At 44.4% G+C, this 138,516-nt stretch overlaps 4 protein-coding genes, 1 long non-coding RNA gene and 1 pseudogene across 11 annotated transcripts; 4 read left to right on the top strand and 2 right to left on the bottom strand.

Annotated features, from left to right (window-relative positions):
• Window positions 1–8,812: 8,812 nt before the first annotated feature.
• On the top strand, window positions 8,813–23,536 carry DELE1 (DAP3 binding cell death enhancer 1). Of its 2 annotated transcripts, none has more exons than XM_057732444.1 (13): window positions 8,813–9,238; window positions 10,315–10,429; window positions 10,524–10,659; window positions 12,695–12,842; window positions 13,809–13,970; window positions 14,215–14,303; window positions 14,406–14,502; window positions 17,404–17,546; window positions 18,387–18,545; window positions 18,639–18,731; window positions 21,188–21,347; window positions 21,871–22,098; window positions 22,934–23,536. In XM_057732444.1, exons 1-12 carry the CDS (start codon window positions 9,208–9,210, stop codon window positions 22,095–22,097), a joined length of 1,560 nt encoding a protein of 519 aa, XP_057588427.1. In that variant the 5' UTR covers window positions 8,813–9,207; the 3' UTR covers window position 22,098; window positions 22,934–23,536. The 2 variants fall into 2 exon arrangements, with proteins under 2 accessions (XP_057588427.1, XP_057588437.1); XM_057732454.1 differs by having other exon boundaries at window positions 9,104–9,238; window positions 18,639–18,698.
• Window positions 23,537–28,130: 4,594 nt separating this feature from the next.
• Window positions 28,131–41,131, bottom strand: PCDH12 (protocadherin 12). The gene is made up of 4 exons (XM_057732431.1): window positions 37,934–41,131; window positions 34,495–34,592; window positions 32,381–32,532; window positions 28,131–28,985 (listed from the first exon to the last, which is right to left on the bottom strand). Exons 1-4 carry the CDS (start codon window positions 40,814–40,816, stop codon window positions 28,519–28,521), a joined length of 3,600 nt encoding a protein of 1,199 aa, XP_057588414.1. The 5' UTR covers window positions 40,817–41,131; the 3' UTR covers window positions 28,131–28,518.
• A 10,439-nt stretch (window positions 41,132–51,570) lies between these two features.
• Window positions 51,571–76,530, top strand: RNF14 (ring finger protein 14). Of its 5 annotated transcripts, none has more exons than XM_057732473.1 (9): window positions 51,571–51,797; window positions 54,129–54,304; window positions 55,539–55,708; window positions 56,766–56,917; window positions 59,660–60,187; window positions 60,834–61,062; window positions 65,346–65,518; window positions 67,309–67,439; window positions 75,106–76,530. In XM_057732473.1, exons 3-9 carry the CDS (start codon window positions 55,555–55,557, stop codon window positions 75,161–75,163), a joined length of 1,425 nt encoding a protein of 474 aa, XP_057588456.1. In that variant the 5' UTR covers window positions 51,571–51,797; window positions 54,129–54,304; window positions 55,539–55,554; the 3' UTR covers window positions 75,164–76,530. The 5 variants fall into 5 exon arrangements, with proteins under 5 accessions (XP_057588456.1, XP_057588482.1, XP_057588472.1 ...); XM_057732499.1 differs by having other exon boundaries at window positions 51,581–51,797; window positions 54,129–54,145; XM_057732468.1 differs by lacking the exon at window positions 51,571–51,797 and adding an exon at window positions 51,806–52,127.
• A 2,642-nt stretch (window positions 76,531–79,172) lies between these two features.
• On the top strand, window positions 79,173–84,051 carry LOC130860284 (transcription initiation factor TFIID subunit 13-like; annotated as a pseudogene).
• Window positions 84,052–87,353: 3,302 nt separating this feature from the next.
• On the top strand, window positions 87,354–95,843 carry LOC130851733 (uncharacterized). Its single transcript, XR_009053263.1, has 3 exons — window positions 87,354–91,594; window positions 93,669–94,123; window positions 95,234–95,843. It is a non-coding gene; the product is annotated as an uncharacterized LOC130851733 (long non-coding RNA).
• Window positions 91,694–103,290, bottom strand: GNPDA1 (glucosamine-6-phosphate deaminase 1). Of its 2 annotated transcripts, none has more exons than XM_057732412.1 (7): window positions 103,121–103,290; window positions 102,133–102,265; window positions 99,031–99,132; window positions 97,600–97,782; window positions 95,839–96,023; window positions 93,857–94,031; window positions 91,694–93,169 (listed from the first exon to the last, which is right to left on the bottom strand). In XM_057732412.1, the coding sequence occupies exons 2-7, from the start codon at window positions 102,254–102,256 to the stop codon at window positions 93,069–93,071; spliced, it is 870 nt and encodes a 289-aa protein (XP_057588395.1). In that variant the 5' UTR covers window positions 102,257–102,265; window positions 103,121–103,290; the 3' UTR covers window positions 91,694–93,068. The 2 variants fall into 2 exon arrangements, with proteins under 2 accessions (XP_057588395.1, XP_057588387.1); XM_057732404.1 differs by having other exon boundaries at window positions 102,133–102,262; window positions 103,121–103,289.
• Between the last annotated feature and the right edge of the window lie 35,226 nt (window positions 103,291–138,516).

Here is a 138,516-nt window from a genome sequence, read left to right as displayed (position 1 = left end):
GGATCAAAGACCGCACTTAGCTCGTAGGCTGGGCCACGCAGGGGTTAAGAGGGCAGGCGTTGGGATCCTGAGGTCTGGGTTCAGATCTCAGACCTGCCACAGCCAACAGAGTGACCTTGATCAAGTTAACCTCCCTGAGCCAGGGTTTCATCATCTGTAAAATGGGACTAATAGCACCAGCCTCCTGGGGGACTGTGCAAAGTAAATGAGAAAACACACATAAAGTACTCAGCTCAGTACAAATATACATGAAATTGAATAAATGTTAGCTATTATCCTCAGGATAAAGCTCAGATTCTCATCATAGCCTACAAGCTCTGTATAACACATGCTTCCAGTTCTGTGGCCTTGGAGAAACCACTGACCCCCTGCATCACTAGGCTCCAGTCATTAACCCTGTCTTCCACCCAGCAGCCTAGCTCCCTTCCACCTCAGGACCTTTGCACATGCTGTTTCCTCTGCTTGGAAGGCTATTTTCCACCGTCTACTTCAACCCAGGCTGTCTGTTCTTGGGGCCTCAGTTTACTGGTCATATCATCCAGGAAACTTCCTGATTCTCCCCTCCCCCAAATGTAGTCTCTGCTCTATACTCTCATAGCATCCTTGGCTTCTTACTAGCAATGCTCCCAGTTGTAATGTATCATCAGTTTTGTTATATGTTTAATGTCCATCACTCCCTGGACAGTTCACTCATTGAGGCCAGGAGCCCATCCTATTGCATTCATTGTGGTATGCCCAGACCCCAGGACAGTGACTGACCTAGGCCATCTCTATTTGTGGTGAAAGGGTGGGACTCTGAGGCCAGACAGACTCTTGAATCTTTTATATTGTTTCACCAGTTCCTTCCAACAATAAATGTATTTATTAAGCTGGGCACGAAGGACATAGATCCATACAATTCTATCACTGACTTACTGGAGCTCATAGTCCAATGGCAGAGACAGACATGTAAATAGAGGACAACACAGATGGGGTGGAGACAGCAGACAAGGGTCTGTGTGGGGGATGGAAATGACTGTTACTACAAAGACAGGGCCCTCGGTTCCAGATGGTCTAGGTGGACTAAGCTTCGTGGTTTACCTGCATTATCTTACTAAAACTCACAACTATTAGATAGGCCTATTATCATCCCTGTTGTATAGATGAAGCATAGAGGTTAAACAACTTGCCTAGGATCACAAAGATAGCCATGGTAGAAGTGGCATTCAAAGAGGAAGGGGCACATTCTGCTTCAGAGCCAGAGCTCTTAACGACTTGGCCACTGTGCCTCAGAGCAAAGGGCTCTCAGTGAGGTTACCCTCCCTGCCCACGACCCCAGTTCTGGGTCTGCACTGAGAGTGGGGCACTGCCCCTCATCATATTCCTGCCAGTAGAAATGCTGCCACCCAGCAGCAGAGAGGGAGGTGGAAGTGCAGGGTGAGGGGGTAGTGAAAGCCATACACCCTTCTCCGCACAAGAGCTTAACAAGGAATGCTCACAGGGCAGCAAAGGGGACCGGCAACAGCTCAGCTAAAAACAGGAGTGCCTCTGGCTTCTGTGCTGCCAAACCCCAGCACTGGAGGGAGGCCCCAGCCTAAGCCGGCTCAGCACCCTGAGGGTGTTGCTCTCACCTTTCACACCCACCTCCAAGCTCCACTGATGCTGCTACATCTCCTCTCACCACCCCCAGGGGGCTTTTTTTTTTTTAAAGGTTGGATTCACATCCATCATTTGCTTTCTTAAAGGCAGCCCTGCCTGCTCTCCCGGATTCCAAAAGTCAGCCAACAAAGCTTTTGGAGGCTTACAGGGGAACCGTTCTTCAGAGTCTTCTCTGCTGGGGCCTGGCTGAGGTTAGGTTGGGGTTCCCTTCAAGGATTTGATAAGACCATCCCTCTTTTTCAGGTCTCCCCCTACCCTGTCCCCGTCCCACCCCAGCTCTCAGAAAGCTTCATCTTCCAGCAGTGGCTGGAGAATTCTGACAGGTGGATCTGAGGTCACAGCAGGACATCTAATGGAAGAGAGTAGCAGGTGATGTTAGAACTTCGGAAAGAGAACAAGGGTAAGGCTGATAATTGCTGTCATTTATCGAGTCCCTTCTGTGTGCGGGGTGCTGTGCTAAGCACTTCATGTGTGGTTGCCCAGTGAATCCTCACATGAATCCTATCAGGAAGGGACCAGTATTATCCCCATCTCAGAGATGAGGAATTGAGGCTCAAAAAATTCAAATAACTTTCCCAAGTTCACCCAACTAGAAAGTTGGGGGGCGAAGGGGCGGGACTTCCCTGGCGGTCCAGTGGCTACGACTCCTGCTCCCACTGCAGGGGGCATGAGTTCAATCCCTGGTTGGGGAACTAAGATCCTGCAAAGCACAGCCAAAAACAAACACACACACACACACACACACACACACACACACACACAAAGAAAGTGGTGGGGGATTAAAACCCAGGCCATTAGGACTGGAATTCAAGCTCTTAAGCATCCTACTCCTGTTTAGGAGTCAGCAGCCCAGAAAGAAGGTCAAGAAAAGAGCAACAGACAGAGAACTGAAATGTGGGCAATGCTGTGCTCAGCGTGAGGAGGAAGAAGCAATGGCAGAAACAGTGATCAGGAGGTAAACAAGCACGGCAGATGCAGTACAAGGGAAGCTAGACAGGAGACAGCTTCAAAGGCCTGACACAAAAGATGGCGGTTTTTACAGGACCTGGTGAGTAGCTGGGTGTGGGCACGTCTGACACCTGTGGGGTGCAGATCACGAGAAACCCAGAAAGAAAGCTAGCGAGAGGGGACTCACTTCATCGGCTCTGAGTCTACAGTACTGGGCTTTCCTAGGTTCCAGCTGCATCCTGCCTTTGGGGTCCATTAGCTGTCCCCCACTCCTCCGTATCCTGATAAGACTTTTCTAAAAAGCTATCCTCAATGAATTTCTCACATTTGCAGTAAGAGTCAAAAGTAATGTGGGCAGAGAAAGGAGTTGAGCCAACCCCGAGTTCAAGGTTTATTCCTGAATGGTTTGGGGAAATGATACAATTGATGGCTGCAAGGCAGGGGGATGACGAGGCGGTTTGGTATGTGAGAATTAAGGAGTGGACGGTCAACTGAGTCAAGTGCTCTGGGTCAAGGAGACTGATTGAGCAAAGGCCCACTGGTGCTTAATGAGGTGGTCTTTGATGACCCTGGTGACAGCTGTGTCAGAAGAACAGCAATGGAAGCTGGGACTCTGCTGAAAAGTGAGGGAATCGTGAAGGAATGGGAGGCAGTGTGTGTGTGCTACTTAATTAAGAAACCCAGCAGTAGAGAGAACGAAACAGAATGGTAGCTGTAAAGGGCAGAAGGATGAAATAAAGGATTTTCCCACCAAGATAGGAAAGGCGTGTGTATATTTCATAGGAAGAAAAAAACTAATAGATGTATGCTTGTCGTGAGGGTCAGGATAATTATAGAGACAAGGTTCTAGAAGGGACAGGAAGGCAATGGGACTAGGAGCAGACAGAGTTTGGCCTTAGAACAAAGGAAAGAGACAGACCTCTTCAAATGCGTCTGTGTTCTTGTCATTTCCTCCAACTCACGTTCATGCCTTACATTTATTTGTACAGTGTACAGCTAAACATCCACAGCTGTGCTCACAGCTGCTTTCAAGTTAGATTCTTCTTCACGTCACTGTGTTGACAACATGCCAAACAATTTTGTATTATCTCACGAGAAGGGTACAATTATCACTCCCATCTTACAGATGAGGAAACCAAGGTAAGAGATATTGTAATTCACTTGACCAAGGTCACCCATCTGGTAAGTGGGAGAGCTGGGTTGGATACCAGGCAGTCCCATCCAGTGCTCTTCTCTGCTGCTTCTTGAAATTTTGAAGAGTTGAAAATTGTTGCCTCTAGGGAGTAGGACTAGAGGGTAGAGAGCTGTGTGTGGCAGGGATCTGCTGGGTTTTGTTACAAGCTGTTTAGTACTTTCACTTTTTACTTAGAGTAGGCTCTCCTTTAACAGACCATTTCTTTTTTTTTGTATTTGCAGATGTACTTAGATTTTATTTTTTTAGCTCTTTATTGGAATATAATTGCCTTACACTGCTGTGCCAATTTTTGCTGTACAACAGTAAATCAGCTGCAGCCATACATGTATCCCCATATCCCCTCCCTCCCGCGACTCCTTTCCATTCCCAAATTCCAGCCCTTTAAGTCATCACCCATCATCGAGTTGATCTCCCTGTGTTATTCAGCAGCTTCCCACTAGCTATCTATTTTACCTTTGGTAGTGTATATATGTCAATGCTACTGTCTCACTTTGTCCCAGCTTCCCTTTCACCCCCCCCCCCCCACCACGTGTCCTCAAGTCCGTTCTCTACATCTGCATCTTAATTCTTGCCCTGTCATTGGGTTCATCAGTACCATTTTTTTTTAAGGTTCCATATATATGAGTTAGCATATGGTATTTGTTTTTCTCTTTGTGGCTTACTTCACTCTGTATGAGACTCTAGGTCCATCCACCTCACTACAAACAATTTCATTCCTTCTTATGGCTAAGTAATATTCCATTGCATATATGTGCCACATCTTCTTTATCCATTCATCAGTTGATGGGCATTTAGGTTGCTTCCATGTCCTGGCTATTGTAAATAGTGCTGCAATGAACATTATGGTATGTTTCTTTTTGGATTATGGTGTTCTCTGGGTATATGCCCAGTAGTGAGATTGCTGGGTCATATGGCAGTTCCATTTTTATTTTTTTAAGGAACCTCCATACTGTTTTCCATATGGCTGTACCAACTTACATTCCCACCAACAGTGCAGGAGGGTTCCCTTTTCTCCACACCCTCTCCAACATTTATTGTTTTTAGATTTTTTGATGATGGCCATTCTGACCGGTGTGAGGTGATACCTCATTGTAGTTTTGACACTCTAATGATTAGTGATGTTGAGCATCTTTTCATGTGTTTGTTAGCCATCTGTATGTCTTCTTGGGAGAAATGTAACAGACCATTTCTTAAGTGAGGGGTAGAACCCACTGAGCCTGGGATGGTCCCTGCTTTTCACAGACAGGCTCTTCCTTAACACAGCTCACACTTAGGTATAAACTGTTTGACCACCTGGCCAACCTCATGTCCAGATGCTACCAGGAATAGTGGGTTTTCTATGACATGTTTTTGTTTTTTTTTTTCCCTAATGCAAAACAAAACAAAAACAAAAACTTGCACAAAGGAGTCTGCATTTTTTAATAATAGAAATTTTCACTAACAAAAAGCAAAAGGAACTGATATCAGTGCAGTAATGACTCAGCCTTCTCAGTAATGAAAGTGAGGTCACTGGCTAGAAGGTACAGGGTAAAAATGAGGGCTTGACCCTCTCCAAACCATCCCCTCCACAACAGCCAATAGCCTTTTAGGATTCCCTCGGGCCTAAACATGCCCCTCCTTCCTTTTTGATGTTCTTGCCTTCAGGAAAGAGTCCAGAGGTGGGGTGAGGGTTGGGGGTGGGCGCTATATAAGACTTTATGAATCAACAGGAACCTACTGTATAGCACAGGGAACTCTGCTCAACATTATGTAACAACCAAAATGGGAAAAGAATTGGAAAAATAGATACATGTATAGGTATGACTGAATCACTTTGTTGTACACCTGAAACTATCACAACATTGTTATTCAACTATAAAATATAAAATAAAAGTTAAAAACAAAAAGACTTTAATGATCTGGCCCCATTTACCTCTCCAGACTGAAGGGCTATTGCTATCCCATACCACCCCCTCCACCATTCCCTGACCTTGCTACAGTCGCACTGATCTTAAATTGTGCTCTCTTTGCCTCCCTGGGACTTTGCATCAGTGGTTTCCCCTGCCTGAATTGTGTTTTCCCTTCCCTTCTTCATCTGGCTAGTTCCCAGGCCTCATCATTCCGGTTCATCAGTTTAGAAGTCACTGTCTCCAGGAAGTACTCCTGACTCCCGTATCTAGGTTATGAGCCTCCCATGGGTGTTCCCATAGCACCCTGTACTTTCCCCACAAAAAACCCCACATTCCTCTGTAGCTGTGCCTGAGTGTCTTCCCTTCCCACCCTGATGCTGGGAGGACCCTGTGAATTGCTTCAACCGACAGAGTGTGGGAAGAGTGACCCTGTGTGGGTTCCAGGCTTAAACCTGTAGGAGTCTGGCCGTTTCCACTTTTGTACTTTTAGAAGCTCTGAGCCACTATTTAAGAAGTTCAGCTACCCAGCTGGAGAGGCCCTGGGACTACATGGAGAAAGAAAGAGGCCTAGTTGAGCCTCTGTATGACTCCAGCCCCAGCTGCCATCTGACTGCCACTTCATGACAGACCCCAAGTGAGACCAGCAGAATTGCCCAGCTAAGCCCAGTCACTTCACAGAACTGCAAAAGATAATAAAATGACTGTTTTAAGCCACTAAATTTTGGAGAGTTTGCCATGCTGCAATACATAACTAAAGGACCATTCTGGATTTTAATTGTCTACTGAGTTTGCTCTGCTAGACTATTTTCTCCATTGAAGGAAGGGACCACGTCCATTTTTAAAAAATTGTTATATACTCAGGACATTCTCCACAGAATAAGCTCTCATATATTTGATGAACGCAAATTAAGAATGTCTACAAAGCGAAGCCAACAACAAATGTCTAGACCATTCACTGTGTTGAGTATACAGTGGCATCAACAAAAGGTGATTAACTGGACATCTGGGCAGTAAGTTCCCGAGGTAAGTTAAACAGCTTATCTTTGTAGAAGGATTGGGTCAGATTGACTTTGGGCCGCAAGCCAACAGCACAGAGCAACCTTGGGAGCAGAAGAGAATGGCTAATGGTTCAGACCTGGAAGTTCAGAAGCTAAAGGCAAGGGAACAAAGTTGGTATTCCTGATGGCACTCCTCTGGGAAGCACTGAACAGGTGATCTGGTGTGTCAGTGAAGACTCCAGCTGCCCTCACCAAGTACCCTTCATTCACATGGTCTGTTAGTGTTCATAGGCTTCTAGGGACAAGAAACATTGAAACACCATTCTACATATAGGAACAAACATCTTCAAAAATTTTCAACTCACTTTAAACACGGAGGGCCTTCAATGTATGTGGAATGAATACATTTCCACTCAAATCAATAAATCCCATTATTGAGGTCTGATGGTCTTGTCTGTAATAATCATTAGCACAAAGTGTCCAGTCAAGTCAATGGTATTGTTTGAACGTCTTCTGTGGGCTGACAGTTTGTGTCAAGCCTTATGTGGGACGCAAAATGGGAAAATGCCATCCCTGCCCTGAGGGAGAGAATTGGGGAGACTACACTTACACAAATGAGATAATTAAATAACAGGACAACATATAATTACTGCTAAATTGTGTGGTAAGAAATTAAGTGCTACAGGAATTGGGAAAAGTGGAGAGCAGCGAGGGCTCAAACAGTTGGGGAGTTGTCACTGAAGAGCTGGATGTGGCCAAGCCTTGACAAATAAAACCAACTGCAGACAGGCTGAAAGGAAGAAGGATGCTGAAGTGCTAGGAGGAAGAAGAGAGCTGAACCAGCATGCTTGTTATTTTATTTTGACGCAACAGCACAAGGAATGTGAAAGGTGGCTGCCCCAAATCCCAAAGTAAGGGTATTTCTGAAGTTTCCCAATATTCACACTTCTGGGCCTTTATTTATTGTTTCTTCTGCTTGTAATACTTTTCTCCCTTCTCCACCTGGTGAACTCTTACTCATATTTAAAGATCCAGGTCAAATGCAACTACTTTTCTGAATCCTTCCATGGTATCCCATAACCCAGTGCTCATGCTTCTATTGGGACATATCTATGCCTTTTGCCTACTCACCTCCTCTACCACTGCAATTAATAGCAACTTACATTTATTAGGCTCTTACTGTGTGCCAGGAACTATGCTGAACATTTTAAATGTGTTATTTACGCCTCACAACGACTGCATGAGGTATTCTTTTTCCTGTATTATAGATCAAGAAGCTGAGGGTAAAAGCAGTTAAGTAAACTGCCCAAGAATACATAACAGGAAGTAAGAAAGCTGGGATTCAAACCATTTGTGGGACTCCAGAGGCCACTGTGAAAACAATAGACCATGTCTTCCTGGAAGCTACAAATGCTCTTTACTCACTGGTCTTCTCAGGTTCTAGGACGGTGGCTGACATATGGCTCAAAAGTTGCTAAACAAATTAATACAGCTGTCATACACATGCCTGGGTCTAAAAGTAGGTGCCCCCAGTACTCTTTTACTCCAGATAGAGACTTCCATCAACTCAGAAGTCATGTACCTGGGAGAAAGGAGGAGGGAGGAAGTGTAAGCAACTTACACCTGAATTCGAGCTCCTTTATTTCATGGATTGATGGGTGGGGAAAGAGGACCGATTCTCTGCCCAACAAAAGAATACACAGATAACACTGGCGGGGTCTGAAGATGAGAGCTCTGATTAACAGGCGTCGGGGCGGGGAAGGGGCCAGTCTCCTCTTAGGTATTTTGAAAGCAGCAATTCAAATTGCCCTTGTCAAATCAGGAAGGACCAGTCGAGATCACTCCATCTGACCCTATCACGGGGCGGACGGAGGCCCAGGAAAGACTCGGCCCGAGGCTACACGGTGAGACAAAGCGGAGCCAGAGCTGGATCCTCCCCGAATCAGAACCCCACCCGCAGTTTTTCATCGCCTACCCAGTCGGGCCGGGTCTGCAACTCCAGGCAGATGGCCTTCGGCGGAAAGCTCGGACTACTAGTTTTCTCCGTCGGACCCTAAGGCTCCTCTCCTCCATCCTCTGAGCCTGGCGTCTCCCACCTCGTCTAGCCTCGGGGCCTGGGGAAGATTGTTCTTCCTCGAGTCTCCACGGTGTCTGCAAGGTCGTCTCGAACCACCCATGCCGCTCTCACCCAGCTTCTCAAAGGTCCTGCTTCTGAGGCGTTCAGCTTCGCCACCTGGGCCCTACCCTTCCCCCCGCCAATTCTTGTGCGGGCAGCAAATGACACCTCTTGCACTAGGGGCCGGGCCCACATTCCCGTGCCCTTGCCGCAGTTCACCCCCCGGCTAGCCCTAAACACGCCTACACCCCCACTTCCTCTCTCTGAGGGCTGTCCTTCCGGCTGGGCTCCCTTCTAATTGGCTGGCGGTGAGCTTCCTCGGGGCCTCCGCCACTCCGAGGGTGCCACCGCGGCCACTCTAGCCGCCGTCCCGTGGTTTGGCCTCGCTCTTTCGGCTGCAAGCCCTGTGGTGTTGGCGACGACATGTGGCGGCTCCCGGGACTCCTGGGCCGAGGTAAGGGCCGTCGGAGCCGCGAGTCTTGTGGCAGCTGAGACTTGGAACTGAGGAGGGGACGGGCCGGAGGACTGAGCCAGAGCAACAGTGGGCGGTGTTAGAGCGGAGGAGAGGCAGGGTCGTCAGGGGCGGGACTACGCGGTGAGGTCTGGGGCCTTTGGAATTTGGCGTGTGGGCGTGGCTAGTAGGAAGGGGGTGGAGCTTAGAGCCTGGGAGATGGCTGGAGCCATTGGAAGGGGGAGGAGTCAAGTAGCAGGAGTTGGTGGGCAGAGTCCAGGAAAGATAAGTAGAGGCCAATGGAGTAGGCGGAGCCAATGAAAAGAGGCGAGATTTAGAGACAGAGAGCTCCAAACATTGAGTGAGTTTGTGTATGAATGTCTGGTCATTTTAGAACAGTGGGTGTCAGCCCTAGGAGGGCGTCAGAAACACATGGGGAGCCTTTTCAAAATATTGATACTCAACCCTGAATGATCCTGGTTTATTTGGTTCTGGGATGGCACGCTGGAATCTGTACTAGGCAAAAGATCCCCATGTGTATCCTTGTTTAAGAACCTCTGCAGAAGCAGGTGCCAGTGTTTCCTGGGTTGCTGGGGCGTGGCTCTGTCAAGGGTCAGAGGAAAGATTATATCAATCCCCTTTCCTCAATCCCGTTCATGTCAAAGTGACTGATCCTTGGGACGTCACTGGTGGTGCAGCGGTTAAGAATCTGCCTGCCAATTCAGGGCACATGGGTTCCATCCCTGGTCCTGGAAGATCCCACATGCCGCAGAGCAACTAAGCCCATGTGCCCCAACTACTGAACCTGTGCTCTAGAGCCCGTGAGCCACAACTGCTGAGCCCATGGGCCACAACTACTGAAGGCCATGCACCTAGAGCCTGTGCTCCACAACAAGAGAAGCCATAGCACAGAGAAGCTCATGCATTGCAACAAAAGAGTAGCCCTGGCTCACTACAGTTAGGGAAAGCCAGCAAGTAGCAACGAAGACCCAATGCAGCCAAAAATAAATAAATAAATAAAATAAATCTTTAAATAAATAACAAAACAAAGCAAAGTGACTGATCCTTGCTCTGCACAGCTCTTCCCCATCTGCTGGGACCTGGCGTCCATGGGGTGACCCCCAAGTCCACCAGCCCAGGTGGGTCTCAGGCTACCTCCTCCAACCTGCTGGTCCCTGTGCCCAGTTTTGACAGGTGAGATACTGCCATTCCATCACCCTTGTGCTCCCCTGGCCTCCTTCTGTCCCCACTTAGGACAGAACTTGATAGCCTCTGTTGTATCTTCTAGGTCTGGCCCCCACGGCCCAGGCCCAGGCCCAGGCCCACGCCCAAGCAGGGGCCCAAAGTCCCATGGATGGAAGGATGCCTTCCAGTGGATGTCTGCCCGTGACTCCCGGAACACATTGTGGGATGCCATATCATGGGTAAGGCTTCCCCAGTCCTGTCCTTGACCTTCAGTGTGGATGAGAATGATCCTATGTGGAACTACAGCCTAGAAACAAGGGCTAGGGCATCATAGTGCCCACACTCAAAATTTGAGTAACCTGTGGCAGTGGAGCATATTTGGGGAGATATTGCTGTTCCCTTTCCCCCTGCTCCCCATGTATATAGTCCTCCTTTCATTCAGTAAACATTTATTTAACACCTTCTCCGAGCCAGGCATTTTTTGCTAGGCACTAGGGACATGGCAGAGAACAAGGTAGATATGATTCTTGCCTTCATGAAGCTACAATTAAATAATACTAAATAGCAAACTTTTAATTTGTTAATGTATTCTATATATATTATCTTATTTAATCCTCACAAAATCTTGTAGAGGAACTATAATCGCCATTTTATAGATGAGGAAACTCGGGCTCTGAAACTTTAGGTAACACTGTTCAGGTCACATAGCTATTAAGTAGGGGAACCAGATTTTACTCTGGAGCTCATGCTCTTAGCCGCTATGCTCTACAGCATGGTTGTTGTACCTAGTATGGCTTGTAAAAGCACTTAGTACATATCCTGGCCCATAATAGTTGCTCCATAAATATTTGTTAGTCTTTAAAGGCAGAAGCTCAGTAACACGAGCTAACATGAGATCTAACAGGGCAGATCTTTGCCTCTCAGGTTCTGCTTATAAGATATTCTAAATGAAACTGGCACTCACATCACTCTCATCTCCATTACTTCTCATCCCTCTCACTTTCATGCTGTGTACTTTGGGCAAGTGGCTTGACCTCTCTGAGCCTCAGTTGTCTCATCTGTAACTTGGTATCATCAGCAGAGCTGAGATTGGAATGTCTCCATGCCAGGGGCACTTCTCTTTAGGAAGCTGTGGCCTAGGGGCATAACACCCTGGAGAGGAAAGTGTTTTCCCATTTTGTCAAAGATACGAACCCTACGGCAATCCTATAGTGAGTCCTTCTAGAAACTGGGTCTGCATCTCAGGGATCCTGATGCCATTCTTCAGCTCTGTCACTACTGCCCATGTGAAAGAACCTGAGCACAAGCTTATCTCCAGAGATATGGATACATGTCCCTGTTATTGACATTGCTGGGACCTTCTCTTCCTTGTGGTCTCAGCGCACACATCACTTCTACAGAGAGGCTTTCCCCGACTCCCTGTCTTGTCAGGCCTCCCTCTTATGCTCTATGTAAACCCCTAATTTGTTTCCTTAGTGGTATTTAGCATAATTTGTAGTTATTATATTATTCCTCTGTGTACTTGGATTTTGTCTTTCTCCCTCAATGAAGATATGAACTCCATGAGGGCAGAGACTGGGTCTGTCTTGTTTGCCAGTGTATACAGTGCCTGTTGCAATAAATAAGTATTTGGGTGTCCCTTCTCATGCACAACACAGGAAGGGACAGGGAAAACCAAGCAGTCACTGGGCTAGGAGCTAGCTTAGGTCTTCTGCAGACCTGTTGGAGAAGAGACAGCCACAGCAAGCCTGTACCTGTGAATGTGTGTGTGGTGGGGTGGCTTGGGGGTGGGGAAGAGTTGTGCCAGGCTAGAGAAAGACTGAGCCCCATGGGGAACTCTGATCTATCTGCATTTGGCTGTATGTGTGGCCAAGCCCAAACTTACCACATTATCTTTTTGCCTGCTTAGACTTTGTTTATTTGTCACTCCCTTATGCATTTATTCAGCATGTATGTAGTAGTGCTGTATCTTAGGGCTCTACTAGGTGCCGGAAATACATAAGGGAGCAAAACAGACGTGGTTCCTGCCCTCATGGTGCCTACAGACTAACAGGAGAGACAGACCTTGATGAATAATTGTAGAGATAACTGAGCACCAGTGTGACCAGGGCTCCAGTGGGGAAGGTCAGGTGCTTACCAGAGTGTGTAGTGGATCAGCGGCCTCATCCAGGAGTCAGGAAAGGCTTTGTAAGGAAGTGATGTTGGAGCTGCAGGCTGAGACTGAAGAAGTTGACTGGTGGAGAGCTGTGTCCCCTGATGTGCTATCTTCCTCAGGGCACTCTGGCCGTGCTGGCCCTGCAGCTGGCAAGGCAGATCCACTTCCAGGCGTCCCTGCCGGCAGGACCTCAGCGAGCGGAGCACTGCTCTTGGCGCGGTCCCCTGAACTGTTTCCTGTCATCTTCCTTGAGGCACGCACGTTCCTGTGAGCTCTCAGTCCCGGGGAAAGAAGGGCTGGGCTGGGAGTTTCTCTGGGCCAGGAAGCATCTCTGGACACACCTCAGGAAAAGAGCCATCAGCAGCTCCTTGCCTTTCCTATCTGCAGTCAGAGGAAGGGGAATGGGAGGAAAGGCTGTCCACCCAGGGTGTAGCTCACACCTACCCTCCAGGGTCCTCCCATGCCCTCCCCTCACCTTCCATGGAGGGAGCCCTGCAGGGGTCCAGGCTATTTTAGATCCTAGGAGTGGCTTCCTGCCCACCCCTCAGCCAGTTAGGTCATTCTCTGGTCAGTCATTCATTAATAAGTGAATCTTTATTGAATGGCTATTATGCACCATGGTACAGAGACAATGCAGCATAGTGATTAAGGCTCTGGAGTCACGTTGTCAGGGTTCAAGCCCAGAGCTGCTGATACTAGTTTTGTGTCCCTGGACGAGTCACTTTTAACTTCCTTGTGCCTCAGTTTCTTCATCTATAAAATGGGGAATAATAAAACCCACCCCACAGGTTTCTTGGAAGCACTAAATGAATTAATACATGTCAAGGACTTAGAACAGTGCCTGGCACGTAGTATGTGTTCAGTGAGTATCAGTTTCAGCTCTTGCCCTTATTATTATGAGCATAGTCATTATCAGCATTACCGTCAAAGTGCGAAGTGCTGGTGCTAGAACAGTGAATAAAGTAGATGCCTCCCTGCAACTGGAAGAATTCAAGCTGAGGAGCGCTTTATGTTTGGGGGTGTGGGGATCAGGGGGTCAGCATAAATGTGGGCTCTTCTCCCCTCCGCGGAGGGAAGCCAGCCAGGAAGTGGGGGAGGAAGCACATGAAGGACATGTCTAAGGAGTTTCCAGATTCTTCCTTTGGTCCTCCAGACCTCAGGGAGGGCTCAGGCAGCCCCAGCAGGCTGAACTGATCCCCTTCTGACATCACCTCTCTCACTGGCTCTTCCCAGCACTGCGGAGACACATTCTGCCCATCCCTGCTAGCCCGGCTCCCAGGCACACTGGCCTCAGCGAACTCAGGCTGGGCCAGGAAGAACCCTCCACTCAACCCCAGAGCCTCTCTTCACCCACCTCCTTGAGAGCAGCTAGTCTTCAGTGTCCCTCTGAGGAAGGTATGGCCCTACCTCCTAAAATCAGCAGAAGATGGTGGTGGGGTGGGGTGGGCTGGGGGTGGGGAGTTGGGTAGATGGACATTTCTTGGTGTATATGCCGGATAAGGGAATTGTCATTCTTGTGAGCCCCCATGCTTTCTGGGGCAATTTGGAATGATTTTGGTTCCTGGCAGTGGTGCTGGGTAGAGGCCTGAGTGGCCTGGAGAGTGGGAGAAAAGAAGAAATAATACCTTTTCCCTTACAGATCCCAGTGACATCGGCTTCTTGCACGCCAGCGGTAGCTTCAAGTCGAAGGCAAAGCCAGCACAACCTCAGCCCACTGGCGAAAAGCAGGTATTGTCCAGATTTGGCCACCTGGATCCCTATAACATTCCCCTGGACAGGTGGCAATCCCAGTGAACTGTCCCGTGATGAGTCTTTATATTTCTTCCCCAGGAACAAGATAAATCAAAAAGTCTTTCCCTCGAGGAGGCCGTGACTTCCATTCAGCAGCTCTTCCAGCTCAGTGTTTCCATCGCTTTCAACTTCCTGGGTAACTGGGTGGACCCTGCCTCAAGGCGGGCGGATGGGAAGATGGAAAGCATATGGGGTAGGTCAAATAGAGTCAGGGCAGGGAGTGGTTTACACAAGAGAGAGTTTATTTTCTCCCAGGTATGTAGACCAAAGCTGGCATGGTGGCACAGTGGTGTCAGACACCTATTCTCAATTGGTTCTGCTGTTTTTGTTTTTGTTTTAACGTTTAATTAATTAATTTATTTATTGGCTGTGTTGGGTCTTCCTTGCTGCGCGTGAGTCTTCTCTAGTTGCGACGAGCGGGGGCTGCTTTTCATTGTGGTACGCGGGCTTCTCATTGTGGTGGCTTCTCTTGTTGTGGCGCACAGGCTCTAGGTGTGCAGGCTTCAGTAGTTGTGGCACGTGAGCTCAATAGTTGTGACTTGTGGTCTCTAGAGCACAGGCTCAGTAATTGTGGTGCATGGGCTTAGTTGCTCTGTGGCATGTGGGATCTTCCCGGACCAGGCTCAAACCCATGTCCCCTGTATTGGCAGGCAGATTCTTAACCACTGCAGCACCAGGGAAGTCCGGTTCTGCTGTTCTTAAAACAAGCTCCCATCTCAAGGTTCAGTTTGCCTCATATCTAAATTCTAGCCACCTGGAAGGGGAAAGGTGGGAAAGCTAAAGAACCACTCCTTCCCAGCCTAGAAGTTTCACTAATCATTGTCCGGAATGAAGGCTCAAGGTCATACCTAGTCACAGAGGAGCCTGGGAAATGTAAATGTAGTCTTTAGCTGAATGACCACGTGCTTACCTGAAAATTCCGTTACTGTGTAAGACGGAGAAAATAAATCTTGGAAGACACCTTGAATTTTCTGCCACACTTAGGCAGGAACAGTCTCCTGAAGTTTGGAGCAGGCCTTCACGTGCACCTTACCCACCTCTGTAGACTCCAGATGCCTCTCCACCATTTGTCTTATTCTCCACAGTGACTTGGCTTGTTTCAGGCCTTCTCATGCAGAGATCCAGACTCCCAGCAGCACCTCTTGGAGTCTAGTGGACTTGTGGGTGAGAGGCTGGGATTGGGATTCATTCAGTACAAATGTATTAAGCATTCACCTTTTGCTGAGCCTTGTTTTAGCTGTTTTACAGTGATTCACAAGACAAAGTCCTTACTCTTATGGAGCTGCCATGTAAGTTGAGAGAGAGAGAAAAACAATAAATTGGCAAACAAATAAAAAAGAAAATTTCAGATGGTAATAAATATTATGGAGAAGATTAAACAGGGGGATGTGTTAGTGACTTGGGCAAGGAGCAGCTTTGATTTGGATGGAACGATCTTGACCTGACTGATAAAAACAAGCCAGTCTTGTTTCCATCTGGAGAAAGCTTTCCAAGAAGAGGGAACAGCAAGTGCAAAGGTCCTGAGGCAGGACTGAGTTTTGTTTGTTAAAGGAACGAAAAAAAGGGTGAGCGTGGCTGTAGTTTAGCGATCACCAGGAGAGTAGAAAGAGATGAAGTCAGAGGAGCAGGCAGGGGCCAGATCAGATCAGGCCTTCTGAGCCCCGTTCTTCTAAATGAGACAGGAAGCCATTGGAGGGTTTTATGCTGGAGCAGGAAGTGGGGCAGTCACATGATATGATTTACTTTTCAAAGATCTCTCTGCCTGCTGTGTAGACAGACGTGGATTGTAGGGATGCCAGAGGGGAAACAGGAGACTAGATTGGAGCTGTTACTGATGCCTAAGCAAAATGTAATGGTGACTTGGTCTAGGTTAGAGGCAGAGGAGCCAGTGTGGGAAATGGGGACAGGGTGGGATCCTTTGCCCTCTTGAGTCTTCTCCTCAAGGACAGAGGGCTCCGTGAACCTTTGACAGTGAATTTCAGGCAGCCGGAAGGTGACTCATTCACTGCTGGCTGAATGGAACCCGGCTTCCATCTCATTAGCTTTTTGTGATTTTTGATGGGCAGACAGTCTTCTGAGAATTTTCTTGCCCATTCCTTCCTTCACATACATATTCATTTATTCAGCAAGTGCTAAGCACTGTGGCAGAACACAAAGGGAGCATAAGCCATAATCATATTTTGCATTTGTATAGAGCTTTCGCCCTATGCAAAGTTATTTCTTCTACATTCTTTTTCTGCTTCTGCCTCTGGGATTTTACAGTCTAATTGAGGAGACAGGGCTTGTACTCTTGAAACAGTTTAGTTCCTAGAAAAAGGCTTGTATATGAAGTAAGTGCAAAAAGAGTTTTTAAAGCCTGAGTGTGGTCTGAAGGTTCTAGAGCAGAAACAGGTTGGGAAGGCCTGATGACGGAGGCAGAAAAAGATATCCCAGGCAGGAGAAACAGCTTGAGCAAAGGCTTAGAGTTGAGAGTAGGCTGTGCCCAGCCCTTCCTGATTTCCTTTTTGTTTGGATGATAGAAAAACATGAGCTTTGGAGCTGGGCTCTCTTATATTATCTCTTACAGTTTCCTCATAAAGCAGGATTAACAGTGTCAGCTGTATCGGTTATGTTATGTTGGTTACATGCAGCCTAAACCCACTTTGGCTAACCTAAGCACAAAAGGAATCTATTGGGATCTATTGACCTGCCAAGCCTCAGAAAGGACAGGAATCGGTGAGGCTCCAGGGATCCAGGTGGCAGTAACTGAGAAGCAGTGTCTTCGGAGTGGTTGGGAAGAGTGCAGGCACATTCATTGACAGCACTGAGGGGAGGGCTGTTCCCAAAGGAAAATTAGGATGCTGTTACCAAGAGGAGGATGGTGTACAGGAGGGCAGAACCCACTGATGTCTATGGCAAACCAGTGGAATATTCAGAGGATGGAAATGCATGCACAGTGTCTAGCACAAAAAAGAAAGGACGGAGTCTGTGGGTATCTGACTAAAGATGTGGGAAGTTCACAGAGGAAGCTGTATTTACGCCCTGTGCTTTCTTACAGGGACAGAGAACATGAGGGATGGGGACTACATGGCAGCCTTTTCTTACTTCCAGAAAGCAGCAGACCGCGGCTACAGCAAAGCACAGTACAACGTGGGTTTGTGTCACGAGCATGGCAGAGGCACCCCCAGGGACCTCAGCAAGGTACCGCCCCTTCTTCCTGCCCCCAGACCCGTCACCTGTGCTGCTCTGCCCAGAGTGACCTCTAAAAGTGAGCAGTGGGCAGGGCTTGGGAAAGTCCAGCTTCTCTCTTCCAGCGCAGAGGGAAAAATAAGAAAGAAGTCTCCAGCTTCTAGGAGTTTAGACTCAAAACACAGGAAGGCCAGAAACCTTGTCTTTCTTCTTTGCAGCTGTATCCTCATGACCTGGAACGTTACTTTGACGAATGGATTAATTAATTCTAAAAAGTAGGATAAGTATGTGAAGATGCTATATGTAAGAATGTTATTTCTTAAATTTGTGTATGATGGCCAAAAAAGGGGAAGCAACTTCAAGTTCCTTCAATAGAGAATTGGTTAATAACATCTGTGTGGGCCTTAAACAATGATGTGCTGGATTTATATTTATTTGTAGGGGAAGGTATTCATGGTGTATTGTTAAGTAAAAAAAAAATAGGCTACAAAATAGTGAGTGTAGTTCTCTCTCTGTCTTTTCCTTTCTCCGTGCACACACACACAGACAAACAGACACACACACACATGTGTGTGAGAGTGTATGTATATTAATGTATATGTGTATATATGTTAATACATATAGTATGTATGGGGGAAGAAATTTGTAAGGCTGTACACTAAAATGTTAACAGAGAATGATCTTCAGGAGGCAGGATTTCTTGGAATTTTGTTTCTATTTTTGGCTTATCTGTATTTTCTGGCTAATCTGTGATGATTATGAATTATTTAATTAATTTTTTAAAACTTCACTCCAAAAAAAAGGCAGCTTACAGAGTTACCAGTTGATTGGATGTTTTTCCCTTTGCCTCAGGCAGCCTCTTATTACCAGCTGGCTGCCAGCCAGGGCCACAGCCTGGCTCAGTACCGCTATGCCAGGTGCCTACTGCAAGACCCAGCCTCCTCGTGGGACCCTGAGCGGCAGAGGGCAGTGTCCATGCTGAAGCAGGCTGCAGACTCAGGCTTGAGAGAGGTGAGTGCCACTGGTGGGGTCTCTCCTGGGCATTTGGGGCATGTGGGGCCTGGCAGTGACCAAGATACCTTTTTTCTTCCTCCTTGACCACAGGCCCAAGCTTTCCTCGGGGTGCTTTTCACCAAGGAGCCGTACCTGGACGAGCAGAGAGCCGTGAGATATCTTTGGCTTGCAGCCAGCAATGGGGTATGAGGTCTCATATCCAGGCATGATATCAACCGTCTCCCAACCGTGCCTGGGAGACGGTTGATAGGAGCATTGGGCCGGCTTCAAGCCTTAACTCTTGCTGACTTACCGTGTGCCCTTTGGGCAGGTCCAGTGGTGTGCTGGCACTGGCTCACACCCGCCTGCGAGAATTGTTGTTAGCTTGAAATCAGCTATGGGGGGAGCATTAGTGCCAAAGAATTGCCAAGTGCTACAAAGCAAGGCTCTTTCCCCTGGAGGGCTGGTGGTTAAACATTTACTAGCCTACTACTGGGCTGGCCACTTCTTGTTTTCTTCGTCTCTAAGATTGGGATAATAATGCCTGCCTGACCTGCCTACTGCTTCACAGGGTTGTTGTGCGGATCAAAATCTAACTGAGATAATAAGTGTGAAAGCACTTTGTAAAGCGTACATACGAGAGGTGCATCATCACAAGTGGCTTAGTCCAGGGAAGTCAGAAGACTTCCTTGGTGAGGTGAAGACACTGAGTGGTGTGGGGGGCAGAGGACGTCTGGTTGTCTGCGAACTATGGGTTGGCATCCAGGCAGCATGGAGTTTGTTCCACAGAGCATGAGTTCCATGGAACATTTATAAATAATGCGAGGCAAAAATGGTCAAATGGATTCAGGAAATACTTTGTTAAACAGGTATCTTTAATGCAGGAAATCTCAGAGCTTTATGTCACTATGAATCACTGAAAAGACATCTGTGGGTTTGCTGTATCCTCAAGTGTCTTCTTTTGTTTTTTAAAAAATAATTTTATTTATTTATTTTGGCTGTATTGGGTCTTTGTTGCTGTGTGCAGACTTTGTCCACTTGCAGCGAGTGTGGACTACTCTTGGTTGCGGTGCACAAGCATCTCATTGCGGTGGCTTCTCTTGTTGCAGAGCACGGGCTCTAGGTGCGTGGGCTCAGTAGTTGTGGCTTGAGGGCTCCAGAGCGCAGACTCAGTAGTTGTGGTGCACGGGCTTCATTGCTCCAAGGCCTGTGGGATCTTCCCAGACCAGGGATGGAACTCATGTCCCCTGCATTGGCAGGTGGATTCTTAACCACTGCGCCACCAGGGAAGTCAAGTGTCTTTGACCAGTGTATTTTTTGAGTTGTATCTTGAAGGAGCAGGAGCCCTGGATTAAAGCCAGCAGAGGCCATGTACTATAATTTCCCTGCATAAGGACTGCTGCTTCTCTTTGCTTTCTGGCCAACATAGTGATAGCATCATTGAACTCTTGAGCATCAGAATACTTCTTTTTTACTCTGTGTTGCCCAAAATATCTGCATTAGCTGTCAAAAGGGAACCAATATCCCCAAACAGTACCTGCTTCTGTGCCTGCCTTTCTGTGAAAGAGCCCCAGAGCCTTCCTTGGGCTTAGTGGGCTGTGTGACCAGGTGTGGGACAAGCCTGGGGGCACCCTGGCCTGCATTAGTCACCCAGTGTGCCAGGAGGAGAAGTTCACAAAGGGATGTTGTGTAACACATACATAACAGTCTGGGTGTTTTGACCTGTGTCCTAAGCTGACCTGTGGCCCTGAGTCCATATTTATTACATAGACTCTGACCTACATGTTACAGAAACTCTTTAGAGGGTAGAAGAGAAATGGAACCATGGTTGGGAGATTAAATATAATGAAAATATTCATTACAGAGAGGGAGAAATTAATGAGGTGGGCAACTAAAGGTGTAAAAATAATCTAAGCACTTTCCACATATTGATACATTTAATCCTCATGAAAGGGTGATAAGGTAGGTGCTTTTATTATACCCACTTTACAGAGAGGAAACTGAGGCACAGAGACATAGACTATGATGCCTGAGGTTACATAGCTGGTAAGTGGTGGAGCCAAGATTGGAACCCAGGCATCTGGCTGTACACATTGGGCTCCTGATACCTACCTGATATTGCCTCTCCCAGGAGCCTAGTTCTCAGTGAGAGGGGAGAGAGGATCCAGTGCTAGGGGCAAAGGGATTAGCCTTTCAACCTTGCAAGGGAGGAGAAACATGTTCTGTGTAATGTGTGCTTTGTAGCCCTCTGGGTAGAGATCAGGAAGGCATATAGGGCCTTCGGAAGCCCAGCCACCACCATTGCTTCTGGCTCTTTCAGGATAACGTAGGAGCCTGACTCTCTGGGCTCCCATAGCAAGGCTGAGTGCTTCCTGCAGACTCTGCTTCTGCACACTTTCAGCACCATCCTCAGCAAAACAAGCTTCCACACTGCTCTGGCCAGAAGCTCCCTGGGTGAAGGGATCCCTGTCTTTTCTCTTCTGGGCCTGTGGCTCTTCATAGTTGGGACCCCTTGGTCCAGGGAGGGTCGGGGCTGGGCCTGACCCTGCAGGGGTGAAGCACCAGCCTGCTGACTGCTGCACCTTCCTCCTCCCCCAGCATTTCAGTTCTTTAGTCCTGCATGTGTGTGCATCCGTGTGTCTGTCCATTTTCTCCTTTAGGACCCACAGAGCAGGTACCACTTGGGAATTTGCTATGAGAAGGGCCTTGGTGTGCAGAGGAATCTGGGAGAGGCTGTGAGATGTTACCAGCAGTCAGCAGCTCTGGGGAACGCGCCCGCCCAGGAGAGGCTGCAGACCCTCTTTTCCGTGGAGGCAGCAGGTACAGATGAGAGTCAAAGCCAGCAGGCCCCTCCCCGGAGCTCAGTACCCTGTGACAGAGAAGGGGGTGGCAGTAGCCTTTGGTCTCTTTGTTATTTCCTGCTCCACTGGTGGGAACAAGCACAGCTTTTTGAGTCAAACAAATCAAACCTGTTTTAACCCCTGCTCTGTTCCTGAACTTGGACTGCATATCTTTGCACCTGTGTTTCTTCACCTCTGAAAACTCATTAGGCTGTAAGGATTAAAAGAGATGATAGCAAAAGGCTTAGCACAGCCTGGCGCACAGGAGGTGTTGAATACATGGTGGCTGCTTTGATGACTTGTCAGGAGAGGCACTATCCCGAGGCTGCCTCTGTGCCCTGACTTACCGTCCAGGGCTGTAGGAGCCCTGCTCACTCCTGACTCACTCAGGCTGACCTGCGTTAACAGTGCCAGGGGAACCAAGTCCTTTAACAAGCCCTTGCTCCAACGTAGGAGTCCAAGAACACAGCGTGAGTAAGAGTTGCTCTCGCCTCTCCTCGCAGCCCCGGGGCCCAGTGACCTGGCAGTGAGAAGACTGAAGTCCTTTTCCAGCCCCTCCCTCTGCAGCCTGAACACCCTGCTGGCGGGAGCCTCGTGCCTGCCACACGCCTCGAGCACAGGGAATCTTGGCCTCCTCTGTCACAGAGCCAGCCCCGGAGCCCCCAGCAGGGCTGTCCCCCTTCACCCCTACCCCTTGGAAAGGCGTCTCGTCAGACTGGGTTTTGGCTAAGGTGAGATAAATGCAGTCACTGGTACTTCTCACTGGTGCTGGGGGGAGGGGCCGGCAGGGAGGAGGTGAGAATTCCATGGGAGCTCAGGTTCTCGAGCACTTTCAAGTGCATGGCTAATAAATGACTTTGACCATTTCCCCTAGTTGGTAGCCTCACAAATGAGCGGTGGATACATTCATTTTTTGGCTACGCCACGTGGCTTGCAGGGATCTTAGTTTCCCAACCAGAGATTGAACATGTGCCCGTGGCAGTGAAAATGCGGAGTCCTAACCACTGGACTGCCGGGGAATTCCCCATTCACAGTCATTTCTGTTTTGTACATAAAAAAGTTTTGTTCAGTGACCTTTAAAAAACTTTACTAAAGGGTCCAGAGACCCTGGTCCTCGCCTTAGCCTTTGTCTTTGAGCAAATCCCTTCCCCTTGCCAGTCTTCAGTTTCCTCAGGCTTAGACTACATCATTTTTTGCCAGCATCTGATGTGTGTGCCTCCGGTGCTTTGTAAGAGGATTTTAGATCGTATTCATACTAATAGTTTTTTTATTTTAATATTTGTATATTAATATATATTTTAAAAATGTGATTAGCATGTTATTGTGTCACAGATATTAAAAATAGTGAGTCAAGTAGAGAAAAACCTTGTGACACTGCATAAAGGGGAGCACAGATCCAGTGGCAAAAGTCATGGGATAGTTCCATGCTGCCTAAAGTCAGGAAACAATGACTCACATCCACTTTTGTTCATCCCCATGGATTCATGACTGTCTCCATTTCACCTTGATTTGGAAGGAAGGAGTGTTAGTGTCTAAATGCCTGATGTAACTGCTTGACTTTTTCAGACCTTCACATTTCACTCAGCCCTAAAGATGGAGCCTGCGAGTTCTCAGAGAGATACCACAACTTGAATCCCAAAGAAGAGGCCAGTTATTCACCTGCCTTCCCAAAGAATATTAAGTACCTGCCCAGCACAGTAAAGAAGAGGAAAGTGTGTAAAGACCCAGATTCTGGCCACGTCCGCTTGAAGCAGTGGCCTAACTTGCTGTGTTGTTTCCTCAATTATAGACCAAGGGCAGTAGTGTCTGCCCTCCTGCCCTCCTACCCTCCAAGGCTAATGTGGGGCATTTCACTGCAGAAAGGGCCTTGGTGCTCAGTTAGGTCTGAGGAGGCAGAGTGATGCCCATGGTTATGTGGCTTTATGAGTCACTAGGCCAGGACAAGGACCCCAGCCTCCTGACTCCTGGCCCAGGGCTCTTTTGCACAGTTTTCACTGTAATTTTATATAAAAGCGTTATTATCGTCCTGCCGATATGAGGGAGTAGATGGCGATTGAGCCCTGGGAGTCTTGGAGCAGGAGAGTGCAGATTTCAAGATCCTCGTTTGTGAAACGTTTGTGCCAGAAATGGATGGGAGTTTAATAAAACAGATACTGGATTATCTCATCACTCTTGCCCTTGAGTATGTTGGGGAAAGCCAGGGAGACAGGCAGGGGAAGCCGAAAGCCGAGGCTCCATCCTCATCTCTAAACTGTCCATTAACCAATTTAAAGGGTCTTAAAAGCTTCTCTGAGAGAGACATAGAAAAAAATGATTTCTGAGTCAACGCTAATGACTCCAATTACTGAATTTGTGTATAGCTGTTCTGAAGCTTCTGGATGTTAGCCCAAGTTCAATAGCAGAGATGTAGTTGAGGCTGGGGGTTGGGAGAGACTGAGGGCCAAACCCCCTAGGAACTGTCCAAATGAGAAAGACCACCCAGCATGGCCAGCTGAAAGGGGGGAGGATTTGAGGAGGGGAGTTGTCCACGTTTCCCTCTCTGCTGCCTGCATCCCCCACCCCGGCAAAACCTCCAGTGGTCTTGCCACATTTTTCTCAGAAACGTCTCACTGCTGGAGCCCTACGCTTCCTCCAGCCCCAGCACCTGCCCTGCCCTCTGCTCCCTTTCCAGGGCTGCCCTGCACACTGGCCTCACCCCCACTGCTCCCCTCATGTGGCTTCCTCCCACAGATGGCTCCTTGGAAGCTTTGTCTTTGGATTCCAGTATCCTCAGCATTTAGCACAAGTCACCGTCGTGCAGGTAAGGGCTCAATACACACACTGGTTAAAGCTCAGGTTTTTAAGATGTGCAGTGTGCTAATCTCTCTGGGAAAAATAAAAGGTTTCTGTGGTCAAATAAGTTTGGGAAGCACTGCACTAGACATCCCCTTTTTATAGATTCACAATGAACATCAGCATATTTAAGGTTCCAAGAAGTCCTGCAGTAAAGAACTCAGTTAACCCAATGCTTTCCTCACAGAGTTGGGCACAGAGCCCGGCTCCCCGCAGATCACTGATGAACCTTCCCGGGGCACCCTCCGTGTAAAGTGTCACTTCCTGCCTGCCCGTGGAGCCCCACTCGCCAGCCTGGGTTCTCTGATTATTGGCTCCTCTGGCCATGCCTGGGGCAGAGGGGCAGTTCAGACAGTCCAGGGGCCCTGGGCCTCCTGTGTTGATGTCCAGATGGGCTCTCCCTGCCCCACAGTTGTTACAGGTTAAGTGCTGATCCAATTTAGGGTGCACATGTGAAGGGAGGATATTTTTAAGCTCTCCTTGTGGAGAAGGAAGGATGGAAGAGTCGTGAGAGAAATGTTGTCAAGGGACTAAAAATCCTCGCTCTTCAGTCCCTGCGGTCCCCGTACAGCCCCAGGGGATGGGCTTCCTTGCAGACCCTGGAACCGCTGTGCTTTTGCCATTAAAATTCCGTTATTAATGACTCATTGTCAGTGCCCTGAAAGGGAATGTGAGGGGAGGCTAGGGACGTGGCCCCTGCCAGCAGGGCCAGCCTGAGTCCAGATGACCCAAGGTTGGAGCCCTGATGCCCTCAGCAACGAGCCCTTTGCCCAAGGCTCTGCTGCCTCAGTATCCTCACCTGGAGATGCTGTTTTTAGGGAACGCTGACACTGGTTCATTGTCTGTTCAGTGCTAATACAGTGCAGGGCACTTAGTAAATGTTCGGCAGATATTCATTCAGTAAATGAGTGATCCTATGCATTGTCCTCTCTCCACCTTGACGCCCAGCACCAAGCCCACCCAGCACACAGGAGGTGCTTTAAAATATCTGTTGAATGAATGATTCTGTATACCGCTTCCCTGACTGCCATTCCTAGTGCTACTTCTGACCCATAGCAATTGCTCAAGTAAATACAAAATGTTTGTGGGATGAGTGTTTCTGATCATCCTCCCCTCGCCCCAGCCCATTATATTGTGCCCAGTACTCAGTAGGGACTGGAAAACACTGACCTATTTTCTAGGTACACACTCTGTGCCAGGCTGAGCCTCCCTCCCCCTTCCTATCTTCTCGCGTTGGAGATTTGGTTCTCTCCAGAGTCCCAAGGGTGGTGGTTGCCATCTCACTCTCGTTTCAGTCAGGGGAGAGAGAGGTAGGGTCAGTAAGCTGCCAAGCTGAAGTTGGGTGACAGACAAGGAGGCTGCCTGTCAATCTCGGAACTGCCCCCAGGCTCCAAGTGAGCACTGTGCTGCACTCCTGGTGCAGGAGAACGGCTGACTATTGGTAAAAAATGTCCCTCTGCGCCTTCCAAATTAAGACGACATTTAACTGAGTGCTCGCTGGCTCGCCAGCTCCTTCGGTCTCCCGGGGGACAGAGTGGAAACTGTTTTGAGCATGTCCAAAGTCTCAGCTCTGACATCTCAGCTGATGTCAAGAAGTTTCTGTAACCTTTCTGTTCAGCACACTCAGTTCTGTCACGGTACACACTGTCTCACTCTCAGCCGGTTGCTGGGGAAAGGGGTGGCATCAGCCTACTTGGAGGGGTTGCAAGGTTCGGGTGAGAGCACTAACCCTTCCGTACATACACCCCCGTCCTGATCAAAGGTCGGTTGACTCAGAACAGGAACAGCTCTACCCATGAGTTCTCCAGGTTCTGTGGGGAATAGAGGATCACAGTGGTCCTTAATCTTATTTAGGTCACAGACCCCTTTGAGAATCAGATGAAAGCACTGACTCCTTCCCATAGAAAAACGCGCAACCTCCCAATTTTGCATGCAGTTTAGCAGGTTCTTAGTTCCTAAAGCCCAATCAAGAACACCAGGTGAAGAACCCTTGCTATATTAGAAAGAACATCATCCTGAATCTCAGATGCAAATGCTAGCCCTGTCACAAGCCTGCCATGTGGCTCTGAGCCAGTCCGCCCTTTCTGTCTTGCCATTTCCTTGGCTATAAAATGTTCAGACTCCTTGTGACTAAAATTGCCCATGTCTGTGGAGGTTTAGATCGTGACTGAGAACAGCGCTGCTTACCTTTTTATAAGTCACATGTTCCTTTGAAAATCTGATAACTCCGTATCTTCTCCCTAGAAAAATGCCTGTACACGAAGGTTCGCCTAGTATTCAGGGAGTCCAAGGACTACAGATTTGGGACTTTTGAACTAGAGTGAGGCAGTGATCCACGTGTGAGCCCTGGTTCCAGTTTCCTTAGGTCATCTCTCCCCATCTCTTCTCTCCACCTCCCAACATCAGCTCTGCACTGAAAATCCACTAGCAATTGGGGGTCAGCACTGTCTACTCCAGTGCTGTGGTTTTCAGACTCTGCTTTCACATAATGGAACCTTTTTTTCTCTTTTCTAACGAAGTCTTACCTGGAGCTCCAAAATGGAGAAAAGGGAATCCTGTAGCATTTATTTACCCATTTATTCATTTAATCTTCCATTCAACAAGTATGCCTCAAGTGTTGCCTTGTGCCAGGTACCTGGCTGGTCAGGTTGGAGACCCTACCTGCTTGGTGTCCCCTGGCCTCTTTCATTGACTTGGGGAACCCAATAGCTTGCAAGTCGCAGATCTTGTAAAGGGATTACTCTGCCCTGGAGTGAGATGATCAGAGATCTGAGACCCTGCTCCTGAAACATTGCTGAAGCTCCTGAAGCACTTTGAGAGCCTGTTTCCTCATCTGAAAATGGGATAATGGAATAATGATGCCTCGCTACATTCCAAGTGTGGATGGTTTTCATTATCCCTAATTGGGAGTATGATTGGCCCATTTCTGTGGACAGTGAATATGTGTATTGAGCTCTAAAAAAGGACAAAAGGAGAGGCTCAGAAAGGAATTTTGCCTTTAGTATCCAGGAAAGCCCCATGTTATTGAGAAGCTGAATAGACTGCTTGGAAATTTCCAGGAAAATTATGAGGCTGAGCCTTGGGAAAATATTTGCTATTTTTTTCACTCCCTCTCCCTTGGAAGGTTTGCTGCTGTCAGAGTCGATTTCATAGACCCAGTTCACACACTGTCCTCTAGGGCCTGAATTCACTGCCATGACAGAGGAAGATTTACCCACAATCACTGGGTCTGGAGAGATGACTTCTATACCTGAAGGGCTGCTTGCTGGGAAAGGACAGGAGTCTGCAGAGGCCCAGCCTACATCAGGTCAGTTCCAAGTCCCTCTAACTCTGTGTTTGGAAGAGCAGAGATGTGCAGGCCTGAGTGGCTTTGGAAATGTTCTTTTCAACAGTGTTTTCTTGAGGGGATCTCAGGCAAGTCTACTGCTGGCAAAAGCTCACCTGTGGGGGCTTTTCCTTTCCTTTCCTTGGCTAGCAGTCTAGTGTCAAGGTCGAGGACATGGGTTTTGGTGTTGGACTAGCCTAGTTCCAATTCCTGGCTCTGTTTCCTCTCTCTGCTTGATCTTGGGCAAGACCCGCAGCCTCTCCAAGTCTCGTGGCCTTGTCTGTGAAATGGGGATAATAACACCTCCCCTTCTAGGGTTGTGGGGAAATGAAATTATATCCTATTGTAAAGACTGGTGCCTGGCTCTTGTTAATGCTCTATAAATAGTCATGCTTTTCTTGGCCTTAATTTTCCAGCTGAGAAGCAGATTATTTGATAATGTAGCAGTAGAGGAGCGGGGGTCAAGAGTCCCCATGTCCATCATTGCCTGCCTAACGCTGTGCACCCTCCCGTCTAGGCCCTGCATGACCCTCTCACCAGGGACTGGATGACAAAGAACCCTCACTCTTATTCTTCCGTCCTCCCTCTTGACAGGGGCAAACAGGATAACGAGCCACTGCTTTTCCTTTATTAGTAGGTCAGAGACCTTTGCCTGGTGCCCCAGGACCCAGCCCCCCACACCCTCCAGTGTGCAACCAGGCCATCGATTCCTGCCTGTGACTCTGCTTGGCATCTGTTCTGCAGGAGGGTGAACCCTGTGTGCTCTTACATGTGTTTTGCCAGCAAACACTTATCTCAGCGGCAAACAGTCTCCCTCCTCCAAAAAATCCACAGGCAGAGCCAGCCCCTAACAAGGGGTTGCTTTGGTCAGCCAGCTATTTGTCCTGGGGCTCCTGCCTCCTCTGTGGGGCAGCATCGGTCACCGTAAAGTTCTCAAGCCACCTCTGGTCAGTAGGTTCAAAGATGAGAGAAACCAGCTCCTGTCCCAGAGTCCTCAGGGCCTGGGCTTCCTAACATCTCCCGGGGCCCCTGGTTCCTGGATCCACAGGCCCCTGCTGCTGCCGCTGCTGGTCCTGCCCTCGGCCCCCTTCTTTCCAGCTGGGTCCCCCAGGCCTTCGGAGCCCGAGGCCCCGCTGGTGGCCAGGTCTAGACTAAGGGTCCTCCCGCAGACGGAGAGCCGCCGCAGCACCTCGGAGGCGGCCTCCACCGGCACGGCGGAGCGCTGCTCCAGCAGCATCTCCAGCAGCGAGCTCATCTCCGATAGGAAGGTGCTGGCCAGCCGCGTGCCCGTCGGACTCAGCTCGGGCCCCGGCGCCTTGCCGAACGTCTGGAAGGTCCTGGGCTCCTCCGAGGTCGCAGCGTCCGCGGAGAACACGTTGTCACGGTAGTTGGTGGCGAGGGGCAAAGAGAGTCTTGCCATCCAGGCCGGGTCGGGGATGCTCAGCCGGTCCAGGGCCAGGCCTGCAGGGGGCGGAGGGGACGCGGTGAGGGCGGAGCCCAGGGCGGGCGCGGGTGGGGCCGTGGGCAGGGCGGGGCGCCGGACAAAGGAGGGAAAGGAAATGGGGGGGGGGGGGGGGGGGGACGGACGGGGCGACCGGAGAGGGGCGGGAAGGAAGAGGCCCTGACAGGGAAGCGCGCCGGGCAGGAAGGCAGCGACTGACGTCCGTGCGTGAGCTGAATGAGGACGCGGCAGGGGAAGGAGGAAGGCCTAGAATTAAAAAATGGCCGGTTTCTAAAGCATCTCCCAGCCCGCGGGGTGTTTCAAGTTTAGGTGTCCTTCATCCACCCCTGTACAGCCAGGGTTTTCACTCCCTCAGGACAACACTAGCGGAGGATGAAGCGGCGGGAGGATCCCCGTTTTTAGCCAGTGCTGGAATTCCTGGCTTGGTGCTGCCTTCCGTTCCTATTCATAATAATAGTGACCCCTTATTAAGTACTTCTGTGCTAAGCAGTTTACATGATTATCTCATTTAACCTCCACACAAACCTTTGAAGTCAAGAGTATTTTGTGGATGAGGAAACTGAAGTTCCAAGAAGTTAAGTTACACATCTACTAGGCAACCAAGCCCAGATGTGACCCCCAGGTCTGATGACTTGGAAGCCCCCTGTGACTGCACCACCCCACCCACTCTCTGAAGAGCTGGCCCTTCCTCCCCCTGGATGCTAGGTGCCCACCTGTGGTTCTGGTTTCCCAGGCCTGCTAAGGTCTGTACTGTCGCCTCCTGGCCCCATGCTCTCAACTCCTCAACCTTCACCTCTCAAGCTGCAGGAAACCCTGTGAAGGGGCTGGCTGCCTAAGAGCTAGCCCAGGAAAGGGATAGGGCAGTGGAAGAATGTCTCCCAGACCCCAAATCTCACCATCACACTTCTCCTTTTCCTATCTCTTCAACAGAAAATCCTGTCTCAGAAAACTAGTCCCAGGCCCAATGATAGAGGCCAAGCCAGAGGGAAGAAAGTATAGGCCTTGTGGTTAAGAATCTGTGCCTTTAAAAAAAAAAAAAAAAAAAAAAGCACAACATCTACTTTAACGTGTGTTTAATATTTGCTTAAGGTGAGCTGCTTTAAAATCTGTGTGTAGAATGAAAGACTGCAAGGAGATGCATCATACTGTTAACTGAAATAACCTCTGGGCAGAAATGATTTATTCTCTTTTTGTTTCTCTACATTTGTCTACATTAACCAAATATTACTTTTGTGATTTTGAAAAGTTATTCCAAAATACAGCTAAATGCTGTTTCTATTGATACATGAGTCTCAGTCTTGCCTTGTCATTGTAGGGCTGTGCAGGCTGTGAGACAGGGTCAGGCCCCTTCCCTATTGGTCCAGCCCACGCCTGGGGCTTAGTGAATGTTTATTGAATGATTGAATGAACATAAATATTAACCCTGGACATTTGGGAAATGTAAACCTTAGTTCCCTGAGATTCTGGGGTAATAAGGTTGGAACTCTTTTGGAGTTACAGAATCAGGCTTTTCCTTGTAAAAGGGTCAGAGAGCTTCGGAAGGAATGAAGCTCGGAATGAGAAAATCAGTGGAGTGTAGGAGAATGGCTGAAATGTGGATGATGTATTCACTCTGCAGCAGGTAGGTACTGGGCAGACCCGGGTTTGATTTCCTAGCTTTGCAGCTTATGAGCAGTGTGATCTTGGAAAACTTGCTCAACCTCTCTGAGCCTCCTTTTTCTCTCATAAAGTGGTGAGATAGTAGCACTCGTCTTGTCAGGTGGCTGTGAGCATTCCATGAGCTCTCACAACCAGTAGAATATGGTCACCATCACATCCTGAGGTGGGGCTTTTATCTGATGCAGCCAAGACCCCAGTGTCCGGCACACTCACCAGTAGCGCCATCACAGTCCAGCCCTGTGAGCAGCACAGGCTCTTCTACCCCTGCTGTGCTCTTTGTCCACTCACTTGTTACCACCCCCCTGCGTCCTTTGCCCTCTGTGCTATGGGAAGCAGGACCACATGGCAACTGAGCCCACAGGTTCCAGCACAAAGCTGTTGCATAGAAATATGATGCAAGCCACTGAGGTCCTTTGAAATTTTCTAGTAGTAACATTTAAAAAGTAAAAAGAAAAGAAAAGGTGAAATTCATTTGTAAAAGTTTTTTTACATTTAATATCTTCATTTTATCATGTAATCAATATTTTAAAAATTATTAATGAGATGTTCTACATTCTTTTTTCATACTAAGTCTTCAAAATCTGAAGTGTGTTTTATACTTACATCTTAATTGGTACTAGCCATTTTCCTATGTGGCTAGTGGCTACTCTATTGGACCTCACAGCTCTACATTCTAGACAATTGTTGTCCTATAAAACTCTCTATGTTTGTGCTGTCCAAAGCAATATCCATTAGCCACATGCAGCTACTGAGCCCTGGAAATGTGGCTGATATGACTGAGGAACTGAATTTTTCATTTTACTTAATTTTAATTAGATTTCATTTTACTTAATTTTAATTTAGAGCCACACTGCCTGGGTTAATAACCATTGGCTGCACAACCTTGGGAAAATTATTAAACACCCTGGCCCCTCAGTTTTTTTTCCTTTAGGAAATGGGGATAATGAATAGTCCCTATCTCAGAAGATTTTCTCGTGAGGCAATTAGAACAGGGACTAGCACATAGAAAGCACTCAATAAATGTTAGCTGTATTTTTTTTAACCAAGGAAAGGGAAGTCCCTGCCATGCCTTCAGCACACAGAATATGTCCAGATGAGAAACAGAGTATTAACTACAGAAACAAAAAATCACAGTGGAGGTTGGACTTACTGTGTGTTACCTGAAGGCTGATTGATGTGTGTGTGCATGGGGGGAGGGCAGAGGGAGGGAGTTGGCAGATTCTTGAATTCTCAGGGTAAAAGCATATTTAAAAACATCAAAGAAATGCAGATGAATGGTTTAGGAGGTAAAGAGAGGTCCCCTGATGGTAGGCGGGCCCAGGTTGGCTTCCCTTCAGTCATTGAAGGTGACTCTGGGCAGGCTGTATTACCTCTCTAAGCCTCAGTTTTCTGATCTCTAAATTGGAGCTCATAACATCTACCTGAAAAGACTGTTTGGAAGCTTAACTGAGATTATGTGTACAGGATGCTTCCTTGGTACCTGGCACACACGAAGAACCCAGTGATTGTTCACTATTCTTATTATGATTTTTAAAATGCATAATCAAAGTAGAATCTGGTCTTTAAACAAATGAAGACCTGAAGCTCCAGGAGAAGTAAAAAACGTTGCTGATAGTCTTCTCCAGAAACAGAATAGCTGTTTCCTTGCAGTAGATTGGAGCAGAACTGAAGCCTGGGCACATGATGGTACCATGGGGGCAGAAGCAGGGTCGGGGGGACCCTGGGGAGTCCCTACCTGTGTGGGGGTCCAGCAGGTTTGACAGCTCTTCTTCTAGCAGCTGCTTCACAGAGAGATTCTCTTCAGGGTCCAAGGGCCCTTCCTCCTGATCCGGTTCTGCCTGGCCACCAGCCCTGGCACCAGGGCCATCTGTATCTGGGATTGCGCTCCTGCAAAGGAAGCCAACCCAGTCCATGAGTGAGGAAATTCACACAGAGCCATTCATTCCTGTTCATGAGTATTCTTCTATTCACACCAGCATTCATTCATCCACCGAAGAAACTGGGTCCACAGCCCGGCCTTCAGAGTCAGACCAACCTGGGTTACTTGAGCCCAGCCCTCCTGCCTACTCTGAGTCTGTTTCCTCACCTGTAAAATGGGAACAATAAATAACACCCATCTCATGGGGCCTTGTGGGGGTAATGAGGTGTTGCGTGTAAAGAGCTTAGCACAGTGTTATAAGCACTCAGCAAACAAAAGTGAGTGTGAATGCATTGATATTACTCACCATTGTCCCTCCATTCCTTCTCATTACCTGGCACAGTGTAGGAGTTTAGTAAACTTTGGGTGATCCAATGCAGTCGTCCTTCCATCCCTCCAACTGTCTATCTGAGTGTGAGCTCCAGTGAGGGCAGGAATTTTGTCTGTCTCATTCCCTGCTCTCTCACCGGTGCTCAGAATAGGACCTGGCACATAGTAGGTGCTTAGTAAATACTTTGTGGACTGAATGTTCCTTCCTCCCTATTTGAGGCTAAATCCCAGACCAGAAGAGCAGGTCAATAGAGGATGCAGCTGAGGTGAGGCATCCAAAAGCTACTTAGAATCTACTATGGTGTCTCTTGCTGTCTCACTGGCCCCTCCCTCCCAAAGATGCTCCCTGTCACCTGGGTGAGGCCAGTTCCTGGGACTACCTCAGCACGGTGGGGACAGGCCTGGCCCCTCATCCCAGCATCTGGGAAGGCTGCCTGAGAGCCTTTAAGGCCTGGGAGTCCTTGCTGCTTTTTTTCTGTGGCCGTTTCTGCTCCTATGAAGGGATCAGCAGGGAGGTGGCAAGTTTGCAAGTAATGACAACAACTAATGTTTATTGAGTAATTACTCTGAGTCAGACATATGCTTTGCAAGATATATTTACCTTCTCATCAAACCTTTCACTTCTATGAGGGGTTCTTTTGTTATCATCCTCATTTTACAAATGAGAAAACCAAGACTTGTAAAGCTTATGCAGCTTGCCCAAGGTCCCCACAGATTAAGTAAGAATTCAAATCCAGTCTGATGTGACTCTGGAGTGTGTGTGCTCACCCCTACTCTACACTATTTCTAGCTATCTTTGCAAACCACACCCCCCCCCCAAAAAAAACCCCAAAAAACAAAAAAAACAACTATAAGTTGTCACAGCAAGAGCACTAAAGTGGAAATCAGTGTCCTGGGGGCTGGTCCCAGCTTTGCCACTCACTGGCTATTTGACCTTGAGCAAAGTCACTTTAAGGGGAAAGGACTCAGCATTGTCTGTGTACCGCCTATGTGCCAGGCACTGGGCCATGGGCTTAGAACACATGTGATTACTGAATCTTTACCCCATCACTGCAAGTGTGGTGCCCTCTGTTTCATAGATGAGAAACTGTGGCCCTGAGGCTTGATCTGACTTGCTCAAGTTTACATAGCTGGGTTGGATCAAACTACTTAGAGGCTCAGTTTCTCCATCTATAGTGAGAGGGAGTTAAATTAGATGTCCCCTTGAGGTCTCTTTAATTCTAGGACAGCCCAGAGGAACATAGGCATACACCCACATCCTCAGCCAGGAACCTTCATATTATGTTTAAGGGTCAGGAGAAAGAAGGCTGAACATTACAGATTTAAAGTTCATAGCCCGGCACCTCAGCAATCAGGGGACAGATAGTCAGAGCCTCGGGGATGAAGTCATTTCCTTAGTGACTCTGGGTGCTGTAAAGACTATTAATACAGTTGCTCCAGGACCAAGCTGTCTGGGTGGGGGGATGGATGCTGTTCACTGCAGTCTGCCAGGGGAGCAGCATCTGGGATGTGCTCACCCTTCCTCAGGGCACAGAGGCTGCAGGGGTGAGGGCGGGCCGGTGTGGGGCTTGGGAAGCCAGTGGGGGCGACGTGCCGCTTACCTGCCACCGCAGGGCTTGGCCAAGTACTTATTTCCCCGGTGGTTTGGTTTGGGCTGGAATTGGCCCTGATGCAGCAAGGACAGCAGCTGGGAGATTTGCTACAAGACAGGAAAAATCTGTTGACTCCACACAATTCCGACCCAGCACACTTCCTCACCGGATGTTTCTCTCAATGCCGGCGCTTTCTTTTTATAGTCTTTCCTCCAGCTTCAGATGTTTGTGGATCGGATGGGGGGTGGGGCATGGTGCTGGTGACAGAGGCAGGGACGTGTGCAGACAGGTTCCCTGTTAGGCTATGTGTCAACTACAGATTCCCGGGACCTGGGTGTCTGAGAGAGAGAATGAGGACCCTCTGGGCCCGTCCCCCCACTTTCATTCCCTCAAGAGACCTGTTCCCTGTGGAAGCTGTGGGATGGGGGCGGAAAGGGGATTTCCTGACTGTAAATGTATTATTACTTCGATAAGGATTATTGTAAAGTGTTATTTCCCCTGCTTCAGCAGTGCTCACTCAGCCAGTGTTGGTGGACCAACAGAGGAAGACCACGTTGCAGAGAAGGCAGAAGGGTGTCTAGGAATCATTCATTTATTCATCCTTTCACTCACTCGGCAAGTATTTAACAAGGGCTTGTCTGTGCCTGCCCGAGGGCTTGCTGTGGGAGTAAGAATGAGAACAAGGCCCCGTCTCTGCCCTCAGGGAGCTCCCAGTCTGCCAGGGAGGACAGTCAGCAGGGACAGGGCACAGCAGCTATTATGGGGGGTTGCATTAGGGTTAGGAAAGGATGGAGGTCAAGTGGAGCAGAGGAAGGCCCTTTACCCAACTTGGAGCAAGGAGGGAGTTGGGGGGGGGCATGGATATGGGGGGAAGTAATTCACTTATTTCAGCAAATGTTTTCTGAGTTCATACTACATGCCAGGCGCCTCTGCTGAGACCCAGAGTTTCATAGGGGTTTGGCAAGTGACGAGAGGGTGAGGGTTATGATGGGGAATGAAGGGAGTTTCAGTCAGAAGGGGCTCAAGCTGAAAGGCCAGAGGAGACAGTGGAGTTTCAGGAAGGCTGGTGAACGGGGCAGGGGTGGGCCCCGCAGGCCCTTGTGAGGGAAAAGGCAACAGACCAAGTCAAGGTCGTTCCTAGCTTGCTGTGTGATGTCAGGCAGGTTTTTAGACATACTGAGACCTCAGTTTGCTCATCTCTAAGGTGGATCTAACAATACTACCCGGCCTTCTTCAAGGGTTTTCAGGATTAACTAGGTGGTTTAAAAGTTTAAAATGCTCTGCAGAGTCAAGGGGTTTGGGTTGTTACTCCCAGAAAGGCTGCCTCTGCCTCCTAGGCCCAGCCCCTCCTCTTCTCTAAGGAGGTCCCTCTACCCTCTGGGCAGCTCAAGACAGAAAGTGCCAACCTCAGAGGAGAGTTGGAAGGTGAGGTGGCCAGGACTGGGGTTTCACTGTGACGGGGCGGGGGGTGGGGGGCAGTCAGGGTCCCATTGCCTGCCTTAGGGCAGTACCCACCTCCTGGCCCAGGCCCAGGAGCCCTCCTAAGGCACCTGCCACCCTTTTTACGAAGTGACAGCTGATACTTCAGGGACACTCCCTGAGTGCCAATCCCTAAGTTGTATGCTGTCATTCAGGCTGTCATTTCACAGAGTCTAGACCCGGGAGTCAAACTTGGGTTCAAATCCTAAATCTGCCCCTGCTCCACTTCCCGCCTGTGTGGCCTTGAGGAATTACTTAAACATTCTGAGCCTCCGTTTCCTCAGCAGTAAACAATGGAATAATAATGAGAACCAGGTCATGTGTTGGTTGTGGCTATGAGGATTAAATGAGTGAAAGCCTATATATCACTTAGTAATAGATCTTATGATGAGCACTTAATAACTGCCCAGTGGTATATAGTCTCATGTCATTCTTCAGTAACCCAAGGAAAGAGATACCATTACACCCACTTTGCAGATGTGGCACCTGAGGCTCACAGGGGCTACACAGCAATTAGAGGCAGGGCTGGAATTTGAACCCGGATCTGACTCCACTGTGGCACTGTGCTACAGGAAAGACACAAGCATTAGGCAAGCTGCTTCTTACCCTCAAGTTGATCCCAACTGGATACCCTTCTCTCTTTTACGCCAGTGGGGTCGCCCATAGGGCTTGCTCTTTGCTGTCTCTGTTAGCCAACCACCAGCACAGTATTTGGCACAAAGAGCTCATTCAATAAACATTTGATGAATGAATGGGTGGATGAATGAATGAATGGCTCTGGGCAACTTCTGTGGCTGCACAGAGCCCAGGGCAGGACTCCTGAGAGAGCAGCTGGGCCCTCTCCAGGTGGCTTCCTGGGGAAGGGGTGGGGGAAGGAAGCTGTGTCCTTGCTCCACAGGAAACATGAGCTGATGGCCTGGCTCATGACAGAAGTGTGCCTTGGGTGGGCAGCCTGGCACAGGGAAAATGATCTGTGCTTCAGAGGAGTTGACACAAGTGTGAGATCAGGCACCATCCCGGAAAAAGCTTTCTCATTTGTGTCCAGTAAATCCTAGGTCACTGGACAGAGCCATTCATCATCCCATTTAATCCTCAGCCCCTGGGAGGTAGACACAGGTAAGTGAGGCATCACAATCCCCATTTTATAGATGAAGACAATGAGGCTCAGTTATTAATGTTGCCCAGCTCCTAAAGTGGCTGTGCTGAAATTGGAACCTAGATCTGCCCAACACTCAAGTCCCAAGGTTGTTTCCACTGTCCTATTCCACAGGCCTAGCCAGCAGGCTCTGGGGTCTCAGGCAAGTCAAATGTAGCTCCTGAGTCCAGGGGCAATGATGCCCATACTGGCTTGCTTCACAGGGAAGTTGCCCAGATGAGATGAGGGCAGGTGAAATGAAGAAGAGCTTTGCAGAAATCATCATAATCATTTTCTAAGTGTTGACCACATGCCAGACACTTTAAGTACGTTCATTTTATCTTCAAGCAAACTTGGGAGATGGGTGCTATTAATTTGAGCAACTTCAACAGAGAAGCTGAGTAACTTCCCTGTGGTTCACAGCTTGGAAGAGCTGGAGCCAGAATGTGAACCTGGGCAGCCTTGCCCCAAAGCTTGTACTCTAATCACTACCTTTGCTATGTGTCTGCTTGCACCAGGCACTCTAAGTAAGTGGTCATATAGCAAGTGACTGATCAAATCCTTAGGACAATTCTGCGAGGCAGATGCTCTTACTATCATCCCTATTTTATAGATAAGGAAACTAAGGCTCAGAGACAGAAAGTCATTTGTCCAGGATCACACAGCTAAATTCTGCTGACCCCAGAGCTGTGCCCTGAACCACTGCATCCAATGCATCCTAAAGTGCCTGGTGAGCCTAAGGAATGAATGTGAGAAATGTAAGAGTAACGGGGTCTGATGCTGTTCGTGGAGGGAGGGTGGTGACAAGAGAGGGAGCTGCCCACACCCAGGTACCTGAACAGGAGGCGAATCCACAGTGAGCTCCTCCACAGGGTTCCGTTCTGCAAAGGCAGCCACCGACAGGCGGACCAGGCTCCGCAGGATCTGACGGGGGCCGGACTCTTTCTCAGGGGCTACTTTGCCGTTGAGATTCCGCTGCCGCCTCAGGGTTGCAGAAGAGGCCGGTGGGCTCAGGGAGGCCTCCTCATTGCTGTCCTGGTCTCCAGAGACCCTCCCTGTAGGGCTGCCTGCAACCTTCAGGGGCCTTGAGCGGAGCTGGCCTATTGCAGGCTGGGGCTCAGGAAGGTTCAGGTTCTCCCGGGAGGCATTCCTCTGCCTGGGATGGTTGAAAATGAGGTTGACAGTGTCCTGTAGCATCTCTCGGCTCTCAGCCAATGTTCCCTGGTTGCCTTGGTTACGCAGAGTCCTGTACAGAGTGGGTGTAAGATGAAAGGGGGCCTGCAGGCAGGGGTCCCAGCCTGCTTCCATCATCGCTTCCTTGCCCACGTGCTTGGGGGGCTGCCCAACTTCTCCAGGCTCATCCACCTGGCCCCTGAGCACAGGCACAAGGTGGATGTCTGCCTTCTGAATGTGTTTCTGGGGCCTCTTGGGCTGGTGACGGTAGGTGGACTCGGCCTCCCGACAGTTGTAAGCCCTGTTGTCCTTCTTCTCTGTCCGGCAAATGGACATGATCAGAGCCATGATCAGCCCGAAGATGGCCAGCAGTACGACCAGGCAAATCACCGTGAGCACTGACGTGCTCAGGGCCCCAGGCTCACGGGCCGAGTCCCTCAAGTGGTCCACACTGGTGACAAAGAAGACCCTCAGCAGGGCTTGAGTCTGCAAGGAGGGGCTGCCTCGGTCTTCCACCACGATCTCCAGCTCCCACTCACTCCCAATGAGGCCGCTGGCATTGGTGATGTTGATGAACAGCTGCCCCAGGTGGGGGCTGAGGACAAAGAGACCAGCTTCATTCCCACTCCGAACGCTGTAAAGGAGCTCTCCATTTGCCCCTGAGTCTGCATCTCTTGCTACGATGGTCACCAAAAGGAATGGCCGGGAGCTGGGGGTGGCCTGTGGTGGCATCTCAGTGCCTGCTGGACCCATGCCACTGGGAGTCTCAATAGGCACCAGCAGGTGACCTGTGGAGGCATTGACAAGCACTGAGAGGCTGGCTTTCCCATCGCTGAGTATGGGGTGAATCACCTCTGGGGCATTATCATTGGCATCTAAGAGGCTGACCCACACAGAGACACTGGATGCAAGATGGGGCTGCCCCCTGTCCTCTGCGATCACTAGAAACTCAAAGCCAGCCATCTGTTCATAGTCCAGTGACCTCTGAGCAGTGACCTCGCCTGTGTCTGAGTCAATAGCTACCAAGTGAGAAACTGGGGAGTCCTGGATGCGGTATGAGATTTTCCCATTAACACCCAGGTCTGCATCACGGGCCTTGATGGTAATGAGGTGAAGAGAGGGTAGGTTGTTTTCCCGAGTGGAGACCTGGTACCTGCTTTTTTCAAACACAGGTGCGTTGTCGTTGGCATCACTGATCTGAATGCTGAGCTGTTTCTTGGCTGATAAGGGCTGGGGTCCTTGGTCTTGGGCCAACAGAATGAGGGTATATTGGGGCCACTGCTCTCTGTCCAGTGTGGCATTGGTTAGCAGCATGTATGTGTTGCCATTGGTCCTTTTCAGCCTGAAGTGGCCCAGGTCTTGGCTCAGCCAACAGTGAACCAGACCATTGTTTCCCGAGTCCAGGTCGTTTGCCATGATGAGAGCAATGAAACTGTCCTTAGGAAGAGCTTCGGACACCAGTGATGGTTGGGAGGCCCATGTGATGTGGATGCTTGGCGTGTTGTCATTGACATCCAGAACCTTAATGAGAATTTTGCAGTGGGCTGGGATGGGATTGGGACCCAGGTCCCTTGCCTGGACATCTACCTCGTAGGCAGGATTCTTCTCGTAGTCTAGGGGTTGGCGCAGAATGACCTGGCCTGTCTTGGCATCAATACTGAAGGTGTCCAGCACCTCTGGAGGCACATGCTTACTGAGGAAGTATTCCACCTCCCCGTTGGGGCCTTGGTCGGGGTCTGTGGCAGTCAAGTTTATGAGGAGTGTACCAGGGGCAGCGTCTTCTTGGATTTCTAGTGCCAGCGAGCTCTCAGCAAACACCGGGCTATTGTCATTGGAGTCTAGGACGTTGACCTTGACCAAGCTGGTGCCTGACTTGGGGGGGTTTCCACTGTCATAGGCAGTTAACACTAGATCAAAAAATGAGTGGATTTCCCGGTCCAGCTCCTTCATCACCACGAGTTCTGCGTGTTTGGTCTCATCAGGCCCCACAATGACATCCAGGGCAAAATGCTCGCTAGGAGACAGGGTGTAAGTGTACAGGGTGTTGGGGCCAGTGTCTGGGTCCAGAGCTCTGTCCAGGGGGATCCGGGTACGCAGGGAGGCACTCTCAGAGATTTCCAGCTCCTGCTCACCTTTGGGAAACTGTGGCTGGTGGTCATTGATGTCCAAAACCTGAATCTCCACGTGGATGAGAGCCAAATCCCCTGTGGCAAGTACATCAAAGGAAACCAGGCAGGGATCCTGCTGCCGGCAAAGCTGCTCCCGGTCCAGCCGCCTCCCTGTGCTAAGCAGGCCGTCCTTGGAATCCACCTGGATGGGGAGCGCCTGAGACAGCTGCAAGACCTGGAAGGCAGCCCCTGCTCGCCCAGGCCTCTCCTCCCGGCCCAGTTCCCAAGACAGCTTCCCTATCACTGTGCCAGATGGAACTTCCTCTGACACTTGGTATTTCACAGTGAGAGTGGCCACCTCCTGACAATACCCTGAGAGGAGCAAGTAACCACCTGGCCCCAAAAGTCCCAGAAGAAGTGGCAGAAGTCGCATCATGCTTACCGCCAGAGTGGACTAGATCCAGAAACCGCTAGAGTTCTTCAGAGGCTGGGCAAGTCCTCCAGTATTTCCTGGGGGGCTTGATTAGCCCCGTTTTCCTGCCCCCAGACCTGCTGGCACAGTCTCGTCCCATGATTAGATGATGGAACCAACAGAATTCCCAGGCAAGGCCATCTTCATCAGAAGAGATTTGAGGAGTCCAAGGACCCTCCAGAGGAGGCTTCGTACAGCAGTGCTGTTGGTCCCTGTCAGCAAATGATGGACAAGAGCTGGTCTGAGAGGGACTTGACCCAGTAGAGCAGGATGTGGGGATCTGACTTCCAAACAGTTGCTAGGCTGAGGAAACAGAGAAGCAGCTTTTTCCTATGGAAACCCCACCTACAGGAAAAGGGAGGGCTGTGAGTTTCTATGCCAATTAGAGAAAGAGAGTTTCCATGAAGCTGAGTGGCCTGCCGCTGAGGAGGTTGCGGCTGGGGACAGGGCGGATGTGAAGGTGCCGTCCATGTGGCAAGGCGGCTGCTGAAGGGAGGGGAGCCCCTGCTGTGGCCAAGTGAGCAGCGAGCCTGAGCCCCTCCTGGGCAAGTCACACCCCCAGCCTCGCTTCCCTTCCTTGTCTTTCCTTGTTTCTGTCATCTCCTCTTGTTGCTCTCCCATTCCTCTTTTTCCCACACTTATCTATCTCTCAGTCTTGACTCTGCCCTTATCACCCATTTTTGCCATATGGGAAGCAGCGCTGATTAAAAGAGTGGCTATCAGAGCCAAACTGCCTGGGTTCAAATCCTAACTCCACAACTTCCCAGCTGGGTCATGTGGGACAAGTCACTCAACCTCTCTGGGCCTCATCTTAAGAGCGTGGATGGGAATAAGAACAGTGGCCCTCTCAGCAGGAAATGGTGGGGATGAAATGAAATGTGCACCGAGAGCCTGGCCCAGAGTCACAGGCACTGACGTTATTAGCAGTGGGTGTTGCGATCTGCCAGCTTGGCCTACCTTGTGGCTGCCTGGGGCTCTTGCACTGGCCCTGGGGCAGTCAGTCCCTGCCCACATGGACCCATAAAGGTGCCCATGGCCTTGGCTCCTGAAGCACAATGACCTCTCTGACCCTACAGTGCAGCCTCCCTCCCCCTTCTCTTCTGGCTCCCAGCCTCCCGGCCCATTGTTCTCCGCATCTGGTCCAGCCTGAGCCCCTGTCCAGGGGAATCCCCTAGCTTCCAGCTCCTTGGTCTTGGAAGTTTTTATACCTTTCCCTCCCCCACACCTTCCTCTCCCTTTTCCTCCCTTCCTCCGATTCTTCTCTCCCCACTGCTGTTCATGTCTGAGAGTCTCATCACAGAGGTGAAGCCCAGGAGGGGGGCGAGTGGGCAGTTGGCTTGGGTGTCCTTGAGGTAGCTCATTGCTTCTCATTTCCTCCTCCATCTGCTGCCCCCACCATTGTCCAGTCTTGCACTTTACCTCGAGGTTGAGTCCAGAGGTTTGTAAAGCATTTGAAGTGAGGGGAGTTAAGGGCCAGCTTCCCCTCGATGGGTGTTACAGCTCAGTCCTTGGGGTTAGAGATGCCTGTTGGGACATGAGTGACTCCAATCGGGCCCATTGGCCTGGTGGCTTGTGGCCAGTAGGATGGGGTGACAGAGGACCTCCCTGGCCTAAGCATCGCCTGTGCTCCCCCCTTCCCCTCTGTATTTTCTTTTCCACGCCCTATCCTTTCATATTCTACTCCTGGAGGTTTCCCAATAGCAAGGGGCCTGAATCCAATGGGGATGTTTCCTACAGTCTGGCTCTGGAGACAGACAGAACACTCACTAGCTCAGAGACATTGCACAAGTCACATAACCTCTTTGGGCCTCAGTTTCCTTCTCTGTAGAGCATGGCTGTCACCCATCTCCTGAGTCTGTGGTAAGGATTCGATGAGATGATACAAGTGAGTGCTTGGTGCAGTGCCTGGTACAGAAAAAGCACTCATTACATGGGACTAGTTTACCTTGTACTATTTGCCAGGCTTTATACCTCGCATGCAAATGGTAAAGATGGTTTTGCACTTGTCCCTTCACTTTTCTTCTCTGCCTTCTCAGCCAGCAAGGCTCATTTTCCAGGACTTCCTCCGCTCAGGCAAGGGCCCAGTGCTACCTGTCCTGCAAGAGGAGCCAGCATGCGCCCCAGGCCCTCTGGTGACAGTCAGCCTGCATGGCGGCCGCACTGTCTGACCCTCACTCATCCTACTATGTGCAAGGCAGTGAGCAAGGCAAAGGGGACCCCCTCAAGGGGCTCGCAGTCTCAGGTCAGGGTGGGGAAAATGAAAGAAGACGGTCCAGTGGAGTGGCTCCAGATTCAGGCCTAGGGACCAGGGGAGGCTCCTCTTGGAGGACCCTTGGATGCACCCTGAAGGACGTGGAGGAGTGAGCCAGTGGAGGATGGGTGTGCAGCAGGGAGGCAAAGCAGAGGGAGGGAGCAGAATGGAAGCGGCTGGAGGTGGGCGAGCTGGCTCCTTACGGTCCTATGTGAGGGTCTGTGGGAGTGGGGAGGAGGAAGGTGGGTTGGGGGTGTCAGCAGGGGCCACCAGATGACGGAGGGCCTGGGGCCATGTGCTAAGGATTTGGGCCTTGTCCTGAAGGCCGTGGGGAGATTTGGAAGGGCTCTGAGCAGGACGATGAGAACAGCAGCTACCTGACAAGCCTTGTCCTGAGTGCTTTACCTGTATTGTCCCATGCCACCCTCACAACCAGGCCGTTGGGGTAAAGCAGCTGAGCATGGAGGGTTGGGTGACTTGCCCAAGAGCATGCACATTTGCCCTCCGGAAAGCCCCATCGGCTGTGCTTTGGGAAATGGATTGAAAAGCAACAGAGAAGAGGAAGGGAAGAAGGCCAGCTGGGGAGGGAATAATGCAGGGGAGCTTTGGTGCAGACAACTCTGGTGCTGAGGACGTTTCCAGAATGCCATCTGGTGGCCAAAGGCAGAGAGAAAGGCACAGAGGCAGGGAGGTGGGTGGCCGGAGTTCCCAGAGGTCCACAGCTCCAGACCCATGTTCCTGTGCTGCTTTCAACACACCAGAAGGAGCTATACCCAGGTGACAATCAGTTCTCTTAGGGGAAACCTAATATGACCCAACGCCCACAGGAGGAGTTATGGGATTCATGATTTTACATGTGTTAACATTTATATTCTTGAAAGGGCATTGATGTGTGTGTGTGTGTGTGTGTGTGTGTGGTGTATGTGTGTGTGTGTGTTGCCTTGACTGGGATCTATGGCCACAAACATTGGACTCACAGTTCATGAAAAACTTTGAACTTGGATTTCGCAGGTGGTTTTATTACTGTTCTCTGTTTCACTCACGTTGGAGGCAGAGCTAAGAAAACCTTTTAAAAATCCAAAGCCAGCAAATGAAGCACCAGACCTTTTAAAAGCTATTACCTCTGGGTACAAGGTCGCCGTTTAGTAATATTTCCTCCTTCTTTCTGGCTGCTGGGTCAGTAGATCTTTAGCTGTCACAAGTCAGGGGGTGAAACTGGAGTTTGTCTGGAGAGCCTTCATTATCCTGAGTTTTGAAAATAGGTTTGAAGGAGCAGAAGTCTTCAGAAATAAGTTTGAAATAGCTGAGGACAGCCTCCCTAAGTCTGAAATACTTTTGAAAAGAGGGCATGTGGGAAGACATTCCGCAACCTTTTTGAAACATTGAAAATGTTGAAGTATGTGGGCCGAGCGATGGGATTCAGAATGTCCTGCTTGAGCAGTGGAGGAGCTGAGGGTGCGGGGCGTGGAGACTAATATCACCCTGTTTGGTCCTGAGGGATGGCTGGTTAGCCAAAGACGGGTAAGATTCCTCAGAGGAGGAACAACCTAAGACAGGCACAGCCGCAGAGGGGCCAACAGGGGTGGTGCATAGAGCCTTCCTTGTATCACCCTGTTTGGCCCTGGAGGATGACTGGTTAGCCAGAGACGGGTAAGATTCCTCAAGGGAGGAACAACCTAAGACAGGCACAGTCGCAGAGGGGCCAACACGGGTGGGGCACAGACCCCCTAATATCTGAGAGAGGTCTCCTGCCCCCAGGGCTGTTTTGCTCTCCACCCCCAGCTCAAATCCACACCTGCTCAACTCGGACCCAGGAAGTAAACAAAGATAATTGCCTCAGTCATGTGAGGCCTTTGATTGTTTATGAGTGTAACCTGAGAATGTTAGCCCACCAACTCAATAAAAGCAACCTGGGATGAGTCAGCAGGGCTCTTGATCCGAGAGGTCTTGAGCCCCCCGTCCCACTTTTCTCTTCAGTCTGTGTCTGTGTCTTCTTCAAGCTTGCGGCACCCGTCACTCACCTCAAGTCGCCGAGCTGGTCTCGGCAAGGGCAGGCTTGGGCTTGGTGCTCGCTTACCACCAGCCTCGGGCGTGTTCACGCTTGGGTGCACCGCTCCGGGGGGAGCTGGGGAGTGAAGTGGGAATGGTGGTGGATCCGAGGATCTCTGAAAACACTGGGCATCCTGAGGAACCTTGAGGGGTCCGACCAGCAGAGTAGGACTCTGACCTTTGGGGGGCTCGAAGGCCAGTTGGGTGAAGGCCCAAGATCGTGCCCCACACTGTGAGCATCCTGCTGGGCTGGCTGCCCACCCCCAGGGCTCCCTATGAATCTGCCCCGCCACTGCTGGAGTCACCACCACCCACCGAGGCAGTGTTGCTGAAGCTGGGAAACTTCATCCTCAGGATCGCTCTGGTGGGGGAGGTGACTGGACCTCCTAAGGTCTACCTTTTCTTTTCTTTTCTCTTCTTCTTTTTTTAGCAAAACCTTGTTGAAGTTAGAGGCAGTCTAGCCAGGGCCATTGACTGGGAGACTCAGGCAGCTGTTCTGGGTCATCTACTCCTGGCCCATACTTTGTGGTCTCTGTTGGGACAGACCACAGATGTCCATTCCCATGCAATGGCACCTCTTCCTGGGCACAGTGCAGAGAGAAGAATGCACTTTGCAGGGAGAAATTTGCCAAGAAATAGGACTTTTCAAGAAATGAAAAGGCTTTGTGTCTCGATTAAGAGTGGTATCTCTCAAAAGGGTCCATAAATCACAATCACTGGAAAAGCTTTTCAAAATACCAGGAACAGGGCAAGAAAATTCATATTTTTCTCTCTCCAAGCCTGCCAAAGAGAATTTTATAATTGCCAGGGGGTAAAATTGCCTATTACCCCCTCTTTGAAAATGCTTCATCTTTCAGATCATTTGGGACTGGAGTGGGAAAGCTGATTGGACCTTTTTTGCTGGAAAGAGAGGCCTAATTGATCTACACAATGAAAGGAAAAATAGATGAGAGGGAGGGGAATTGCTGAAGGTTGAGGATATTGTGAAGGGAGGTGCCCTAGAGAACAGCAGAGGCTGTAAAGGAAGCAGATTGAAGATAAAGACTTGCCAACAGATAGTTGTAAACTATGGTTCACCTTCATGGTTTTCAAGAAAAATGCAAGAAAAGATTTATAATTTATGTTGTGCTTTAGTAACCACAACACGGCCCCCCAAACAGAACACATAAATTCAGTTAGTAGGGTTACACTTATGTCTTTCTCCCCAATCCTCAGAGGGGAAGAGGGCTATTTCCAGCATGTATGTTTCAATTCTGATATAGTATAGGTCATTCTGCCATATACCCCTTCTCCACCCCAACCTCAGTCAGAATCTGACATAGAACTTTTTAGAAGCACCAACAACCTTGCAAAGGCCAAACTCTACAGCCATCAGGCCTTTCTCATTGAGCATCCCCCTGGTCCCCACCTCTCCCCTGTGCCTGTATCAATGCTCAGCACAACCTCTGTGCACACCTGGTTCTTCCGTATTTCTGCAGGCTCTTCTGTCTGCTTCTCTGATTCCTCATTTGGTTTGCCTTCCTTCTGATTCCCAGGTGTGGGCATGGCCACCAGATACTCTCTTCAGCCCCCTCTTCTACGTAGGGTTATTAGCTCAGAAAGGGGTTGCCAGATTTAATAAATACAAATATACAGTGCCCCGTTAAATTTGAATTTCAGATAAACATTGAAAAAATTTAGTATAAGTATTTTTATCTGGCAGTCCTATCCAGAAGTCATGTATGATCTCACCACAAGTTCTTTCCTGTTTTCATTTTTCCTCTTCTTTTTATTTTTAGAATTTTGGTTTACACAGTGAATTTGGAAATCTATCAGTAAACACAGAAATCAAACATATTGACTGGGAGCATCGTGCGGCATGAATATTCAGAGGCTGGCTCTGTGGACTGGCCTTGTTGTGTATTCAGCGTTTCTGGGTGGCTCGAGGATGGAACTGTTCTCACACTGTAAGAACCACCCCAGAGGAAGCGTGCATCACACGCATTCATTAATTTATTCGGTCATCCAGTCACTCATTTACTTGGTGAAATTCAGCATGTTCGTCTCCATTTACAAGGTCAATTTGGGGGGGCAAGGGAAGTAGTAAATAGCTGAAGTTGACCCACATTTTCCCTTCCTCTTAACCACTGGTTTGGTTTTCTTTCTTCACATAGAATCTAAGCAGCCTAATTCTCACCTTGCTTCAGAAAGATTCTTGCAGGAAGGAAAATGAGTCTTCCCATCATTACATAAATTCTCATGGGGCTCCCCTTTATAAGTTTATGACAGCCAGGAGTTGAGCCTGGAGCTCCGAGAGAAGCAGCCGTACAGTGATTTATGATGGCAACTGCTGCTAAATCTCACCCCTCTTTCCTTCTTACAGTGCCATGTTACCTTAGGGTTACAAAACTCTTTTCACTGTTATTCAGGGGAATAATAATAAAGTGCCAGGTTGCAAGTATAAACATGATCATTCTGTGCCTATTATTGTAAATCAAATTTTACCTTGCATCAGAAGCATTTTTATACTATCAGCTACCACAAGCCTTTTTAGGAGTCTGTTTTTATATAAGCCTGGGATGACCTGAGGTGTTGTTTGAGCTACACTGACCAGGGAGCTGGCCACACAGGTAGCCTGACCATTTCTCCTTATGGACCTGAGCACTTTCCTTGAACAAAGTGTAAACTTGATCTAAGCACAGCATTAGGGTTAATAATGTGGGCTCAGGACTCCAATTGCCTGGGTTCAAAGCCTGGCTTCGTAATTTCCTATCTGTGTGACAGTGGTAAGCCACTTAACTTCTCTGTGATCAGTCTCTTTAGCTTTAAAATAGAGATGATGATGGTGGTAATATGTACAGGGTTACTGTCTGGTTTAGCTTTGTCAACACAGAGCATTTAGAGTGGGGCATGGGGCATGAGTAGTGCTCTAATTGTTAATTATTTATAATTATGTTTTTAGTGTAGTAGCTCTCAATTTTTTTTTTTTTTGAGGATGAAGCCCATTTTTTTTCAGATTCCCAGGTGATAACAGTAAATTTTTTGAGATCTACAGAGTGAGCAAATACATAATGTCAGGAGACCAGCCCTGATACTTCTGTACTGGAGTGGGGTTCACCACTGTCCAGTCCTGTCCCAGAGTTGAAACAGGGCTTTCCCTTCTGCACTATTGCCCCCTCTATACATCAAGGCTTGTTGCAGGGGTGCTTGTGAGTAGTGGCCATTGAAAAGGAGGCTGTCCCCCCTGGGCAGGTGGAATGAGCTCAGCAAAGTCTCTGGACACCATTGGATGCCAGTGATGGATGCGAACAAATGCAGGTCCTGAAGGAAGGCCTGCTGGTCCCTACTAGACTAGACATATTTTGTGACTCACTCCTGCTTCTCTACCCAATGGCCTGGGTCTTGACCTCTGGTCCAGGTCACACACCCCATCCTCTCCTAGCCCTGGATTCCGTCATCACCTAGTGTCCCTGCAGACAGGGGATGGAGTTGGGTCTCCTTCTCTCTCTCTTTGTATTTCCATTCTCACCTACCATGATGTCATAAACTGTAATTCTGACTTCCCTAGGGACTTCCCTTTTATTTTATTTTTAAAATTATTTATTTTTGGCTGCATCGGGTCTTCTTTGCGGCACGTGGGATCTTCGTTGAAGCATGCAGGATCTTTCACTGTGATGTGAGGGTTTCTCTCTAGTTGTGGCATGTGGGTTTTTTCTTCTCTAGTTGTGGTGTGCAGGCCCCAAGGCATGTGGGCTCTGTAGTTGTGGCACGCAGGTTCCAGAGTGCATGGGCTCTGTAGTTTGCAGCACGCAGGCTTTCTAGTTGAGGCACACAAGCTCAGTCGTTGTGGCACACGGGCTTAGCTGCTCCACAGCATGTGGGATCTTAGTCCCCTGACCAGGGATTGAACCCATATCCCTTGCATTGCAAGGTGGATTCTTTACCACTGGATCACCAGGGAAGTCCTGAGTCTTCCCTTTTAATTCTTAAAGCCAGAATGATTTTATTCTGTCTGTATTTCTGTTTCAACAAACTCTAACTCTTTTATAGGCTATAAGAGGGGATCAGACTGATGAGGAATTGGTCTTAATACTATTATGTCCCCACTGAATGACACTGGTAAAATCATTTCACCCCTTAGCACCTCAATTTCCTCATTTGTGAAACGGGGAGATAAAATTACCTTGGTCATGGGGTCCTGGGTGTTTAAATGAGACAATGCACGTAAAATGCTTAGCATAGTGAAGGGCTGGGCATGTGGAGAACACTCAAACAACATAAAACCAAATGACATAAAACCGGGCACATAAAACCAAGGATACAAAAATGTTATTTTTATGGAGTCTAAAAAGGCAATTAAGTAGAAATCTCTCTTTATCCAATCCTGACCTCCGAACTGGACTCTGAATGCTTAGTCCACTTTAAACACTCATCCAGATTGTTCACACTGCTTTGAAATTCTCTCTTCTATTCCCTCCATCCGGTGACTTCTGACGTGAAGTCATGACGTGATGTCACAGTTCACCTCCTACACCGACTTTGTGAGAACTTTCCAACCTGGTTCCTTGGCTCCCTCACTTTTTTGCAACTGGGAGGTCTCTGGCCACATTTGTGGTCTCACCTCTGAGCACTCTGAAGTAGGGTTGCCATGCACTTCGCTCTTGGTTTTATTTCCTTTGGCTGAACATGAACAATGATATTAGTGAATGGCTTCAGAGAGTCTTCTCCCTTCCTTTGCCTTTTTAAGGAGTGTATTTCTGGTTTTGGTCTCCATTACAAGGGCAGTTAGGTTTCTGTTCTGTAAAAGTCAAGATTTACAGTACAGAAAATTAGGACTAATTATTGGCATTTCAAAAATTTCCCTTCTGTGGCAGTCAGGTAAGCCCCTCCAGTGCCAGATTTTTTTCCCACTTGACTTTTCCTCTTTCCTGGGTGCAGGACCAGCAACATAATTTGTGAAGCCCCGCGCAAAATGAAAATGCAACCCTCTGTTTCTCAGAGTGGCTATACCATTTTACATTCCCAAAAGAAATATACGAGGGTTCAAATTTCTTCACATCCTCACCAACACTTGTTATTATCTGTCTTCTTTTTTAAAATTTTTATAGAGGTATAATTGATGTAAAACATTATATTAGTTTCAGGTATATAACATAATGATTCAATATGTGTATGTATTGAAAAATGATTCCCATCATAAGTCTAGTTAACATCCATTACTATACATACAGATTTTTTCTCTTGTGAGGAAAACTTTTAAGATGTGTTCTCTTAGCAACTTTCAAATACAGTGTACAATAGAGTATTATGTACTGTAGTCGCCATGGTGTACATAACATCCAATGACCTATTTGTTTTATAGTTGGAAGTTATGTCTTCACCTATTTTGCCCAGCCCCTACCTCTGGCAACCCAATGGCTCTCTGTATCTATGAGCTTGTGTTTTTGTTGTTTTTATTTTTAATTTAAAAAAATTTTTATTATAGCAGTCCTAGTGAGTGTGAAATGGCTTCTCATTGTGGTTTTGATTTGCATTTCCCTGATGACTAATGGCTTTGAGCATTTTTTTCACATGCTTACTGACCACTTGCATATCTTCTTTGGAGAAATGTCTATTCAGATCTTTTGCCCATTTTTAAATTGAATTATTGGTCTTTCTATTGTTGAGTTGCAGGAGTTCTTTATATGTTCTGGCTATTAAACCTTTATCAGATATATGATTTTCAAATATGTTTTCCTATTTTGTGGGTTTTTTCACTTTCTTGATAATGTCTTCTGAAGTACAAAAGTTTATAATTTTGATGAACCCAATTTATCTAATTTTTCTTTTGTTTCTTGTGCTTTTTTTCATATCTAAGAACCTATTGCATAACCCAAGTTCATGATTTACTCCATTTTCTTCTAAGAGTTTTTTAGTTTTACCTCTTACAAATGTAAGGTCTTTGATCCATTTTGAGTTAATTTTTGCATATGGCATGAGGTAGGGGACATGTAATTTTAATTCCCACTTAGCCTCTTAATAATCGTGTACCCTTTGATAAGTTCTTGAACCTCTCTAAGTTTCAGTTTTCTCATTTGTAAAGTGGGAATAACAAGCAGTACTGAAATCATAAGGTTACAGTGAAGATAAAGAGAAAACTTACAGAAGGCACTTAGCACAGGTCTTGAAGCATCCCATGCTTAACAAACATGATAGTTATTACTGTTATGAGCAATGAGTGAATGCCTTCCTAGTGGAGGTGCCAGAAAGATGGGCAGCATTTCTGAGACCGGGACCTGGGACTGGGATTGTTACTGGAATGTCTGCCCCAGGTAGATCACTGCCTCGTGATCACCTCTAGGGATCGGTAAAAATTCTAATTGCCAGGCACTGTCCCAGAAGTACTGAGAGGACCCCCTCCCCGGGTAGGGGGCCCCAGAATCTGCATTTGTGTCGACTTCTCCAGAGGCATACGTAAAGTGTGCAAGGCAGTGGTACGGGTGACGGTACCGCCTTTGACCTGCTGGGGGCGGCCGAGGGGCTGGGGCGGTCCAGGCGGCTGCGCAGAGCCCTTCTCGTGCGGGGGCCTTCCCGCCAGGTCCGTGCCGCTCAGCTGATAGCTCCGAGGACGGAAGAGGCGGTGCGCAGGCTGAGCCCGGCGTCTCCAGGCGGGGCCGGCGAGTGGAGGTGAGCGGACCCAGGGCTAGGGTGGAGGGCGGAACTTTCGGGCCCGGCACGGCGGGGCAGCCGGAAGGTACGGTGGGGACTGCGCTCCGGGCGCTCGAGGCAGAGCAGGGCGGCCGGGCCGGGACTGCTTCGCTAGCCTCAGCTCCCCAGACCGGGACGGGGCGCCCACAGCCCGGCCCGGCTAAGACCCCCTGGTCGCTCAGAGGAGGAAGGGGAAGGTCCAGGCCCTGCGCCTTCGGGACGCCCCGGGCCGACCCACACCCGCGCAGCGCCCTCCGTGTCCAAGAGCCGGAGCAGGTAGCAGGGCTCGGGCCTGCCCCCAGCTTGTAGGTGAGTCGCCCAAACGACGACTCCACGTGCCCGCGGTGAGCGGTGGAGACACCGGCAGTGGCGTGGTGAGCACGGGGCCGGAGCCCGCACAGTGCCGCCTGGCAGCATGAGTAGGATTTTCCCAGGCCCCAGGCAAACCCGGCGGAGGAGGGGCTTCCCTCGCTGGTGTGGCGGCTTCCGGTTTGCCAGAAGTAATATTAAACTTGACTTCTCTCTTGTCTCGTGGCACCGGGGTTTATTCTCGTTCCCGTGTTACAGCTGAAGAAACAGGGTGGTCTGAATCCAGGTTTAGTTATATATTAGCTCTGTGACCTTGGGTCAGCAAGGACTAAAAGTGTCATTTTTCTCTGTGTAATGGAAATAGGACTAGGACTTGCTTCATGGGGTTGTGGGAATTTAACGAGTTAATGCAGTTAAAGGGCTTAGCACAATGCCTGACACACGGTAAGAGCTCACTAAATGACTGTTCTTGGTGTTATTGTGACGACCAGCCCAACCTGCTCCTAGTGGGATGTGGCCGCGCAGTCACTGAACCTTGATTCTAGTCCCCCCATTTCAGCACACTGCATCTCACCTCAATTCAATTCTCACTTTTTCCAGTGTCTAGTGTAAGGCACTGCTAGATGCTGAGGACAGTATACACAGATGCAAAAGACTTGATCCTCGCCCTTAAGGAACTAATGCAGTCTGCTAGGAAAGTGTAAGTTCAGAGGAAGAACTGTAAGGCAGGGTGGGCTGTGACAATGTCATAGGAAAGTTACAATAAAAAAGTTTTCTGGATTTTTAAAGAAAGACATGATATCCGATTGGAAATTTTTACATGGAATTGGGGCTTTGAAGGTGTCTTGAAGCCTGCATGGATAGACTCAGAAGGAAATTTGGGTCAGCAACCTGAATTAAGGGACTGGGACCCAGTGGCAGCTTCAGAAGCTGGGATCTGGTGGTGTAGGTCATGAGGAGCTGCCCATGGGAAACATCCTGGCTGCACATTAGACTCATGTGGAGAGCTTGGATAATTCCTGATGCCTGATTGAATTGCTCTGGGGTAGAGCCTGGGTATTGAGGTTTTAAAAAGCAGCTTCTCAGATGATTCTACTATGCAGACAATGTGGAGAGCACTAACCTAAAACCAGAAACTATAAATTCATCTCACCCCATTTATAATGTTTGAACAGAGAGAAACAAAAAGCTTAATTACATTATTATCATGTACTACACCTCGTAAAATTGTTTTCAATTAAATAAGGTAACGTGAAAAGACTTAGTATAGTACATAATAGTACTACTCAAAATGTAAACTGATCCTGAATTTCATTCTTAGCTTATTTGTGAGTCACATATCTGAGAATCTGGTTTTAAAATTATGGCTTTATATCATATTTTTGGCATATAATTTTAGGGTGTTCATAGGATTCTCCAAAACCCATCTGTGGACCACTCTCCCCTTCTCCTTCATTCCCAGTTAAGAAGACTGGTAAAGGATTTAGAATAGGACTTAAAAGTGTGTGTGTGTGTGTGTGTGTGTGTGAGCGCTTTTATTGTTTTGTTTTTAAATATCCTGCTATCTTGCTTAAATTAACCCAATGTCCAGTGTCCCTGGCAGGATTAATTCATTAGCAGACAAGAGGACAAACTGGAGTGGGATAGGAAATGAAGGAATAGAAGAAGCAGAAGAGCAAAGGAAAAACAAACCCAAGAAAACCTCGGGAAGTGGTTTGTTATGGGGGCATGCTGTACTGTCCTCTCATATGACTTCATTGTTTCTTCTCAGCTCCTCCTGGGGCTGAAAGCAGTCAGATAAGAAAGGAGCTCTGGTTACAGAGGACATGTAAATATCCCTTCAACCACATGGCTCAGTTAGGCTGACCTAGGAGAGTAATATGCAGCTGTAGATTAGGATTGACTGTGTGTTAGGATGTGTTTGAGTGGTAGTAGTGGAAATTCAGAATTTAAATTTGGAAAGGGTCCTAACACTATATTTTGTATTTTTTTTTTCTGCAGATGGCAGGATTTCTCTGGTATATCTAGTATGAGTTACACATCTTGGCCTCTTATCCAGCTTCAGCAGTCTCATCTCCATCATCTGGAGAATAAATGAGATTTGCATGAGCTCCAAACCTTGAGCTGTAATACGGACTGCAGTGCTAATATCCTTTTCTTCTGGTTGTTAGTAACAGGTACTAACCAACCTCAAATATGCGTAGAATACGTCACTGTGTCTTAGATAGGGACATAGCTTAAGCAGAACCATTATCATCTGCTGGAAAAATGTACTTTTTGAAAATGGAATCATTTTAAATGAATTTGTCTAAGTTTTGTAGTGTCACCTTTCATAATGTGAAAAACCATGTCCCAACTTTTCAATTTTGTGCATTTCAATTTAGAAAAATATTTCAGCCAAGAGGGAGTATATTTGCAAATGCAGTTATAGTCCAGTATTTTAATTGATAGAGTGGTAATTTTTGGTGGTTGTTTTATTAAAGTAATTTTCATAGATTCTCACCACGTATTTTTTGCGCATTTAAATTATCTGACAATGTGGTGCATCTTTCAGTTGCTGCGATTAAAAAGCATTGTACAGTTTAATCGTAGCATATTTTCACTGTTGGTGTTATCTAGAATAATGATAAATCAGAATTGACTTGACAAAATTTGATATTATTTTAAAAATTTAATGTTATTTTGCTGTTTCCTCAGTTACCTGTTTTACATAGTATCTGTCCCTGTAACATTCTTTAGAGTAGGATATTCTCAACTGGGAGCAATTTTCTTCCTCCTCCCTAGTGGGGGGGGGGGGGAATATTTGGCTATATCTGGGGATATTTGTGATTGTCACAACCCTTGAGGAAAGGGGATGCTATTGGCATCTAGTAGGTTGAAGCCAGGGATGCTGTTACACATCCTCTAATGCACAGGATAGCCTCCCACAACAGTTATCTGTTCCAAAATGTCAGTAGTGCTGAGGTTGAGAAAACCTACCCTAGAGAGTCCTATGGATTTAAAAAATTCATTTATTTTTAAGAAGTATGTCAAATATACTTTGACTACTTTTGTGAGCAAGGCACTTTTCTAAGTTTAGTGGGCAAGTCACAGTAATTTGTGATTTGTCCTTTAAAAATTGTTTTTGATCGTGCTTTTTTTTCCTAAATCATACCTAACTGATAAAGTCAGCAGTTATAAGAACCACAACTGTCCTTTTTGGAGAAGGCTGTTACTGTTGTGGAGCTACTGGAATATTAGATATGCCTGTCATTTTTAGTTTGACAGAAAAGTGAGAGTATTGATTATCTCTCTGCAGTTGTTTTTGAGGAACTTTCTCTTAGGGCGGTGTGGGCGGATGGGGGGTGCCATTAAACTTTTCCACACTCTGTATCTTTTCTGTTCTTCACTGACTTGAATGCTTGTCTTCAGCTCCTCAGAAGATTAAATGTCGTCAGAAGACCGAGAAGCTCAGGAGGATGAGCTGCTGGCCCTGGCGAGTATTTATGATGGAGATGAATTTAGAAAAGCAGAGTCTGTCCAAGGCGGAGAAACCAGGATCTATTTGGACTTACCACAAAATTTCAAGATATTTGTGAACGGTTAGTTAATATCCTCTTAAATAGATTTTTCTAAATAAAGGTTATTCTCAATTTCTTAGTGTACCCAAAATTATTTATCATCTTGTGTTTATAGGCACTAGTGATAGATGGTAGTATCATAGATTTAATGCCTATTTCTGTTTTAATTGAAAATTGGGCTGGGAGTGAACAATTTTCAATTTGATTCCGCCTTTGTGATCACTGAATTGGGATATTGCCCTGCATATTTTCATGCATCCTAATTGTCTAACTAGCAGTTCATCAGCCATGAGTCATTGGCTGTTAAATAGGGATAATAAAAGAGAAAATGGAATAATATATGTGAAAACACTTGGAAAGATTTAAAGTACCATGGCGGTTGTTAATACTCTTTGGTTTCCAATCTTTTCAACCACCGTAAACAGAGACTTGCTGCTACTCTGTGACCTTTTGCTTCAGAAAAAATTAAAAACTGGTACTTTTGATACAAACGTTCACAGAAGACATCTATGAACACTTTCTCAAAATGTTTCTACTCTAAAGGCTTTGAGTAAAGAAAGTAAGTGTGATAACTGAAAATGAAACTTCGATTGTGAGGGTGTTGTGTGTTGTATCTTGCCCTCAATCCTGAGATCATTGTATTGGCATGGATTCTCTCAACTGTGATTCATGGGTAGTTAGCACATGCTGGTCTAAGTAGGTCATGGCTCTTTGATAGAAATAAACGTCCTTTCTCTAGATTGTGTCTTTAATCGTCTACTGTAAAACAACAACAGAAGAAAACATTGTATATACTTGTTCATTGGTGTTAGGAATTATACTCAAAAGTGTATCCAAGAATAAGTTGTACATCTTCATTTTAAATTTCATGATGCTTAGTAGATTTTTGTGAGGACTTACAAGATTTTTTTTTTTTAAGGTGGCGGCTACGAAGTAAAATTAGGGAACAGAAACTGCTTTGAGGGAGGGTTTTTATCCTCTCAACTAAAGCATTATGTTTTTCTTAAGCTCTGCTCAGCAGTAATGGACACTCAAGTGTTGACCAACTGATCCTTTCTAATCTTTGTTTTTGGTTCAGGCAATTCAAATGAGTGTCTCCAGAATAGTGGCTTTGAATACACCATTTGCTTTCTGCCTCCACTTGTGCTGAACTTTGAACTGCCACCAGATTATCCATCCTCTTCCCCACCTTCATTCACACTTAGTGGCAAATGGCTGTCACCAACTCAGGTTAGACCCGAAACTTAATTTCTCCTATCCATTTTTAGAAACTTAAAAAATCATCTTTAATTGAAAACTACCTTGATGGTCTTCAGTTCAGTGCATGAAGAACAAATGGGTTTGATTTTGTAATTTTTTTTCCATTGCCTTCATGAATCGTAATTTTAATAAATTGAAAATGTTTGGTGTTTTAGAAAGGAATGGCAATTAGAACGATTAATCATTTTGAATTGCAGTAGGAGTAATTTTAATCAAGTATATTGTTTCTCTCCTTGTCTTGCTATTTTCCCATTTAATCTGTATTGTAATGGAGATTATAAGGCCCTCCTCATTTTCCTTAGATGTTGGTATTGCTTTTTTTTTTTTTAGTTTCTTATCCATTCCTTAAGTGAAAGATTTAGTTGTAATTAGGAGGACTAAAATTGAGCTAATATAGTTATAATAAATATTTCCTAAGAAAACATAAGAGCACTTTTATTTTTAAAAGTCTATATATTAATAACGGAGTTGTTGACTGCTCTCACATAGGTGTAAATGCACACAAATAGAAATGCACACGATTCCTGTAGATACCTCAATTAAGGCTTGAGATCTTATATTATGAGCCTTCATTTCCTCTGAGTTTTATGTCCTTTTCTAGTAACAACCTCAGCTCTTGATTGAGACATAAATATGGCTTGAAGCTAATATAATGTATTCTGGGATAGATAATGGATCAATAGCAGTTATTTTTCTGGAAGTCATGATGAAGATTGATAGGCTGATGTATTAAGACAAAAGCTGTCAGAGTTACTTGACCTCAAGGAACAGCTTGTCAGTTTTTCCTTTTTTGATCAAGTAATTTTCATTCCTACCCATGCTTATCACCAGTCTAATCTTTAGATGAGAGTGCCTTTGTAAAATTGGACTTACAGTTTAAAAACAAAATTAAACTTTAAAAAAGAACAATACATATAGAATAAAAAGGGATTTTACCTTACATTTTAATATCTGTGTCAGAGGCAGCACACATGAGACAGTGGGTTATTTGCCCAAGAATATCAAGGATGTTTGACATTTAGATCACTGAGAGTTGGCTGAATTATCTAGATATTTCTAGTCCCATTTCTCCAGAGAGCTCTTGATACTTTACGTCCATGCATGTTTGCACATATACAGTTTCAGATTCCAGCCAAATAGCATCTACTTAATGCTGGCTTTCAGGGTGTGGGGAGAAGAGGGTTACTCATTATTTTATGTTACATAACTAAAATTCAGTAGAATTCTCTATCAAATTTTTGTCCATATAATTGACATTTTAAATTGGTCTCTTATGTTCCTTCTTCCTTCAATTCTTGTTTGTTATTGGGCCCTGATTCCTTGGCATTATGCATTTCACCTTTTGGTAGTGAAGTTGGCACGTGGATCTGTCCCTCACTGAATTTGGTTGGTAGATAGAAGTGGGTTTAGTTTTCTAGTATTTTCCATTATTTCTCTTCCAATATATATACACAGTCTCTCTCATGCCCTTCTCTTTCTACTTCCCTCATTCCTCACATTTATGTACATCCCAGATGCCTCTTTTGAGAAGGGACTAGAGAAGAAAAGAGGATGGAGGAGAATGGCTTCTTCATTGGACTTGGTGGCTCAAACAACACTCAGGGCTTCCCTTTTAGTATTTATTACATTTTAAAGGTTTCATCAGGTTTCTGGTTGATCATATAAGCATATTCATGCAAATGTATAAAAGCGTTAGTTGTCCAATCTTGAAGTAGTCAATAAGTGTTTCATTCGTGCCTGTATGGGATTTAGTGAATAGCACTAACGCAGCATAAGGAAGAAAGAATGTGGTCCTTTTTCATTTGGTATTCAAATTTACAAAATTTGTTTGCATGTAGAAGACTTATTTTTTGATGTTTACCTGAAAAGAAAAGCTGCTTATGATTCCTGAGCTCTACTTAAAACTATTTTACATTTCTAATGGAAGATCTTCTTATATTTGCCTTTCGAATTGAACAGACCAGTTTTAAGGGGGAAAAGTCAAAATGGTTTCAATTTTGGTTGCTTAGCTTAGGAAATGTCACTTCTGCCTGTGGCAGCCCAACCATGTTAAGGGCTTGTAATCATGTCCAGGTTCAATATCAGTCTGCCTCCCTCTATTAGCCAGGATCTGGTGTAAGCCCAGATTACGTAGTTAAAATCAGTTTGTAAATCTGAATAACAAGGACTCTGAGGTTAGATTCGGTTAGTGATTCTATCACACAAGTTGGCTTCTAGATATGACTGAAAGAATTAATTTTAAAGCTTGGATGGTATTTTTAAGCTGTTCTTTTTCAATTCATTATTGTAGGGTACCTAGAGGGCTGGGACTCCACAGGAACAGAAATAGTTCATTTTAGAACTAGATCTCTTCTCCTGTGTGAGAGAGCAATACCAAAGTGAAGAAAAATAAAGAACAGAAAAACTCTTCCATGTCAGTGGCTCGTATGTAAACCTAGTTCTACATCTGATAGAGTCTTGCTGTTTCTCTTGTTTTATGGTACTTCTTTTAGCTTCTGACCTTGTTTTCTACTGTGGCTGGTGTTGCTGAATAGCTTAAGAAGTGCTTCAATAAGAACCCTGATGCTGTTGTGCAGCATAGTTTATCACAGAAATGCACAATCATGTTAGGAAGTATAAAGGCCTAACTTAAAAAGATTTCAAAGGAAATCAGGAGTTGACAGCATCATCATCTTTCCAAACTCACCAGCATCCTCATGTGTTTTCCCCCAGCTCTCTGCTCTCTGCAAGCACTTAGACAACCTGTGGGAAGAACACCGTGGCAGCGTGGTCCTGTTTGCCTGGGTGCAGTTTCTGAAGGAAGAGACCTTAACCTACCTGAATATTGTCTCTCCTTTTGAACTCAAGATGGGTTCTCAGAAAAAAGTTCAGAGAAGGACGGCTCAAGCTTCTTCCAACACAGAGCTAGATTTTGGAGGGGCTGCTGGATCTGATGTAGACCAAGAGGAATTTGTGGACGAGAGAGCCGTGCAGGATGTGGAATCATTGTCGAGTCTGATCCAGGAAATCTTGGACTTTGATCAAGCTCAGCAGATAAAATGCTTTAATAGTAAATTGTTCCTGTGCAATATCTGTTTCTGTGAGAAGCTGGGTAGTGAGTGCATGTACTTCTTGGAGTGCAGGCATGTGTACTGCAAAGCCTGTCTCAAGGACTACTTTGAAATCCAGATCAGAGATGGCCAAGTTCAATGCCTCAACTGTCCAGAACCCAAGTGCCCTTCAGTGGCCACTCCTGGTCAGGTAACTCTTTGCTATGCTGACAGCTGCCCCCTAATTCTCTCTCACAAAGGGAGACATTTTCTCAGGAACTTCTTGATAAGGCTCATCCGGGCAGGCTGAGGCCTTGGAGCCCGCCCACAAGTTGTTTCATTGTATCCATCAAGAATGCCATGATTTTAGTTTAAGCAAATGTAAATACTTCCTTTGCTGGCTTTGGAATGGTTGGTCCTCTGCAGGGATGAGCGTTAAAAAAAGTAAAGTAATTCTGGTGATTTACTCCGTATATCTGCTGTATCTGCTAGGTGGGGGAACTACTACCTTGTCTTTATGTGAGGTTGGGATCTGGAGGGGTTACCCCTTAGAATGGTTAACCAAATGTTTACAGACTTTAACGTAAAGACAGCTGGCTTGGTTTCTTTTCTTTTTTAAAAAAAACCAACTCCATTAAGGCATAAATATACTCATTATAGTGTACAGTTTGCTTAGTTTTGACAAATGTGTAGACCCATGTAACCACCATCTCAGTCAAGACATAGACTCCCCATACTTGGTTTGATTTTGAAGTGAGATAGAGAGTTTTAGTTTATGTGCCCCTGGTTTAAGGATCTTAGGATCAGAACTGGTTGGGAAATCATCAAACCTGTGATGTTTTATATTTTCCCTCCAGGTCAAAGAGCTAGTGGAAGCAGAGTTATTTGCCCGTTATGACCGCCTTCTCCTCCAGTCCACCTTGGACCTGATGGCAGATGTGGTGTACTGCCCCCGCCCATCCTGCCAGCTGCCTGTGATGCAGGAGCCTGGCTGCACAATGGGCATCTGCTCCAGCTGCAATTTTGCCTTCTGTACTTTGTGCAGATTGACCTACCATGGGGTCTCTCCCTGTAAGGTGACTGCAGGTAGGTTGTAACTGTGTGAATTCAGTCTCCCAGTGCTCCACCCCGCCCCCCCCGCAAAAAAAAAAAAAAAAAGATTTGTCATTCTAATTCTTCAATTTGGAAGAATTGTGTTCTTCTGTGTTTGTTCAACAGATATTTTTGTCAGTTACTGCCCTAGGTTCTGGGAATATAGCAGTGACCAAATGCCCTCATGGAATTTACATTCTAATGGGGGAGATAAGCAAAAAATAAATAAATAAATAAAGAAGACTGTTAGGTAGTGGTAAATGCTGAAGAGGTAAAAAAATAAAGCAGGGACAGTCTATGAGGTGTTCTGAAGGGGAAGGGGCTTAGGATTTTTATTTAGAACAACCAGGGGAGGCCTTGCTGTCAAAGTGGTTTGAGTAAAAGACTTGAAGGAAGTAAGGAAACGAGTCATGCAGATATTGGGGGAAGCATTTCAGGGAAGGAATGACAGAGTAATTTCTATGAATGTGGAATAATGTAGATCCTGGTTGGCAGATGCAGAGCATCTAAGCTATCACTCTTGTTTCCATGGTACACATGTTTGATCAGTCATCAAGTGCTTTTTCAGTGAGCCCAAGGAGGCCTCAGAATCTTTCTCAACACAGTGCTTCAGAAAGCCACCCTCTACTGAGGTAGGCACAAGGGGGAAAACCTGTTAGCCATTTGTGATCTAGATAAGGACTGAGAAATCAGGCCCTTGACATTAATTTGACTACACTTCAGTGACTTAGTCTTTCTCAGACTAACAGGGCTGATGATAACAGCTATTTCGTGAGGTTATTGTAATTTTGAATGACCTATTGTAGTGCTACTCAGGGTGGTTATAGTTGTTATACTGGTCTGTGACAAGGTAAATACAGAAATTGAGAATCAGTGTTTGAAACTTTAATAGTGATTTCACTGTCACTATTCACTAAATTTTATGTCAGTTGTATCTAATAAAAATTTAGACTTATATTTTTTCTTTTTACTCTCATTTTTCTAATAATTCATTTGATTATATTTTGCAAAAGTATTAGTGGTCCTTGACAGAGTGAGAGAAAAAAAACTGGTCCTTCACCATAGTTTGGGAATGGGCTAATGCATGTAAAATACAAAATGGTAACTATTTTTTTTTAATTAATTTTATTTTTATTATTGAAGTATAGTTGATTTTAAATGTGTTAATTTCTGCTGTACAGCAAAATGATTATTATACATATATGTACTCTTTTTAATATTCTTTTCCATTATGGTTTATCACAGGATATTGAATATAGTTCCCTGTGCTATACAGTAGGACCTTGCTGTTTATCCATGTTATATATAATTGTTTGCATCTACTAACCCCAACCTCCCAGTCCATCCTGCCTCCCCTCCCCCCATCCCTTGGCAACTGCAGTCTGTTCTCTATGTTTGTGAGTCTGTTTTTGTTTTGTAGATAGGTTTGTTTGTGTCATATTTTAGATTCCACATATAAGTGATATCATGTGGTATTTGTCTTTCTCTTTATGACTTATTTCACTTAGTGTGATTATCTCTTAGTCCATCCATGTTGCTGCAAATGGTATTATTTCATTCTTTTTTATGGTTAATATTCCGTTGTGTGTATACCACCTCTTCCTTATCCATTCCTCTGTTGATGGACATTTAGAGTGTTTTCATGTCTTAGCTATTGTAAATAGTGCTGCTATGAACATAGGGGTGCATGTATTTTTTCAAATTATAGCCTTGTCTGGATATTTGACTAGGAGTGGGATTGCTAGATCATATGACAACTTTTTTTTAGTTTTTTGAGGAACCTCCATACAGTTTTCCATAGAGGCCGCACCAGTTTACTCCCATCAACAGTGCAGGAGGGTTCCCTTTTCTCCACAACCTACTCCAGCATGTTATTTGTAGACTTTTTTTCTGGCTGTGACATGTACGCGGGATCTTAATTCATCAACCAGGGATCAATCCCATGCCCCCTGCATTGGAAGTGTGGAGTCTTAACCACTGGACCACCAGGGAAGTCCCTTGTAGACTTTTTAATGATGACCATTCTGACCAGTGTGAGGCGATACCTCATTGTAGTCTTGATTTGCACTTGTCTGATAATTAGCAATGATGAGCCTCTTTTCGTATGTCTTTTGGCCATCTGGATGGCTTCTTTGGAGAAATGTCTAGTTGTTTTGCCCATTTTTCCATTGAGTTGTTTGTTTTTTTGTTGTTGAGTCGTATGATCTGTTTGTATATTTTGGAAATTGAGACCTTGTCAGTTGCATCATTTGCAAATATTTTCTCCCAGCTTATAGGTTGTCTTTTCATTTTGTTTATGGTTCCCTTTGCTGTACAGAAGCAAGTTAGATTAGGTCCCATTTATTTTTGCTTTTATTTTTATTGTCTTGGTCAGAAAATGTTTTGCCTATGTTCTCTTCTGGGAGTTTTATGGTGTTATGTCTTGTATTTAAGTCTTAAACCACAAAAAATGGTAACTGTTTTTTTATTTTGATGAATTTTTATTATTATAAATATTAATAATCATTAAACACAAAAGATTTACTATGTGAAACACTGTTCTAAGTGTCTTACATATATTAAATCATTTAATCCTCCCAGTGACCTTATGAGTTAAGACTATTATTCATCCCCATTTACAGATGAAGAAACTGAGGTACACAGAGTTTAAATAACTTGCCCAAGATCACATAGCTAGTAAGTGGGAAAGTTCAAATTGGAACCTAGGTGATCTGGTTCCAAAGCTCATGGCCTTAAACATTATGTTCCACTGCCTACCCTACTCCTAAACGCCCCCCCCCCCCCCCCCCCCCCGCAACAGCACACTCAGAGCAGGATCTCTGGGTATGAAATCGACAAAGTAAAATCAAATTTGGTGTCTCAGATTTCACCAAATATTTCTTGTTAATGAATACAGAGAATAAGTGTTTGGGATATACACTCCTCTGTCATACAAGGAAAGAAAATTAAGTATCCCAAAATGGTAACTATTGATGCCAGCATTATTATAGTTACTGATTGTTAGTAAAGTGTCTTTATCTCCAAGAAAGGACCCTGAGAAGAGAATGAGAAAATACAGTACTTCCAGTTGTTTCAGGTGTTTCACAGTGTTTAGGGAAGAAATCAAAGATGGGTTTGGGGGCTTCAGCAATATTAGAAATCTCTTTCTCAATCTCTGTATCTATGTATTAGATGTTAATGTACAAAATATATATATACTAATAATTTTATTATTTTGAGAACATTAGAGCAGTAACCTTTGTCCTTAAGATGTCTAGGAACACAAAAAACTCATAGGAATGAACCACACAGAGAAAGGATTCACAGGTGAAGAAAAAGTGCAGATAGAATTCCACCCCAGAAAATGGCTACTGCACTTAGAGGGAAGATGTCCACCTCTGAATAATGTGAGGAAAGTAAATTAATAAAATAGGTAGAACATTGTTGAGAGAGGTCTTTAATTGATTGTGTTGAAAAATTAAAGTAATAGAATTGTAAGCAAAAGCCTTTGTCTACAAGTAAAGCCTTTGGGAATGGCCGCCCATTCCATTTGAGTTAAGTGATAAAGCAGTAGAAACCAGATTGAAGAGTATTAAGGGGAAAAGTTGACAGGAGGGACTTTTCATTTCCTGTGGGTGGCAAATTTTATTCACTGGCTTTTTTTATATATGCAGAATTGAACAGTTGGTCTTTGCCCTTAAGCCAAAGGTGCTTTTGTTTAGTTTGGTAGGCCTGTTGTTACCAAATGGTGAATGATGCTGACTTAGTAGAAAATCAGTGTCCATTTCAACCTTTGTGTCATTTAGATAAGTCAGTCTTTAACTGTACTACTAGTTGTACTAGTTACACAAAAATATCAACATTAATAAATTAAAAATCAAAGGAAGAAGAGAAGCTATTATTCTGTCACCTTTAACGTCCAGCTTTTCTACTTGGAGGATTCCTGTCTGTTTGTCTTTCGTGCATATGTAATTTTTATCTAGTTACAACCTAAATATGCTTTTTTCTGAATTCCATAATGAGTATTTTAATTGAGTTGTAGCCATCCTAATTATAAGTTTTAATAACTAAATATTATATCATTAAGTGGCTTCACACGTAATTATTCCCTTCGAGATTTAATTTGTTTGCTGTTGTTATATGCATCTCTGTGCATATAACTGTACTTTGGATTAATTCCTTATGATAAAATCCCAGGAATAGCATTATTGAGTAGTCAAAGGTTACGGCCATTTTTTAATGATTTTTAATCAGTGTTACAAGTTGTATAAAAGTTAATTTTCCATTTCATTTTCTAGAGAAATTAATGGACTTACGAAATGAGTACCTGCAAGCAGATGAGGCCAGTAAAAGATTTTTGGAACAGAGGTATGGTAAGAGGGTGATTCAGAAGGCACTGGAAGAGATGGAAAGTAAGGAGTGGCTAGAGAAGAACTCAAAGAACTGCCCATGTTGTGGGACTCCCATTGAGGTAAAGATTGGGGGACAGACTTGGAGGCAAGCCTACTTGCAAGCATGTTACGATTTCCTTAAGAAGCCTTTTCATTTTGTGACTAATTAAGAAAACACATTTTGGTATTAAACCTTCTTAACTTGGAAAATGCAAATTTACTACTAAATATTGTTATTGACTTTAAATATATGTAGACTTCCCTTTTCAAAGTGCTTTCATATGATGACAGTTGTTCTCACATTACATCCACCTCAAAATTGAGTAAATAAAGAGGCCATACTAGAGCTACAATCAACTCTTAACTCATCTATGTGATTAAAAAAAAAATCAAACCTGACTTCTCAGAAGTATTTATCCTAGAATTTATCATGGCTGTTTAACAAGTACCTGCTTCTGAAATGGAGACATCTGAGTAAATAGACAGATAAATCTATTGCATCTTGACAAAATTTTAATATGTTTTAAAATTGAAATATATCTTTGCATTTGATTCTGTTGTTCCAGTCCATCATATCTGAGCTGACCCTGGTGGTGATGCCCCAGTTACTCCATTAAGGAAGCTGGCCTTCTATTTAACCAATTCTGACATGCCTCAGCTCTGATAGAATGGGGGACTGGGTACCAAATGTTTTTGTTTGTTTGTTTTTTTAATTTTTTTTTTTTGTGTATCTTATTTATTTATTGGCTGCTTTGGGTCTTCATTGCTGCAAACAGGCTTTCTCTAGTTGTAGCAAGTGGGGGCTCCTCTTCATTGTGGCGTGTGGGCTCCTCATTGTGGTGGCTTCTCTTGTTGCAAAGCATGGGCTCTAGGTGCGCGGGCTTCAGCAGTTGCCACACATGGGCTCAATAGTTGTGGCTCGCAGGCTCTAGAGCACAGGCTCAGTAGTTGTGGGGCATGGGCTTAGTTGCTCCGAGGCATGTGGGATCTTCCTGGGGCAGGGATCGAATCTGTGTCCCTTGTGGTGGCAGGCAGATACTTAACCACTGCGCCACCTAGAACGTCCTGGTACCAGTGTTTGCTTAGATTTATGTAAAAAGTTTAGCACAACAGTGTAAAGCAATTATATTCCAATAAGAGCTTAAAAAAAAGTTTATATTGCACATATTAAATCCAAACATTTTAATATTAATCTAACTACGTTTCACTTATAGTATATATGTTTGGTTTGTATTTACTGTTTATCAGAGGAGATTTTGCTGAGTATTTAACTGTAGGAATGTTACTGAGTCCAAGCTTGCTCTGCTTGCTGCACTACAGGCCAATGAATCCGAGACGAGGTGTTGAGGCAAGGAATAGACTTTCTTCTGGAAAACTGGCAAACTGATAAGATGGCAGACTAATGTCTCCTAAAAACCATCTTATCAGGGTCTGGATGCCAGTTTCTTTTATAGAATCAGAGAGGGAGAGATGGGGAAGTAAAGTAAAAAGGGTTATCAGACTTGCAAAACATCTCCTGGAATGACTAGCCTTGGGGAAGGGATGTATTAGTTTCACAGGTGGGTAGGGGTCCCTGAGGCAGGCCATTGTGTATGACTAAAGCAATGAAAAGCAAAGGTTAAAGTCAAAGAAACAGATCCAACGTGGAGTCCAATTTAGCTATTACCTGTTACAGGAATACCTGCTAAGTATTTTTTCTATTTTACTTGTAATGCAAAAGCGTTAGGCATTAATAGTTATCAGTGTGTGTTACGTGTATATCTCAACCCTGCATTAGAAAAGGGAGATGAGGAGAATGTTATACCAAATCATTTTGGCATGTGCATTTCTCTTTTGCTTCTACACCCTTGATATTTTTCTCTCCCACCAGAAATTAGATGGATGTAACAAGATGACTTGTACTGGCTGTATGCAATATTTCTGCTGGATTTGCATGGGTTCCCTCTCTAGAGCAAACCCTTATAAACATTTCACTGATCCTGCTTCCCCATGTTTTAACCGGTACGTATACACCGAACTCCTAGTCTTAGCAGTTTTTGGTACTTGATTTGCAGACCACAAGCCCAGTAAGTTTTACTTCAGTACTTTGCTTGTTTAGAGAATTCTCTTATATATTTTCCCCCATATATGAACTTTCTTGAAAATGAGTTTTATGATGAAAATATACTATCTAGGGATGTTCTTTTATTTACTGTCCTCCTCAACTTTTTTAGTGAAAAATTTCAAACGTATAGAAGAGTTGGAAGGGTAGGACTATGATTAATAGGATACTTTCCACCAAAATGAACAATTGGTAATATTTTGCCATCTTTGTTTTCTAAATTTATTGCTGAACTACTTGACCCTAAGTTGAAGATATGGTGCTTCATCTCTATATACTTCCACATGTCTTTCCTAAGATAAGTCTTCTACGTAACAACAATACTTCAAAAAATTTAATGACAGTGGCATACTGTCATCTAATAAAATATTTAAGGCTTATCAACTATCCCTAAAAATATCTTTAAAAGCTGTTTAAGTATACCAGGGTCTAATCAAGTTCAGTCATTTTATTTGGTTCTGTCTCTTCAGTTTCTTTTTTTTTTTTTTTATTTTTTATTTTTTGGGGGGGTACACCAGGTTCAATCATCCGTTTTTATACACATATCCCCATCTTCCCTCCCTTCCTTGACGCCCCCCCCCAAGCCCCCCCCACCCTCCCCGCCCCAGTCCTCAAAGGCATCTTCCATCCTCGAGTTGGACTCCCTTTGTTATACAACAACTTCCCACTGACTATTTTACAGTTGGTAGTATATATATGTCTGTGTTACTCTCTCGCTTCATCTCAGTTTCCCCTTCACCCCCCGTCCCCTCCCATACCTCGAGTTCTCCAGTCCATTCTCTGTATCTGCATCCTTGTTCTGGTCACTGAGTCCAACAGTACCATTTTTAGATTCCGTATATGTGAGTTAGCATACAATATTTGTCCTTCTCTTTCTGACTTACTTCACTCTGTATGACAGACTGTAGTTCTATCCACCTCATGACATATAGCTCCATCTCATCCCTTTTTATAGCTGAGTAATATTCCATTGTATATATATGCCACATCTTCTGTATCCATTCATTTGTTGATGGGCATTTAGGTTGCTTCCATGTCCTGGCTATTGTAAAGAGTGCTGCAATAAACATTATGGTACAAGTTTCTTTTGGGATTATGGTTTTCTTTGGGTATATGCCCAGGAGTGGGATTACTGGATCATATGGTAGTTCTATTTGTAGTTTTTTAAGGAACCTCCAAATTGTTTTCCATAGTGGCTGTACCAATTTACAGTCCCACCAACAGTGCAGGAGAGTTCCTTTTTCTCCACACCCTCTCCAACATTTGTTGTTTCCAGACTTTGTGATGATGGCCATTCTGACTGGTGTGAGGTGATACCTCATTGTGGCTTTGACTTGCATTTCTCTGATGATTAGTGATGTGGAGCATCTTTTCATGTGTTTGTTGGCCATCTGTATGTCTTCTTTGGAGAAATGTCTATTTAGGTCTTCTGCCCATTTGTGGATTGGGTTATTTGCTTTTTTGGTATTAAGCTTCATGAGCTGCTTGTATATTTTGGAGGTTAATCCTTTGTCCGTTGTTTCATAGGCAATTATTTTTTCCCACTCTGAGGGTTGCCTTTTAGTCTTGTTTATGGTTTCTTTTGCTGTGCAAAAGCTTATAAGTTTCATGAGGTCCCATTCATTTATTCTTGATTTTATTTCCATGATTCTAGGAGGTGGGTCAAAAAGGATGGCGCTTTGATGGATGTCATATAGTGTTCTGCCTATGTTTTCCTCTAGGAGTTTGATAGTGTCTGGCCTTACATGTAGGTCTTTAATCCATTTGGAGTTTACTTTTGTGTATGGTGTTAGGAAGTGTTCTAATTTCATTCTTTTGCATGTTGCTGCCCAGTTCTCCCAGCACCACTTATGGAAGAGGCTGTCTTTTTTCCATTGTATATTCTTGCCTCCTTTGTCAAAGATAAGGTGCCCATATGTGTTTGGGCTTACTTCTGAGTTCTCTATTCTATTCCATTGATCTTCCTTTCTATTTTTGTGCCAGTACCATACTGTCTTGATCACTATGGCCTTGTAGTATAGTTTGAAGTCAGGAAGCCTGATTCCACCAACTCCATTTTTCCTTCTCAAGATTGCTTTGGCTATTCGGGGTCTTTTGCGTTTCCATACAAATCGTAAGATTTCTTGCTCTAGTTCTGTGAAAAATGCCATTGGTAATTTGATCGGGATTGCATTGAATCTGTAAATTGCTTTGGGTAGTACAGACATTTTCACCATGTTGATTCTTCCAATCCAGGAACATGGTATGTCCCTCCATCTGTTTGTGTCGTCTTTGATTTCTTTCATCAATGTCTTAAAGTTTTCTGCATACAGATCTTTTGCCTCCTTAGGCAGGTTTATTCCTAGGTATTTTATTCTTTTGGTTGCAATGGTGAATGGGAGAGTTTCCTTAATTTCTCTTTCTGTTCTTCTGTTGTTAGTGTATAGGAATGCAAGAGATTTCTGTGCATTAATTTTGTATCCTGCTACTTTACTAAACTCATCAATTAGTGCTAGCAGTTTTCTGGTAGAGTCTTTAGGGTTTTCTATATATACTATCATGTCATCTGCAAAGAGTGACAATTTGACTTCTTCTTTTCCAATTTGGATTCCTTTTGTTTCTTTTTCTTCTCTGATTGCTGTGGCTAAAACTTCCAAAACTATGTTGAATAATAGTGGTGAGAGTGGACACCCTTGTCTTGTTCCTGTTTTTAGGGGGAATTCTTCCAGTTTTTCTCCATTGAGAACAATGTTGGCTTTTGGTTTCTCATATATGGCTTTTATTATGTTGAGGTAATTTCCTTCTATGCCCATTTTCTGGAGAGCTTTTATCATAAATGGATGTTGAACTTTGTCAAAAGCTTTTCTGCATCTATTGAAATGATCATATGGTTTTTATCCTTCAATTTGTTGATATGATGTATCACGTTGATTGATTTGCGTATATTGAAGAATCCTTGCATCCCAGGGATAAACCCCACTTGATCATGGTGTATGATTTTTTTAATGCGCTGTTGCAGTCTGTTAGCTAGTATTTTGTTGAGGATTTTTGCATCTATATTCATCAGTGATATTGGTCTATAGTTTTCTTTTTTTGTGACATCTTTGCCTGGTTTTGGTATCAGGGTGATGGTAGCCTCGTAGAATGAGTTTGGGAGTGCTCCGCCTTCTGCAATATTTTGGAAGAGTTTGAGAAGGATAGGTGTTAACTCTTCTCGAAATGTTTGATAGAATTCGCCTGTGAACCCATCTGGTCCTGGGCTTTTGGTGTGTTGGGAGATTTTTAATCACTGCCTCAATTTCCGTACTTGTGATTGGTCTGTTCATGGTTTCTATTTCTTCCTGGTTCAGTCTTGGAAGATTGTATTTTTCTAAGAATGTATCCATTTCTTCCAGGTTATCCAATTGATTGGCATATAGTTGCTTGTAGTAGTCTCTCATGATCTTTTGTATTTCTGAGGTGTCCGTTGTGACTTCTCCTTTTTCATTTCTAATTCTGTTGATTTGCATCTTCTCCCTTTTTTTCTTGATGAGTCTGGCTAATGGTTTATCAATTTTGTTAATCTTCTCAAAGAACCAGCTTTTAGTTTTATTTATTTTTCTTATGGTTTCTTTCCTTTCTTTTTCATTTATTTCTGCTCTGATCTTTATGATTTCTTTTCTTCTGCTCACTTTAGGGTTTCTTTGTTCTTCTTTCTCTAGTTGTTTTAGGTGTAAGGTTAGGTTGTTTATTCGATCATTTTCTTGTTTCTTAAGGTAGGACTGTATTGCTATAAACTTCCCCCTTAGAACTGCTTTTGCTGCATCCCATAGGTTTTGGGTTGTTGTGTTTTCGTTGTCATTTGTTTCTAGATATTTTTTGATTTCCTCTTTGATTTCTGTAGTGATTCCTTGGCTGTTTAAGAGTGAATTGTTTAGCCTCCATGTGTTTGTCTTTTTTGCAGTTTTTTTCCTGTAATTGATATCTAGTCTCATGGCGTTGTGGTCTGAGAAGATGCTTGATATGATTTCAATTTTCTTGAATTTGCTGAGGTTTGATTTGTGACCCAAGATGTGATCTATCCTGGAAAATGTTCCGTGTGCACTTGAGAAGAACGTGTATTCTGTCGTTTTTGGATGGAATGTCCTATAAATATCAATTAAGTCGAGATGGTCTAATGTGTCATTTAAAGCTTGTGTGTCTTTATTGATTTTCTGTTTGGATGATCTGTCCATTGATGTAAGTGGGGTGTTCAAGTCTCCCACTATTATTGTGTTCCTGTCGATGTCCCCTTTTATAGCTGTTAGCATTTGCCTTATGTATTGAGGTGCTCCTATATTGGGGGCATAGATATTTACCACTGTGATATGTTCTTCTTGGATGGATCCCTTGATCATTATGTAGTGTCCTTCCTTGTCTCTTTTAATAGTCTTTACTTTCAAGTCCAATTTGTCTGATATGAGTATTGCTACTCCAGCTTTCTTTTGACTTCCATTTGCATGGAATATCTTTTTCCATCCCTTTACTTTCAGTCTATATGTATCCCTTGGTCTGAAGTGGGTTTCTTGTAGGCAGCATATAGAAGAGTCTTGTTTTTGTATCCATTCAGCCAGTCTGTGTCTTTTGGTTGGAGCATTTAATCCATTTACATTTAAGGTGATTATTGACATGTGTGTTCCAATGACCATTTTCTTAATTGTTTTGGGTTTGTATTTGTAGGTGTTTTCCTTTTCTTGTGTTTCCTACTTAGAGAAGTTCCTTTAGCACTTGTTGTAAGGCTGGTTTGGTGGTGCTGAATTCTCTTAACTTTTGCTTGTCTGGAAAGCTTTTGATTTCTCCCTCAAATCTGAATGAGATTCTTGCTGGGTAGAGTATTCTTGGCTGTAGGTTTCTCTCTTTCAGGACTTTCAGGATATCCTGCCATTCCCTTCTGGCCTGCAGAGTTTCTGTGGAAAGGTCAGCTGTTGTCCTGATGGGTTTTCCCTTATATGTTGTTTGTTGCTTTTCTCTTGCTGCTTTTAATATTTTTTCTTTGTGTTTAGTTGTCGTTAGTTTGATTAATATGTGTCTCGGTGTATTTCTCCTTGGGTTTATTCTGTATGGGACTCTCTGTGCTTCTTGGACTTGGTTAATTATTTCCTTTCCCATGTTGGGGAAGTTTTCCACTAGAACCTCTTCAAATATTTTCTCAGACCCTTGTTTTCTTCTTCTTCTGGGATGCCTATAATTCGAATGTTGGTATGCTTAATGTTATCAGTGAGGTCTCTGAGACTGTCTTCTAATCTTTTTATTATTTTTTCTTTTTCCTGCTCTGTGGCAGTTATTTCCCCCATTCTATCTTCCAACTCACTTATTCGTTCTTCTGCCTCAGTCATTCTGCTGGTTATAGCATCTAGAGTATTTTTAATTTCAGTTATTTTGTTATCCATTGCTGTTTGTTTTTCTGAGTTCTTATGAACTGTTTCTTGTACTTTCTCTATTTTGTTATCGAGATTTTGTATCATTTTTACTATCATTACTCTAAATTCCTTTTCAGGCATTTTTCCTATTTCCTCCTCATTTATTTGGTCTTGTGGGTTTTTTTCTTGCTCCTTTGCCTGCATGGTGTTTCTTTGTTTCCTCATGGTTGTCCAAACTTTTGGGGTTGCTTGTCCTTGGGTTTTTTTGCGTTATTCTGTGACCAGCAGAGGTTTCTTTATTGTTCGTCTGTAAGCGTCGGTGTGTGGGGAGGGAGAGGGTACAACAGTGGCTCCTTATCCTGGGAGGGAGTGAGCAGTGGCGCACTGATGTCTCAGTCAGGCTTGGAGGTGCCTGTTGCAGAGGGCGCCGGTGGCTCAGGCGTAAACAGAAAGTCTTAGAGTTGGGCCTCTCTCGGGGGTTTTTTTCTTTTCTTTCTTTTTTTTTTTTTTTCCTCTCGGCAGCCTCCCTGCTGCTGGCGTTGCAAGGGGTTTTAATCTAGCCCCACCCGAGTGCCTGAGGGTACTTGTTATCCCTGAGCGCCTTAGGTGGCCCGCAGGGCGTCTCTCCACTGCCTGTTGCAGAGGCGCGGAAAGAGAGAGAGAGGCTATGCGCGTGGCTCCTCCCAGCCGCCAGCGAGCCTGCAGCCTCCAGCCGCCATCATGGCCGGGCAGCTCTCAGGAACGGGCACTCCTCTCCGCGGGCCTCCTCCCTCCTGTCCTCTCGGTCCGGCAACAATGTTTCCCACACTGAACCAGCTCTCCTGCTCCCACACTCCCGCTCCTGGACCCTCCGTTCAGCCGCGGATCGATGTCTTGGTCCGGGAACGCTGAGCTGCGCTGCGGACCCTCCAAATGTTTCTCACTCCCTCCCGTCTGCCACAGCTCCGCCGCTTCACCCTCTTTGAGCCCTCGTAGATGCCTCCCTACCGGCTATGTCGGGCTCCCCGCAGTCCCATCCGGTGTCCGAGGCCGTCTGCTGGTGTTCAGCTGGTTCTCTGTGAGAATGACTGCGTCCTTCCGTGCATTCCCAATGCATCTGTGGGGAGGGATGCACTCCACGTCTCTCTACTTCGCCGCCATCTTTCGCCAGTCTCTTCAGTTTCTTAATAGAGAAAAGTTTTGCCCACCTCTTTTTTGTTTGTTTGTTTATTTGTGTTGAGGGGAACATTGACATTTTGTAGAGTTCAGGTTGTTGTCCTATATAACCTCTATACCTTCCGGAGTTTTGTTTCTCCACGTTGCCTTTTAGTTTGTTTCTCTATCCTCTTTATTTCCTGTAAAGTGGAAGTTAACTCTAGACTGGAGTTTGACTAGATTTAGAGTAACATTCTTGACAAGAATACTAAATAAGGGGTGATGTACTTCCTGTTGTGTCACATCACATCTATGTCAGGCTGTCTCACTGTTAGTATGATGCTCAGTTCTGTCATTTGTTCCATTGTAAAGGTAAGGTTTCTTTTTTATTGTTAGTAAGTGATCAGTGGGGTGATTCCTTGGCACAATGTAAATATCCTGTTTTCCACCAGCTCCAATTTCAGCATCAGTTGATAATCTTTGTTAATAGACATCTGTGGAGTACTTACAGTCAGTCATGGGTGTTATGAAACTATAAATTGAAGAAACATGCTCTGCCCATGAACCATTGATAATATAGTGTTGAAAATGCATAAATTTTAAGTAACATAAGGGGAGGAAAACAAATTGGCAACTGGAAGACATTCTGCAGATGGAGAGTACAAGGACAGTGAAGATGGAGAGGATGGAGTGATTAGCGTGTAGTAAAGTTACAGTGTTTTGGAGGAGTTCAGCTTCTAGACTGCCTGAATTTTCGAGTCTTGGCTTATTCCATATATTGTACACATTGACTGTCAATGTGAGTATCAGTTTTGTGTTACCCATCTCCCATTATTGTTTATCCTTGGCCCTAGAGAGTTGTGTAGATCCTTCAAAGGGCTGTTCCTATAAACTTTAAAGCAGCTTGTTCAGAGGGACCCATATTTCAGCCCTCCCCAGTGGAAAGATTAAAGGAGAGGAAAAGATATACAAAGATATTATCAGAAGAGTACAGAAAGTATATTTGAGAAAAGGAAAGAAATTATTTTCAGTTTCTATCAGGTGTGTTAAAATGTACCTTATTTTATGCTTCCAGGTTGTTCCATGCTGTGGATGTTAATGGAGATATTTGGGAAGATGAGGTTGAAGACTAGTTAACGTCTACTGCTCACGATATGGAAGTGGAATGGTTTGCCCTAATCTTCTGTCAAGTATACAGAGTAACTTTGCAGGATATTTAGGGTACCATTGATTCACTGTTCCTATATGGCAGAACAAGGTTTATATTTTCGTGTGGTACTACTGATTAAGGCACATTCATAGGTTTTTCATTGCAACGTAATTGAGGAAATATTAAGCCAAAGGTTTAGAAAATGAAAACTAGAAAATGTTAAATATTAGAATGTGCCCAAAGCTTTGAGTAGTTATAAATTAAATATTTATTTTCTTCTCCAAGCTTTAGGTAAGGAGAAGAAGGGTCAAGAGTTAAACTTATAGACCTTTTTATCTCTGAGAAGCATCCCTCTAAGACATTCTGTGGGAGCTCCCTCAGTAGTACCTTTACAACTGGGGTCAGGAGAAGCCTTATTAAAATTGTACTGAGAGCCTGATCTTATTTACTGCATGTTACATTCTTTCCAACCTGAATTTCTGCTAAGTTAATTTTCTTTGGAGGAAGCTCTTTATAACTGATTGGATGGCCCGGTGTCATTTTGATCCGCTGCTTTTCAGAATAGAAATTTATAGATAATTTAAAAAATATTTTGTAATACCACAAACACTGTGGGTCACCTGATATATTTATTAGTGGTCTGTAGTCCACTGGTTTTGAGCCAAGTCTGGAATTTATTGATACTGGCTCAGAAGAATTTCAGCCCTATTCAACTTTTCTGTTTCTACTAGGCAGTAGAGCCTAGATTCAGAACAACTTGTTTTTGCTACCTTTTGTTCTACATTCTCTCCATTGACTCTTGCCCTGCCTTTCATTGGTAAGGACAATTTTAATATTTCCTCCAACAGCTCATATTTTTATTTCCTCTTCTGGGATAGGAGAAAACCTAATATGGTCCTAAGCCGAACGAACTGAACTTTAATTATCTGCATTTTGAACACTGCATCACCATAGTTCCAGTCCCAACTTTCTGAATTCTTTTTAAAGGGCTTCTCTACTGAGCTATGGAAATTTGTCTTCTTGTCCTTTTTTTTTCAACAGCGCTGTTTCAGGGGATAATTTTGGCTTTATACCTGGATCCCTGTTTCTGGGTTTTGTTGGCTTTTTGAAAAATTGTCTTTCCTTATAGTTTGGTAAGTGGCTTGGTAACAAAATAAGATTTGGGGGAAAAAAGGAGAGAGGAATTCTGCAGCTGTGAACATGTTCATTTTTCCTAGCTTGTTATTGAAAATTGGGGAATCACTTTTAACCATTTTATGTGTGTGTATCCAAAGAGCACGGACTGTTTCTGGATTGTCAATGAGGATGCTTAATCTTAAAAATAAAAATTATTAAAAATTTGTCTTATAATTAGAGCAGAGTTACTGCTATGTGTTCTGTCACCAAGGCAACTAATCACATTTAAAAACTATATGGTGTATAACATTCTTCAAGTGAGCAGAAGAAAGTCATGGAACAGTGCCTCCTCTTCTAGCTGGGCTTATGACTGAACTTAGATATTAGGGACCATATTTTGTTTAAACTACATGGACTTCAGTTCAGCACATTTAATATAAGAACTAAAGTTAACTTAATAAGTTGAAGATAAGAAATGGAAACAACCAGTTATATAGTACATACTTGAGAAGAGTGGTTCTTCTCAGTGGCTGGATAGGAGTTGAGTTCATATCTTTCACTAGTTGCCATTCAGAAGCTCTTTAGTTTATGGGCTAGTTGATGTTGCTAAAGGTTATTTTATTTTAGGCTGTTGTACATTATGTTGATGATGTATTGGAAGTAGTAAAGAAACCTTAATTTCATGAAAGAAATGGCAGGGTTTCTCTTCATGATTTAAAAAAACACAACACGTCATTAGTCTCAAAGACTTGTTTGTTCAACTGAGTGTTTCTTCCTTAGTTACTAAATCTTTAATTTTCACAAAGGCAATAGGGCTTGTAAAGTATTATTTTTGAGGCAGGAGTTATGAGCTAAGTGTAAGATGGTATAGTTTTAGGTAGAGTACTTCTGTCTGAGTAAAATGAAATATTGGAGTAACCCCTCATATGACCTGTGAAATAAATGCATTTGTGGAATGCTGGTATATCAAGGAAGTATGAGAGAACAAACAGTTTTGTGTGTCTAGCTTCGTTTCATGAAGGCCTTATTTTTTTTCTTTCCAGGATTTAAAATTATTGTTTTATTTTAAAATTAACTTATTTTTACAAATCTGATAGGGCAAAATGGCACACAATTAAGAATATTTTGCATACTCATTAATTACTAATGAGTATAATTTTTGGAATTTTGTATTTTCATTCTGTGAATTGCTGTTAATTTCCTTTGAATTTTTTAAATTTAATTTTTATTGGGGTATAGTTGACTTACAATGTTGCATTAGTTTCAGGATTAAGGCCTTGTTTACAAGTGGGCTGACATTAGCCATAAATTGACATGGACCTTATGGATCCTTTCAGTGGGAGTGAGAGAGCAGAGGATCCCTTTGCAGATTGCCAAAACAAGTTTGAAGAGGGTGTGTCTCTTAATTTTATAGAAAAGGTCTGGATCTAGAACTGATAAATGAAAATAACCTGCTAAATAACTTTTTAAGTCAGTATAGAGGTTTTGTGACTTAAAGCTTGGGATTTGAACTAGCTTAAGGGCCTGCCTTTGTCAGTTGAGATAAATCTTGTCCCATTCAATTTTTTTAAGTCAACTTTTTGTTTTACAGTAGTTTTAGGTTTACCAAAAAATTGTAGATAGTACAGAGAGTTCCCGTATACCCCACACCCATTTCCTTATTCTTAACATCTTGTATTAGTATGATACATTTGTCGCAGTTAATGAACATTGTTGTTGCCAAGTTTCTATACTTCAGATTTCCTTAGTTTTTTCCTAGTGACCTTTATCTGTTCCAGGATCCCATCCAGGATACCACATATTAGTTTTACTCATCATGTCACATTTTTGGCTGTTACATTTTTATTAGTAATATTACATAACCATTATATCTTGATGCACCTATATTGGCCAGGAGCCAAAAAACTTTTTTTTTTTTTGAAGATTGACTACCTAATCCTGGTAGGCTCAGCAAATCAGTGAAAGTCTTTTTTGACTGAGGTCTTTTTGTAGCTTTGAATCAGTTATTTTTGAGGACACCGGCTGTCTCTGGAGTTTTAGGCTATGTGTCTGTTATGGTCATTTTTTTGCCAGGCTTCATGAGGAAATCATTAAACACTGGACAAGTTGATCAGACTTGTGGGTTGTCTGGACACTCAGAGGCTCTGCACTAGTGTGAGAGGATTAGCCTGCCACCTCAGCTAAATACTGAATCCAGTGAGTGAACATCCCAGACCTATAGCCTTGTCAGCAGGTCATGTTTTAGTAGTAGAGGGTTCTCATTTACATTAGAAATTCATTAATATACTTACTGTTGTTTTTTTTTGTTAAGAGAAAATTAGAGTTAATCAAATATGATAATCATAAAGCCATTCATGTGGCTGCCTGCTTTTGAAGGGAATTTTAAATTTTTGACTGGAATTTTGGAGAGCCCACTAAGTGTTAACTTTGTCATAAACATCACCAGCAGGTGGCAACAGTTCCCATGTTATAAATGCAATAACTGGTTATGACAGGAGTAGTATTTTGTTATAGAAGCAGGTGTATTTCTGGGATTTTACTCATTTATTTGCTTGCTTGCTTGCACCAGGTCTTTTTTTTAAATTAATTAATTAATTAAATTTATTTATTGGCTGCGTTAGGTCTTCGTTGCTACACGCAGGCTTTCTCTCTAGTTGCTGCCAGCGGGGGCTACTCTTCATTGTGGTACGCAGGCTCCTCGTTGTAGTGGCTTCTCTTGTTGTGGAGCACAGGCCCTAGGCGTGTGGGCTTCAATAGTTGCGGCACATGGGCTCAGTAGTTGTGGCTCATGGGCTCTAGAGCACAGGCTCAATAGTTGTGGCGCACGGGCTTAGTTGCTCTGTGGCATGTGGAATCTTCCCAGAGCAGGGCTTGAACCCGTGTCTCCTGCATTGGCAGGTGGATTCTTTAGCACTGCGCCACCTAGGAAGTCCTGCACCGGATCTTCGTTGCAGCGCATGGGATCTTCGAGGCCACATGAATCTTTGGTGCCCTCTCATACTGGTAAAAGTAGCCAAATAGTCTGTTCCCTGAACTTTGGTTCATTAAAAAAAAAAAAATCAGCCTGCAGATCAGGTTGAGAGCTTGTGGTCAGAAAGCTCTTTATGATAATATCAACTTTCAGCACCCATTGTCTAGTCTTTGCACAATTACTCAGGTAGCCTAAAGATTTACCACTCCAGGTAGTCCCATATTTCTCTGAGTCAGGGGATGCTTTGGAGAATATTGTGCACATTGAAAACTTAGTGAGATTCTGATGGCAAAGTTGGTAAGTACAAAGTCAGCACAGTTATTTCCTTTCCTTGGCTCTTTTTTATTTTCTTCATTGAAAATAAAGACACAACAAACAAACTGTTTGTTAGTTGAAAACAAACTATTGTTTTCAAGCCCATTCCATTTCTTGTAACCTATTTGTGTTTCCTAGTATTCATTCACTCGTTTAACGAGTATTTATGGAACACTTCACAGTGGGCCTTACTATTTTTCTAGGTGCTGAGAATGTAACAGTGATTAAAGCAGGTGTAAATCTCCCTGCCCTTGTAGAACTTAAATTCTGGTGGAAGGAGACAGATGCTAAGTAAATCATCTGGTTTATCAGAAGATAAGCACCGCAGAGAGAAAGGAATTGGGTGAAGGAATAAGGTGTTAGGGGAGGCGGAGTGATGTTGGAGTTTTAAAGAGTGGAGAGGAGTTCATCAACATAGCACCCAAACAAAGGCTTGGCAGTGTGGGAGTGAACCTTGTGGACACTTGTGAGAAGAGAGTCCAGGCAGAGGGAACAGCAGGGACAAAGGCCTTTGGGATAGGAGAATGTTAGAGGGCTCCAGGAACAGTGTGGTAGCCAGTAAGAACTTAAGCAGATTGAGAAAGGGAGAATATTAAGAGGTGGGGTGGGAGTGGGTGGTGCTGCAGACTGCATAGGGCCGTGGGTGAACTTTGGCGTCTACTCTGAGATGGCAGCCATTGGAGGACTTTGAGCCTGTGATAGAGTCTGACCTATGTTTTAGGGGAGCAGGGTGAGCAAGGGCAGAAACAGACCAGTGAAGGAGACTACTGAATGAATCACGTGAGAAGTACAGGTGGCTTGGACCCGTATACCAGCACTTGGAATCTTGACAGATGTCCAGATACTGTACTTCCTTGAAGATAAAACTACTAGGATTTGCTGATAGATTGGATATATAATGTGAGAAGGTGAGGCATCAGAGTTGATATCTAGGTCTTTTTGAATAGTTGAGATGGAGAAACCTATCGGTAGCAGAAGTTTGCCAGGGAAGATCAGGAATTGAATTGTGGACAGATGAGTCTGAGATGTCTGATAGTTATTTCAATGGAGATGTTAGGTAGGCAGTTGGATATTCTAGTCTGAGTTCAAGGGAGCGATTTGGGCTAGAGATATAAATATGGGAGTCAATATATAGATGGTATTTAAAGCCGTGAGACTGGATGAAATCACCAAGAGAGTGAGTTTTTAAGAGAGATACTAAGAATACTAAGAATTCAGGGTGATGAGAAGGAACCAGCAAAGGAGACTGAGAGTGGCCAGTAAGATAAGAAAACCAGCAAAGTGTGATGTCCTTAAAAGCCATGTCAAATTTGAAGGAAGGAATGGTCAGCTATGGCAGATACTGCAAATAGGTCAAGAAATACGAACTCTAAGAATTGATTTGGCAATCAGTGCAGAGGTCATTGGTGACCTTGACAAGTGCTGTTTCAGTGGCGGGGAGGTGGAAATCTGGAATGTTTTGAGAAAGAATGGAGTATCTTCACAATAAGAAAAAAGCTGAACAAACTGAAAATTAACTTTTCTTAGCTCCATCAGAGAATTGAGGTCACAGGGCAAACTTCCACAAAAACTGGAAAGACAGGAAAATGCAGATCAGCTCACCCAAAGTAGAAGTTGCTGGAGGCAATAATTAGGATTTTAGTGAATTGCTAGGGGGATGAGTGTGGATTAGTTTGAGAGTTTAAAACTCTGGGGAGCAATTTGTAATAAGTATCAAATAAATTATTACAACTTAAAAACAACAACTCCTGGGAGCTTATCTGAGGGCCCCCCACACTTTTGTGGATTTTACCTCCAGGAACTTGATTGTTTTCTCACCATGAGGATGGCAGAGGAATCCCCTCCTGTTGTGGGGGAGGGGAGGGAGTAACAATTTTGAATATACCCAGAGCTTTGGTTCCATGGCAGAAGCCTGCCCTCAAGGAAAATTACTTTGCTGGAGTCTTCTGTGATCTAGAGGAAGGGCATTTGGATGGCTCAAGCCCTCTCTAGCCTTCCTTTCTCACATAAGTGGGGAGAAAAAAAGACTAAGGAACTTCTATAGGTCTCAGCCCAGAGATTATAGCCCAGTAAAATAAAGCAGATTTAGTGATAAGGTTATAGAATGCTTCTCCCTAATACCATACCATCTATAGGACTCTAGTATTATATTTGGTTAAAATGAGGGTAATTTTAGAGAGAAAAAGACTATGTTTTAGTGAATATTAAGTGCCAGTTTTGCTGATGGAGGTCTGTATTTACTAAGATTCACTCCTTGGATAGTTTCTTGCTGTTACGCTATAGTAATGTAAAGTCCAACTGAGTTTTTAAAAGGACACTCTAAGTTTGTTTCTGAAGCTTATCTCAGTAATCTGTCTTTGGATGAAAATCAGATGCCCCACAACCTGCAACCAGATATAACCAAGTTAAGATTAATATGTTTGCAAAATAAGTCTGGTCTCAAAAGAAACTTGGCCTGATAATTTATGTAACTATAATTGATCATATAGGCTTTTGGCTTTGTTGAAACTTTTATAAGGAGTCTCAGACTGGACTTTTAAAAGACCTCTCAGGGCTAGGAAAGCCATGCCAAGGGCTTGGGCTTATCACAGGTTTTTGCCTAACGAATGTAGGTGAATTCCTCCCTTTTCAAGATTCCCAAAATACCTTGAGTTTTCTATACCTGTTGTTGGAGGGATCGGTAGAGGTAGGCAGGACACCGAGGCTTGTAATACAGGAAGCAATGTTTATTGTACTGGTACAGGCCCAGTGGATTCACATCCAAAGACTGAGCACCGAAACAAAGTTTCCCCTTTTATAAACCAGTTCCTGGAGCTTTTTTGGGGAGCCTATAGCTATGCTTATCTAGGCGGGGCAAGGTGCAGAGGCCAGAGTGCAGGTGTTAGGTTTTCCCTTATCTCCTTGACTCAGATGTCTGGGCTGTTTATGGCAGGATCTTTGTGAAAGAGGCCATAAATTACTTATTCCCTGAGGCTTGCATTCTCTTCTGTTTGCCCCTTCCTTCCCTGCTTTTGTTATTAACCTGCCTCACTGTTAGTGAGGTAGCCTTTCTAATTTATCTGATGAAGCTGCTGGGAACCTAAGAGTTTCCAATGTCTGGAGGGAACAGATAGAGAGAAAAGATAAATGTTTCAATTCTGCTTACAAATGTACAATTTACCATATTATTATAAATCATAATTAGTTTGAAGGGGAGGTTTTCCTTACACCTGGAAAACACAGATTTAAACCAGTAATTTTTCAGATAGAAACCATAAAATTTATAACCATATTCACCAATTTACTCAGTCCTATGTAACTTATCCTTTTTGTTAACAGCTTATGAAGCCATCTGGTTTCTTATTAGGATTCTTCAATTTCTTACCCCGTTCAGCATTATGGTCTGAAAGTCAGAAACTTGTATTTATCCAAAAGTCCCTTTTATAAATCTTCTTGAAGAGGAAGCATTTTTACAGAGGCATCAAAATAAAACCATAACTGTCTGTAATGACATAAAGCTTAAGAAGGCGTGTTTAAAATCTGATTGCAATGTCAATCAACAAATTTGGTTACTGTTGTGACATACAACACTTTTTAAGATAATAACTAGAATTATGACTGATAACATTTTACCAGGACATATCAGAATTTTAGGAACTCCGTATAATTTCTAGAATATCTATATTAATAATAATTACCATGCACTAAAATCTAACGCTTATTATTCATTTGACAATACTTCCTATGTAACTTAATGTACCAAATGAACCTAGTTTATATCTCTCTTTGGAATGTTTCAGGGGCCCTTTGAAGCATCCCAAAGTTAGCTAGAAGTCAAAAGGACTGCATCAATTTGTTTTAGGAAGTTTTGTCAAAAATACCCAAAAAGGGTTTAGAACACTCTGTCAGATAGGCTCACAGGTAACGGTAAAACAATAGTTAGTCACTTAGCCAAAGTAACAAGAACAGATCACTTAAAAGGTAAGGAGGCCCTGGGGTGGCTGGCTGATGGGATGGCCGATGAAGAAGACCCCACCTTTGAGGAAGAAAATGAAGAAATTGGAGGAGGTACAGAAGGTGGAGAGGGTAAAAGAAAGAGACTTTTTCTAAAGAATTATGGTGTATAGTGTATGGGTTTGGGGATGACCAGAATCCATATAGTGAATCAGTAGATATTCTTGAAGACCTTGTCATAGAGTTCATCACTGAAATGACTCACGAGGCAATGTCAGTTGGAAGACAAGGTTGGGTACAAGTTGAAGATACCGTCTTCTCGATTCGAAAGGACCCAGGAAAGTTTGCGAGGGTTAAAGACTTGCTTACTATGAACGAAGAATTGAAACGAGCTAGAAAAGCATTTGATGAAGCAAACTATGGATCTTGATGCCTTTTGTACTTTCTAAAGCTTCATTATCTTCTGGGGAAACCATATTTAATAACTATATTTTCCATAGTAAGGTCCTGTTACCTAGCCATGTGAATTAAAGATGGAGAACCACAAAGTTTTCTGTCTTTATTTTCATGTCTTTAATTTTAGAGTGATATTTGAGCCTTTCATTGCCTGCCATTATATTACCATATGTGGATTACTTACTGGATTTTAATGACCACATGTAAGTCAAAGTACCTTGCAAACCATTCAGTTCCTTTTGACTTTTGACCATCTAAATGTGGAATTAATATTTATGTATTAGGTGTACTTGTGCCATTGTAAGCTGTACTGTAGCTGTTTAATATGTGAAATCTAAATGGCACCTTTGACTTTGGTAGCTAAGACATGTTTCATGTATTCTAAAGTTTTTAGATTACAGTAGTATAAGTTATTAAAGGATAGTGAACTGGTTTGTGTTTCTTTTAAGGAGAAAATGATATTAGAAAATACAGCCTTTTGTAGGAGTGTTTATTTGTCTTAATTTGTTTTAATGCTCTTTTCTTTATATAACAAGAGTAATTTTTTTAATTTTAATTTTTTATTTTTTGAGAAACTGAAAGTGTCCTATGAATGCTTCTGTGTTGGAAGGCTTATTTTATTTAAAATCTTTGGGGCTTATACTCTTTGTCAGGTTTTAAGAGAACTCATTTTCCCAGGTCAAATTAAAGCTTCTAAAAATAAATGCTTTCAGTAGCAGGAATGGCATTGCTGAAAAAGCTGGTGGCGGCATAAGCATTTGGGGTAGTGTTTTATTAACGTGTTTGTTAGTACTTGTTCATTGTGGAAATGTGTACTTGAGTAAGACCATGTGTGGCTATGGAAACAGTTTAGGATATACAGGTTTTGTGTGTATTTAGTTTATTGTATTATTCTTGCACTTAGGTTAAAGTAAGGATTAAAACTGCATTTGAAGGGATCATTGGATATTACTCTTTGTGAAACTGAATGTTTTGTGTGCTGCTTATAAACAGCTATGAATCAGTAATTAGGAAATTTTACTTTCTTAACCTATCAATATAAGGAATAAAGTATGAAAAATTAAAAAGATTTTGAATTGAAAAAAAAAAAAGGTAAGGAAACTTCAAATCTGTTATCAGAGGGCAGTGCAACATTTTAAGAAAACTTGTCCTCAGAGAGAAAAGCCAAATTCAAGTTTTGCACCAGCTTACTTTTCAAATTAATTTACTCAACTAAATTTATCTAAACTTAGTCAATCCTAATCATGCACAAAACTCTTTTCTTGGGGTCCACTTTCCACAAACCTTCTTATCACTTTCTGTATCATTTGTTTCCCATTCAGTCACCTGTAAGTCAGACCTACTTTCTTTTCCCTTAATAAAATGTAATTCCATTCCTGAGGCCTTCTTTACTGAAAACACACATCCTGCTTTCCTTAAGCAACCATGAACTGTCCTTTGTGATAGCATTCTGTAGATTGGTAAACATAAATAGCAGTGATATTTTCTAAAAACATTTGCTTTCTTTACAGCACGTGGCACCAAACATATTCATCAACAGTCCTAAATGTCTTTTTGTCTCTCTGTAAAAAGAAGCCAATGTTCAGTAATTTATGTTTCAGTATCTTATTTTATTTGGGAATGATCCAGCTAGTCAATAAGCTTTCATCACTTAATTTAGGGCAACTCCAGAATTTCAAGTTACCAGGATCTGGAGAGACTATTTTAGGTAGATATTCCTAAAGCATAATTCTTCTTGACAGAGTTTATCTAAAAGCTCTTCTTATTTACATTTTCTTTCCTTAGAAGTTTCTTCACATCAAGTTACTTTCCTTGCTGACAGATTTGTAACAGATATAACAAGACTTTATTTAGCTTATATTACACCAAGGCACAATAAAAATTTATATAAAAATTATACTTAATGTTGATGACTCTAAAACATGTCTATATTAATCAAACCAACAAGCTTAAGCCATCTTCAATACCAGATATCAGTTTAGTACTGAATTTTCCAGATGTCATGAACCTGAAATTCATTCTGGCCAGATTATTTTCTATTCCTGAGTATTTATATAAGCGCTTAATTTTTTTTTTAAACCAATTAGAGCTCTTTTATGAATTCATTTTTGGCAATACATACTCCTGTAATGAACATGTAGATACATACGAACACACAGACAAACACAGAGGCCTCATAATTCTAATTCCAGAATTTCAGCACTGAGTCAGGTACAACATAAAAGTCATCAGTCACAAGGGGTTGTATTCAAATTCGTTTAGCAGATGGTCACCTATCTAAAGGTCACCTATCTAGATGGCTAAACCCTTTTACTGTTTACAGTAAAGACACTTAGGATTTCTGTTTATCCTTGACAAGTCAAGTTTTAAATTACTTTACCTCTTTTTTCAAATTTGCATTTAAAAGGATAGCAGAGATAAGGGTTCCCTTAATTAGGTCTCTTTAAGGAGACTGAATGGACTAGGGGAAAATAGTTGGTGTTAAGGGCACCCTTGAGATCCAAATTACTATGTTGTTTTACTTACTCATTATTTCGTAACCCAGGATTCTTTCACAATATGTATTATTGGAAACTTACGCACGGTTCACTAGCATCTCATCACAGTAAGGATTTTAGTTCCCAGGAAAGAGGCATCAGAAAACATCCCCAAAAGGGATAAGGAATCAGGATTGCTACTTTATATTGGAAGGTCAGGGAAGATCTCTCTCATGAAAGACATTTGAACAAAGACCTGAGGAAGTAAGGGAGTAAGCCATAGATAGGGGTGGGTAGATAGTGGGCTAGACTCTTGTTATCCATCTGTACTTTATAAACAGGTGTATTTTATTTTTATTTGTTTATTATTTATTATTTATTTATTTATTTAGGCTGCATTGGGTCTTTGTTGCTGTGTGTGGGCTTTCTCTAGTTGGGGCAAGTGGGTGCTACTCTTCACTGTGGTGCAAAGACTTCTCAGCGTGGTGGCTTCTCTTGTGCGGAGCATGGGCTCTAGGCACGGGCTTCAGTAGTTATGGCACACGGGCTTAGTTGCTCTGTGGCATATGGGATCTTCCCAGACCAGGGCTCAAACCCATGTCCCCTGCATTGGCAGGTAGATTCTTAACCACTGTGCCACGAGGGAAGTCCCAACAGAGATATTTTATAGGGGAGGTAACACTCATTTATGTCAACATGCTGCACCTTTTTACTAAATGTAATGAAACTTTAAACACATTCCATCCATTCTTCCTGAAATACAACTCCATGTATTATCTTTTCCTTTTTGAGTGTCACACTTGGGGTTTTACAGATAGATTCAACTTAGTCTGTTTAGCTGTATTTATTTATTTTTTAAAAATTTTGTTGGAGTGTAATTGATTTATTTACAATGTTGTGTTAGTTTTAGGGATGCAGCAAAGTGATTAAGTTATATCAATACATATACATATATTCATTCTTTTTCAGTGTCTTTTCCCATATAGGTTATCACAGAATACTGAGTAGAGTTTTCTGTGCTATACAGTAGGTCCTTGTTGGTTATCTATTTTATATTTAGTAGTGTGTATATGTTGATCCCGAGCTCCTAATTTATCCCTCCCCCCAACATTTCCCCTTTGGTAACCATAAGTTTGTTTTCAGAATTGTGAGTCTGTTTCTATTTTGTAAATAAGTTCATTTATATCATTTTTTTAGATTCCACATATGAGTGATATCATGTGATATTTGTCTTCTCTGACTTACTTCACTTAGTTTGATAATCTCTAGGTCCATCCATGTTGCTGCAAATGGCATTATTTCATTCTTTTTTATGGCTGAGTAATATTCCATTGATATATGTACCACATCTTTTTGTTAAGTGTACAATTTAATATTTTTTTCTTGTTAGTAATGTGTATATGGCAATCCCAATCTCCCAATTCATTTCCCTCCAACCCCCCCTGCCACTTTCCCCACTTAGTGTCCATATGTTTGTTCTCTACATGTCTCTATTTCTGCCTTGCAATCCAGTTGATCTGTACCATTTTTCTAGATTCCACATATATGTGTTAATATACGATATTTGTTTTTCTCTTTCTGACTCACTTCACTCTGTATGACAGTCTCTAGGTCCATCCATGTCTCTACAGATGCCCCAATTTCATTCCTTTTTATAGCTGAGTAATATTCCATTGTATATATGTACCACATCTTTATCCATTCATCTGTTGATGGGCATTTAGGTTGCTTCCATGTCCTGGCTTTTGTAAATAGTGCTGCAGTGAACATTGGGGTGCATGTGTCTTTTTGAATTACGGTGTTCTCTGGGTATATGCCCAGTAGTGAGATTGCTGGGTCATATGGTAATTCTATTTTTAGTTTTTCAAGGAACCTCCGTACTGTTCTTCATAGTGGCTGTATCAATTTACATTCCCACAAACAGTGCAAGAGCATTCCTTTTTCTCCACACCCTCTCCAGCATATACTGTTTGTAGATTTTCTGATGATGCCCATTCTAACTGGTGTGAGGTGATACCTCATTGTAGTTTTGATTTGCATTTCTCTAATAATTAGTGATGTTGAACAGCTTTTCATGTGCCTCTTGGCCATCCATATGTCTTCTTTGGAGAAATGCCTATTTAGGTCTTCTCTCCATTTTTTGATTGTGTTGTTTGTATTTTTGATATTGAGCTGGATGAACTGTTTATGTATTTTGGAGATTAATCCTTTGTCTGTTGATTCGTTTGCAAATATTTTCTCCCATTCTGAGGGTTGTCTTTTCATCTTGCTTATAGTTTCCTTTGCTGTGCAGAAGCTTTTAAGTTTCATTCAGTCCCACTTATTTATTTTTGTTTTCATTTCCATTACTCTAGGGGTGGATCAAGAAAGATCTTGCTGTGATTTACGTCGAAGAGTATTCTTCCTATGTTTTCCTATAGGAGTTTTATAGTATCTGGCCTTACATTTAGGCCTTTAATCCATTTAGAGTTTATTTTTGTGTATGGTGTTAGGGAGAGTTCTAATTTCATTCTTTGACATGTAGCTGTCCAGTTTTCCCAGCACCACTTATTGAAGAGGCTGCCTTTTTTCCATTATATATCCTTACCTCCTTTGTCATAGATTAGTTGACCATAGTTTATCTCTGGGCTTTCTATCCTGTTCCATTGATCTATATTTCTGTTTTTGTGCCAGTACCATACTGTCTTGATCACTGTAGCCTTGTAGTATAGTTTGAAGTCAGGAAGCCTGATTCCACCAACTCCGTCTTTCCTTCTCAAGATTGCTTTGGCTATTCGGGGTCTTTTGTGTCTCCATAAAAATTGTAAAATTTCTTGTTCTAGTTCTGTGAAAAATGCCATTGGTAATTTGATAGGGGTTGCATTGAATCTGTAGATTGCTTTGGGTAGTATAGTCATTTTCACAATGTTGATTCTTCCAATCCGAGAACATGGTATACCTCTCCATCTGTGTTGTCTTTGATTTCTTTCATTAGTGTCTTATAGTTTTCTGAGTACAGGTCTTTTACCTCCTTAGTTAGGTTTATTCTAGATATTTTATTCTTTTTGTTGCAATATACCACATCTTCATTATTCATTCCTCTGTCGATGGACATTTAGGTTGCTTCCATGTCTTGGCTATTGTAAATAGTGCTACAGTGAACACTGGGGTACGTGTATCTTTTTGAATTATGGTTTTCTCCAGATATATGCCCAGGAGTGGGATTGCTGGATCATATGGTAGTTCTATTTTTAGTTTAAGGAACCTCCATATTGTTCTCCATAGTGTTTGTACCAATTTACATTCCCACGAACAGTGTAGGAGAGTTCCCTTTTCTCCACACCCTCTCTAGCTATTGTTTTTAGACATTTATTTATTTATTTATTTTATTGGCTGTGTTGGGTCTTCGTTGCTGCACAGGGGCTTTCTCTAGTTGCGTCGAGCGGGGCCTACTCTTCATTGTGGTGTGCGGGCTTCTCATTGCGGTGGCCTCTCATTGCAGAGCATGGGCTCTAGGCACATGGGCTTCAGTAGTTGCAGCACATGCAATAGTTGTGGCTCACGGGCTCTAGAGCGCAGGCTCAATAGTTGTGACACATGGGTCTAGTTGCTCCGTGGCATGTGGTATCTTCCTGGGGCAGGGATCGATCCTGTGTCCCCTGAATTGGCAGGCAGATTCTTACCCACTGTGCCACCTAGGAAGTCCTGTTTTTAGACTTTTTGATGAGGACCATTCTGACTGGTATGAGGTGATACCTCGTTGTAGTTTTGATTTGCATTTCTCTGATAATTAGTGATGTTGAGCATCTTTTCATGTGCTTTTTGGCCATCTGTATGTCTTCTTCCACTTAGTTGTATTTCTTATTTCTTCATTGATCAAACTGTCACAACCTGGCCAATGGGAGCCTCATTAAATGGGCTTTGTTCTCTCAATACTGCCTTGGACATTTTTTAAAGCATCCTTGTTTTCTGGCAACAGTATATTCCAGGCCCACTGTGATCTGCCCCCAAACATATAATTGCTCCTCTCCAAGAAGCCCTGAGTACTATGAGAGGCCCAGCCTAGCCCAGGAGTATACATCCCACTTGATCTGCGTAAGAGCTGGTTGTAGCAGGATGACATTGCTGTTGGGCCACGAGGGAAACACAGGCCTGGGAAACACAGATCTTTTTTTTTTCTTAATCATTATTATTAATAATCTTTATTGGAGTATAGTTGATTTACAATGTTGTGTTACTTTCTGCTGTACAGCAAAGGGAATCAGTTATACATATACATATATCCACTCTTATTTAGATTCTTTTCCCATGACAGATCTAAGGTCCTAAGTTCATACAGACACCTCTGGTTTAGCTGTCGTCACTAAATCCTTCCTCATTTCATTCTAATATGGTTTTTTCCTATTAACATAGCTACTTAAAATGTAATCCCTTCTTTACCAGATAAACAAAATGTGGCATACCTGTACAATGGAATACTCCTCAGCAATAAAAAGGAATGGACTGCTTGCTGCATGTTATATGGCTAAACCTCAAAAACATTATGCTTAGTGAAAGAAGCCAGACCCAAAAAAGGTCACGCTGTATGAGTCCATTTATATATGAAATGTCCAGCAAAGGTAAATCTATAGAGACAAAGTAGATGAGTGGTCACCTGGGCTGGGGTAGGAGTTGAGAGTTTTGGGGGGTGATAGAGAGGGATTGTGGTGAGGAATTGTACAACTCCATAAACTTAATAAAAATCATCAAATTTATATTTAAAACAGGTGAATTCTATGGGCATGTAAATTATCTTAATACAGTTGTTGAAAAAGTAAACCTTTCTTCCAACTTCTGCTTGTACCTCAGTTGGTTATGTTGACCCAAGATGTTCCATTATATTGACTTTATTAACTAAAAAAAACCCTTAAACCTGTTTTCCATACCTTGCAATTGATATTTCCCTCTTGGTCACAGATCTGCCTTATTCTGTTTAGAAGTCGTATCTTCATGAGGATGCTAAGTAGAGCCAGAATCTGATAATGTATTGCTCATCTGTTCATTCCTACCATTTTTTCACACAGACACTTCGTTTTTATGAAATATTTTGATTATTTTCCCCTCTGGTGATTAAAGAAGGGATCAGCAGTTGCTATGATTGTGACTTCCTGCCAAGCTGCTGTGAGGAGTGAGTGTGAAGCTTTGCTCCCTAGCTATTCTCAAAATATATAAATATCAACCCAAACCAGCTTCTGACCTTTGGGGGTGGAAGTCCACAAATGACACATTTTACTTGAAAATACTGGATTTAATAGAAAATAACACATTGTAAACAAGTCCATTGATCAATTAGCTTAAAACAGAATGACGGCACAATCACGTATAAAAGCTAAAGATGAAATGCTGGTACCAAACACAGCACTAAAAGAGAGGCCTGAGCCAGGCTCTGAAAGATCTTTCCCAGAAAAAGAGGCAGCAGCAGCTTCAAACAGGCACAAAAATCGGGAAAAGGAGGCAGCATCCACACCATCAAAAGGCAGAGGAGTGAAAGGAAGGCAGAGCAGTAGCCTCATCTTGTGAACAAGGAGTGATGGATAAAGGGGCAAAAGCACTGTACTTCCTGATGTTCTAGGAGCATTGGACCATGCCACATGAACCTAGGACGGTTAGAAGGGCAGGGTATTTTAAGTGAGGAAAGGATATTAGGCAACTTTAGAAGTAGTTGGTATGTTTCTTGGCACTCAGCTCTTGGGGACGTAGAACACGTCACTAGTGTGTTTCTAAACTCAACTGAGCTGCTTGCCCTGGCTCCATCACCTTGACTGAACACAGCGTTGAACTTGACAGTGTCTGTTGCCCCTGTAGACCTCCTACTTATGAAAGAGTATGTATGAGAGGTGCCACAGTGAGACCTTGGGACAAAAACAGGGATCTGGTGGGAAAAGGGTTTCTGCCTTCCTCCTGGTGCTGGAAGGAAGGGGAGTTTGATGTGGCTGGGCCCCTTGAGGCTCTGAGTTTACCAGCAAAAGCCTTCTCTTTAGGCCCACCCACCCAAATCCTCCCCTCAAGGTGTCCTCTGAGTTCACAGAAAGGCCAACTGAAAGAGCAGAAAAAACTGGGGAAAGAAAGTAAGGGATAGTTTCCTTCCCATGGCACTTGTTACTGACCAGAGGGGCTGCTTCCTTATACTGATTTTAGACATTGAGAGTGTTTGTTCCTTAACCTAAAACAATGATTCTCAAATAAGCGGCAGGCCTGCTCAAGAGGGGCTCTCAGGACTCTCCTAAGAGGTTTTGTCCAATATACATAAGCCTCTAACTCCCTCCCAATTGAGAATCAGTGCACATAATGATAGAACTTACTGGCGGGAGTGTATTGTACATGTGAACCGTGTCAGAGACAACAAAAAGCTAAAAACCCCTAGTCAGTGGGGCAGACACAATTATGGAGTGATTTTTTTTTTTCTGATTAAGACTAAGTTACAAACAAGTAGCTAAACTCCATGACTAGACTCCACACTGCACAGCTAAGAACAGTAAGCTCACCCACTTATCTGGAGTAACTGTAGTAGATTAAAGAAATACAATTCTGTCTTCCTAAAGACAATTTCCAGAAAGACCCGCCTGTCCCAATGAGGTACTTGACACGAGGATTAGCACAGGCTAATCACTGTATGGTTTCTTAGATGACTGGCTTTTCTCTGTTTCTTTCTCTTTGATACTGTACAAGGGATCCACCAACTTGTTATGAACAAGCATTAAACCTACAAAAAATTAAGAACAAAAGTTAACACAGGTAGAGGCAGAGTTCCACAGTTTTCAACAGTAACATCCAGGAGCTCTCAAAATCTGTCCTAGGACTGACACACATTATCTTTTCTCTGTGGGCCCACATGATAAACACCCTCAGAGTAGGAAGAGAATTTGTTATTCCTGATGAGTACTAGAATCCATAAGACGTTTATAAATTCAGTCTCTAGGAGAGCTGGCCATTAAAAGGTTAATCTTTTCACCAAAGAACATATTCCTAATTTGCCTGCTCTGTAAATGAGGATTTTCGCATAAGTCTGATTAAAGCAGTGAGTATCCTCTTTAAGTAGAAGAAAAACAGTTCAGTTCAGTGAACTGTTCAGTGCCTTGACGAGAAGGAAAAGGCCTGTACGAGATTTGGAAAGAGAAAAAACCCGAGGCTCAATATCACTGCAAGGAGATACCAAATTGCCCTTGAACAACTTTCATTTCATTTTCTTTCCTCCTCCTCAGAACAAACAGGTCTCCAGAAATGGACGCTTAACAGTCATGGATGGAAGAGAAAACTGTATTCTGAGAGGAGGGTTTGATTTTATTAAAACCATAATTGTCAAAGTGGCCAGGGCATGCAAGCTAGATCCACTCCTCACTCCTGCACACCTGAACCAGGCCACCGACTCCCTGACCCAGCCCGCCCTCACCTTTGAAATACTTGACGGTCTTCACTTTCAACTCCAGGGTGGCATCCTCGTCGCACACAAACACCGTGCGGGGATGCTGCTGGAAGGCAGACACGGTCCACATGTGGTTCACCCCCTCCTCGATGGCCTTGTACAGAGCGAAGGCCTTGTGAGCGCCTGTGATGAGGATCATCACCTGGGGGTCGGAAGACAAGCCTGTGGTGGAGGAGCAGCGGAACTGGGAGCCTAGACACCTGCTGAATTCTAGCCTGGTCCCCCAAAACGATCGTAAGGACTGTTGTCTTTATATGTCATTATACGTCATCAGCACACGGCACACTATGTAGTCTGAGGCAGGGAACATGGTCACCCCCACATTCTAGGATAAGGAAGTGGGCTCTGAGACGGAGGGTTTACGTAACTTGCCCCAGGTCGTTTCTGACCCGGAGTCCATGCTCTTGACCACCACGTGATGGTGCCTCCTGGCACCTTTGATGATGACTGTGGAAGTGCCCTGTGAACAGATATGCCATACATGCAGAGGCCCACACCTTATCCCAGCAGTTCTGACACTGGGTCCCAGGGCTTCTAGGCTGGGTGAGTTTGCACAGTGACAAACTGAAAAACAGGCGTCCCAATCTGCACTGCCTACAAGGAGGCCTTGCAAGCAATGGTGAGAGTTATCTGTGTGGCTGCTAAGGTTGCATCGCAACAAGGCTGCCCCTTAATCTGGTCACTTTCAGTTGTTCAGAGTATTAGACCTGCTCATATGACCTGGGAGTAATGCTTTCTGTTTAAGTAAAACAGGCACAGACTCCCCTCAACACGTAAAATATCAAGAATGTTAAGTGTGGGAATTCCCTGGCGGTCCAGTGGTTAGGATTCTGCCTTTCACTGCCAAGGGCGCAGGTTCAATTCCTGGTCAGAGAACTAAGATCCTGCAAGCCGTGAGGCACAGTCAAAAAATAAAATAATTTTAAAAATTTAAAGGAAAAAAAAAATGTTAAATGCTAGAAAGTGATTATAAAGAACTCAGCTCTCCAGATACCCTTTCATTGTAATTCACTTGTACCATGGAGTCGTGAGCAGGATTTACTGTTCCTTTCTTGAAAGATGAGAAAACAGAGGCATAAGAGAGAATGACTTTTTGTTCAGGACCCCAAAACTCATTTTAAAAAAGAGAATTTCCAGATTTCCAGCCCCAGGTCCTTTCCGCACACGACAAGAAGAGCCCTCAAGAGCCTTGTAGTGTTTATGAGCTGCAAGGCCAAAAACAGCAGAATGACCTCCCTAGGTACTGATTTAAGGTTACCCAACAGAAATCTGCTGCCATCACTCATTTCACAAAAGTTCACTTTGAACAGGGAAACTTTTTCACTGATTTACGTCTGTTTACAGACTTGGGCAAAGAAACCTGAAGCTAAAATGTCTGTTGCTGCTTCCCACTGAATGTATCAGAGAGGAACAGAAAATAATGCTCCTAATGAAAGTGAAGAAATTGGAACCACAAAAAATTTGAATGATACCCAAATTTCTCTGGACAGACTCACTAAATTCAGTACAAGACACTATTCAATCACACTTCTCCACATTTATGAATCCCTGAGCACAGAGATATAACCACAAGCATCCTGTGGTTGCAGGGGGAGCTCTCTTCCAGCAGTGACCTCCACCAACTGCAGGGAACCAGAGGGCCCCTCTCAGTACCTGCACAGGTACAAAGTCATATTCTGACATTAGCGGTGCTGGGTAAGCAGAGACCAGGAGCCTGCAGCCTCCTGGGCAGTCAGTCAGCGCTGAAAGGTTTCACCTCCTACCAGAAAGAATGGTTACTTCCAGAGAGGAAGGAGAACAGTGACAGAGTCAGTTGGGATTTTAGCCTTATTTATAATGTCTTCATTTTTAATAAAAATGGATTCAGGTGGTACCTGTATAGTTAAAATTAACAGCAAAAAGACAAGTCTAGCCCTGCAATGAAGGCCTGTGGACCCCTGTGCCCTTACCTCTCTAGCATCCATGACAGTGCCCACGCCCACCGTCAGGGCCATGGTGGGCACCTTGGCGAGATCTCCATCGAAGAACCTAGCGTTAGCCAGGATGGTGTCCATGGCTAGCGTCTTCACACGCGTCCTGGATACCAGACTGGACCCCGGCTCGTTGAAGGCAATGTGTCCATCAGGGCCGATGCCTGCCCACGAGAGACAGAGCAGCCCTGTCAGTCCCAGGGATCCAAGATTTCAAGAATGGACTATCTCGGAAGCAACCTAAATGCCCATCAACAAATGAATGGATACAGAAGATGTGGCATATATATACAATGGAATATTACTCAGCTATAAAAAGGGATGAGATGGAGCTATATGTCATGAGGTGGATAGAACTACAATCTGTCATACATAGTGAAGTAAGAAAGAGAAGGACAAATATTGTATGCTAACTCACATATATGGAATCTAAAAATGGTACTGATGAACTCAGTGACAAGAATAAGGATGCAGATACAGAGAATGGACTGGAGAACTTGAGGTATGGGAGGGGGCGGGGGGTGAAGGGGAAACTGAGACGAAGCGAGAGAGTAGCACAGACATATATATACTACCAACTGTAAAATAGTCAGTGGGAAGTTGTGGTATAACAAAGGGAGCCCAACTGGAGGATGGAAGATACCTTAGAGGACTGGGGCGGGGAGGGTGGGGGGGACCTGAGGCGGGGGAGTCAAGGAAGGGAGGGAATACGGGGATATGTGTATAAAAACAGATGATTGAACCTGGTGTACCCCCAAAAAAATAAAAAAAAATTAAAAAAAAAAAAAAAGAACGGACTATCTCTCCTTCCCCACCTGGGGTCTGAAAAAAATCCTTGAAACCCATGTCTCTCACCTCATTCATTTAAAGGTATACTTTAAGCATATGATCTTCCCCTCTCATTTCTAGCTGAGACACAGACATCGTGAACTTGCTACCACCCTCAGAAAGCTAAGTAGGGAGCAATCCAAAAAACTTCTGCCCCCCAGATCATCCAAGTATAACTTCTCTCTCTTCTGCCACTACTCATGGGTCCCGCTGCTGGGACAGAGTCACACTGAATAAAACATACACGGGGCCTGGAAAGGGGCCGCCAGGTTTATAAAATCTCAGAACATGAGTACTCCCAGCCTCCTCCTCCCCACCCTGAAGTAAAGAAGGGTTAAACTTGGAGCAGTAAAAGACTGCTGACTTCAGCCTCCCACCCCTGCCCCCTGTGAGTGACTCCAGAGGCCATGACATGTAAGGCAACTCAGGGCAGGAACACGCACAAACCTGAGCAGGGGATACCCTAGGTCCCCACCCTCTCTCCACTGCTCTGGCCGGCTGACCCTGGGCAAGTCACAACACTTCTCTGGGGTTCAACGGCTATTTATAGCGTGCAGGGGCTGATGGTGAGTGACTTTTAATGTTTAAGTCCCATGAATGATCCATAAAACCTTGCTGGGGAGTAGAGAGGATCTCAGAGTCCAAATCCAAATACCTCCATTTATGGACAAGGCATCAAAGTTCAGACAGAGGAGATGCCCCAGATCATAAAGTTTCTGGGCGGCAGAGGCAGGGCAGGGTGCCAGGGCTCCCACTCTGTGCCTTCCCTGCTGCCTCCGTCTAATAAATGACCACACTGTCACTGGTGCAGAGAGAGGAGGCTGCGGAGACAGGCATGGGTCTTGTCCTCCTTCCCATATGTTCCAGCCACCCTGGGGTTGCCCTGGACACCTGCTGCAGTGTCGAGCTCACCTCCAACAAACAGCTCAATCCCACCCGCAGCCTTGATCTTCTCTTCAAAGGCATCACACTCAGCCTGCAGGTCAGCTGCATTCCCATCCAGAATGTGGGTGTTTTCTGGGTGGATGTCAATGTCCTTGAAGAAGTTGTTCCACATGAAGGAGTGGTAGCTCTCCGGGTGGTCTCGAGGAAGGCCTGTGGGGTCATGGCCACGGTCAGTCATGCCAGGCTGAGCCAGAGCCCCCCTCCCAAGGATGCCAGGATACCCCCAGACCCCCAGAGACACTTTCAGGGAAGAGCCCATCAGGGAGCCTTGGGCACCAGCCCTCTTATCCCCAGCCACTTGGGTTAAGCTGAGCTGGTGTCCTTGTCTACCCACCACCACCACCCATGACCATGGGACTGGGCCCTCATTTTGATCTCCTTTTCACAAGGGAATGTCTGGAGGCTGGAGGCCAGGGCCACTCTGGGCCTCTGGAGGTGGGCTAGCCTCTGGGCGGGGGTAGGGCTGGGCCCATCTGGGAAAGGAAGCAAGCACACCCCCTACCCTGTGCCTCCCACCCTACCATTCCCCCCAGTTACACTCTGCTCAGCCTGAACCCCAACTTGAACATCAGGTGGTTGGAGAGAATTATCTCAGGGCTTCCCAAAAAAGATTTTTTTCAGTCAAGAAGAAAAAGAATGTTTAAAGTGCATGTTTCAGGGGGTGGAGGAGTGGGGAAATGGGTAGTTGATGTTTAACGAATAGAGTTTCAGTTTTGCAAGATGAAAAGAGCTCTGGAGATGGGTTGCACAACTGTGTATGTAATTAATGCTGAACTGTACACATAAAAATGGTTAAGATGGTACATTTTATGTTACGTGTAGTTTACCACAATTAAAAAAAAATCTTTAAAGTGAAGCCATTACAAAATGATGGTGGGGGGTGGAGAGGGTGACAGAAGCCCAAGGTGCCGCTTTTCATCAGTGGAAAGGACACCAGTCTCAGCTCCCCTCCCAGTATACTTGACAGGAAGGGGACTGGAAAATGAACAGTAGACAGAAAGTCCAGAGACACAGCACTGGGGGGCGGGGGCGGGGGGACACCCCAGGCCCAGGACCCCACATCCCATTTGCAGCCATCTGTTCCAGAAAGAAATGGCATGGAGTTGGGAAGGAGGTAGAGGAGGAGATATGCTAAAATTTATTAAGTGCTTACTCTGTATAAGAAACTTCCACATCTGTTATATCACTTAATGCTTACAGTCCACGAGGTCAGCTTTATTAGCCTCATGTCATAGCTGAGTAAACCAACGCCTGGACGATACAGTATCACCAATTGAGCCTACCACCAAATGTCACTTGTTCCCTGAGACGTCCCCAATCCTCTCCTGGGCCGATCCTGTGAGGGGAGGAGTACAACTCTCCTGGAATCAGGTAAGACCTTGAAAGACAAAGACTCACCCACATACTCATCCATGTTGAAAGTCTTCACATATTTGAAGGACAGGTCTCCATTCTTATAGTATTCAATCAGCTTCTTGTAGCAGCCAAGTGGGGTGCTCCCTGCAAGAGGCCACAGACATGAACCCCCTTCAGCCCCCAGCTCCTGGAAGTCCAGAGGGCACCCAGGAATGAATTAGGGATGCTCCACCAGGAGAACCTGTCAGATCTGACAGAAACAAGTCAGATCTGAAGCCCTACCCAATGCTCAATCCCAACTGCCATCCATTAAGTGCTGGTTTAATGCTTATGTCTCCCCTAGACTGTAAGCTCCAGGAGGGCAGGATTGTGTCTGTCTTGTTCACTGCTAAATCCCAAGCCCTCAGCACACTGATGATTGAAGTGACTGTGATTAGCACCTGAGTGAATGTCAGACTTAATTACTGATATGATAGTCCCTGAGCAACCAGTACATGCCAGATATGTGATGGGCACGCAAGGAAGTGAGAGACACAGCAGCCACCCTGGAAGAGCTCACTGTCTAGGACTGGGGACATGAAGCAGTAATGTCAGCTGTGGTATAGGCTAGCCTGTGGGTTCAGGGAAGACTTCCCCTTGGAGCAGGAAACTCCCGAGTTGAGTCTCATTAAAAAGTCAGTCATAAAACCCATAAAAAGGCAAGAGGACTGCTGTAGATTAAGAAATTAAATATGCATGAAGCCTGACTGGACATTGGATTAATTTTTTTAAAAAAACTATAAAAAATAAATGTGGACAATTAGGGGAAATTTTTAATATAGTCTGTATATTAGATGATATTGTGAGATATTTAATTTTCTTAGGTATGATAATAGTATTGTGGTTATGTAAGAAAATGTCCTTATTCTGAGATGTGTGGTAAAAGATTTAGAGATAAAGTGTCAGGATCTCTGGACCTTACTTTCAAGTGGCTCATAAGACTCTGTATGTGTGTGTGTGCGCATGCGTGTGCGCGCATGCAGACAGAACATGAGCCACAGGAGAGGAAACCAAATGTGACAAAATATTAACTACTGGAGAATCTAGGTAAATGGTACTGTACTATTCTTTCAGCTTTTCTGAATATGTGAAACTTTTAAAAATAAAAAGATGGAAAGAAAAAAGCCCCACCCAAATCAGATCATTCTTTTCATAACCCACTAACAGCTTCTCATTTCACTCTGAGTAATAACCAGTCCTATCAAAGGCTCTATATAACCTGGCCCCTGGCTACCCCCCCCCAACACCCCCACCCCCCCACCCCCGGCTCAGGAATCCTGCTTCAAGCAATTCCACCTCAGGGCCTTTGCAAGCAATGCTCTTCTTCAGTTATCTGCACAGCTAACTTACCTCTTTAGGCCTTTACTCAAATGTCACTCTCAGAGAGACCTTCCTTGCCCCCACATCCAACACTGTAACTCCCACCTCTGCCTAAACACTCCCTATCCCTTTCCCTGCTTCATTTTTCTCCTTCCCTCTTATCACAATCTAACATACTCTATATTTTGCTAATTCACTTGTTTATGATGTCTCTCCCACTATAATTTAAGCTTTAGGAGGGCAGGAATTTGTGTCCTTTTTATTCACTGCTGTATCCCTGGCACCTAGAAGAGCTTGGCATACAGCAGGTATTTATTGAATATTCAATAATGAATGACAGTGGCAGCCTCATCCACACAAAGTAATCAGCCTGTCCCTGTGACATGGTCTTAGCCATGCCTGAGCCACTCAGCTTCCCTGTCCTCACCCCGAGCTTCATCATGTCCATTTTCCAAACTTCTAGCCTGCCCATCAATTCTGTGAGCTCCCCAATATGTAGCCAATAAATTCCTTTTCTGCTTAACTTAGCCAGAGTTGGTTTCTGTGGCTTCCACCCAGACCCTGTCTAGTGCTTTATCTAACAGAAGGAATGTTCCAAGGAACCCACATGGAAATGCTGCGCTGGTTCAAGTGTGACAGTCAGGAAGGGGCCAGGCCTCGGAGGGCCCTGAACACCACTCTGAGAGGCTTGGATCTAATTTTGCAGATGATGGGGAAACGGGGAGGGGTTTCAGCAGATGCCCAGACTCTGACCCAGGGTGGTTCCACAGTTAGAAAACAGGATGTTAGCGCAGTCCCCACACAGCCTGAGACGGTGGTGGTTTCACAGGTACCTGCATATACTGTTCCCACAAACCTCTATAGCAGAGGTCGGAAAACTTCAGCCCACAGGCCAGATCTAGCCTGCTGCCTGTTTTTGTAGAGCTCATAAATTAAGAATAGGTTTTACATTTTAAAAGTTTTTAAAAACCAAAAGAATATTATTTCATGACATGAAAATTATATAAACTCAAACTTCAATGTTGGTAAAGTTTCACTGGCAGACAGCCACGCTCATTTATATATTGTCTATGGCTGCTTTTGAACTACAAGGGCAAGAATTAAACAGTTGCAACAGAAACTGTATGGCCAGTGAAGCGTAAAATATTTATTTGGCCATATACAGAAAAAGCTTGAAGACTCCTGCAATAGTGGATGGGCCCCTGTGGCAAATCCACCCCACTTCTCAAAGTAATAATCAGAACATTTGCCTTGATAAGCTGGGATCAAAATATCCTCCGATAAAGGCAGCATTCTGATTTTTTTCCCCAAAGAAACTGGGACTGTTTTTTCACTCAGGTCTTGTGTTTAATTTAAGCCTTACAGAAAACGCTTTGAGTGACTATCTTCTCAATGCTCCCAAGGATGGTACTTAGTAGCACTCTAGATGCAGAGAAGAGAAATTAATTCATTACATAAAATGTATGCCTTAAGGTATTAGGACTTAATTCTGTTAAGGAAACTTGGTTGACAGGACTGGTTTAGGATATAGCCTAACAATCAAAGTTTTTCCTGCCTAACCAAGATCCCTTCCACTCCAGGACTCTTCAGGAGAAGGCAGCAACAAAACCAACCCAGAGGAAGCTGGGTCCTCTGTTTTGTATGTCCATGGGGCAGGGGAGTTATTCACTCACAGGGCCAGTACCTCAGGGCCCTCCTTGCAGTCCCTTGGCTGAATGAGCCTACTGACCTCGCCCCTCAAAAGCCCCTAATGCCTTCACCCACCCTTGCCGTCCGACAACGCACCAGTGGGAAGCCCCAGGGTGAAGTACTTGTCTGGTCCTGGGTTAAACTGGATGATGCGGTTCCTGATGTATTTGGCTGCCCACTCACTGGCCTGAGAATAGTGGTCCAGGATGATGAGCTTCATCTTGTCCTGCTGGGGCAGATGACAAAAGGAATCGGTGGTAAGGGGTAAGGAGAAAGGGGTGGAGGTGGCTGGGGTGGAGGGGAAAGCCTCTCTCTCCCCACGCTGTCTGAGCCAGGAAGAGGAAGGCCCTTTCAGCTCACAGAGCATTAACAAGCCGGGCCAAGTGCGGCCACCACCCACCAGGAGGTGCTGCTGTGGGACAGACCTGGGTTCTAACCTCGGTGCCTCCGTTTATCAGCTGCAGGACCTTGGTTAAGGACCCAAGTGCTCTGAGACTCTTTTACGTGAAAATGGAGACAACAGCACCCCTACCTGACAGATCTCATGATGGTGAATATTAAATGAGGAAATAGATGTAAACCACCCACTATTCAATATATGTTGGCTATTATCTTGTAGCTCGACCCAAGCCCTTCCCCATCCCTCGACGACCCCCACCTGGCTAGATACTCTACCCTTTAACTCTTCCCCAATAAACAGAGAGGTCATGGGATCATCTTGGATCACTAAAGCAGGTGGGCGCCTGAAGATGTACGTTTCAGTCCCATCGGCCGGCCTTACTTTGTGGATCCTGTTTCCCCCAAAGAACACGGGGTAAAGGTAACGCTCGGGAAGGAGGTGGTTTATTCCTCCCGCCCGCACTGCGATCAGCACAGAGTGGGAAAGCCCGAGGCGGAGGTGGCCGGATCGGCGGTCCGTGGGGTACAGGAGTTTTCTCCCCCACCCCAATGGTGATCCCATCGCCCTCCCGGGGAAGGGGTCTGAGCTGATCGCTGGGGGTTCCGGCCCTGGGGTGCCGGAGACTGGGCAGCCCCCGGACCCAGCCCGCGAGGCGGGTCCCCGCGGACCCCGCTCCCCACTTACGCGGACGCCTCCCGCGGCTGCTGCAGCGACTGCGCTGGCGGCCCCGCCCCGCGTGGGTCATGTGGCTGCAGGTCACGCGGTGCCGCGCTTCGCCTGCGGGGCTGACTCCTAGGGGCCGCCGCTCCGGGGAGGACTCTGCCCGGCTGGCCACCCTTTCATATCAGCTCCCGGGCAGTGCAGGCCGCGGAAAAGCCATGGGGGGCGGGGCTTGCAGGCTGGTAGATGGAGGAGGGAGACTTGGGGGGGAGGGAGGGGTTCCAGTTCGCTCCCGAGATGAAGTCCCCAGGGCCGGGGGCTGGGGCCGGGTTTTCAGTGCTGGGGATGGGGCGGGGGAGGAAGAGCAGAATCGCTTCCTCGAGGGCTGGGCTTGTCTGTGCCTTAAGTTTATTTTTTTTAGATATCATTTGTTTACCTAGATATTACTGCTTTTATGTTTTAAATATAATTGGATTTTTTCTGCCTTTAAAAAAAAAAATCAATCTTTGCAGGAGTAAAAACTAGAGAAAAATGTAGGTCCCTGGTCTCTATTCCCTACTCTAAGGTAAGCATTGCTAACAGTTCAGACTACATCCTCAGTGATTTTCCGTGCGTATCCTTACGTTGTATTTTACTGAAATGAGAACACACCACTCGTGTGGTCCAGCTGGGCTGCCACCTCCTGCAGTTCCCATGACTCCGCTCGCCTCTTCTTTGGGCCCCAGTGCGGCGTCAGAGCAGCTTGAGAGAGTGGGCTGCTTCTGATGAGCCCCCCGGTGGAGCTAAAACAGTTAGAGGGGTTTGTTCTTTGGCCTCAGTGTCGGTGTAGGAGTTTCTGTGGGGTTTTGTTGTTGTTTGTTTTTAATTCAGTTAGAAATCTCACCTCAGCCTGAGGACTGCAGATGTTTCTCAGTGAGGTTCCCACCCCAATCTCCAAACACTTCCGATAATACGCGCCTGATCTGCAGCAGTTGCCTTCGATCGTTCCAGGAAGTGACCTCATGTGACCTTAATTGGGCCTGTTTCCCCAGCGTACCCTTTCTGTAGGGAACCAGTGCAGGTGTCTGTTAAGTCTGGAGGCTCTGGAGTCCGAATGGGGACTAATTAGAAAGGCCTGGATTTGAATTCTGATCTAGCTAATATCCACTTTTTGAGCGAGTGACTCAAACCAATGACTCAGCTTCTCCAACTCTTATAATTTTCTTTTCTGGAACTTGGGAATTGAGTGGAAGTTAAGTAATACTGGCCTCATGTGGCTGTTGTGAGCATTAAGTGAAAAACAGTGAGCCCTCCATATCTGTGGTTCCAAATGCAGAGATTCAACCAACCTCAGATGGAAAATAATTCCTGAAATTTCCAAAACAACAAAACTTGAATTTGCTGTGCGCCAGGCAACTGTTTACATAGCATTTATGTTGTATGAGGTATTATAAGTAATCTAGAGGTGATTTAAAGTATACAGGAGGATGTATGTAGGTTATATGCAAATACTGTGTCATTTTATGTAAGAGACTTGAGCAGGCGTGGATTTTGGTATTTGCAGGTGTCCTGGAGCCAGTTCCCTGGGGAAACCAATGGCCAACTGTATTACCAAAGCATAGCATGGTATGGCTAGCCATGATACCCTTTATTTCCTCCTACGCTCCTTACAGCTCTCTCTAACCCTGAAATACTCTCTATGCTAAACTTCTGCCCTTCTCAGGCTCCTTCCACTCCACACCTGGGTTTAAATTGTTACCCATACCCATCCTTTTGTTTTGGAACTAAAGTTGGCTAATTAAAAGAATTGTGAGTCCCCCTCTCCCCCCAGATTTTTTGTTTGTGAGTTCATCAGTGCAGTCTCTCTTCCGTTTCTTTCCTTCCTGTCATGAAGGCAGATGTGATGCCTGGAGCTGGGGAAGCCATATTAAAACTATGAGGCAAGAAGCATGAAGGTAGAGTGGAGGATAGAGAGAACTTAAGTCCTTGATGTTTGACAAGTGCTAGGCCTCTACTTCTGGACTTCCTCTAAGGAAATAATAAATATCCCTGTGGTGGGTGTTGATTTAAGCCACTGCTGGTAGAGTTTTCTGTGACTTGAGATTAAAAACATGACTCACTGTTACAGCAAATGACTCAGGTCTTCCTTGGGGTTTATGTTGGTATTTTTGGGAGATACCTTTCTTCTACAGGAATCTTGACCTGTAAAATCCAAGAAAGCTTAGAGCTGCCAGTGAAGAAAGTAGAACCAATAGAAAAGAGATAGAAGCCCTGTGACATCATTTGAGCTGCCTAGATCTAGCCATGTCCAAAGCCAAATATACTCCATTGGGTTTAAGTTGGGTGAATGAATGAGGGAGTACAAAAAAAAAATATTTTTTCCCTGAGGCTAGTTAGGGGAAACTCTGGAAGGATACTGAGTTATCTATTGCTGCATAACAGATTACCCCAAAACTTAATGGCTGAAAACAATAATTACAGTAAGGGCTAAAAAAAATGTGCTATCAAGCCATGAAAACACCTGGAGGAAACTTAAATGTGTACTGAAAAGGCTATATATTTTAATATTCCAACCATATGACATTCTGAAAAAAGGCAAAACTATGGAAACAATAAAAAGACAGTTGCCAGGAGTTATCAGGGAGATAAGCATGGAGGTTACAGGGCAGTGAAACTATTCTGTGACACTGTAGTGGTGGATACATGTTGTTATACTTTTGTCTAAACCCTGGAATGTGCAAGAGTGAACTCTAGTGTAAACTATGGACTTTGGGTGATTATAATGTGTAGGTTCGTCATTTGTAACAAACGTGCCACTCTGATCAGTACGTTGAGTGAAATCTCATGAGAGACCCTAAACTAGAATCACTCAGCTAAGTCAATCCTGAATTCCTGACCCACAGAAGCTATGAGATTATAAATACTTGTTGTTTGAAACTGCTAAATTATAATTTGTTATGCTGCAATAGATATTTAAGACACTCTCAGGAAAATTCCATAGGTGGGGTAGGTGTTAAGCAGGGGATTCAATCCCTGTTTCTCTCCCTCATTATCTGAATCACCAGAGACTCTCCATTTCTAAGACCACACATTCCCACATTGTGCTGCCCTCCACCATGTTTGTGGAGTCCCCTGCCAAGGCTTCTGCTGAGCCTTTCTTCCTGTTCCTTGCTGTCTTCTAATTATCTCAGGCCATGTCTTACCTCCATTCCCTGTACCGGTTTCTCACTGATCTTTGCATTTCCCATATCACCTAGCTCAGTACCTTGCACATAAAAGCCAAAGCCCCGCATGTTTCAGAGCATTGGCTCTGGAGCCCATTGGGTTCAGATGCTAGATCAGCCACTTATTAGCTGGGGCACTTTCTTAATCTCTGTGCCTCAGTTTCCTCAACTGTAAAATAGGAAGAGTAATGGTAGCTACTTCATAGGGTTGTTGCGAGGATTAAAATACACTGTCACGTGTAAAGCATTTGGAACTATGCCTGACACAATGGCAGCTACTCCATAAATATCACTTATTAGACTGAATCATAAAAAAATCGTCAGTTTTCTGGGTCAAAAAACTAATTATTGGCAATTTCACCTAGTTTAATCTCACATTATTATTTTTATCCTTTCACCAGAGTTATATTCAAAGAAACAGTCCAGCAATGGCAAACAATTAAAATTGTTGCTAATGTCTCTAGAAGAATGTCAAAGACAATCCAGAACAGAACTCAGAGCACCTCTTAAAATCCTCCTTGCCTCATTCCTTTTACTGCTACCAGGAAACCTTTTTCCACCGCTCATTCTAAACTCCTAACTAAAAAAAATCTCTGCCCCAACACCCCATCCCGCATAACCAGCCAAAGTAGGTGACTACCTTGCCCATCCTTCAACTTACCTGCATTCTCCTCTTACTCACAGTAAATTTCTCTGTCTTTTTTGATGTAGATACCTGGGTTTGGCTTCTTGGCTGTCTATCGTTTCCTCTCTTTCATTCCAAAAACCCAGACATGATACTGCCAAAAACTGGCTTCCTAGAGAGCAGAAAACAGGGGAAAGGCTGAGAAGACAAAAGTGAAATTCCTTTTTTCTTTTTAAAAAATTTTAACTGTTTTTAAGTGTCCAGCTCAATAGTGTTAAATACATTCATATAGTACAACCAATCTCCATGACTCTTTCATCTTGCAAAACCGAAACTCTATACCCATTTGACAACTCCCCCATTTCCTCCTGCCCTGAGCCCCTGCAGCCACTGTTCTACTTTGTCTCTATGAATTCAGTTACTCTAGTTCCCTCCTAAATGTGGAATCATGTGGTATTCGACTTTCTGCAACTGACTTATTTCACTTAGCATAGTGTCCTCAAGTTCCATCCACACTGAATTGAGAGCATGTGTCAAAATTTCCATCTTTTTAAAAGGTTGAAAGTTATTCCATTTTGTGTGTGTGTGTGTATACACATACATACATACATACATACATACTATATTATTTTATCCAACTGTCCATGGATACTTGGGTTGCTTCTACCTCTTAGCTATTGCAGAATTCCTTTTAAATGGGGAACTATGAACGGATTTATTAATTTCAGGTTCCTTCACAAGGGGAAGACAATGTAATAAACTGCATGATTGTGTTGTTCAAATATTAAATGGGAAAACAGGTCAGAGCTCCAAGAGAGCCACATAGGTCAGAGCCGGGCACACTTGGGTGGCATATCCAGGAATGGATGCCAGAGCCACACTGTTTGGCTTGATTCCTAGCTGTACCACTTATCTATCGGTTAACTTCTGGGAAGTCACTTAATTTCTTTCTGCCTAATTGCTTCGTCCATGAAATAGGAAAAATAACACCTACCTCATGGTGTGTACTGTTATTGCCGAGAGTAGTTACCTCTGGGAGGAATAAATGATTTAATACATGTGAGGCACTTAGAACAGTGCCTGGCACTGAGTTAGCTGTCACTAAGGGATCATTATTGTTATTACTAGGGTTTTGAGATGGGCCTCGAAAGAGAATTAGGATTTGGTCACTGAAGAGGAGGAGGGTGGCCTTACAGACAGGGATGCTCAGAGGCAGGAAGGCACAGAGGTTGGGGGAGTAGTGTTTCCAGATTTAAGAAACAAAAACACAGGATATCCAGTTAAATTTGAATTATTTCTACTTGCCTATGCATATGTACGTTGAGATAAAAGAAAAATATTGCATGACATTCTTATTCTAAAATCATAGTTTTGTTTACCTGAAATAAATTTTAAGTGTCTAGGTGACAGACTTCTTTCTTTTTTTTGGCCGCACCGCCCAGCATGTGGCATGTTAGTTCCCTGAGCAGGGATCAAATCCTTGACACCTTGCGTGGGAAGCATGGAGTCTTAACCGCTGGACCGCCAGGGAAGTCCCGACTTCTCTCTTTCTTTATATTTCCCTGGTAATTTGGCTCTTCTTAATAGTTCCTTGTTTTGAAGGATTTGCTTATAAAATTCCTCAAAATTACAGCCTGTGTTGCATTTCCATTTTGAAATGATTTGTTTAGTGGTCACATCTAAGTTGTGTTCTTGGCCATTGAACATTCACTAATGAGGAATCGTGCTCAGGGTTAGCATTATGAGCCAGTATATAGATCATGTACTGTCACAGACACTCAGAATTACTCTTCAGAGTTCATTGGTTGAAGTCCATCATGTAGTCTTTCATAGCATAACTTGCTTTTCCACTCTTAAGGATTACATTGCACCTCTTGATCAACAATTTTGTAAAATGTCCACAAACAAAAAGGAGCATTGTCATCAGTGTTTATTCCTTTTTTCTTTGGTTCTACACCTGATGATTCCACCTGTGTCCATGCTAAAAGCATATGTAGTAACATCCATGTAAAAGAAATGAATCTGTCAATGGGTGAAATCCATTTCAAAAGATAATCATAGTAAATGCTGCAATAATTATCCACTTTGGGCCGAAATTTATTTTCCTGCTCATACATAATGTTGTCCCTTTTAAGAGCAGCTTTGATAATAAAAGGGATACATTTCCATCAATTCTTTTTTTAACACATTCAACAATTTAACATGTTCCTTTAAGCAATGGAGTACTGAAGTTACACTGTTGGCTCTTCTTTCGACTTGCATAATCCTATCACTAAATTGATACTGAAAACTAGGAACAAACTTCATTCAATGCATTATTTAAAAAACCAACAAGAACTTTGGGGTCCTTTTCTTCAGAATTGAAGCATAATGTCAATGCTTCAAATAAATGGAGGATTCTTTCAACTGCAGTTGTTAGAGAGCCAGTGGTTTTTGAATGTGAGAGAAGTGAAGAATACTAAATGCCAAAAAAATCACCAGAAGCTTTAAATCGCTTAGTTAGAACAGTGTAAATGCTGAAGTAGGAAAACACTTCATGACAGTTACTTCAATCTCAATAGAAAAGACATCAGGTACTCTTTTCATTATTTTTAAGATTAATTATTTTTTATTTATCTGCACCGGGTCTTAGTTGCAGCACTGGGGATCTTCGTTGCAGCATGTGGGATCCAGTTCCCTGACCATGGATCGAACTCAGGCCCCCTGCACTGGGAGCATGCAGTCTTAACCACTGGACCACCAGGGAAGTCCCTCCCTTTCTATTATATTGGAGTATAATTGATTTACAATGTTGTGTTAATTTCAGGTGTATGATTTACAATGCTGTGTTAGTTTCAGGTGTATAGCAAAGTAATTCAGTTATACATATACATATATATATATTCATTCTTTTTTTTTTTTTTTTTTTTTGGTCACATGGCATGTGGGATCTTAGTTCCCCAACCAGGGGCAGAACTTACACCCCCTGCAGTAGAAGGGTGAGTCTTAACCACTGGAGTGCCAGGTAAGTCCCTACATATATTTATTCTTTTTCAGATCCTTTTCCCATAGAGGTTATTACAGAATATTGCGTAGAGTTCCCTGTGCTATATAGTAGGTCTTTGTTGATTATCTATTTTATATGTAATAGTGTGTATATGTTGAGTTTGTTTGGTTTTGAAGTATAATTGACCTACAACACTGTGGTAGCTCCTGGTACACAACTTAGTGATTAGGTATTTCTATATGTTACAAAATGATCACCACAATAAATCTAGTTACCATGTCACCATATAAAGATATTACATTATTATTGACTATATTCTTCATGTTATACATTTCATACCCATGACTTATTTTGTAACTGGAAGTTTATATCTCTTATTTTCCGTCACTTATTTCTTTCATTCCCCCACGCCTCTCCCCCCCGACAAGCACCTGTTGTTCTTTGTATCTGACTCTGTTTTGTTATGTTTGTTAATTTGTTTTGCTTTTAGATTCCACATATAAGTGAAATCATACAGTATTTGTCTTTCTCTGTCTGACTTAGCACAATGCCCTCCAGGTCCATCCATGTTGTCACCAATGGCAAGATTTCATTCTTTTCTTATGACAGAATAACATTCCATTATATATACATATATACCACATCTTCTTTATCCATTCATCTATCAGTGGGCACTTAGGTTGCTTCCATATCTTGGAAATAATGCTGCAGTGAACATAGGGGTGCATCTTTTCAAATTAGTGTTTTCGTTTTCTTCAGATAAATACCTAGGAGTGGAATTGCTGGATCATAGGGTAGTTCTATTGTTAATTGTTTACAGTTTTCCATAGTGGCTGCACCAATTTACATTCCTACCAACAGTGCACAGGGTTCCCTTTTCTCCATATTCTCACCAACACTTGTTATTTGTTGCCTTTTTGGTGATAGCCATTTTGACAGGTGTGAGGTGATATGTCATTATGGTTTTGATTTACATTATTAACTTTTTAAAATATATACAAAAAAGACATACATTTAATGTGTATAATTTGATGAGTATGGGCATATGCATTCCATGGGGAACAGTCACCACAATCAAGGTAACAGATTTATCCATCATCTCCAAAAGTTTCCTGTGTCCCTATGTTTTTGGTTTTCAGGGGTGTGTATGTGTGTTTGTGATTAACTCAACTCAATAAGAGTGTCTGCAGAAATTTGCTACAGTTTCCAAAATCTCATCTGGAAGGCATTCTACTTACAATAGCCTTATATGCAAGCCTTTTTCATAAGAAAAATATTGCACAAAGGAAAAATTGTTTCTATACTGTGATTATATGCATTTTGGCTACGCCATAAAAGGGTGAGACATTTAGATCTTTGATAATCTCTGTAGTAATCAATGGAGCTATTATATTATTATTATGGCAGTAGATTTCATCCTAGCATTTGAAAATTTGCTTCCAGTTTTGGAACCTGAAAACACTTCTGGTGGTAGTGCATCCAAACACTTACTTGAGTTGAAACACTGATGATGATATACAGGTGTGGAAGTTCATTACCTTTCTGCTGAGATTATATTATCTTCTTAATCTGAATTTTTCCTAATAAAAAATTGTTTTTCACTTTCCTTAATATTAGTTAAGGAAATTATACATCACTTATGCTTAGCTGTTAATATATGCTGGCTTATATCTGATTTTCCATCTTTTTTATATTAAATGAACAACTGCATACTGCAGAAACTTTCAAAAGGAATTTTTTTCTTGTTTAATAAATGTTCACTGCTCAGAAAGTTCAGCACAAAGTTTATGCTTGCTCTTTTATATTTGGGAGTTCATATATACAGAAAAATAGATACTTGATAAAGTGTTACTATTCAAAATATATAAGAAAAAAAAACCAAAATGTATAAGGAACTCATACAACTGAATAGCAAAAAACAAGCAAACAATCCCAATTAAAAATGGTTAGAGAATCTGAATAGACATTTTCCAAAGAAGATACACAGATGGCCAATAAGTACATGAAAATATACTTAACATCACTAATCATTAGGATATGCAAATCAAAACCACAATAAGGTATCATTTCACACCTGTCAGAATGGCTATTATCGCAGGAAATAACAAGTGTTGTTGAGAATGTGGAGAAAAGGGAACTCCTGTGCACTGTTGGTGGGAATGTAAATTGGTGCAGCCACTATGGAAAACAGTATGGAAGTTCCTGAAAAAATTAACAATAGAACTACCCTATGATCCAGCAATTCCACTCCTAGGTATTTATCTGAAGAAAACAAAAACAATAATTCGAAAAGAATTAGTTGGGACTTCCTGTGGTCCAAAGGCTAAGACTCTGTGCTCCCAAAGTAGAGGGCCCAAGGTCAATCCCTGGTCAGTGAACTAGATCCCACACGCCACAACTAAAGATCCCGCATGCCACAGCTGAAGATCCCACATGTCACAACAGAGATCTGTAGTGCAGCAACTAAGACCCAGTGCAGCCAAATAAATAAATAAATATTTTTTAAAAAAAGATATATGCAACCCTGTGTTCACTACAGCATTACTACTTACAATATCCAAGATATGGAAGCAACCCATCAATGGATGAACAGATAGAGAAGATGCAGGATATATTACACAATGGAATACTATTCAACCATAAAAAAGAATGAAATCTTGCCATTAGCAACGAAAGGATGGGCCTCAAGGGCATTGTGCTAAGCAAAATAAGACAAAGACAAAATAGCCTATGATCACACGTCTATGTGAAATTTAAAACAACAAGAAACCAAGCTCACAGATACAGAGAACAGATTGGTGGTTGCTACAGGTGAGGAGGTAAGGAGTGGGAGAAATGGGTGAAGAGAGCCAAAAGGTATAAGCATCCAGCAATAAAGTAAAGTCATGGGGATGTAATGTATATAGCATGGTGACTACAGTTAAACTTTATTGCATATTTGAAAGTTGCTAAGAGAGTAGATCTAAAAAGTCCTCATCACAAGAAAAAAATTTTTGTAACTATGCATGGTGACAGATGTCATCTAGGCTTATTGTGGTGATCATTTTGCAATATTTACAAATATCAAATATTATGTTGTTCACCTGAAACTAATATAATGTCTGTTACACCTCAATAAAAAAAAAATATTGCAGGAAGGTTAAAAAAAAAAAGTGATAGAAACCACTGCAAGAATCAAAGAGACTGATAATCTCACAGCTTTGAGAGTGCATTTGTCATTTACAGGTTCAGACTCTCAACTTACTATTAACTGGGTCCAACCGTTAAAAAGGCTGCAAAAATGCAACCTAACAGAAATTAAATTTAACATCTGATTTAAAAAAAAAAAAACTGAACTTCTTGTTTGCCTTAAAGTGAGAACTGCACTTTTAAAGCCAAGTCTCCCCAGCAAAGCCAGAGCTGATTTTATGTAAGGTTTTGGGAAGCCTGGGCCCATGGGCTGGTGGACTTTAAGAAGGGAAAAGATTTAGGGATGTAAAGACTTTCTGCTGCGTTAGTGTATCCCTGGAGCAAGGCTGCCTTTGACTGGCTGGCTTTGGAGCTTGGTCCTGGGAGTGAGACGCTTGCTGATTGGCTGTCTCTAGGAGAGTGGGGACTGTCACTGATTGGCTGGCTTTCAGAGGCCTGGAGCTGGAGTGGATTTGTTCTCATCCAGAAGCATAGTTACTGAAGTGAGGGTATCGCTGATTGGCTGATTTTCAGAACAAAAATCGTAAGTTATATCTTACTAACAGTGGTTACTGTTCACAGCTTGGGACTTAGGTCAAAGGACGGTGTTTTCCTTTCCTGAATATGAAAATAAGTACCTTTAATTCTCAGTTGCCCCTTTTATTTCCCTCAGCTAAACCTGCAGGAGATCATAAGAGGTTGTCTGAATCTTTATTTGTGGAGCTATACTTTTCAGCTGGTGTTGCCATTTAAGTGATTTAAGCACCAATTACTGTGGAGGAAAAATAGCTCTGACGCATTTTGGTAATTTATTGAAAAAAGCTGAATGCAAGGCATTCAAGGTGTCCTGACAGTCAATACAGGACTCAGGGCAAAATACAGGACATGTCCTGTATGTATAGGCAACTCTATGAGCAAAGTGCTAAGGGAAGAGGAGGAAGCCCCACCTTAACAGAAGGAAACTGAATTCTCATTTCCTGCTAGAAGGGCATTCATTGTAGCCTGCTTGTTAAAGGAAAATACTGGAAACAACCTAAATGTCCATCAGTCGGGAACTGGTTGGGTAAAGCTTTGGGTACCTGTAAAATAGCATACAGTGCAACCATTAAAAATGAGATGGAGTTTCATGAACTCATATGAATATTACCATGATAGGTAATTTAAAAAAATTAACGAACTCCATGTGTGATATCATTTGTGCTAGAATATGCATGGGGGTCATCAATATGTTACTATATGCATAGACTATCTCTGGAAAGATCTTCAAGAAACAGTCCTGATGATCTTGGGAGAGGGAAACTGAAAGGCTGGAAGGCTGGAGGGCAGGGAACGGAAGAGGCTTCCTTTTCAGGGCACATCCTTTTGCATACTAAACACTTTTAATTATTTTTAAAACAATGATTTTTAAAAAATTGAATGTGTGACCTGGGCATGGATGAGAGGCATAGGTTTGATATGCTTAGGGTGTGGACAGGATGTTTTTTGAGCCTAGTGACCTGTCTGCACGAGGGTGGACCTCTGAGGCTGGCTGACAAGCTGTGTGGGATGTTTCCCACATTTCCAAGTCTCCGCCTCACAGAGCACAGGAAATAGCCTGGGGCTGGGAGGGGAGCAATGTTATCCCACGGAGCAAATGACCAAGAAACAGAGCTCACAGTAATGGCACTAAACTGCACAGGCAGCCAAAGGGAACGGGGATCACTCTCATGAGTCTGTGTCGAGCTCACTTCCTGGGAGCTCTGCTCTGCGGATGGAGATGAAAACCAGGAAGGGTCCTCCAGAGCGTCCTTGGAATTTCATCGCTAGAGGTTTTCTCACTGGGGAGTCAGTCTGCTTTGAGGAGAATAGCTCCTTTCCTGTCAGAAACAGATCTCTGCAGCATAACATGTATTACAGAGAGAAAGAGAGTATGACAGAAACTTTTGAAAATGGAGCAGTTGGAAGCAGTGAACCCCCTATAGCAGATCATCATCTTATTATAGCAGCTAATATTTACTGAGCATTTATCGTGTCCTAGGGACTGTTCTAAGTGCTTTGCATATATTATAATCTCACTTAGTCCTTAAAACAACCCTATGAGGTAGATATCCTTATTCCAGTTCCACTGATGAGAAAACTGGCATCCAGAGCTTTAGAAATTCACCCAAGGTCACATAAATTGATCTGGGGTTTGAACCAAGGCTTTTTGTAACTCCAGCCATTTGACCATACTGCCTCCAAAAGAGGGCTTCTCTGGCACAACCTAAAAACCAATTAACAGCATCAAGCGTAGGTGCCATGGGAAGCATTTGGTGTTCCTGAGTGCCAGCATAGCTCCTGGAATGTGATTTTTAAAAAATCCCCTGGCAGTCCAGTGGTTAAGACTCTGAGCTTCCAGTGCAGGGGGTGTGCGTTTGATCCCTGGTCAGGGAACTGAGATCCTGCATGCTGCATAGTCCTACAAAAAAAAAAAAAAAGAGGTGAAATTCACGTAACATAAAATTAACCATGTTAAAGTGAACAATTCAGTGGCCTTTAGTATACTCAAATGTTGTATAATCGTCACCTCTATTTAGTTCCAAAACATTTTCATCACCCCAAAAGGAAACCCCCTGCACATTAAGCACTTTCTCTCCATTTCCCCGTCCCCTGAACCCCTGATAACCACCAAATATATGTTCTGTCTCTGTGGATTTATGTATTCTGGATATTTCATGTAAATCAAATCATACTATATGTGATCTTTCATGTGTGCCTTCTTTCCCATAGCATATGTGTTTGAGGTTTATCTACGTTGTAACATGCATCAGTGCTTCGTTTCTTGCTGTGGCTGAGTAACATTCCTTTGTGTGCATCTGCCACAATTTGTTTATCCATTCATTGATGGACTCGTGGGCTGTTTCCACCTTGTGGCTGTAGTGCAGCTGTGAACATTTGTGTACATGTGCTTGTTTCAGTACCTGTTTTCAGTTTTTTGGGGGTATACCTAGGAGTAGGTTTCTGGGCCATATGGGAATTCTGTTTAACTTTTAGAGGACCTGCCAAATCAGAATGTGATGTTTTGATATTAGAATCTTTCCTTGGTGTCTTGGCTTTCCCCTATCCAAGAAAGGAGAGCTCCTTTTTCAGGTGAATAAGAGAAACACAATGTGTTTCTGTGGTTTGAATCTCCTGGTTTTGAATCTCTGGTCTACCATTTACTGATAGCATCTGCTAATAAGTTATCAGCCTCCTTTTCCTTATCTGTAGAAATGGAGATGATCACACCATCCATCCATTCATTCAGTGAATCCATTGAGGGCTTATTGTGGGCCTGGCACTGGGAATAGAGTAAGCCATTGTGCAGTTTACGAAATGAGGGATGGGGGGAGGAAGCGAGGACCCAGGAGTGAATTATTTTACAAAAGGAAAAATCTTTTTGTCATGAGATTAATCACCTCTTCTAGTCACAAGTAGTCGGTGAGGACATCCAGGTGGGCCTGCATCTTACTCGTCTGTCCCTAGCAGCCAACACAGGCCTTACAGAGATAGGTATTTAGGATTCTAGAGTGGCAAGCAACAGAAACTCAGTGGCTTGGTTTAATAAGGATTACTGGATAAAGATTGGGATAGCTCCCAGAATGGAAAGAATGGCTAAGCAATCGGTCCTCTGGGAGGCTGGGAAGAGGCCAGGCAGTGACCGGCATCTCAGCACCAGCAGCTTATAGCTCGGCCTCCCCTGGGGCTCTGCCTTGGATGACCCGGCTCCAACCTCTGTTGGTGTGGCATGGTTCTACCTACCACTGCAGGTTGGGCTTTGGACAACTCCAGGGAGTTCCTTCATGTCACAGTCATCAGAGGATTGAATTCTCATTAGTACAATTTTCTAGCAAATGACAGTCAAGTGTCTTGAGGAAGGTTGTCTTTGTACAGAGTCACAGTTGGGGCTGAAAGTGAAAATCAGCTTGGCCTGAAAAAGAAAAAAAAGGCCGGCTGGGAGGACAGAGGAGCTAAAGCCAGCTGCAAAGCCACAGCTTCGTGTTTCTCCCACAGTCAGGCAGCAGCTGTGAAATGCCACAAGGGCCTCTCTTTGGGTGACTGCTGCTTTCTGACTTTTGACAAAAGACAAAAGCAAAGCCTGCTTTGCTATTCTCATCTCTTCCTAAGGATAACCAGCCGCTCTCTGGCCTCACCTCATGATAGCACTCCGTCCCTGGTTAATCTCTGCTTTTCTCAATCCCGAGTCCAGAACAGCAGCCAGTCTGGAACTGATTCCTACTTCTCTTTGACCCTCCTCAGAATCCTTGAGCTGGAACCCAACACTTACAAAATAGCTTCTGTCCTTCCATGGGTCCTCTGGAGTGCCCCACCTTGCTGCTTGGAGCCAAGAAATCTAATTCCGTCAGACAACAGGCTTGTTCTTGGTGGCCTCTGGCTGGTTAGGCTGTAATGATTTATTAATGACTGTCAGGAGCTGGAATAGAAAACTGCGATGGGCAGCCTTGCTAGGACCACAGGATTGAGGGAAGAACTTCCCCAGAGGAAAATGAGATGCTGTCATCAGGAAAAGGTGAAGGTATTGGGCATGCAGACCCAAGATAGCTCTTGGAGTGGGTGCTCAATTAATGTGAATTATTATGAATTAGGTCATGTTTTTAGAGACACTACAGCAAATATCTTACAAAATTATAGATTGTAACAACGCCCAATAATGATGGAATATTTGCTCTCTGCTAGGCTCTCTACTGCCTCATTTAATTCTTCGAATGACATCACATCTGTCTTGCAGATCTTTGCAGTTTCTAGGACGTACTCCCTGTGCAGGGGGAGTTATCCAGCATGCGTGCTGGTGGCAAGTTGTTTCCAGCTCTGGGTACCGCCTCAGCGACTATGCTGGCCTGGCAGCATCCCCTGGATCCCCCTGCATCTTGGTGGAAATGTGTGAAAGCAGAAGTGGCCACAGACCCAACTCTTGCCCTGCCTTAGGACGGGGGACTCAAGCTCTACGCTGGCAGCAACGATGGTAATAACAACCACTGGACGCACTCATAAGCTGTCTCACCGCCTGCCAGGGGCTGCGCTAAGAGCTCTGCATGTGTCATTTCCTTTAATCAGATGAACAGTCCTGTGAAGTATGTGCTGCCTTATTTCTCAGATGAGCACACTGAGGCCTGGAGACTCTCTTTGCTAAGGTCACATGGCTCATAAGCGACAGAGCCGGGACTTGAACCTGAGGCTGTCTAGAACTCAGGTGCTAAGACACAAGGCTACATTGCTTGACTGACTTGCAACCATCTGTAAATACAGCCTCTGCTTATATTTTTGTACACATTTACTTATGTAAATATATTTTGAAATGAATTAATGAATAAAGCACTTAACATAGGACCTGGCTCGAGTCATTATTATTATGGTTACAAATGGTTGTGTCTTGACAAGCATGTAAACCAAATCCTCTCTCTCTGTAACTTCAGCTTGTGATTCTTATTTTATCTTTGTTGCTCAGTGATGTTCAGTTTGCCATGGATCTTTTTTTTTTAATAAATTTATTTATTTTTTCATTTATTTAGGCTGTGTTGGGTCTTCATTGTGCCCGGGCTTTTCTCCAGTTGTGCTGAGCAGGTGCTACTCTTCATTGCAGTGCGCAGGCTTCTCATTGAGGTGGCTTCTCTTGTTGCAGAGCACGGGCTCTCGGCCCGGGGGCTTCAGTAGTTGTAGCATGTGGGCTCAATAGTTATGGCTCGTGGACTCTAGAGTGCAGGCTCAGTAGTTGTGGTGCACAGGCTTAGTTGCTCCATGGCATGTGGGATCTTCCTGGCCCAGGGATGGAACCCGTGTCCCCGCATTGGCAGGTGGATTTTTAACCAGTGCACCATGAGGGAAGCCCCTGCCATGGATCTTAAATGCCCTCCACCTCTCCTCTGAATGCCACCTGCCAAACTTCTCACACTTTGAATCTGGAAAACAAACACCTAAGAGCAAGCACCTGAAAAATGAAAGTATCTCTTAGCAAATTCTTTTGGGGGAGGGAAGAATCCTGTTGGCATGGGGTGATCAGTCCCTGCCCCCTAATTTTTCTGTTCATCATCTCAGGAATCATGCCCAGTATTTGGGGAGAGGAAGGGAGGCTAGAGACTATGATGGCTGTCCCACAGCCTGGGGCCAGCCCAGGGGAGTCTCTGCCGCTAAGAGCAGCAAGAAGGGTTCAAGGTATGGCTCTAGCCATTAGCATTGCTGTTATTGCGGCCAGTGGGGCCAAAATGCAGGTTCCCAGGCCTCACCCCAGACCCACTGAGGGTACATCTCTAGAGAGGTGCCTGGGAACCTGCATTTAGCATGTGTCCTGGTGAAGAGCTATGGTCTTATTCTTTTTTTTTAATTTTTTTAATTTTTTGGGGGGTACACCAAGTTCAATCATCTGTTTTTATACACATATCCCCGTATTCCCTCCCTTCCTTGACTCCCCACCTCTAGTCCCCCCCACCCTCCCCACCCCAGTCCTCTAAGGCATCTTCCATCCTCGAGTTGGACTCCCTTTGTTATACAACAACTTCCCACTGACTATCTATTTTACAGTTGGTAGTATATATATGTCTGTGCTACTCTCTCGCTTCGTCTCAGTTTCCCCTTCACCCCCTGCCCCCTCTGGTCTTATTCTAATATCTAGGTGGAGGAACCTGGGGCAGGGCTGGGGTGTCTGTCAGAGGAGCAAGTATGCTTAAAAAGTGCTTCATGGATGGCTGCCATTTTAGGGGGTCTCCTGATTTTGCTTTCACATGTCTTCCCTACACAACTTTTCATCATGGCTGCACTTGCCTTATTAACTTCAGCTTACTTATTACACTATTGTTCTAAACTTCCACCTCTGGAGAATGTGATGGCAGAGCAAACAGGCCTGTGAGGTATGTGCTGCCTTATTTCTCAGATGAGCTCACTGAGGCTCACTCTTCCTGCTTCTTCCCCCAGACACATTTCTGCTCCCCAAAGGCTGCTTGCACAGGACCTGACATCCTTCCAGGCCCCTCACTCTTTTTCTTATGTCTTCTGGTTCTTGCTGCTGCTGTTCCATAGTGGGGGGAGGCAGGGAGGATGCTCCTAGAATATGCAAAGACCCATTCCCCGTGTGAAGATGAAAGTCACATAAATCACTTCACATTTGAATTTGAGGCACTGATATTTTGTGCCCAATTTAGTAAGGACAGGATTGAGAGAATTGGAGCCTGTTTGTTTGTCCTCTTGGCTGGCCTTCCCCACCCTCCTTTCTGCATTTGTTTATTTCTTGTCTAGCTACTGTTGCAGGTTTCATTTATCAGTCTGAGGTGCCTTGGGATGCCAGCAGAGGAGGCAGGGCCTGAGCCTGTGCCTGGCTGGGGCATTAAGAGGAGGCTCTGGGAGCACTGTGGGAAGAAAGGAATAAACACATATAAAACACCTTGCTCTACTCAACAACAACGTGAACAACTCAGATTCATAGATGAGCAAAAGGCATAGATACTCATTTCTCCAAGGAGGATATACAGATGGCCAATAAGTGTATGAAAAGATGCTTAACATCATGAACCAGTAGGGAAATGCAAATCAAAATCACAATGAGATACCATCTCACACCTATTAGGATAGCTATTATCAAAAAAACAAAACAAAGAGGTAATAAGAGTTGGTGAGGATGTGGAGAAATTAGAACTCATTGCAGGAATGTAAATGGTGCATTGCTATGGAAAACAGTATGGCAGCTCCTCAAAAAATTAAAAATGGGATTAATGTATGAACTAGCAATTCCACTTCTGGGTGTATATCCAAAAAAGTTAAATGCAGGGAATCGAAATGTTAGTTGTACACCCATGTTCGTAGCAGCGTGACTCACAGTGGTCAAAGGTAGAAACCACCTAAGTATCCATGAATAAACAAAATATGGTATATACATATAATGGAATATTATTCAACCTTAAAAAGGAAGGACATTCTGACACATGCTGCAACGTGGATGAACCCTGAGGATATTGTGCCAAGTGAAATAAGCCAGTCATGAAAGGGTAAATATTGTATGATTCCATTTATATTAGGTACTTAGAGTAGTCAGATTCATAGACAGAAAGTAGTGCGGTGGTTGTCAGGGGCCAGAGGAAGGGAGAAATGAGAGTTATTTTTAATGGGTATGAAATTTCAGGTTGGGAACGTGGAAAAAATTCTGGATGTGAATGGTTGCCCACCAATGTGAATTTACTTAATGCCACTGAACTATATACTCTAAAATGGTTTAAGTGATAAATTCTATGTTATGTATATTTTACCACCACAGCAAAAAAAAAAAAAAAAAAGGATTGGGACAATAAGGGTACCTATCTGAAGCGTTATACATAATCGAGCCATTATTTATTGAGCCTTTACTAGGTCCTGTACACTGCTCTAAGAATTTTACACATTTTGTTTCATTTAATCCTCACACAAACCTTTAAGGTAAATTCTTTTTAAATTTCATAGCTGGAGAGACTAAGGCCCCCAGGGGCTACTGGTGGATCATCTAGTGAAGGATAGGTTTAAAACCCAAATCTGGTCCAAGTGAAGCCTCTGGCATAGGTCACTTCTTAGAGTAGGGACTTGGACTTGGCACTGCTGTTTCTCCAGTACTTAGAACAGCACCTGGCACGTCGTAGGCTCTTAATGAAGTGTGCTGGCGTGACTCCAGAACCTGTGCTCTCGGCCACACTGCTAAGTGGGGTAACACGTGGAGAGTGCTCAGCACCGCTCTGGCACATTGTCAGCTGTCCATAAACAGAAACAATTCTCCTTAGCACCATGGGCCCATCCACATGGCTGGGAGCTCTGAGGAGGGTATGATTCACCCCCACCCTGTCCTGTGAGCCTGGCTTGTTCCTTCCTCAGCGCACTCCTAGGCATCCCTCCTTTGGCTTCCTTCTGCCTTTTTCATGCGTTTGCTCCTCTCTGCTCCCAGCTGGACTGAGTCATTAAGAACAAGGTGGTAATGTCTTTGTGTCTGCTCCACGGATGCCGCACACAAGGCTTTAGGCTCAAAGGGCCCAAAAGAAATAGTGGGAAACCCACGTGCTTTCTGAATGGGGGTGTGTGGCTTCTCTTCAGTGGGCTCTGAGGCCCCCAGGAGCTCAAGGGCAGACAAAGCCTTTACTTCCTGCTTTGCTGACAGGACCCTGACCCTTAGCTCTGGTGTCCAAAAGTAGTTCTATCCAAGGTGGGACGCATTCTGGTCAGAAATAGGTAAAAAAAAAAAAAAAAGAAAGAAAGGACTTTGGGGATATTGATAGGAAAGACAGGTTCCCAAAACAGATCTACTCATAGACCTAAGAAAGCGAGTGCCACCCAAAGTTACGGAACTGGTCCCTATATGTTTTTGTTCCACATTCAGTATTCGTGGATGTGCACTTCCCCGTGGCTTTCCTCTCTGTCAGTCCCTCATCCTGGCAGCTGTCCCGGCCCTTGGTCAGCCCTGCAGGCAGCTGTTTGTCTGTGGACCCCACAGACAGGAAGTGCCCCCGTGATAGATCTGCTGACCTGGGAGTGCATGGCTCTGGGATGCTGCGTGGGTGAGGAGTGGGGGCCTTTCCCCTTTGCCCCAGGGGAGCAAAGAAGAAGAATCTCATTTGTGACCATAATATAAGTCCCTTTGGAGAAACCAGCACTGTGTTTCCTTCACGGTCTTGGTTTTTCTAGCAAATGGTTTCCAACCAGCCAATTTCTAATGCCTCTTGGAGAGATTCTGAACTAATTGCTGATCTTCTTTTCCCCACATGGACCAGTCTTAAGTACCTCCCCCTGCCGCATCCCGAAAAGCCTGGGTCTCCAGGATCATTTCATGGAGGGAGGGTTAAGGTTGTTTATCCATCCTAAGCATAATAGTTTGCATCTGCTAATCCCAAACTTCCAATCCTTCCTTTCCCCAGTCTCCCCCCAACCAACCTTGGCAACCACAAGTCTGTTCTCTATATCTGTGAGTCTGTTTCTGTTTCGTAGATATGTTCATTTGTGTTGTATTTTAGATTCCACATTTAAGTAATATCACATGGGCTTGTCTTTCTCTTTTTGACTTACTTCACTTAGTATGATAATCTCTAGTTGCATTCATGTTGCTGCAAATGGCTTTATTCTGTTCTTTTTGTGGCTGAGAAATATTCCATTGTGTGTGTGTGTATATATAGACATTTATCCATTCCTTTGTTGATGGACATTTAAGTTGTTTCCATGTTTTGGCTATTGTAAATAGTGCTGCTATGAATATGGGGTGCATTTATCTTTTTGAATTATAGTTTTGTCTGGATATATGCCCAGGAGTGGGATTGCTAGATCATATGGCAACACTATTTTTAGTTTTTTGAGAAACCTCCATACTGTTTTCCATAATGGCTGCACAAATTTACATTCCCACCAACAGTGTAGTAGGGTTTCCTTTTATGCACACCCTCTCCAGCATTTGTTATTTGTAGACTTTTTAAAGATGGCCATTCTGACCAGTGTGAGGTGGTAACTCATTGTAGTTTTGATTTGCATTTCTCTAATAATTAGCAGCGATGAGCATCTTTTCATGTGTTTGTTGGCCATCTGTATGTCTTCTCTGGAGAAATGTCTATTTAGGTCTTCTGCCCATCTTTCTGTTGGGTTGTTTGTTTTTTTGTCATTGAGTTGTATGAGTTGTTTACATATTTTGGAAATTAAGCCCTTGTCAGTCGTATCATTGCAAATATTTTCTCCAATTCTATGTGTCGTCTTTTTGCTTTGTTTATGATTTTCTTTGCTGTGCAAAAGTTCGTTAGTTTGATTAGGTCACATTTGTTTATTTTCGCTTTTATTTCTGTTGCCTTGGGAGACTGACCTAAGAAAACACTGGTACAATTTATGTCAGGGAATGTTTGGCCTATGTTCTCTTCTAGGAGTTTTATGGTGTTATGTCTTATATTTAAGTCTTTAATCCATTTTGAGTTTATTTTTGTGTATGGTGCGAAGGTGTGTTCTAACTTCATTGATTTGCATGTGGCTGTCCAGCTTTGCCAACATCACTTGCCGAAGAGACTGTCTTTTCTCCATTGTATATTCTTGCCTCCTTTGTTGAAGATTAGTTGACCATAGGTGTGTAAATCCCCTTACTTTTGAGCATTTAGACTTTTGTCAATTTTTCACTATTAAAAATTATGTTGTAATGGGCATCCTTGACCTAGAGAATACTATGCTTGGTGAAATGTCAGACACAGAAAGACAAATACTATATGATATCACTTATATGTGGAATCTAAAAAATAATACAAATTAATCTATATACAAAACAGAAGCAGACTCACAGACATAGAAAGCAAACTTATGGTTACCAAAGGGGAGAGGCAGGTGGGGATTAGGAGTATGGGATCAACAGATACAAACTACTATATGTAAAATAGATAAGCAACAAGGATTTACTGTATAGCACAGGGAATTATACCCAATATCTTGTAATAACCTATAATGTAATATAATCTGCAAAACAACAACAGCAACAATGAATCACTATGCTGTAGACCTAAAACTAACACAATATTGTAAATCAGGTATATTTCAATTAAAAAAAAATAATGCACACCCTTGCTATTAAATCTTTGCTGTGTGCTTAAAATATTTCTAAACATGGAGTTGCTTGTTAAAAGGCGGATAGGCATGATTTGAAGGCTGCCAGATTGTCCCCCAAGCAGCTCCCTCCCCACCCTTGACAACAAAAACCTCTTATCAGTGAACGTCAATTTGAAAGTTAGAGGGAAGAGAATCCTCTCTAGAGTACAGACTTACGCCTTCCTAGATCTAAAGTGCAGAAGGCCCTGTTTCCCTAAGAATACTAGGTCATCTATAATGCAAAAGCACAGGCAGGTCTTGTTCCTCTGGGGCAGAGGGAGAGCTGTTGGGTTCCCAAGGAGGAGATATTTGGAACAAGGACGGAAAAGTTATATCTGTGAGAAGGCAAATGCTAACTAGGTGAGTTGGAGAGACCAGAGGGGCTCTCAGGTTAGGTCTAGAAGAAGGGGTGGGGCTAGCAAAGCATTGTGCTTAGCTGCTGTTAATGCTGATAATCCACATCCCCAACAGCCCTCGTTGGTCTCCATCTATTTACGTGGGATGTTTGCTCTGTGAAGGGAGAAGAAATGTCTGAAAGTATATAAAAGGACTTGTGCCCCCCTACCCACTCCTTTGGCCTAGACCTGAGCACTCCACAGAGAGGGAGCTTATAGCAAGACACTGGTGAAACAAACAAGAGGGACTTCACAAGATTCAGGGGGAAGCAGATCTGTATGAGGACCCAGGTGGCCGTAGGTCAGAAGCAGCCAATTCTACTCCCAGCCCCCAGGAAACACTCTGCTCTGGGGCTGAGAAGAGCTGTTGGCCTCCCATGATGGTGTACACAGAGATGATGCTTCTCCAAGGGGATTCGGGGGTCAGCGTCATGAATAAGTGGGATAGAAGATTTAAAAAACACTTTATTCACTTAGGAGTTACAAATGCAGTTGACACTCGAGGAAAGGGGAATTAAATCCACCTTTTGAAGGGAAGAGTGTCATGGATTTGTGTATATATTTTACAACAACAACAAGAAGCAAGTGTACACCTCCCCCCACCCCCCAGCCTCTACCTCTATAAAACATGACTGGGTGTGAAGATAAATTATTAGTCAGCAAGTGTTATTGTGATACCTGATTAACCATCTTGGAAGAAAAAAAAAAACACAACAGAAACTTAGATCCCTACCTCACATTTTACACCCAAATAAGTTCCCGATAAGTTAAATATTTAAGTGTATAAAAGTATTAGAAGAAAATTCAGTTGACGAAAACTGAAGTAGAGAAGGATGTTGAGTCATGACAAAAGCTCAGGCAACACAAAAGAAATGATTGATGGATATGATCACATATGAAAATGAAATACTTCAGAAGAGAAAAACAAGTTAAAAGACAAATGAAAGCAGGAGAGAAATATTTGCAACTTACTAGACAGACAGGAACTCAGAGCTCTTAGCATAAAGAGCTCTTACAAATTCACTGGCATGCACATGCATGCACGCATGTGCACACACACACACACACACTCCAAAACATGTCCCAGAAGCATGTCTCCTCTCCTGGGGGACTGGACTCTAAATGTGCAAGGAGAAAATTGTGTCTGAAATGTCTTTGTTCTGCCCACAGGACATTACACGTGGTCAGTACTCAAGTGGAATCTGTAGATTTCAGCTGTTTGTTGCAGTTTCAAAAAATGTCTGCACCTCTTTCCCTTCCCTTAAAGACTCTCCTCTCTCACCCAGAAAAACCTCAGTAAGATGCTTTCTGTGCAGTTTGCAACTCACAGCTGGATTATGGCGCCCACAGTGCTGATTTCAGCAAGAAATCCTCCCCTAGGCATAGATTGGGTTCCTGCAATGCCCTAAGAGTGAATTAAAACTGGAAAGTCTTTGCAACCATTCAGCACCTCCTTATTATGCCTTTACTATGTATCTGGAGCTGTATTTACTGTTTTTTTAATTGAAGTTTGTGCTCATAAGGGAGAGTACAGACAAGAAGAGGCCTGGTCAAGAAGAAGGGGCATTGACTGGGAGATCTGGATTTAGTACCTCTGCCACTTCTTATCTGCGTGACCAGACAGGCATCTTCCAGCTCTGGGCCTCAGTTGTTCCCTGTGTAAGATGAGTGAGGGGACGAGGTGGTCCCCACAGAGTCTTCCAATTCTAATAGCTGAGGATTCATCTCATTTTCTCACTTGCACATGTGGGCCCTAATAGCCATTTAACCTTATTTGAGAAGTTTTGGAAGTCCCTTGAGAGTCCTTCTCAGATTTTGGAACCCACTGAGAGTAAAATAGAAAATGCTCTCAATTACTGAATTTGTTCCCCTATTTTCTAAAAAAGATTCCATTCCACTCATTTGGAAAAAGTAAAACTGCAAGAGAATGAAATAACTAAGAAGGCAATATCAGGTTAGGTGGTGGGTCTGCCCCGGTCTCCACGTGTGCTGCAGCGATGCGTGTTGCCCTGTAATTTGAAAAGTGCCTGTTGGCTTTCCAGGGACTCTGTATCCTCTGTCACCCTAGGAGACTGTCCAGACCAGGGCTGGCTCCAGACACAGACAGAATAAGCTATGGGGTTATTGTCAGGTCCTTCCTGCCCCACAATGGTCATCTATTTGCCTGTGATTTTGGAATTTCCATGATGTCAGAAATTTCTAGCACTAGCGCCTCTCCTTTGAATTAAGGTCTTGGTTGCCTAGCATATCCCTCCCACCAGCTACCCTAGTCCATCTATTCTCCTCTCTCTGATCTGGCCACAGATGTAGGTGTGGGAGCTAGTGTGGGCCAAACATTAGACTTCATTTTCCTGGATATACTATGGATCCAGATGGGCATGGCACATAAGATGCTGGGAGAGAGGGTCCCTGTCCCTAGATCTAAAACTATCCCTGGGGCTACTAAGCTGGGAGATTGTAAGTCTGAGCTGCTGGCAGCCATCGTTCCTGCACGTGCACAGAACCTGATGTGGAATGGGGCCAAGCTGAGGCTACAGAGATGAGATGGAGAGCGTATCATGGAAGGAGGGAACCAAAGAAACAAGAGGGAGATTCAGAAAGGTGGGGGTGGTGAGAGAGAGAGATAGAGAGATTCATTCACTGTGAAGCTGATGCTTTGGTTCCTGTAACTCCCCCTTATAGTCTGTAAGCTGCCCCGCTATCTTCCCGGCTACATAAGCAAATAAATCCACTTTCTGCTTCAGATGTTTTGAATTTGGACATGTCCTGAATAATGTATTATTGTATCTCCGGGAAGCTTTTCTTAAATTGTGAATGTGTTATCCAGAGGGATGACACATGAAACCAGTAATATAGACTAGGTTTTCAGATAAGCTGTGACTGATACACAGAACAGGTACATTTTGACCAGGAAAATAAAGTAAGGGTATTTCTAGAGAAAGAAAGGTAGTGCTAGAAAAGGGCAGAACCCTTGCATATTTCAGGGGGGAATAATGTAAAATGGTGCAGCCATAGTGGAAAACAGTTTGACACTTCCTCAAAATATTGAACATATATTACCTTATGACCCAGGAATTCCATTCCTATGTATATACCAAGGAGGATTAAAAACATATGTTCACACAGAGACCTGTGCGTGAATGTTCATAGTAGCATTATTCGTTATAGCCAAAAAGGAGAAAGAAACCAATTTCCATTGTGATGAATGGACAAGCAAAATATAGTATATCCATATAATTGAATATTATTCAGCCATAAAAGGAATGAAGTACTGATACATGCTGCAACATGGATGAACTTTGAAAATATTATGCTAAGTTAAAGGAACATGTCACTAAAGGCCACATGGTAGGTGATGCCATTTATATGAAATGTCCGGAACAGGCAGATCTATAGAGGTAGAAAGTAGATTAATGGTTGCCAGAGGCTGGGGTACAATGACTTATATAGCTTAAAAGGATGAATTACATCTCAATTTTTTAAAAAAAAAAAGATTACTCATATTGTTCTGGTCATCCCCATCTTTGTATCATACCATTCAGAGTTCATTTTGTGGTTTGACTCTAATTCTCTCCAGACAGCCCTCTTCCAGCTCCACATCCCACCCTGAGTCCTCCACAATATTTAGAACCCTTGGGACACTGCCTAGCATGAATAGGAGCTGGGGCTGACTTCCCTTTCAAAGAAGCTAGACCCTTTTCTCCTTGCTCAGTTCTTTTGCTGGGGTACAAGACCAGTCTTATCAACTCAAAGGGGACTGAGACTAATTCACAGTTTTGTTTAAATTTACTTGTCAAAGGCAGAAATATTCAATTTCATGCATACTCCCAATTCCCTTCACTGGGAGCAGATATCCAGAAGGCAATTATGTAGAACAAAATGTAATGGGTAACAGGGGGTGCCTTGTGAATTATTCATGATCCGATAATGATTTTAACCCATTTTTAACGTGACCTGCTATTGGTGTTAGCTTCTGGAAAGTTCCCAAAGTAAGCAACACAGAGGCTTCCTTTAGCTATGCTTATATAACCATAAACCTCCTGCCTTTCCCCAAACCACCTGAATAATTAAAATCAAAAGAGGCCTGGGATCCGTTTTCCTCCTCAAGTCTTCAAAGCAAAGGGAAATGCTGCCTTACAGACTTCATCTCGCTCACCCATCACTCTTCCTTAGAGTCTTCTCAGGGAGGTTGGTGTAACATCGTGCCCAGCAGATAGGCTGGCTCTGGGAAGGCACACCATACTTATTTGTTTTTGACTGTTTTAATGAACGAATGAATGAATGGTGGAAAGAATGTGGTATTTGTAGTAAAGAAGACTTGGGCTAAGTGGTTTTGCTATTTACCAGCTGTGTGACCTGAGCAAGTTTCTTGCTCTCAGTTTTTTGTTTTTTGTTTTATCTGTAAAATGATACCTGCTTTGCTGGGTTATTGAAAGAATTTGAGTATATAATAAGTGCTCAATAAGCAATAGCTATTATCATAGCCAGTCTTTCTTTCTAGTAGTAGCCCTAGAACTTCCTCAAATCTGGTAAACAATGAGAAAGTCAGCCAAAGCTTCTAGAGCCACAGGTTCCCAAATCTGGCTGTGAGCAGAATCACCTGGGGAGTTTTTAAAAATATAAATTTCCAGATTCTGCCTCTGGAGATTCTGATTCAGTAGGAATGGGATGGGGTCAGAGGATATATTTTTTAGTTTGGTTTTGAAATTAAGATAAAAGTTATCTACAGTGAATTACACAGATCTTCAGAGTATAATTGGAGTCTTGACAAATGTATATAGAGAGAATATTTCCATGGCCCCAGAAAGTTAAATCAATCCCCACCCTGCACAGACCACCAGTTCTGATTTCTATCACTATAGGTGAGTTTTGCCTGTTCTTCAATAGCAACAGAACCATACAGGATTCACTTTTTTGTATCTGGTTTCTTTTGCTTCTCATAGTGTTTTTCAGATCCATCCATGTTGTCGCACAGATCACATGAGCAGTTCGTTCCTTTTTAGTGCTGAGTAGTATCCACCACGTGGCTGGTACCTCAATTTGTTTCTCTCTTTACCTACTGAGGGGACTTTTAGGATTGTATTTGGCTATTACATATAAAGCTGCTATAAATCTGTTTTCATTTATCATAGCTAAATACCTAGGAGGATGATTGCTGCATAAGAGCATTTAACTTTATTTTTGCTTTATTTTTAAAAGCGCTTCAAATGATTCTGATGATCAGCCAGATTTGGGAATCCCTAAGGTAGCGAAAGATCAACCTTGATGATTCAGCTGATGATTCGTTCAGCTATTGTTTCGCCGCACAGGTGTCAGAGACGACTTCTTTCACCAGGGAGACATCTTGTGTTCCCACTCGCAGCTGCCCAGCTCTCCTCTCCCTCGCTTGCCAATTTCTTACCAGAGAAGATTGTTCCAAGCCAAGGATCCCCGTTGAGTCTCTTGATTGTGTCACCCAGAGAGTTCCAGGAAGCACTGAGGGTGTGAAGAGAATTAGACGAGGCTGCCAACCCAACAAAGACTTGCTCTAACCTTGGGATCGCTTGCTTAGGATGAAAGGCCAACCCTCCAGCCACTTGGGGTGGGAAGGGAGTTAGCCCTTTCCCCTTGGGCCACAGCAATCCCACCACCTGACACAGGGGCAGGTCTGGGGCAGTTTGGGACTGAGGCCTTCAGTAGACCCCATGGAACTCCAAGAGAAGTGCAGTGCCCAGGGCCCAGGAGACTCCTCAAGCTCAGGAAATGAAGTCAGTGTTGGGTGCCATAAACTGTGATGGAGAGGAAAAGCTGTCAAAACACAACAATTTTGTTTCAAGGGTCATGCTGGCTGTTGGCTCAAGAATACTATATTTTTTCTTTCTGATATTGCTTTTCCTCAGGGGGATTATTAGAATTTCACAATACGGGTGAAGACATTGGGAGCTGAAGTGTTTCCAAAGGGCAGTCCATGTGTATGGTACTCAGGATGATACAGATGAGTGTGATTAAAAATAAATATTTGTTTCAGCACATAGTTGAAAAAATAAAACTAGCACCGTAAATATGTGATTTCATGGATGTATTGCTTAGCATGCATTTATCTTTATAAAGATAAATCAGTTTTCAAAAAAAGTTTAAGTACATAATAGGACAGGTGATACACAGGTGTGACAAAAGATATGACGATGGAGATGAGTGGCTGTGGTTTAGAAAACTATGAAGCCATGCATTTGACAGATGAGCAAACCAAGGTGCCAAGATGCAAGTGACCTGCTCACAGCCAGACTTTCTCAGAGCCAGGACCAGATCACTCAAGTTTCCTGGTTCCTGGCCATTCCACTAATGTGCTCTTCCCTCTTGTAAGGAGGGAAAGTGATCTCAAGGCCATGTAGTCTAGCCCCTAGATTCAAAGTCAAATGCATTTGCAGAAACCACCTGCAGTTTGCTCACACCACAAAGTCAGGAGGAGTCCATAGTAGGACCAGGCTCCAGGAAACCCAAGTTAATGAGAAGCAACCAGCCTTCTAAAGAATGAGCATCAGTATCTTGGTAACTCTCCTCATATGAACCCTCCCAGGGAGAAGAGGACAGAAGTGGAACAGGCAGCTGGTTTCCCCATCCCAGTCCCTCATCCCTCCAGAAGATGAAAAATAACCTCTAAGTCAAGGCACTAGAAGGCATGAGTGCCCTTTGTGGAGAAGTCTACCTCTGCACAGGTTTTTTGAGGTCACAGGGAGGGCTCTGATTGTTCACAGAGATAGCTTCAGGCAGATGGAGACATGTAAGGGCACAGCTTCCCGGATGACAGTCATCTTTGAATCTTCACAAATCCAATAGGGAGCTGTGGAGGAGGCAACTTGGTTAGGATTCTAGCATTTGCTGAGCCCCATGGCACTGAGAGTGAAAAGGGCACGCATTGGAAATGCAGACACAGACTTGAACTTTTTCAGCTGCAAAGTAATATAACTGACAGTGGGGAGAGAGGCTCTGTTACTGAATTGGTCGACTGGACCCGTGCTGGGGTCCTAGCCCAGACCAAGAACCCTTGTCTTGGCGAGGGAGGTTCTTTGTCCAATCCTATTTGTTCAGGCAAGAATGAAACTGATACTGCGACTGGAAAAGCACAAGCTTTATTCAACAGCCAAAGAATGGAGAAGCAAAGAATTGCGGAACCTAGTTCGCAAATCAACTTCTCAACCCAATTCAGGTGGAGACACCAAACATATAGGAGGGTTGAGATAGAAGGGAGGAAATTGGAAAGAGTGGGGGGAGCATGCATGAGTTATCCAAGAACAGGGGTCTGGTTTGGACCCGGAACTGCAACTCTCCTTTTCAGTCCTATGGGCTTTCCCAGTTGTTGTCATGGCAACTGTGGATAGTATGGGCTGGTGGTGCGCCATTTAGATGCTAATGCATTACAGCGCGTGTATACTGAGGCTCGAGGTCTGCCGGAAGTCAGATCTTCCGCCATCTTGGGCCTAGTTGGTTCCAACCAGTTGTTTTATTTTCTTTGTAGCTTCCCCCTGAAACTTAGATAAGAGTAGCTGGTTTCCATTTGAGGGAGGGGCAGGGGTATGATTCTGGGGCAATAGCCTTGGTAACAGCCATTTTACTCTTTCTCTTCCCTGAATGGGATCTTGTGTCCCTTGCTGAGGCGTCCCTGACCTCTGCAGTCTAGGAGCCGCCTTTTCCTCTGTGTCACCCTCTGGGTGTTGGGTAGCGTGTGACCTGCTAGCCCATCCCTTGGAGGAAGTCTCAAGCATCCGAGCACACGACCCCATCCACCCTCAAAGTAGGCACAGTAGAATATACCATGTGTAAGTTTTCCTGGTCAGCCTTACAAGAGCTCAGCATTGAGGAGGACAGTGCTTTATCCTGGGGCCAAATCGAAGTCTGTGCGTGCACTCCTCTGCCCCCACCTCCTGTCCTGGCTCTGGTCCTTAGGAATGGGAGCCCTAAGCATTTGCGAGTGGATAAGTTAAACCAGTAACTATAGTTCCAAAGCTTCTCTGGTCCTTTGTAGGCTTAGCATGAAGATTCTTTAGTTGAGCAAAGCACCTTAATGTGTTTTTAGGATATGCCAGGATTGGCACGGAACCTGATTTGAGTGGAGGCAGACAGCGGAATACCTCTGCAGTAGAAAGTAATGAGGAAATTCTGGCTGCCTGCTGTGAGTTAGGGGTGGGGTGTGAGGTCAGGAGGGAGGGAAACCAGATAAGACCCTCCGTCTGAGCTCTAAGGGTAGAAGACAGTGAGAATCGGAGCCCAAGTTGGTCTTGTTCTGAGCTATGAGGTGTTTGCCACCTGTCACCACCCAGACCTTCAGTAAAACCTGCTGTACCTGCCCAGTGTTGGTGGTGATGTGGGCTCATGCATGGAGTGAGTGGCACTCCATGTGAGGGCTACACAGGTGAGGCGGGCAGAGAAGACGCCAGAGCAGAGGGTGACCTTAAAAGCTGGGACTGAACTGGGGCACAGGCCACAAAGCTGCCTCTCTGAAACAAAAGTTAGGCCGTGGAAGTATGAAAGCAGTTGTAGGGGTGGGGTGAGGTGAGGGTGAGCGGGTGGCGCGGGCACACACTGTGGTGGTGGTGCAGAGAAAAACACAGCCTCTGCTCACCGACGCTGAATAGAAATACGGAGACAGAGCTTCGGAGTGGAAGGGAATAGCTGAAGTACTTTGCCAGGCAAAGGGGGAACACAGTGGCTAGCACCTCAAGAGCGGTGCCCCCCTCTCTGGGGAACAGGGGGAGGTCTTATAGTCGGGGCTCGTGGTCAGGGGCAGGCGATGAGGATCAAGGCAGTCACAGTCCTGCATTCTTCTGATGGGTGGGTGGTGAGCTAAGTAGGAGTCCACATCATCAGCCTTCAGGGCCAACGGGTCTGGGGTCTCCATGCTTGTGGGCAGCACACCATCGTTCATCATTCACGTCTCCCACCTGGAGGGGGTTTCAACACCTGCAAAATAGCTCCAAGATAGTGTTGTGTGTACTGTTGCTGGGGAAACAGGACCTGCCCCAAGGCTGCTCTTGCCTGTTTCTCCGGGGTCTCGGCATCCCCTCCCTTCACGAATGAACAACGGCTTGAATCTGCCCACTGGAACTCAGGGAAGGTCGTGGAGGCTAAATAAAGGCTGTTTTCCTATAATCAAAGAAATAGGGGACACAGAAAGGCTTTGTGTCCAGGAGCCCCACAGGGCCCAGCTCGGTATCAGTGGGTCTCACTTTGTAAGAGTGGTCTAGACTCTGGGATGGTCTGCCTTCCCCCAGAGCACAGAGCGCTAGTTAGGAACGTGAGAGTCTCCTTATTAGTACTCTGATCCCATCCTTGGCCTTTACTGGTTAGCCCAGACCTGGGAACATCCGACCTGGCCCAATGAGTCTCTTCCCTTGGCGTTTTGGTCTTGGAATGAGAGAGTGATTGAGGTCAGGCTGTCTTCCAGGACTGAGGCTGTGAAAAGTAAAACTCATAGGCTCTGTCAGCAGCCACGCTTCCCATCTTGTGGGAAAAGCCACTGCAAGGAGAAGGAGGGATGCCAGTGTCCTAAGAGGGACAAGAGTTGGGGATGGAGTCCTGATAACTTTCGGGCCTCAGATCCCCAGATGTGTCACTGCCTAAAGTACCCTTCTCCCTAAGTTTGGTCTTTGCCACTTGCATCCAAAAGTGCCCACGGGACACCAAGCACCACCTCCTCACCCCTCATCTGGTGTGCCCCTCCCTCTGCATGTGGGGGGCTTAGATGAGGACAGAAGAAAATGTCCAGCCTAGAATCGGAGCCCCTCAGCTCCTTTAACTGCACCACACTTACTGCAAATTTTATTTATTTGTTTGTTTACCTGTTTACTTTATCATCCCGTCCCTTGGGGAAATATAAAGTTCCATTCTGTCTTTTTTAACATGGTATCCCTAGTGCTTGGAATATAGTAGGTGTTCATTTATTCATTTGAATGAATGAATGAATGAGTGAAGAAATCAGGCTTGAAATCAGGCCACTGTAGACCCCTTACAAGGTCACAGTTGCGGCAGAAAGATCTTGGTGCCAGACACTGAGTCCCAGATGTTTGAAATTTGTGTGTCCAAGCTCTCTGTGCATCGCTTGAGTGGGGGCAAGGCTGAATAACACAATCAGTGCTTCATAAACCGCCGATAAAGAGCCAGAGGCTGGGTATGATAAATGGGCTCTTGGGAGGAGAAGTTCAATGCAGATTACAAAGGTTTCCAATAGGACTAGGGAACTGAAAGGCAGCTGTAATTAGAAAGCGTAGGCATTCAAAACTGCCTGGAGGTCAGAGGGGCTGGGCTGGCAGGCTGGGGAGCTTGGGCAGGAAATGGACATGGAGGCACTGCCGTTCTGGGCTGACATAATTGGATGGAGATCAGCAGCGAGTTGCCATGGCAGCAGCCAATCCAAGGGGCTGCTTCTGTGGCATGGAGTCAAGGTTTCTAAAGAGGGGGCTAAAAAAGCTGCCTTTGTTCCCACTCTGAGCGAGTTGCCGTCAGATCCCTGTGGGGGTGATGCGCTTGCAGCCTGAGCTAACGAGTGCTGGCCACAGGGGCCAGGATGGGGCCACGTGAGGACCCAAGGGGGCTGGCTGGGGCTGGGGAAGCTCACTATGGTCATTTCCTGTAGCTGCTGGTACCTCCCAGTATAGAGCCGTGGCCAGTGGCTTAGCTTTCAGCATGTGAGAGTGCAGGGTTCGCATCGCAGTTTGGGCCCTTAGCAGCTGTGTGACCCCAGGAATGAGGGAACCTCAGTTTCCTTACATATAAAGAGGGACTATGATACCTTTTCTCCAGAGCAGTTGTGAGGATTGAGAGAAGTGATGCATGTCACACACTCAGTGAGTGGTAGATACTATTGTCATTCTTTTGACAAATGACACAAACTGCTTCTCAGCAGCTTCCCCAAAGGGCGTTTAGCTTCTGGGGAGTAAAAGCCAGGTTTTGCTTCTTTAGGGATACCAAAAAGGCAGCCAACAGAGCCTCAAAAACTCCAGGAGGTGACCAGTTAGACTAACAAAGTGGTATTTAAAAAGAAAACATTCTTAAGGCAGTCTTGAGAGCCACAAGCCATCAGAGAGCCCTTGTCCTTTGTTCTTCTGGCCAATTTGTGGGCCTGGACAGGCTACAAAGATGAGGCCATCCCTCCCCTCGCCTTCCACAGCGGGAGAGGGAACACAGAGGAGAAGGCTCTGAAGAGAGGGCTTCCTCCGATGTTCAAGGGAGGTGGGGGTGAGGGGCAAAGGAGGTGCTTTGCTTAGAGACCAGGACAGACCGGAGGCAGACAGAGCCAGGGCATGACTGTGGACCGACCCTCCTCCTTCTCGCCCTCCCCAGAAGACGTGCTGGGAGATGCAGACATCCCTGTTTGGACTCTGGCACAGTCCTCGGTTGCTATGGCAACTCAGTGGGCTCTCTGGTGGGTGGAGGAAGGCAGCCGCTGTGTGGAAATCAGCATTGGAGGCAGCAGCTCTGCCCTTCCACTGCGGCAGTCAAGGTGTTTCTGAGTGATGGGGAGCCGTTCCCTCTCCCACCTCAGGGAGCCTCAGAAGACCCCTGAGACTTCAGGGCTGTCACTCCTGGCTCCGATCTGTACCCGTCTCACGGTGAGGAATCAGGCTCCTGTGTGCAGAGAGAGCCCCGCGAGGACCCTCCCTTGGAATGTCTCCTCAGACCACACGTTCTCCTGGAGGTTTCATCCTTCATTTTCCTGGTTGATGTATTCGTTCATCTGTTTGCTCATTCCCTCATTAAGTATATACTGTGTGCCTGCTGTGCCGGGGTGGGGGCGGGGGGGGACAGGACAGCGAACCAGACAGAGCACCTGCCCTCAGGGAGCTCACAGTTTTGTGGGGAGAAGACAGTGACAAATGAGTAGAGAGAGACTCTCAAGGTACTCTGTATAGACAGAGCAGGATGATATAGAGAAATTGGAGGGGGTGGGCTGATCTAGAGTGGGTGGTCAGGGAAGGTCTTTCTGCGCCAATATTGGCAAGCTGAGAAGCGGCCAAGGAGTTGCCACAGGTGTGAGGAGTGTTCCAGGGACACAGATTTGGAGGAGGAGGAAGGAAACAGGTTGTGAGGGCAGTCGGGGCTGGAGCTGGAGAGGCAGCAGCCAGATCACAGCCTCGTGTCATGGAATGTGAATTTTACTCTAAAGGCAACAGGAAGCACTGATGGGTTTTAAGCAGGAGAGGGAGGTGATCTGACTTATGTTTTTAAATGGCTCTGCTAGGCTGCTAGACCATGGACTGCAGGAAAGCAAGAGCAGAAACAGGGGGTCCAGCAGGGAGATGGCTACAGGTGCGCTGGTGCCTGGACCTGGCCAAGGGGCCGGGGCGGTGCATAGAGAATTTGCAGGTAACCCCAACAGGGCTTGCTGGGGGAAAGACAGGGGGACATAAGAGAATCGTGAACTCCCGGATAACGCCCAAGGATCTGCCTTGATCTCCTGGGTGGGTGTAGGTGCCCTCCTTGAAGGGAGGGGTAGCAGAGGACTAAGGGGCGGGGTTGCACCGAATCTCTGCCTTGTGGCCTGGAGGAAGGGCATTTAAGTTGGTCAAGAACCTCCTTTCCCATTCACCATGAAACCCGAGAACTATCGCATTTCACAAGCAACATCTCTAAGGAGCTAAGCTGAAAGGAAGCTTTCCTACAACACACTAATGGGGAAGAAAGTAATATTTAAAAAGCCAACCGCCAGATGTCCTAGGTGGTGGCAGAACTTAGGTCCATAACAGCTCTTTTGAGCAGCAAGGGCCTTGATGGGTCATTTCCCAGAGTGAGAGGTGGTATCATCATGGATGCCTAGAACTAACGTACCAGGGACTGTGCTAAGCGCTTTAGCATAGTCCCTGGTACATTCTGGTGTAACCCCTGTCACAGCTTAAGAAACTGGAGCTGAGAGAGTCTGAGTACCATGCCGAAGGCCATGCAGGCAGCGGTAGCAAAGCCTGGATGTGGACAGATGGGGCCTGTCAGCCACTCCACAAGACCAACAGAGGTCAACTGCTGGGCTGAATGAGAAGAAGGCAATAGAAATTGAGAAGCTGTTCTCTGGACAGTGAAATTGGAAGAAATCTGTGGAGATGGCAGAGGGCCCTTGGGAAAGGGGAGGTGACCTGGCAAGTTGCCATGAGGCCAGGGCCTGAGAAGTTCAGCCAGTAGCTCCTCCCAGGGTGCTGTAGTCAAGGAGTTGTTCAGAAGAGTGATGCCTGCTATTCGTTGTAGTGTTTCCTGTTCGGCACTGTGCTGTGACCCCTCTCCTTTACCCACAAACTGCAGAAAAATGTTGGTGTTTGGGAGAACTAAAGAAGGAATAGCAGCGATGATGTGTATGGAGAGATGTGTGAGAACAGAGGGGCCAGTAGCAGGTACAGGGACAGGAAGTGACCAGGGACACATAAGCAACCCTGGAATCCACGGAAATCCTGGGAGTGGAGATGGCCTTGCCATAGGCTGTGAAATAGGAGAAGCGGCCACTTTATTTGATGGTTGAA

This window comes from Hippopotamus amphibius, chromosome 1 (genome assembly GCF_030028045.1).
Source record: "Hippopotamus amphibius kiboko isolate mHipAmp2 chromosome 1, mHipAmp2.hap2, whole genome shotgun sequence".
Taxonomy (NCBI): Eukaryota; Metazoa; Chordata; class Mammalia; order Artiodactyla; family Hippopotamidae; genus Hippopotamus; species Hippopotamus amphibius.
Note: the sequence above shows the minus strand (reverse complement) of the source record. Positions and strands in the feature narration are given on the sequence as shown.

Coding starts and splice junctions, on each gene's coding strand:
- RNF14 (XM_057732473.1), top strand. CDS start 55,555: ATGTCGTCAGAAGACCGAGAAGCTCAGGAGGATGAGCTGCTGGCCCTG. Junction 60,188..60,833: donor CAGTGGCCACTCCTGGTCAG/GTAACTCTTTGC, acceptor TTTTCCCTCCAG/GTCAAAGAGCTAGTGGAAGC. Junction 67,440..75,105: donor GCTTCCCCATGTTTTAACCG/GTACGTATACAC, acceptor TTATGCTTCCAG/GTTGTTCCATGCTGTGGATG.
- PCDH12 (XM_057732431.1), bottom strand. CDS start 40,816: ATGATGCGACTTCTGCCACTTCTTCTGGGACTTTTGGGGCCAGGTGGT. Junction 34,593..37,933: donor TGGATTCGCCTCCTGTTCAG/GTACCTGGGTGT, acceptor CCTGTCTTGTAG/CAAATCTCCCAGCTGCTGTC. Junction 28,986..32,380: donor CCTGCTGGACCCCCACACAG/GTAGGGACTCCC, acceptor CGCCCCCTGCAG/GCCTGGCCCTGGACCGGCTG.
- GNPDA1 (XM_057732412.1), bottom strand. CDS start 102,256: ATGAAGCTCATCATCCTGGACCACTATTCTCAGGCCAGTGAGTGGGCA. Junction 97,783..99,030: donor CAACATGGATGAGTATGTGG/GTGAGTCTTTGT, acceptor ATGACCCCACAG/GCCTTCCTCGAGACCACCCG. Junction 94,032..95,838: donor CTGTCATGGATGCTAGAGAG/GTAAGGGCACAG, acceptor TCCGACCCCCAG/GTGATGATCCTCATCACAGG.
- DELE1 (XM_057732444.1), top strand. CDS start 9,208: ATGTGGCGGCTCCCGGGACTCCTGGGCCGAG. Junction 17,547..18,386: donor CCCCCAGGGACCTCAGCAAG/GTACCGCCCCTT, acceptor CCTTTGCCTCAG/GCAGCCTCTTATTACCAGCT. Junction 21,348..21,870: donor CTTTTCCGTGGAGGCAGCAG/GTACAGATGAGA, acceptor CTCTCCTCGCAG/CCCCGGGGCCCAGTGACCTG.